Below are 144,179 nucleotides of genomic sequence, written 5' to 3'. Positions count from 1 at the left end.
CAGTCCTATAACCTTTGAGTTATCAAGGAAATCTTTTACAACACATGTATGCTGTGAATGCCTTGATATTAAAATTTGGTGTTATTGAGCTGAACTGTTATTTACCTGACCCCATGGGGAGCAGTGGGATGGTGGCAGGAGTTGAGGGGGTGGAGTGGACATCATGAGGAACCCCAGAAATTGGAATTCTCACAAAGTGGGGAGTTTTACGGAAATGATGGGGGTCCTGCCAATTGGGTAGTGAGTCAGCGCAAGACCGCGTTGCCTCCTTTGGGGAAGGGCCATCAAATTATGGGCCAATTAGGCACTTAACAGGCCACCAGCAGGCCTTCCACAGGATCAATCCCACACACCAAGAGTTGCAAGCTGAGTAGCACCAACTGGAAGTAAGTGACTGTTGTTGGAACAACACCCACTGGAGGCCCAGGATTGCAGAGCGACCCAGGCTGGAGGTAAGTGATGGAGGGAAGGGTTTCATGAGGTGGGGGTTGTAGGGTGGCTGTCAGATGGGTCACAAGTGTGGCTCTCAGTCCGGGTCACTTGATCAGGCACTGAATGCCTTTGAAGACACAGGTTTGCTTGTCGTGCCCCTCATGTGGTGACAGGCCTGCTCACCACTGGGTTAATCCCCCAGTTTAATGGGTATTACTTGCCTATTTAAGGGCATTAATTAATCACTAAATCACATGGACTTAATCGGGTTGGAATTAGGGAGGTGGTGGAGTCTCCACATGCCATCGTCCAATCAGATTAAATGACCTCCCCCCCCCACCACATCTCTGAAATTGCCTCGGGGAGGGCATAAAATACCATCCAACCTGTTGAGTTTTAATTCATATCATGTCACCAATTGGTTCCTTTTTTGTCTTGGGTAAATGAATTTGTTGGCCAACTGAGCTCTAACTTATAAGCTCTAAGCCTTCTTATATTCTCATCAATTGCTGCTTGCAATCAATAATGGTGAGAGATTGATGTAAGAATAAACAGTGATGGTTTATTGAGACATAGGGCAGAGCCCCAGGTCAAACATGTTCGCTCAGAAACCTCCAGACTTAGACTTACAGTTCCCAGTTGCCCATGTTGTACAGTGATTCGTCAGTGCTGTCACATGATCAGTACACTTGCATTCTCTTAAAGGGACAGGGTACCTCACTTTAGCACATCCTTCCCCCTTTACTTAAAAGTATAGCTAACAAGCTTAAAACACATGAGCTATTTACACAATAACTGTTTATAGGTCAAGTCTCTCAGGAGGCCTTCTTTGATGGGTTGAGCATCGTAGCCCAACAATCTCGGCTGGTGTTTCTGAGACCTCCTTTTCAGGGGCATTTGCCCACTATGTCCATCAGTGGATGATTTCGTCAAATTCCGGGTGCAGTCCACTCCTGTTGCCCTCTCCTCCAAGCTGAAACAGATAAAGGCAACAAGCACAAAGCAATACAATGATGAGATAAATGAGAAGGAGGAAAAGGAAAAACAACTCTTTTTGTTTTTCTTTCTGAGGACTGTCAATAATTTCTCTTTTACTTCCTCTTCTTGGTAGCACTGACCCGTATCTCTGTCTGAACTTTAATTTCGCTGTTGGCTGGACTAGACTCAGGCATCAGCTGAACGTGAATGAAGCCAGTAGTTTGGTTTTCCGACAGCTCTTCTGAGAATTCAGGGCCTTCTAGCTTTAACACTTCAGGGCTTTTACACAGCTGCTGCTTCAGCTCTTCCAATTCTTTCCTATTCTCATTAATAGTTTCCTGGAGAATCGCATATCGTTGCCCCTTCTCAGTTCCTTAACTCGGCCAGAGATAGGCTTAGCTCTTCCTTTTCTAGTTCATATCTTTCTCGTGGCACAAATTGGGAGCTGATTGAATTTTGTGGCTCACAAAAGCCCTATAATAGATTTTCCATTTCCTTTTGAAGGATGCTGACTTCAGCTTGATATCTGTCCCAGTGAAACATTTCTATGGGCTCCTGTTGGGTCTTGACATACTCATTTTTTTGCAGCAACACTTCTGGTCTTGAATAGGGAACTAAGCGGGCCCTCAAGATTTATCTCTCCCAGCAGTTCCTTCTGACGAGACACGGCCCCCTGCCTGACATGACAAATAAGGGTAATTTTGCAGACAGTTCCTCATACTGCATCTTGACTTGACATGCCCCTTTCACATTTATTTTTTCGCTGTGTATGTCCTCAGCTTTGTGTCTGAAACTTTGAACTTCAAAGGATGGGTTCCTTTACTCAGAAATTTAAATGTACACTCCCCAATGCTAGACATTGACGCTCCTGTATCAACAATGGGCTGTCCGTTGATCATTATGGCTTCTTGGATTGGCTCGGTTCTACCCGCTTTGAGGTTATATAACAAACGGATGTCTGATTCTAATTCTTCTGGCTCTTCCATGAGACATATTGCACAATTTTTCCTTCCGGTGTCGTTTTAGCCTTTCTCTGCAGTGCTGCTTTATGTGGCTATAGCGGTGGCAGAAAAATCACACGACTTGTTTGTGTTATCGTTCGCTCACTGGAGGCCTGGATGTATTTCTCTCATTCATTTTGTGGGATTTCATTGCAGTACCATTGTTTTCCAATGGTCTGGAGCTGGAGAGTGTTTCCTGTCTTTCCGTGGAGTTCGAAGTTTTCGTGTCTTTTGTTGCTGGACTGTCCAACTTGACCAGATTGACGGCGCCATTTTGTGTCTCTTTTATAACTTCGGAATTTCTAACAGCACTCTCCATCGCAGTAGCTAATCCTAATGCCTTACTGAAGTCTAGACTAGGTTCAGCTAGCCTTTGGATAGCATCATCTCCAATCCCGCATATCAGCCGGTCTCTCAATTCCGAATTCGCAATGCTCAGTTAATGCCTTTAAAACGGCCACATAGTCAGCTATTGTCTCCTCTGGAAGCCTATTCCTTGTATTGAATTTGATGCACTGCATAGTAACTGAGGACTTTGGTCTCAGGTGGCTCTGTACAATTTTTATGAACCTGTCGAAAGTCTTTGAGCCTGGGGCGCTAGGTGACATAAGGTTGCCAGTCAGCCCATACATTTTGCTCCCGCGTGAGGACAAAAGAATCACTCTCCTTGTCTTCTCCCCCGCGATGTCGTTAGCGTTAAAAAGTTCTGCTGGGCATTCGACATACTGAGACCAGTCATCTGCAATTGGTTTGAATGGATCGACACACCCAAACTGCAGCATTGTGAACGACTGCGAGGGGACTGCACTTCTGATAGGCTTTCCAGGTAATGATGAATTTAGGCATTTGGCTTACTGCGGAGATGTCCTTTCTGAGTGAGCACATATGATCTGGGGCTCTGCCCAATGTCTCAATAAACCATCACTGTTTATTCATACATCAGTCTCTCCCTGTTATTGATTGCAAGCAGCAATTGATGCAAATGTAGGAAGGTGTGCAGTTAGAGTTCAGTTGGCCAATGAACTCATTTACCCAAGACATAAAAGTGGCGATGAGGATGGGAGAGGGAGTTGATCATGGGACAGAGGGGAGGGGGAAAGATTCAATCAAAGCTCATCTCAGGTTCCCATGGGTGGGGTAGGTTGGAGGCCTAGGGGAATTGGAGGCCTGGGCAGAGGGATTAAATCGGGGGAGGTGGTGAGATTGGAGGCCGGAGGAGGGGATTTGGAGACATGGGGCCCAGAGTGTGTGCTGAGAAGGCAAGGATTGAAGGTCTGGGGAGAGGATCAAATGTCTTGGGAAGTTCAGAGGCCTAAGGGAGAGGACTGGAGGTCTGGTGGTGGGATCCAAGGCCTTGGGCGGATGGTAGGCAGGGTATGCCCAATTACTGAGGCTCCTCAGGCAGGCAACTGATCAGTGTAAAGGCACTCACCTCCTGGATCCATAAGTCGTTGTCTGGATGCAGCTGCTGGGATAAAATTGAAAAGCTGAATAACCATGAGGTGCACAGGACTATTATCAAATTAAAAGTGCCAAGATGCTTCCTTTAGTGGGTGGTTGCCCATTCATCACCTTTCATCAATTAAAGCCAGAAATGGGCAGGTTGGAATGAGTTTGGGTTCGGAATCTGACTTTTAACACTTCATCCACCTCCCCATCTGACGTAAACCCAATCTTTTTATTAGGTTCTTAGGTTAAAATTCACCCATTAACTCTGCAACCTATTGCATAATCTCTTAGTTAAACCTCCCAGAGGCAGCCTGGAACCAAGTCTGCTACTATCTCATCCTCTATCTGCTTCTGAATGAAACGCGCAGTCTCTCTGTAAGTTTTCTCCCTCCCTCCCTTACGGAAGGCAGTGGTGTAGTGGTATTGTCACTGGACTAGAGACCAAACATAATGCTCTAGGGATCCAGGTTTGAATCCCACCATAGCAGGTGGTGGAACTTGAATTTAGTAAAAGAAAACTAGAGCTGTATCTTCTGGTGTGGGCACAGGGCCTGCTTGCTGACATGTAAAATGATGCATGGTGATATCAGGTGGGTGCCCTGATATCACCCCACATCATTCACATTCTCAGGTTGGTGGGTGTGCAGCTGAGTTGGCTGTGTGCCCACTTGCCTGTCAACAGCCTATTAAGGCCATTAACAAAGTAGTTGAAATCATTAATGGACCTGCCTATCCAATCTTAAGGCTGGCAGGCTTCTGAAGAAGCATTAAACCTCATCCACAGGCGGGATGAGGATTAAAAATCTCACAATATTTTTTTTTAAAAGTTATGGACTTGTCCCAACTCACGTGACAGTGTCTTTCTCACATGCCCGAAAGAGCTCTCACCTGCTGAGGGAATCCCCCTCCCCCACCCGCACAGGGAGTACATAGCGCTTCCTGGTGGATGTCACGCTGGGCAGGCCTTAATTGGCCCGCCCACGTAAAATGGCAGCATGCCCCCGATTGGGGGCGCTGATCGGAAGCCCGCCTGCCTGCGCCCACTCCCGCACATCCCCCTCGACGGAGTTGCCCTTTGAACTAAAAGTCTGATGATTACCATTTGAAAAAAGACATTGTTGATTATGAGAAAACCCCATCTGGCATCACCAGTAGGTGATGCAAATCTCCTTCTTCCCATTAAGGGTTCCTATTCCCAACAGATTTACTGGCCTCATTGGTCAATCATCGAAATTAACCTGAGAACAAGACAAATACTTGTCAGTCTTCTATTTGCATCATCAGTTCTGTAATTTGCAGAGAAAAAGTTGAATGAGTTGAGACATTAAAGCAATTTATAGTGGCTATTTTATTATCATGAAATAAAAGATTATTACATGCAGGTATGTCAGTGTACTTAAGAGAACAGAGCAAGAATTGATATTACCCACTCCTATTCTGATAGAATCCCATGTCTCATTCACCAGTCACTCAAGTTGCACTTTTTGCCCTTATCTTGACTTTACACTTCCTAACACAGCTCCTGGTGTTGGTACAGTAAGTCCTCACTTAAAAGTTTTGTTTGCATTCCTGAAAATCGTGTCTTTAAGTGAAACAACTTTAATTGAATCATGGGTTCCCACAGGAATCAATATTAATGTCGGAGTTAGGTTCCTTTGGACTTTTCTTGCCCGGAAAAACCAATGGACAAGTTGAAATACTGTATCATACATGTGCATGCAGCAGTTAAACTTACAACTTAAACTTCAAACCTCAGTTTGCTTTTAAACCTAGGAGAACAAGGAAGCTGGACAAACAGTCGGTTTCTTTCTTGGAGAGTTAATCACTCTAGCACATCTAACCCACACTCTCCTGAACCATCAAAACTGCATACTTAACAGATAATGGTCATCCTGTTTGATTGAGTACTAAACAATTTAACCAAATACAAAAGCAAAAAACTGCAGATGTTGGAAATTAGAAATAAAAACAGAAATATTGGAAATGCTCAGCAGGCTTGGCTTGTTGCTTCTTGACATTGGACGCAAGCTTTGTGCCAGTATTCCAATGCTGCAAGCATTTGGTAGTGTACACCCATTACCTTCTGAACAAACGCCTGGAGGACCTCCTTCTGCACCCACTACCCCCACCTCAGTAGTATCTGTGGAGACAGAAATAGAGTTAACTTTTCCAAGCAAGTTGACTATTTTACTTCTATGCCCATATTCTTACAGTGAGTGATAAAGTCTCAAATGAATTGTAAGTGGAGTATAAATCACCTTACAAAATTTATAATGAATACTGGTAAAGTTACTTAAAGAGATATAATTAATATGTTCATTCGGGCATTAGATTCCTTGGTGTTTTGTTTGCAGAGATGTTGTACATTGTTAGCTTGAACTGGTTATGTCTTGAACGCTTTCCAATGAAGTTATCAAGGTTGAAAGAGTTACAGTAATGGGAATCTGATATCTCATTAAACACTGACTTTTTAATGGAAAAATGTCCTTGTGTGTGATATAGAATTACATCTATTTTTGTTTATTTGAAATTTCTCATGTTGGGAAATGCACAAAGACTTTTAAAGTTCCAAAGGGTCGAACTTCTTCTGTTAGAGTTCAAGTTATGTAAGATTGTTATCATGGAAAACATTACATTATATAACTGTGAATGTTGAGTAATTGTCTGAGCTCTAAAGCAGGCCACACATACTTCCTGTAGCCATTTAATGGGCAAGTAAAAATTCCATTCGCATTGTAACTCAAGAATTAAAACTTCTCTTTACCTACCAACGTACCATTGTGCAGTTGACAGAGTAGCTAAATGCTTTATGGGCTGCTCTGTAACTGGTTGCAGGAGGCAGGGATAACAACTAGACGGTCTATGCTTAGGGAAGTGCATTGCTTCCTCAGTCTGTACACTCAAGGTTGAGAATTAACTAGGTGGTGAATAATGCATGTGAGCCAGTGCTTTATGGCTTTTGTATATATACGCTTTTTAATATAACCACACAGCTGAGACCAGGAATACACTGTCTGGAATAACCACACATCTTACAAATGTGCAATGAATGCACTACCCAACCAGCCCCATCACAGAATTGCAGTTTCATACTCATGTTCACTATAATATAAAACATGTTGAAAAATCAATTAAAGGAACAAATTAATGTATTTGTGCAGTGACCTATTATTGAGCCTTCATGGAACAAAAGAGAAAGCATTGATGCCAGTACTGCCATTTTGGAGTTCCACGTTCCTCCCTACACCATCTCTTAATGTCCCACAGCTAAATGAGATGTTAAATAGCATGAAGGACTCCCCATTAGAGCTATTTAAAGGGATCATAAGTGACAGGTTAGTTGCTGGATTATTTCTTCCAGATGGTTCTGTAATTCTATGTATTTTGGTTACTTTTCCATACTTGTTTATAGTTTCAGTAGTCTACAGGGAATGGCCTGGCTGGTTCTGCAGGAGTTCTTCGGTGAGATAAAGCCTGGTGCACAAAATAGTTGCTTTCAGACATGGGTGGCCTAGTACGGGTTTCCTCTTGGCATTGAGCATTAGTGGATGAATGACAGAGGTTACACAGCACAGGACAAGCTGCTAGAAGAGGAAGGAGGAGGAAGGGCAGAAGGTGGGCATATCTGCCAGACTTTAGGGGGAAGGTACATTGGAAAACAGATTGCTGCAGTGCTGTATTGCTCTGAAAACCCCTTTGCATGCTGGTATCCAGAGCCGTGATGCCAGCAGCCAGAGCATGCATGGTAACAAGTTAAGCTTCCGCTGCAGCATCAGATGTTGGTTGGATGTTGTTTCTGCTGCAATGGAGGATATGACATTGACCATCAGACACTGCAGAATGGTGGGTTTCACAGGTGTGCTGATAGAGTTAGCTATTTGGTTTCATATGGGAAAGGATAGGCTTCAAGGCCTGTATAAAGCCTTGTGTCAAGTTGGTGCTTCTTGACATTGAACACAAGCTTTGTGGCAGTGTTTCAGTGCTCCAAGTATTTGGGTGTATATACCCATTAGTCTTCTGAACAAACGCCTGGAGGAGCTCATGCTGCACCCACTACCCCCATCCAGTGAAGATACAAGATCTCCCCTGCAGCCTGGAAACTTTGGTGCCCTGTCTCGCCCATTCTTGTACAGTAATATTCCCAATGATCCCAGCACCTCCGGCAGCCATAATGTTCCTCTCCTTTAAGAGATGTTAGCTAGCTTTAAGTCACGTAAGGCACTCACAATATTGGGCATCCTGCTGATGTGTGCAGCCATTGAACAGTATGGGGAGTGTGAGTGCACACCCACCCAACCGACACTCATCTCTAGTTGGGGATCCATCAGTGATCTTCAAGGTAGAAACAAAAACAGAATTACCTGGAAAAACTCAGCAGGTCTGGCAGCATCGGCGGAGAAGAAAAGAGTTGACGTTTCGAGTCCTCATGACGCTTCAACAAAACTGAGTGAATCCAAGGAAGGGGTGAAATATAAGTTGGTTTAAGGTGTGTGTGGGGGTAGGGGGGGTGTTGGGTGGGGGGAGAGAAGTGGAGGGGGGGTGTGGTTGTAGGGACAAGCAAGCAGTGATAGAAGCAGATCATCAAAAGATGTCACAGATAACAGAACAAAAGAACACATCGGTGTTAAACTTGGTGATATTATTTAAACGAATGTGCTAATTAAGAATGGATGGTAGGGCACTCAAGGTATAGCTCTAGTGAGGGTGGGGGGAGCATAAAAGATTTTAAAATATTTAAAAATAATGCAAATAGGTGGGAAAAGAAAAATCTATATAATTTATAGGAAAAAACAAAAGGAAGGGGGAAGAAACAGAAAGGGGGTGGGGATGGAGGAGGGAGCTCAAGACCTAAAGTTGTTGAATTCAATATTCAGTCCAGAAGGCTGTAAAGTGCCTAGTCGGAAGATGAGGTGTTGTTCCTCCAGTTTGCATTGGGCTTCAATGGAACAATGCAGCAAGCCAAGGACAGACATGTGGGCAAGAGAGCAGGTTGGAGTGTTAAAATGGGAAGTGACAGGGAGGTTTGGGTCATTCTTGTGGACAGACCGCAGGTGTTCTGCAAAGCGGTCACCCAGTTTACGTTTGGTCTCTCCAATGTAGAGGAGACCACATTGGGAGCAATGAATGCAGTAGACTAAGTTGGGGGAAATGCAAGTGAAATGCTGCATCACTTGAAAGGAGTGTTTGGGTCCTTGGACGGTGAGGAGAGAGGAAGTGAAGGGGCAGGTGTTACATCTTTTGCGTGGGCATGGGGTGGTGCCATAGGAGGGGGTTGAGAAGTAGGAGGTGATGGAGGAGTGGACCAGGGTGTCCCGGAGAGAATGATCCTTACGGAATGCCGATAGGGGGGGTGAAGGGAAGATGTGTTTGGTGGTGGCATCATGCTGGAGTTGGCGGAAATGGCGGAGGATGATCCTTTGAATGCGGAGGCTGGTGGGGTGATAATTGAGGACAAGCGGGACCCTATCATGTTTCTGGGAGGGAGGAGAAGGCGTGAGGGCGGATGCGCGGGAGATGGGCCAGACATGGTTGAGGGCCCTGTCAATGACTGTGGGTGGAAAACCTTGGTTAAGGAAGAAGGAGGACATGTCAGAGGAACTGTTTTTGAAGGTAGCATCATCGGAACAGATGCGACGGAGGCGAAGGAACTGAGAGAATGGGATGGAGTCCTTACAGGCAGCGGGGTGTGAGGAGCTGTAGTCGAGGTAGCTGTGGGAGTCGGTGGGTTTGTAATGGATATTGGTGGACAGTCTATCACCAGAGATTGAGACAGAGAGGTCAAGGAAGGGAAGGGAAGTGTCAGAGATGGACCACGTGAAAATGATGGAGGGGTGGAGATTGGAAGCAAAATTAATAAATTTTTCCAAGTCCTGACGAGAGCATGAAGCGGCACCGAAGTAATCATCGATGTACCGGAGAAAGAGTTGTGGAAGGGGGCCGGAGTAGGACTGGAACAAGGAATGTTCCACATACCCCATAAAGAGACAGGTATAGCTGGGGCCTATGCGGGTACCCATAGCCACACCTTTTATTTGGAGGAAGTGAGAGGAGCAGAAGGAGAAATTGTTCAGTGTGAGAACAAGTTCAGCCAGACGGAGGCGAGTAGTGGTGGATGGGGATTGTTCGGGCCTCTGTTCAAGGAAGAAGCTAAGGGCCCTCAGACCATCCTGGTGGGGGATGGAGGTGTAGAGGGATTTGACGTCCATGGTGAGGAGGAAGCAGTTGGGGCCAGGGAACTGGAAATTGTTGATGTGACGTAAGGTGTCAGAGGAATCACGGATGTAGGTGGGAAGGGACTGGACAAGGGGAGAGAGAAGGGAGTCAAGATAACGAGAAATGAGTTCTGTGGGGTAGGAGCAAGCTGACACGTTTGATCTACCGGGACAGTTCTGTTTGTGGATTTTGGGTAGGAGGTAGAAGCGGGCCATCCGAGGTTGGGCGACTATCAGGTTGGAAGCTGTGGGAGGAAGATCCCCAGAGGAGATGAGGTCAGTGACAGTCCTGGAACCAGCATCTGCAGTTTTTTTGTTTTTATCTTCAAGGTAGGTCCCACTGTAGTTCCGCAGTGGCCACCACTCCCAGTGGTGCTGTTGGTATTGGAGACCTGCCAGCCTGTAATTGTCTGGCAGCTCTTGGGGGTGGGATTTCCATCCAGCTCAGGCTTAATTCCAAGGGAGACCCTAGGTAAGTGCTTGATTATTTCAGAATAACATCAGGCCTCCTGGAGAAAAATGACACTAGTCTCCCAATGGTTCTCCAACCAATGACTGAGACCCCCCACCTCCCATCCCCCCCACCTCCCCCACCTCCCTGTTGCCCACATTAAGTTCTGCCCAATGTAACCAGACCTATCTCCAAACTAGAAACAATGGTCATGCTTATCAATGCGTTTTATTAAAGTAATACAGAAAAGATAAAGGGTAAGGCGCTGGATTGGGTGAGGTATTGGAGTGGTTGGGGGAGTGTGGGGTGGAGGGGGATAGATTGGCGAAGATGTGTGGTTTGGAGGAACAAGTCAACTAGAGCTCAGACTGAAGAGAAAAGGAACAAACAATGGAAACATATGAGCTGTCAGTCAAAGGGTAAGTTTTTGAATGGAGGGTGGAAAAGGTTTTAATGTGTGATATTTAACCTCAAACTGAATGGGCACCCTCATTATAGTAGTTACCTCCTGTAATCCCTCCAGAAATTCATCCAAAATTGGAACTATCAGAAATAGTTGTTTGATAGTATAGAACTTGAATATTGTTGAAAAAAGAGACATCCTTTCAAAGTTTTTTGTCTTGCACTCACCAGGGCAGCAAGATAAACCAACAGTAAAGGGAACAACAATTTATACTGCATGAGAAGAGAGTGCTGATTGGTTGGCAAGTGGACTCTGATTGGTAGAGGCATTGCCATGGGGAATGCAGCAGGAAACAATTAACTGCCAAGCTATATGTTCAAATTCAAACCAAGCAGGTCAACTTTGATTGGTCAAGGCATTGCCATGGAGAAACAACCAGGGAATTGTTATCCCCAAGTTCTACTGTCCTGATGAGTGAAAGACAAAAAGCTTTGAGAGCTTGTTTCTTTTTTCAACTATCAGGAACTTCCAGTTTTGAAATATTTCCCTCTGGCAACAAGGAAAAGATATTGGAACAGCCTAACTTTGCTTGTGAGTCCTAATTTCAACCTTGGGGCTCCCAAGTTCGTCAGAAAAGAAAGGATTTTTTTTAACTTATTCACTCACGGAATTTGAGCATCACTGACAAAGACAGCATTTATTGCCGATCCCTAATTGCCCTTGAGAGGTAGTGCTGCGCTTTCTTGTTGAACCACTGCAGTCCGTGTGGTGTAGGTACACCACAGTGCTGTTAGGGAGGGAGTTCCATGATGTTGACCCAACAGAAGGAACAGTGATATATTTCCAAGTCAGAATGGTGTGCAACTTGCATGGGAGTGTGCAACTATGGTGTTCCCATTTACCTGCTACTGCTGTTCTCCGAGGTGGTAGAGGTTGCAGGTTTGGAAGATGCTGCCAAAGAAGCCTTTGCAAATTGCTGCAGTTCATTTTGTAAATGGTATACACTGTTGCCATGGTGCCCCAGTGCTGGAAGGTGAATGTTTTCGATGATGGATGAGGTGTCGGTCAAATGGACTGCTTTGTCCTTGATGGTATTGAGCTTCTTCAGTGTTGTTGAAACTGCATTAATCCAGGCAAGTGGATAGTATTCCATCACACTCCTGACTTGTACCTTGTGGATGGTGAAAAGACTCTTGGGAGTCAGGAGATGAGTTATTTACTGCAGAATTCCCAGCCTCTGATCTATTCTTGAAGCCACAGTATTTATGGGGCAGGTCCAAATAAATTTCTGGCTAATGCTGACTACACCTCAACCAGGATAAAGCTGCTCTGGAATTTGATGACAGTAATGCTATTGAATATCTGGGGGAAATAGTTAAATTCTCTCTTGTTGGAGATAGTCATTGCCTGCCACTTGTGTGGCACAAATGTTACTCACCACTTGTTAACCTAAGCCTGAATGCTGTCTGGGTCTTGCTGCATGCAGGCATAGATTGTTTCATTGTTTGAGGAGTTGCAAATGGTAATGAATGTTGTGCAATCATCAATGAACATTTCCACTTCTGGAGGGCTGGAGAGAAGGTCATTGTGAAACAGCTGAAGGTGGTTGGGCCTAGGACACTGCCCTAAAGAATGCTTGCACTGATGTCTTGGGCCTAAGATGATTAACCTGTATGGTCACAATACCTTTGTGCTTGGTATGACTCCAACTAGTGGAGAGATTCCCCCTGATTCCCATTTACTTCAATTTTCCCAGGGCTCCTTGATGCCAAACTCAGTCAAATGCTGCCTTGATGTCAAGGGCAGTCACTCTCATCTCACCTTTGGAACTCAGCTCATTTGTCTATGTTTGGAACAAGGCTGTACTGTCAGCAATGTTGATGACACCTTTGATCACTTTGCTGATGATTATGAAAGACTGATGGGGCTGTAATTAGCTGGATTGGGTTTGTCCTGTTTTTTATGGGCATTAGGGGTCTTATTAGAAGACAATGGCCTGAATTTTCCCTTTGTCAGGCGGGCCAGGGACCGGCCAGGAAATGGACCCCCAGCCATGATCGGCCCCCAACTGCGATTTCAAAGTTGGACAATTAACAGCCAGCCAGTGTTAAATGGTCGCTGAAAACCTCAGTGCTGCTAGGGTGCGGGCGGGAAGACTCATAGGGGGGATAGCTAGCCACACACGATCATGCAGCAGCGAGTCAATTAGGTATTCACACACAAGGAGCATGGTCAATCATCAGGTGGCGGACAGGAAGTTAGTGTCCCCAACAATACCTCATTAGGTCAAAGGTCCAGGCACAGTATTTAACGGGTACCCTGACAGGTATTTATTTCCTACATGAACATTATTCTCGTTGTCTGAGAAGAGGTTTGAAAACTGCAACTACTGCCCCTCCCTCTCCACCCGTCAATCCGTGGAGCTGCTGCCATCCCATACAAATGTGGCAAATGTCTGAGCGCAGACAAAGAGTGGCCCCATGGCTCAGTGATGCTTCCCAGCAGGTCCTCCTCGGGGCCATCAGGATGTCCTGTTTCCCAGGGATGGCAGCAGAAGCCCCTCCTTCCTGTCCTGACAGAGCACTTTTGACCATTGGGGAGCCCTACACTTAGCATCGGTGACACCCTGTTCTCCACTCACCTGACAGGGTCAACACCACCTTTGAGGTTCACTGAAGAGAACTTTTCTTGTTGACACAGCTTTGTCCATGGAAACTCAGACAGTGACGCTGGATCTGGAAGCCATCACCCTGCACCCTCCCTCAGTCACCTTTGACCTTCCCAGCATCACCCTTGACCCTCACTCCATTATCCTTGTCCTGCTGTTGGTGACCTTTGACCCACCTGCATCACGCTTGACCAGTTGTCATTGACCCTCGACCTTCCCCGGCACAGTGGAATTGCCCCCTCATTATTCCTGACCTGCCATCCATCATCCTCAGGTCTCCCTCTATCATCCCTTGACCTTCCCTCTGTTACCCTTGACTATCAGGGCCTTCCCTGTATTACCCTTGATTTCCCCACAAACATGCTTGACCTATCATCTTTCGACATTGATCTTCCCTGTATCATCCAGCTTCCTCCCCCTGTCTCCCACAAGACTTTGTAGGGCTACCCCCCTCTCTCTCCCTCCCTTAGCCATGTCCCATTTCACTTTGACTACAGCCATCCTGTCTCAATCATCAATTCCTCCTCTACAGCAGTTGACCAAAGCTTCACATAGAAGAAAAAGCAGTTCCTAGTCACTCCAACTACATCAGAAAGGCAATTGCACCTGCTGCACGCTACATTTAAGCAGTCATGAAGGTGAAGGCACGTGTTTCTTGTTGAATGATAATGTAATTGCAAAGATACCATTTAATTCTGGTGAGGTTTCCTTTCAATGAACATGCATGACATGAAAATGTACCAAAATGAGCTTGCTATCGGGAAGCTTGATCCGCCATTAATCGACCACTGGCTTGATTCCCTAGTTTCATTCCACCATTGGGAAGGTAACCTTTGGTCGCCCGCACAATTAAGTGCTCCGCCCGCCTCATTTCCTGCTCTTGGAGCTTCTCAAGTATACACCCACTGTATTTCCCTTCTTCCAAAGAGTGTAATTTACTTTGAAATGGAAGTAACCCATTCAGTGAATAACCCTAAATTAAGTGAGCTGAACCTAAAGGTTTATAGAAATACTACATAGTGCTTTTGTAATCTCATCTGTTACATCTGAAAATGGGGCCATGAAACCACAGGGCGAAAGTTGGTCAGCTGTGCATCATGCAATGAAGTGGACAAACTGGTAATGCAGGGACACCCTTTTCAATGTGTGACTGAGCAGCTTTTCAATTCAGCTGTATGTGAGCTCACAAAGATAGTGATAGCAGAATGTATAGAGCACCATAGCTGTTCAAATCTGCAAAAATTGTAGAATTATAAAGAAAAAGCAAAGCAGATTTAGTGAAGGATTACATCTATGAGTTTTCAAATAAATCACTAAGTATATATTCAGCGTGACCTTGCTGGATCTGGGTCAGGCAACTACAGATCTCCCATTAGTATCCTGGTATGGTGCCAGGCTGTAGATTTCCCTCTGGCACTCAATGTACTCAAATTTCTCTACGCTGCTCTAGAGTACCATACATGTGGTTGTGCTCCTGAAATCCAGGTATATTCTGCACTATGCCATTGGACTGAAGCCTTTAGTGAGACCATTGAAGTAATCAGTAGTCTCACAGGCTGGATTGTTGGTGGAGGGGTGTGGGGGTTGTTGGTGGGGTGGGGTCCGTATCCGTACTGCATACCTACTGACCACCCCACCCCCACCACCGCGCCCGACTAAAAAGTTGGTTGGAAACTGACTGACAAAAATAAAGTCCACCCCACAGCAATAACACAGTGCAGGTGGAAACAAGGAAAGTGTGGGACTTCTACCACTCACTGGGAGGAAGCTCCATCAGTGGGAGCTTCTGGCCAATCAGATTGGCCGGCAGCTTTTGCAGTCCTGGCAGCCCCACAGCTCAGTAATGGGTGCTGCAGGGATGGCAAGCAGGCTCAGGATAAAGCCCCCAACTGTTCCCAGCCTCAGGTAAATCAGGAATACTGGGCGCAGGATCAGGTACCTTAGCAGGTGCGGGGGAGGGAGGGGGGGGAGAGAAGGGGCGGCGAGGGGGGTTTTGTAGCGCAGGCGGGGAGAAAGGAAGGGGGTTTCATATTTGGTGCACAAAGAGCAACCCCAAAGATTGCACGCCACCTCCTTCCCGTCCTTTTAAAAATTTTTTCGAAAGGATGGGCTGTCTGCTCCTGCCTGCCTGCCTACAACAATCAGGTTATGGCATAGGCAGTGTAATACTGGGGTCAGTTGGCTTGTAATTGACCCTTTATTTACATATGTTTGGTGGGCTGCCGATTTCAGCAACTGGCCACCCCACCTGCCCCCCCACAACCACTCCCCCACCCCACCTCCCCACCCGTATTATGGGGGACTGCTCAGGGGTGGGTGAGAAGGTGGTGGACTAGCCATCCCTCGTCCATAGAATCCAGGCGCAGTTTCTAACCACTGTCCTCAACTTAAAGCTGAGATTAGCCACCACAATGTTGTTTTAGAGATGAATATAATTTTCTACATTCCTACTTGTAAAGACAAATAATTTCTTCTGAACTTCCTTAACAAACTGATATCAAAAGGATTATTTCTGGCTAATTTTTTTAATACCAATAATCTGCATTGCTTCCCAGTGAAGGGAAGAGGAGAGTTCTTTCAATATAAAGTACTCCTCTCGTTGCTTCATGCTTCTCCAGTCAACCGTTGTAGCTGATAGTCCTGTTTAATTCTTTAGTTTCTTCTCCTGTTCCGAATGAAGAGGCCACATTATTACATTTTAGATCTCCACATAACAGCAAACAGCTTGGCCACTGAACTCAGTGATGAAGATCATCAGCGAACTGGGTCAATGATTCACAATTCACTGAAGAAAGGCAGAGTATATGGCTGAATGAAGAACACTCATGAATGCCACATGACAAGATCGCAAATGAATTACTGACTTTTCCTTCATAAGGCGTAAGGACAAACATGGAGATTATTTTGTTTATCAATAGTCTTCTATTGTTCTCTCTAAGTTATACCTTGGTTCCTTCCTCAGATATACCCTCATTTTGAAGATACTGTTAGTAGAATGGAATATTAGATTCACAGAGCAGTTAAACTCTGATATATTGGTTATTTTCACTGATCTATTGTAAATATTTATCTCAATAACCACATAAAGAAACACAAAAATTAAAAAAAAACTTATGTCACAGGTTATCAAAATCCACAATGGCTCTGGTACTGAACGTAGAAGTTTTGCCACTTCAACTCCATACAGCGTGGTAATTTATGATACCTCGGTGTTGTGCTTTCAAAACTGCATACACGCCAAAATACAAAACTCAGAAAAGCAGATGAGCAGCCTCAAATAGCTGACAACTCAAAACAAAATGTACAATTGAAAAAAAAACAACCTTGATTCATGACCAAGGCCACTGTTTATACGTGAATGAATAAGTTAAATGCCTTTTTCTTACTTTGGATCTCAGGACTTTTATTCGTGTTTTAAGATTATGTATTATTCAGTTTGTTAAATTGACAACTAAAATCCAAAATATCTAACATACTGAAATAGTTAGCTACAATGAGAATGCAGCAGGACATGAGCTTGTCATGACCTATAGTGCAGCTATATCCAATATTTTATTAATTGTATTATAGGGGGATAAACCCAAAAGTACAAAACAATGACAAATCTAATCAAAGGGCAGGTGCGCTTAGATGGTGCGATGCTCAACAATATGTGGCCTTCTTTTGTAAACATGTAGATGCCAAGGTTTTGGCAGATGAAAATGTTTTGCCAGTTTCTTCTATATTGGAATAGAAATCACATACAGTAAATTTTTACAGTGCAGTCATACTTTACATATTCATGTCCGGGTCTGCTGATGCTCAAATATGGTTGTGCCTGTGGCCATGTGTTGAGTTTTCTTGATTGTATAATAACTGTTTGAAAAGTATTGAAATGTAGGCTGAGATTTTACAGGACCCTGACTGGCAGGCTAGGAGGCTGGGGGGAGCTGGTTAAATGCTGGGGAGCAGTGTCGGGACAGCTCTTCAATCCAGTCCCACTGCCAGGCCACTTTACTAGTGGTGGGAATGGCAGCAGCTTGGCTGCCTACTGATTGGAGGGTGGCCAAGTCAGCCAATTAAAGGCCCAATTGAAGGCCCAGGCTGCTAGCAGCTTGGCAGGGATGGAGCAGCCCACCCGCCTTGTGGGTAGGCCGCCAGCAGACTGGAAGTGGCCTCCATGTGGCTCCCCAGGAGGTGGCATCGCATCCACAGGCTCTATGGCCCAAGGAGGATCCTCCAGTAGCAAAGGCCTTCTTTACAGCCCTGACACCACTCCTCGGTGGGTTACCACCTCCCGCACCATCCCCCCAACTCTGATTACCACGAGCTGCATGCCTGGCCCTGATGGAAAATACTTTTTTTTCTCTCTCAGTGCAGCTGCTAAGGCTGCAGAGCTACCAGTGCTGTGATTAGACTGGCAGTGTGTAGATACAGCCTGCCTTCCCTAATTAGATGATGGGCTCACTGTGGGCTTGGGATCCATATATAGTCATGAAGTCAGGACATAAGAACACAAGAACATAAGAAATAGGAGCAGGGGTAGGCCACTTGGCTCCATAGAACCTGCTCTACCATTCAGTAAGATTATGGTTGATCTGATTTGGCCTTAATTCCTCTTTCCTTCATGTTCCCATAACCTTTGACTCCCTAACTGTCGATGAAAAATCTGTCTAACTCAGCCTTGATTGTATTCAATGATCCAGGCTCCACTGCCCTCTGCAGAAGAGAGTTCCAAATGCTAATGACCCTCTGAGAGAAGAAATTCATCCTCATCTCCATCTTAAGTGGGAGACCCTTTATTTTGAAACTGTTCCCCCTAGTTCCAGACTCCTACAAGAGGAAACAACCTCTCAGCATTTGCCCTGTCAAACCCCCTCAGAATCTTATGTTTCAATAAAGTCACCCCTCATTTTTCTAAACTCCAGTGGGATGGGCCCAATCTGTTCAACCTTTCCTCAAAAGGCAAATCCCTCATCGCCAGAAATCAGCCTAGTTACCCCTAATAAAAATATTGTGGCCCTGTTCATGGAGATACTAGTGAAGTTCCATTCACTCTGTGCTTTGCCTTCTAAAATAATCCATTTACCTAGCTGTAAAGTATTTGTGTATTATGTTGATACGATATGACATCAGTGCATGAGTATGATACAAAGATACAATGATACAATAGCACCACATGAACTGGACATGTTTGGTGTCTGTCCTCTTTGTTAGTGCCACCCGACATATGCACAGACATGCCAGAACAGAAATGCAAAATGCCTTAATTGCCAAAAGAAAGGCCATATTGCAACTGCTTGCCAAACAAAGGCAAAAGCAGGAAAGAGAATTCATTTGTGTGGTAATGGAAAACAGCCTTGTCGCAAGGGTGGAGTTCAAAATCCTGAAGTGAATCCAGAGTGCTTAAGTGAAGAAGAGCTAGGGCTGTATTTATGCCACCAGCAATCACTCAAATGATAGAGACTTTTTTTAACAAAGGTTTTAATAAATCAACAGTACATCATCATGCACATCAATATGGCTGCAGATTGCTTCATTATGAACAGAGATACTTGCATGAGCAAATTCAGTGATGTGCCTCTAACGAGAGCACAGTGCAGTTGAAAATCTACTCTGGTGGGATGTTAAAAAACTGTGGATAAATGGAGTGCAATGTCCAATAGAAGGGCAAGTCCCTTAGGTTTTCCATTATTGTAGTGAGATATGTCAACAAACCAATATTCAAGGGCAAAGACTTCATTCGTAAGTTGAAGTTAGATTGGGACATGTTTTCCAAGTTGAGATGACCAAGAAGCGTGATCAGCTATTGAATACTCAGCAACATCTTCAAAAACAGCTATGAAGGCATAACTGGTGTCAAACCACACATCTGAAACAGGATGCAAAACCACTATACTGCAAGGCCAGGCTGGCGCTTTATGCTCTCAAAGCCCAGCTTGAAGAAGGGTTAAAGAAACGAGAGAGAAATGGTACCAGTGAGAACTGATCACTATGAATCTGCAAGCCCAATTGTAATAGTGTCCAAGTCAGACAAAACTGCAATGAGCGGAACTGCAAAGTCACAACAAACCAGACAATAGATGATGAAGAGTATCCAACACCGATCTCCCAAGATTCATATGCAGAGTTAGTGGGAGCCAAGATATTCATGTGGTTGGATTTGTACCACACTTACGCCCAGCTCAGCATGGATCAAGAGAGTCAACAGTATCGCACAGTCAACACATATGTTGTTGTATGGCGTGAAGCCTTCTATAATGGATGTGTTGCTCATGACTGCAACAGAGGAAGAGGATCTTTAAGTGTTGGACGAAGTGTTAAAAAGTTCAATGATCAACATGTAAAGTTGAAGAGGAACAAGTGTGGTTTGTCATCTGAGGTAGCGTACTTTGGGTTGAAAATCAATGAAAAGAGGCTACAGCCACTGAAACAGAACATAGAGGCTATAGTCAATGTTCCAAAGCCAAAAGATGTATCTGACTTTAAATCTTTTCTGGGCATGGTCCGCTTGTGTTTTCTGCCTGAGCTTGAAACAGTGTTGTGAAATGGGAATGTTCCCATTTAATGTGTTAGTAATGATATAGTAATACCATATATCTCATTTTCCATCATTACCACCTCAAAATATTGAATGTAAATCAGGCCAGTATGAAACAGATGCAGTGTTGCTAGGGTCTCAGGTAAAGATGCCAGTTTTAAATTAAAGGCCCTAACTGTTTGTATGAAAGAATCCATTAATCACTCATATCTCAGCCCAGTTTTTTATTTTTTTGCATTTTTGTTGCTGGCTGTGTACCTTTGAGCCTTCTGCTATTTCCCTCCTTCCCCACTTCTAAGGGGGCTCAAATTAAGTTCCTTTGGGAATTCAGCTCTTAAACAGGAGCAGCAATTAGGGATGGGCAAAAAATGCTGCCCCACCCAGTGATGCTCACATACCATAAAATGAATTTTAAAAATGTAGAAATGACAGACTAATCAGCCGAGCAAAGAATGCACATCACCTACCTGCCACTACCCCATGCTCAAATGTATAGATCAAATCACTCTCCAATGGAATCCTGTGAATTTTGATATTTTGAATCTCATCTGCATTCCCAGAACTTGCATGTGCTGTACATTTAACCTCTTATTTGCTGAAGTTTACAATAACATAATCTTAATCTAAAACAATGCAATATTCTTCCTCGTTAAATTAATCAAAAATCCCAAACCTTGCCAACCGCTATGAACCAGGCTAACACGAGGGAACCTCAACGATATTAGCTCATTAGCTGGGTGCAGATGCATTCACAGGTGCATTAAGCCAGCCACAGTTTAACTCTTCCTAGAGAAGGCCAATAGATCCACTCTTCAAGTCCATAAGGCCTTGGTTTGCATGTAACGTCCTAGAGGCCTTGAGGGAAAAGGAGATGGGGAATCCTGTTGGATGATTCCCCGAGCAGACTGTCAAAGTCATTTGGCAGAATACCTCATCGCCAGAACTTTCCAACAAGCATCAAGGTGTAGCTTGGCTGGTGGTGAGAAAGGCCCTACCCATCAGATCCTTCCTACACACCAGGAGTCTCACCCCTGCTGCACATTGCCCTCGAGGTGGTTGTGATGGAGAAGAGACCGTTGCAAAGAATGCCTGGAGAGAGATGCAGTGGTTTTTGTCGAGGTTCATCCTGAGCAGTTCTGTGACACAGGACTCTGTGCTGTACGGGCTGTTCCCAGGGACACACACACAGGCAAACATCAACTGCAGCTGGAGGATCATCAACTCGGTGAAAGACGCTCTTTGGTCTGCCCGAAACTTGTTGGTCTTCCAGTGCAAAGAGTTGTCCCCGAACAAGTGTTGCAGACTGGCACATTCCAAGGTCCAGGACGACGTGCTGAGGGACGCAATAAAGCTTGGGGCAGCCGCCGCAAAGGTGCAATGGGGAAAGGTCACTGTCTAAGCTCTTTCTGCCACAGTTCACCAAGGGGCTGGGAACTGTATAGACCCCTCGAGCTGTATGACTCATAAGGAATGTATGCAGTGAATGCTAAATGTATCATAATTGCATTGAAGCACCTCAGAGTGCAACATGATGTATGTCAATAAATCAAATACCTTTGCTGTCTGTAATGACCATGTTGAAATGTCTTTAATATTCTTTGATTGTATTGAAGCACCTCAAGATCAATATGGAAAAGTTGAATATGATTGCACTTTATGTGATGGCTATTTTGAAATATTATGTAATGTTCTTTCAGATATTTTATGAATAAAGTATATTTTTCAAAAAAAAATAGATCCACTATTCCATGAATAACCTGTAGGAACTTGATGAGGCCCTGCAACTTTAAAGATTGAAGTAGCTTCCTCAAGTTCCAAGGAGTCATAACGAACTTATTGAATAGGACACTGGCACTGTGAAAAACAGCAGTAAACGTTTCTCCCTCGCCATGTTTTGATCAAATCCCTTTAATAATTAAGAATGAAGTTCTTCTGGCATCTATGAAGGATTGTTTGTGCAATAAACTTGGATTACTGGGTAGGTTTCTTGTAAGAAACAGTGAACTTTATTTACAGAGCTCCTGATGAAGCTACATGCTTGTTCAAAAACCAAGGCTAGAAAGCTCCACCCTTAAGATTATCCACGCTTAGGGCTGATTTGTCTGCACAGTCGTGTGATCCCCATGACAATATGAAAGGTTTAATTTACCATTACAATGTTGACACAAAGTTTTCCAGGGTAAAATGCTCTTTGGACCTCAGCCAAGCCCATATTTCCCCCTTTGAGTAATGGAATGCCTTTGCTTGCACAGAACAGGCGTTTGATTAACTGTCTGGAAGTAATTTTCCACAGTCTTGCAGGCAACAATTAATTTTTAAACACCACTGGATTATTTTGCTTAGATCTTTAGATGCTGACTAATTTGCATTTCTCAACTTATGCTGTGTCATTGTGTCATTTATCGTCACATCATTTATCTTGAGGTTTATATCTTCCCAGAAGATGAATAACTCCTACAACGTAACAGAATTATTGCGGTTCTTTAGAATTTTAGAAAATTTTTTTGTACTGACCTATCTACTTTGGGTGAACTCTAGACCGTTTTCGGACAATGAAAGCAAAATATGTAAAGCGTGCTTCGTATTCTTCAGCTTCTCTGCCATTTTGGTCCACTTACTAATTCTTTGAAGCACATACCATAATTACCATTTTACTATTACTCCTAATTTTGAATATTCCTGCCAAATTATTCTAGTAATTTTGGCAATTTTTTTTCAACAGAAGAGCAAGTTTGACTTTTTTTTCCTCCAAATGCAACTGTTTTAAAATGTTTCTCAGGATGTTGGTATTTATTGCCACTCCCGATTTCTGGTGGTGGGTCTTTTTCATGAACAGCTGGGAGCAACGCGGTACATCTGAATGGTTTGCCAGATTACTTCAGATGGCAATTAAGAGTCATTTAAAGGCAGGTTTCCTTTCCTAATTGAATTCTTTTGACAATCCTGACATTTCGTGGTCACTTTTACTGACAACCCCTCTAAGTTTCCTTATTTTTTAAAACAGAATCTAGATTCCCAAACTGTCATGGTGGTTCTATTCTCTGGATTATTAATCCAATAGCATAACCCCCCCCCACACATCCTGATTACTGAATGGGTTTCTCTTCTTACTTATCACCTTTGCCAAGTCCATTTTTCCCCTTCTTGGTAACTTTAGGGGAAATTTTGTAGGCATTTCATAAACATTATACTTAAGAATGGTTCTTGCTTTAGCTCAGTGCCTGTTTGAGTGGGGTTAGCATAGATCCGGTAGGAGAAATGATGACTGCCTTTTGTTTCCATTGAGAGTGTCTGGAATGCAACCTTGAAGGTTTACCAGGCATTACTGTTTACATTTGACCATAGGACAGTGATTTTGACCAATTGTTTTGGAGCAGGGATTGAAGCATCCTGACTTATGCATCATTTTTCTTAAATTGATATTATCTTGGCATGGTCCCGCTGGTGTGTGAAGGGCACAGAAGGAAAAAGACGCTGTAGGGTCTCAGCCATTCTTTGATTTATAGCATCCTTCACATACTATAATCTCTGCCAAATTAGGGAGTTTATAAGGAAGGTTATTATAGGTCAAAATGAAGTGAAATGTTGTGCAGATTCTGAGATTCAGCTTGGGAACTACAGGTCTTATGTGAAGCAACCCCTGTGATGCTCATGTGCAACAATTAATGATGCCCTTAACCATGTGATTTCCTTGGAGCCAATCAGGTTGAGCAGATTCCTGTAGTGTGATGGTAGCTTTTTGTCTCGTGAGACAGTGGTTTGCATCATTATGGTCAACTCTGTGTTAAACATCATCTCATGTGGCTCAGAGCCCCATTCTGGCATGGCAACCTTTGCTGCAAAGGAAGACAGTGGAGTGAGAAGGTGCATGATTTGCTGCCCTCTGTTTTCTCTGGGCACTCTTCTTAACCAGGTGAGCTTTTCTTTTCTCTTCCCCTCTTCCAATACCTTTCCAATCACTTACCTTCCAGTAGCGGAGACAGTCAGACCTGTGAGGGACACCTCTACTTGGGTAGCAGGTTGAGTTTGAAATAAAAAAAAAATCCAGGAGTGATGTCACAGGAAAACTGTAAATTCATTGGCTGATGAGAAGCTGCTGTTAGGAAGTGTGTTTAAATAGCTTAAAACTAGAAATACATATAATTTATAAAGAAGTAGCTACTCAGATTTCAGTAAGGAACACTAGCAATAGGGAAAGTTAAATTGTCAAAGTGAAATAAAGTAATAAAGTAAACCAAAGTAAGATAAAGTTAGTGTAAGTGTAGCAAAATTAAGTTACTAGTAAATTATTCTACTCATGCTACTTACTCTAAGTGTAATAAATAGTTCTTAGAGTTACAGGATGGCAAGTCAGCTTGGCCAAGTGGAGTGTACGCCCTGCGGTCTGTGTGAAGTCATGGACGCACCATGTGTCCCTGACAAACACACCTGTAGGAAGTGTCACTGGCTGCACAAGCTTGAGCTCCGGGTTTCAGAATTTTAGTGGTGAATGAAGCACTGTTGTGCATCCGCAAGGCAGAGGACTACATGGATAGCACATTTAGGGAAGTGGTCACACCACAGGTCAGAAGGGTACAGTCAGAGAGGGAATAGGTGACCATCAGGCTATCCTAGAGAACCAGGCAGGTAGTGCAGGAGTCCCCTGCGTCTATCCGGCTTGCTAATCGGTTTTCCAATTTGGATGCTGATGAGGGCGATGGTTCCTCAGGGGAGTGCAGCCAGAGCCAAGCCTGTGGCACCATGGGTGGCTCAGCTGTATAGGAGGGAAAGAAGAAGAATGGAAGGCCAATAGTGATAGGGGATTCCATAGTCATGGATCAGACAGGCGTTTCTGCGGCAGTAAGCATGATCCTGGATGGTATGTTGCCTCCCTGGTGCCAGGGCCAAGGATGTCACAGAATGGCTGCAGGACATCATTCAGGGGAGAGGGATCAGCCAGAAGTCATGGTCCACATTGGTACCAACGACATAGGTAGGAAGAGGGGTGATGTCCTGAAAGCAGATTTCAGGGAATTAGGAAGGAAATTATAAAGCAGGACTTCAAGATTAGTAATTTCAGGATTATTCCCAATGCCACGTGCTAGTGAGCACAGGAATAGGAGGATTAATTGATTAAATACGTGACTGGAGAAATGGTGTAGGAGGGAGGGCATCAGATTTCTGAAGAATTGTTGTGGGCAGGTGGGACCTGTACAAGCTGGACGGGCTACATCTTAACAGGACTGGGACTGTTCTGTTCGCAGGGAGATTTGCTAGTGCTGTTGGGGTGGGTTTAAACTAGTTTGTCAGAGGGGTGGGAACCTGAAGGCTGGCCCAAATTGGAAGAAAGTAAAATTGGTAACAGGAAGTAGTAGTAAGACTAGAAGGCAGGAGAAACAAAGCAGAGCATTGAGTATGTTTTGAATGCGGAATAATGTCAGAATGACATAGTTACCTGAATGCACACAGCATTCGCAATAAGGAAGATGATCTAAAGGCACAATTAGAGGTAAATGGTTATGATATAATTGCCATTATGTAAACATGGCTGCATGGTGACAGACTGGGAACTGAATATTCAAGATATTCGACGTTCACGAAGAACAGACAAGAAAGGAAAGGAGGTGGAGTTGCACTGATAATAAGCGATGGGATCAGTGCATTAGTAAGGGAGGATTCCCCAAATGCGAGAGTGCGCTCTTTCGCACATGCGCACAGAAGAGCGCATATCTCCCTGAGGCAAAATGCTGCCTCAGGGAGATCGCTTCCACTTTGAAAAAGATTAAAAATAGAAAAAAAAATTCCCTAACATGCCCCCCTCATGTGACAATGCCACATGAGATGGGACATGTTCATAATTTACACTATAACTTAATTAAGCTTTTTAAAACCCTGCATGAAACCTCATCACCGGTGGATGAGGTTTCATGTTTTATCTATTTGTCGCCAGGGCTCCTGGCCTTGCCGCCAACCTTAAGGTTGGACGGTCAGGTCCTTTAATTGTTTAAATGATCATGTCAATGGCCTCAATTGGCCATTGACAGGTCGGCGAGCCCACAGCTGATTTTGCTGCGCCCCTGCCTTCCTGAAAATTTAAATGGGGCGGGATGACGTCGGGAGTTCCGCCTGATGTCGTCCCGCGTCATTTTATGCGTTGGCGAGCGGACCCCGCCCCCTGCTCACCGACAGCAAAATTCTGCCCTTTTGTTTTCACTGAGGAAGATACAGGAAATCTTCCAGATTTAGAAATCCAAGGTTACTAGGGAGAATGAGGAGTTGAAGGAAATTAATATAAGTAAGAAGGTTGTATTGGAGAAATTAATGGGACTGAAAGTTGATAGGTCCCTGGGACCTGATATTCTGCACCCCAGAGTGTTGAAAGAAGTTGCTATAGAGATGGTGATGCATTGGTGATTATTTTCCAAAATTCTATAGATCGTGGGATGGTTCCTGAAGATTGGAAGGTAGCAAATGTCATTCCACTATTTAAGAAGAGAGGGAGAGAGTAAACAGGGAACTACAGACCTATTAGCCGTACATCAGTATTCAGAAAAATGCTAGAATCTATTGTAAAGGATGTGATAAATGGATACTTGGATAATCATGATCTGATTGGGCATAGTCAGCATGGATTTGTGAATGGGAAATCATGTTTGACGAACTTGTGGGAGTTTTTTGTGGTTGTTACTAATAAAATTGATAAAGGAGAGTCAATGGATGTAGTATACTTGGATTTTCAGAAGGCTTTTGATAAAGTCCCCACAGGAGGTTGATTAGCAAAATAAAAGCACATGGGATACGAGGCAATATACTGGCATGGATTAAGGATTGGCTAACAGGCAGAAAACAGAGAGTAGGAATAAATGGGTCATTCTCACATTGGCAGGCTGTGACTAGTGGGATACCGCAAGGATCAGTACTTGGGCCCCAGCTGTTCACAATATATATCAATGATTTGGATGTGGGGACCAAATGTAATATTTCCAATTTCGGGGATGATACAAAGCTAGGCGGGAATGTGTGTTGTAAGAATGATATAAAGTGGCTTCAGGAGGATTTGGACAGACTTAGAGTGGGCAAGAACAAGGCAGATGGAATATAATGTGGAAAAATGGGAGGTTATTCACTTTGGTAGGAAGAACAGATGTGCAGAGTATTTCCTAAATGGTAAGAAAATAGAAAGTACAAGAGATTAGATATACAGAGACTTGGTTGTCCTCGTCCATGAGTCACTGAAGGCTAACATGCAGCTGCAGCAGACAATTAGGAAGGCTAATGGAATGTTAGCCTTTATCGCAAGAGGATTTGAGTACAGAAGTAGTGAAGTCTTGCTTCAATTGTATAGAGGCTTGGTTAGGCCGCACTTAGAGTACTGAGTGCAGTTTTGGTCCCCTTACCTCAGGAAGGATATTATTGCCATAGAGGGAGTACAATGAAGGTTCACCAGACTTGTTCTGGGGATGACGGGACTGTTTTATGATGAGAGATTGGGGAAACTGGGCCTGTATTCGCTAGAGTTTCGAAGAGTGAGAGGTGATCTCATTGAAACCTACAAAAAACTTAAAGGAATAGACAGGGTAGATGCAGGTAAGATATTTCCCCTGGTTGGGGGTCTAGAACCAGGGGACACAATTTCAAAATAAGGAGGAAGCCACTTAGGACTGAGATGAGGAGAAATTTCTTTACTCAGAGGGTTGTCATTCTTTGGAATTCTCTACCCCAGAGGGCCGTGGAAGCTCAGTTATTGATTATGTTTAAGGTAGAGATTGATAGATTGCTGATTAACAATAACGTAAAGGGTTATGAGGATTGTGTGGATAAAAGGCATTGAAGTGTTTGATCAGCCATGATTGTATTGAATGGTGGAGCAAGCTTGACAGGCTGAATAACCTTCTCCTGTTCCTATGTTCCTTTGTCAGCCTCCAGAATTCACGGCCGTTAGCGACTGTCTCCCAGTTGTCAGTGTTAATATCCGCCATGTTCATATCTCACTTGCAGATGGCCTTGTAACAGAGGTATGGATGCGCAGAAGGTCATGACCCAGTGGCCAGTTCACTGTATAGATGTTTTTTGGTTATATGTCTGTCATCCATCTGATGAATGAGGTCAAGCCAGTGCAGATGTTGTTGGCTTAGCAATGAATGTATGCTGATGACCTTGTCCTACCAAGAGCTGCCAAGGATATGCCTGAGACAGCAAAGACAGAAACTGTTCAGCCTTTTCTCCTGCCTAATATATGTTGTCCAGGTCTCACCGCTGTACAAGAATACGCTGAGGACGCTTAGTAGACTTGCAGTTTGCTGTTCCCAGTCAGGTTGCTGTTGTTCCACATTCAACTTGGACATAACAGTTGCAGCTTTTGCAACGTGTTGATTTCAGCATCAAGTGACAGATTCCTGGCGATTGTAGAGCCTAGATATGTGAAGCTATCAACAACCTCTGGCATCACCTTGTCAATGCTGATTTCTCTTTCTCTTTCTCTCTCTCTCCCCTCAGGTACCATGCCCTAAGAAGGCATTGGCGACCATGGACTTCCACATATTAGTCCATGGTTATGCTTGTCAAGGTACTGCAATGGTTTGCAGTGCAGGTTCTGGCTGACCAGGAGACTCTCCCCTTTTACTGCCTGCTGACAGATGGCGGTATTGCAACATCCTTGACCAAGACATTTGTCTTCCTGATGTTCCACTCCAAAATGGTCCAGCACCATGTGAACTCATCATGGCAAGGAGACCAAGAATTCAACCCTCTACTGTCCCACACACACTCATGCCACATATACAAGCTGATGACTTGGACAAAGTGAGAGAGAAAAGTGGTCAAATACTTGCATGGTGTAAATATTACCTGCTACTTATCAGCTTAAGCCAAAATGTTGTCCAGGTCTTGCTGCATATGGATAAGTACTGCTTCAGTATCTCAGGGTTTGTGAATGGTGCTGGATATTGTGCAATCCCAGCTTCTGACCTTACGATGAAGGGAAGTTCATCGATGAGTCCTCTGAAGAAGGTTGGGCCTCGGACATTACCCTGAGGAACTCCTGCAGTGATGTCCCGGGATTGAGATGATTGACCTCCAACAACCACAACCGTCTTCCTTTGTGTTAGGTATGACTATAAACAGTGGAGAGTTTTCTCCTTGATTCTCATTGACTCCAGTTTTGCTAGGGCCCCTTGATGCCACACTCGGTCAAATGCTGCCTTGACATCAAGGGCAGTCATTCTCAACTCACCCCTGGAGTTCAGCTCTTTTGTCTATGCTTGGACCAAGGCTGTAATGAGGTCAGGAAATCAGTGGCCCTTGCAGAACCCAAACTTATGTCAGTGAGTTGGTTTGATTTTTGCAATATAGAAATGGAAGCCAGAGACCCGGGGGAGATGTAGTATAAAGGGGTTATTTTAACTGTGTAGTACGTTAATCAGATACTGTGTACACTATCAGAGGAAGTGATGGAACATCAAATGATCTTGCTCTCTCTTGTAGAATCTCATGTAAGATGTAGTCTGTAGTAAGAGATGTTTCAATCAAGTTCCTGTTTTCCTCACTCAGCAGACTCAGTGAACAGTATAATACCAAGAACTTTATATATTCCACCCATCTCTCCAACTGCAGTCAGTACAAAGAAGCAAAGAATTCCCTTCCCTACCTCTGTTTTCAATGGAGCTGTTTTCTTTGCTGATGGACCTGTAACGTTTTTCATCCCTTCATAGATGCCCCAAGCATTCCCTGTGTCGAAGGACAGCTGGATATTTTGGCAAAGTTGTAACCAATAGTCATCGCCACACTGCCTAGCAATCTATTGGGCTTTATGTTGGGCAGCTCTTAGTGCATTCAGAGGCTTCTCACTTGATTTTCTCTTGTAATTAATGAGAGTGGACCACTTGCCTTCAATGACTGGTTCCACCACAGTAATGTAAGCTTCAAAACAGTCAGATTTTCCTGCCTCACTTCCCGTATGTTGAGAGTGCAGTATTGTAGATGATGTCTTAGAGTATGTTCTATTTCACTTCTGCATACTGTGTGGAATTGCTGGAGATCATCTGTTTGATGGAATTGAGGAACCGATGGTTTTTGTCTGGATAGGCAGTATGGCTGACGTTGATACAAGGACAGTATTTCCACTTTCAATGAAAAAACTTCACGAGCTGAATTCTAACCTGTTGCACACTAGGGACTGATACCATGTGTTGTGATAGCTGCATGTGTTGAGAATACTGTTCAGGCAAGTCTGTTGATGATCAGATCCAGCTGGTGCCAGTGCCCTGGTCTTGGCTGCCTCCAGGACACCTTGGGTCTTGGTTTGTTCTGAAAGAAGGTATTACTTACACAAGCTTCTGGAAGTAGCAAAGCTCAAGTAGCCTTTGTCTCTTATTTATCTTTCCCAAGCCATGATGTCTGAGGCTGGAGGGCCATGCTCCATGGTCCGTGCTCACTCACATTGAAATCCCCTAGTCGGCAAAGAAGTTCTGACTTAGGGATTCTGCTGATAGCAATGTCAAACTCCTCATAGAACTGATCTTTCAGCTCTGTAGTGTAGCACAGCATTGGAGCATAGATACTGATGAGGTTAACTGGCCCTGTTTCAGTTGAGAGGTGGATGGAGAAAACACATTTTGAACCATTTGTGAGGGCTTCCATCACCGAGAGTAATGAGTTCTTTACAGTGAAACCTACACTTTTCTCATGTGGAACTCTTCCCCTGCCAGATGAATGTGTAATTTTTCTCTTTCAATGATTCGCTCTTGGCGAGCCTAGTCTCTTGTAGGGAGGCAATGCCAATGTTCAGCCTATCAAATTCCACGTTGATCACAGCTGTCTTGATCGTATTATCGACCAGCTGCAAATTATCTGCCAAACCTTTGCCAATGGACCTGACATTCCAGCCTGCCAATCAAAGTTACATTTGTTTTGTTTGTTTATATGATGTGATGGATTCCATCCACTTGTTGAGCAGAGACTCTAAGTTCCAAGTGCTCATTAAAGCAGATGGACCATGGCGGGTCAGCACATTACTCGTCGGGGGCTGCCAGGCTTGAGATGGGTGGTGGCTGGCCAGTGGGATACAATGGTCCCTCCCACCATCGGAGACAGCCCATAGCACCTGATCTCTACACCAGTCGAGTTAGGTTAATCACTCATAACGCTTTGAAACAAAGCTGGTGGTGTCCTCTTCAGGGCACAAGCCTCGGCAAAATTTATGGAGACCACGGGCCGCCCAAACATCAGGGATCCCCTATTGACCTCCTGTGCTGAGGTTAAGAAACACAAAGCACTATGTTTGGCATTGGCTTGGCTGCATGAGTTGATGGAAAGTTGACATACTTGCGCATTGGTCCATCTTTGGACTCCACTCCAGGTTTTTTGGTAAGGTTTACTCCCTTAGCCTTCAACTCTGCCGAGGTATCTACAAGACAGCGGAGATATTTTCCTTATAGCTGGGCGTTTAGTTCACGGTTTAGTCAAGGTGATGCATCTAGTATGTGGGTGAAGAGTATATGCTTTCTACTTCTGTATGCTAATTTGCTTCTCATTTTCAGCCCAGATCGCTGGCTAGAGCAATGCCAAAAAGAGAGTCAAATGTGTAAATCTCCTCCTGTCAGTACACAACCTTTTCATCAGCAAGGGGAGGGGAGATGGTGGCGTAGTAGTATTGTCACTGGACTAGTATTCCAGAGACCCAGGGTAACGCTGGGGATCTGGGTTCACATCCCATCATGGCAGATGGTGAAATTTGAATTCAACTGCAAAAATAAAATCTGGAATTAAAAGTCTGACGACCATGAAACCATTGCCGATTGTTGCAAAAATCTATATCGTTCACTAGTGTCCTTTAGGGAAGGAAATCTTACTTGGTCTGGCCTACATGTTACTCCAGACCCACAATGGCCCTTAAAATGCAATAAATGTTGGTTATGGCCATTGATGCCCACATTCAGTGAATAAAAAAGTCCTCAGCTGTGCCTCCTTGTGGTGATATATGGAACCTGGGTCCCCCTTAGCCTCAGACTAAAGCTTAACAGGAACTCAGTGGAGGTTTGACCCCCCACCCTGGTTTGCAGGCCCACTGGCATGTGGACATTGGCACGCATGAATCAGATTATCATTCAATGACTGATACTTAGGTAACCTTAATGTTTGAACTTACAATGTGTCAATATCAGAATAGCACTATCTTTATTGCATTGTCATCTTGTTCTCAGTATGGAAACATTTCACCATAATAGGATGTATTGAACTTTGCAGCTCTGAAGATGCTGTGCTATGGAACAAATAAAGTGAAATTACAGTGTATTTACTGGCAAAATCAAACAGCAGTAATCTAATAAATGATCTTAAATGCACACTCACCGTATGTTCACTGCTCTTCCACATGCGCTTGTCCCTTTAACATGGTGGCCACACTGTCCAAGAAATTCCCACCTCCAGTCTCTGATCAATGGCCAACTTCAACTTACCTGGAAATACTTCCTTTGGCTTTGAAGTACTTCCGTGGAAGCTCTTCATACGTTGAATTTCCATTTCATTTTCACAGCTTTATTATCCTGCAGAGTAGCTTTGATGCGCCCTATTTCTACATCGAGATTGCATGTTGAGCAAATAGTTTGAGCCCTACTTATGAGATGCTGATAAGGCCAATCTTATAGTGCATGGAACTGGAGGAATCCCAACATGCATATTGACCACTGAAGGTAGGCTTGCAGTGCACAGTAGTAGAGAACTCATTGGTAGATTTCTCAACTAGCATGTTGAGGGAAGGGAGCTCGTTTGCTCCATTTCAAAGCTATCCTGCAAGATAATGGCTAGCCCGATCAGATCATTGTTCACTGTATATTATGCAAACTCATGAATGACCCAAATGCCACCACTTTTGGTCCATAAAAATGCCTGGTCTACCTCAGATTACCCTGGAAGGGTAAGCTGTCTCAAAAATTTGAGCAACAGGTGAAGCTAGCCATTTCACACTGGTACTATACAGTAGCAATGAGTGGTATTCTCCACTAACAGGATGCTACTGTCAAGCCAAAAAGACTTTATGGCTACCCAACAAGTGTGATGTTTGAAGTTCGGTGCTGATGTGATACCAAGTATGTATATCCCAGTGACTGGTGATTCATATCAAACAACACCTTTCTCTGGCTGTTCACAACAAAGCACTGACTGCACTCAACTAGTCCGTATTTGCAAAATTCAAAAGTGTCCAACGTTAGATGCAATTCTGCAATTGGACAATGCTTACTAAACAATGCTCTTTGTCCTAAGAATTACACTAACAACCAATTTAAGTATGATTGCTTGGCAAGTAGACTTTGATTGGTAGAGGCATTGCCATGGAAAATGCACTAGGGAGCAGTTAACTGCCAAACTTTTGTGTAATTCAAAGTGTTTAAATTCAATTTTTTTAAAGTCAAATCTAAATTCAAAGCTCACAGCATGGTTCACTTATAAATGCTTGAGTTTACATAGAATCTAGAATTGGGGGCACAGTTTCAAAATAAAAGGTTTCCCATTTAAAACAGAGTAGGAGGAATTTCTTCAGGATCATTAATCTTTGGAATTCTCTACTCTGGATTAACAGTGGAGACTGGGTCATTGAATATATTCAAGGCTGAATTAGACAGAATTTTGATCCACAAGTGAGGCAAAGCTTATGGGGGAAAAGGCAGGAAAGTGGAGTTAAAACTACAGTCACATCAGCCATGATCTTAATGAATGACGAAACAGGTTTGAGGGGCTAAGTGGTCTACTCTCGCTCCTATTTTTGTTCTTACTTATGTTCTCTCTGTTCCCAACATCCCATCTGCCGCCATTTTAATGGTCAGATTTTTGGCAGCAGCCACCAGCAGATGGGAGACTCATTAATATTGTCAGAATCTTATGTCATAATTGGGATTCTGATATGACGTTTAGGGTCATGTGTGGCTGTTGCACACAGTACTGGAGCCACAAGAGCTCAAACAGGAGCTGGGTGGGAAGGAATACACAAAGCTGAGTATTTCAAAATTTTACTCATTTTCTTGTGGGCCAGGAGGAGAAAATGTGCTATTTCACACTGCTATCCCTGCAGGAACCTTGAGTCTCCACTGTCCCAGGCTTCTCCCTCTTCTCCATCACTACAGCAGCCTCTGGATCTGACCAACCCCTAACTCCCTACCTCCACCACTGCTCATTGTTTGATGGGAATCATTCCCTCAGGTCCCTGGCAGTGGTTTCTTCCCACCCAAAATATAAGTGATGCTCATCACAGATTTCTCACAACCAACATTGAAATAAGGCCTAGGAGGTAAACTTTCCTGGGTACTGGGGGCGAGTGATGTGGATAGTTTGCCTTGTGTTGCAGCTGCCAACAACCCCCCCTCCCCACCCTCACAACTCCCTTGGTCCTCGACCTGCCTTGGTCTGATGTTTATGCCACTTCATGCTCTTCTTGTTTCCTATCTCCGTAACCTCCTGTAGACCTAGAATTCTCACACCTGATTCCCATTCCCTGTTTCTGGCTTTGTGTATTCTCAGCCCATCACTGACCCATCATTAAAGACAATAATATGTCTTTAGCTGTCAAGGCCCCACACTCTAGATATCTCACCACTAAACCCCTCCATGTTTTTTCCATGTGCCATCTCATTCACAGCCTGTTATAGAGCAGTGCAGCACTGTTTAATCAGAATTTTATAGTTATTAATTTACATTGCAAAAAAAAAGTATTATACACGGTGGATGTAATTCATCTTGTGAAGGATTAATCTACCAACAGTTAACCGTCATGATAATTACAATTCTTCCTCTTGGTGACTTGCGAGGTTTCACTCCATCCTTCCACGGCCTTTTTATTCACATTTCTTCTTTAAATTCCAGCAGCTCGAAAGAATGAATTGCATTCCATTCTTGCCACATGTTGTCCATTGTGCTCCCTTCAGATTTGGGTTTCTTGCTGTCTTAGAAGCTGATTGTTCATCATTACTCTGGCTGTTGAAGTGAGGTTGCAGTTTTCTTTCTCCTCCTTCTAATCTTTCTCTTCTTTTTCTTCTCAATTGCTTTATTTTTACACCTCACCCCCACCCCCCACCCCCCCACCACCACCACCATCCCCCAACCCACACTTTCCTTCTCCCCTGGTTTAGGTATTCATGTGGAAGGGGATTGAGCCTGTCAAAGCTGAGAGGCTGAAAAATCCAACAGTTCAGGCTTGTAAAGGTTGTAATTAAAGTCTAAAGCATGAACTGTATTATTCTATTCCCGGAGAAATACTAACCCTGATTTTTACCTCCACCCTGACATGACAAAAAAAGTAGTGGGAAGATGAGGGAAAATTTATTTACACAGCACAGCAATCTGGGATGCATATGCTCAAAGCAAATTCAATAATAACTTTGTAAAGGGAATTGGATACATACTAGAAAAGGAAAAAAAATGCAGGATTATGGAGAAGGAGTAGGGGAGAGAGACTAATTGGACAGCTCTTTCAAAGCATGATGGGCCGAAAGGCCTCCTTCAGTGCTGTATGATTCTATCTACAGAATTACAAGTTATGAATCTATTGAATAAACATAAAAATTGAGAATCCCAAATTGATGGCAACTTTAATAATAAACTGTGAACAATAAGAGGAGGAAAAGAAAGAAAATGAAGTGGAAGGAACTGTGGTCATCACATACCTGCAGAAGAAGAGCAGATTTTTAGTGTGCAAGAAAAGCAAAATTTTACAAAATATGTGTAGTGCACAGTTATTATCTCAAAGTATCTACATAGGATTACATAAGATCATGGCACAGAAACAGGCTATTTGGCCCACCTAGCTCATGCTGGTGTTTATGCTCCACTTGAGCCTCCTCCCATCTCACCTAAATCTACTATCGTAACCATCTACTCTCTTCTCCCTCATAGGCTTGTCTAGTTTTCCCTCAAATACATCTAAACTAGTTGCTCCAACCACTCACTGTGGTAGTGAGTTTGACACCATTCTTTGGGTGAAGAAGTTTCTTCTGAATTCCCTATTGGATTTCTCGGTGACTATCTCATCTTGATCGCTTCTATTTTTGCTCTTTCCCTCTCTGTGTCCACTCTATTAAGGCCATTCATAATTTTACTGGCCTCTATAAGGTCACCCCTCAGCCTTTTTTCAAGAGACATTTTTTAGTGCTGCATGCTAAACTGTTTGAACTGAAACTATGATGAACTAGATATCTTGCCATAAGATAAAAGCAAAAAACTGCGGATGCTGGAAATCAAAAACAAAAACAAAAATACCTGTAAAAACTCAGCAGGTCTGGCAGCATCTGTGGAAGGGAGCACAGTTAACCAGCTGCCAGACCTGATGAGTTTTTACAGGTATTTTTGTTTTTGTTTTAAATATCTTGCCAACAAGAAAAGTAATATTATCCACACAAAACCACCAGATCTTATATAAGCTGCCCTCCAAAATATATGATATTGGCAGGGTCAATATGTTATAGTTAGTGGCACATTGCAACATAACCTATGTAAGAAGAAATTGTATTCATTTTAAATCAGCCATTAAGCTGTGTTGCATAGACCTAGTATGTTAATGAGGGAAACTTAAATTTTCAAATTAATACACAAAATATATTGCAACATAATTAAGATTGTTCTTTGGTTAAAAACATAAACAATTGTGATAGTATTAACTTTTCATCTAGGCACACTGAGCGACAGATGACCATTAATCTACTTCACTCTACTAGCTTGATTAACTATGGCCTCTTATCTCACATGGGTTACCCTTCCCCATTAAAAGAGATTCCCCCCACCCTTTGCTAAATGCAAACCAGTAAAATTTAAATCTGCAAGTATTTACTTTGATCTCGTTTGGAATGCCATTAATATGGCCTACAGTGTTAAAGTATTTGCATCATTTTACTAATCATTTAAAAAAATGTCTTTTATGTTCAATGAGACAAATTATCTTCCTGTTCGGGATGTTCTAATTCTCTGTTCTATCCATTCAATATTCCAAGCATGTGAGGTATACCATGCTTGCTGCAGATTAAAGTTCCTCTATCCTGCTGCAAACCACAATTGAGGCAGTGGCATAGTGGTATTGTCACTGGACTACTAATCCAGAGACAAAGGGGCTAATGCTCGAATCCCCTAATCAATTAAAGTCTGGAATTAAAAGTCTAATGATTTCTAATAAACCCACTAATTTAGGAGAGGAAATCTGCTGTCCTTACTTGGTCTGGCCTACATGTGATTCCAGATTCACAGCAATGTGGTTGACTCTTAAGTGGCCCAACAAACCAATCAGTTTCTCAAGGACAATTAAGGATGAACAATAAATGCTGGCCCTAGCCAGTGATGCCCATGTCTTGTGAAGGAATTAAAAATAGACCTCAAAAAGACACCCCCCCCCCGCAACTGTTCCCTCTAAGTGATTAAGGATCGTTTTGTTCAGTGACAGGATGTCAATCCCATCAGCTAGGGGTGCCTGTAGTTTAAGTACATTTGAATGAGTTCTGGAAAAAATAATTCAAACCCCTGATAAAACTTCATTTGTTAATTGAGAACAGAAGGTAGCACATGGCTGGATTTTCACTACTGAGGTGGATAACTCGAGTCAGTAAATTTCCTGACTCCCAGACCCATCTCGACATAAAATTGTCACACGCAATTTTTGCTCTGAGAGACAGGGGTGGGATGGAGTAGGGCCTACTGACCTCAGACCAGATCAGAGGTGGCCACTGGGATAGATGAGTGCCAATGTGGGCTGGTTAGAAGGTCCGCCTCATTCTCTGGGACTTTGTTCCAGTTGTTTTAAAAGCTTTTAGGTCCTCTAGCCCTCACCCCTCCTACCCATTCCCCATTCATACACCTCATGCCCTCCATGCTACCTCATACCCGATGCCACAAGTCAGTGGGGCTATTTGTCCATAGCTGTGAGCTTGGTTAGTGAGTCTCAGGGGCATGTCCATCAGCCAGTAAACCTGCACCCTGCATGGCTGAGGGCTAAACCTCCTACAACAGGTGTATCTACCTCATGTCTATTTATCATCTCTACTAATGGGGCTAATTTGCTCAGAGTTAGCTGTGGCCCATGGCTTAAACGTGGAGTAAAGTGTGTGTTTGCATTAAAACACTGGGAATGAACATCCCTCTCAAGAGTACAATCTTCTAATTATTAGTTACATAACCAGTAGCAATGCACGTAGCTTAGAGCCAGTGACCAACAGCAGCATAAGGACAGCATCATTTTCTGGATTTGTTAGAGAATGAGGAGTATGAACAGAAGAAGACATGGTCTCAGGGTAGCCGAAAAGCCTACGAGGCCAACCGTTAGGACTTGGTACTACCCAAGGCACTTTGAGAACCATTTGCCCATTCGCTACTTGTGAGGAACATGCACCTAAGCAAGTGAACCATCTCTGACCTGCAAACAGATCGACAGCCAAGGAGCAACAAACCAATGTTGTTCTCTGTCAAGATGAAAACTTAGCCTTGCACTTACGAATAACAAATTACCAGTTGGAGGTCAGAGGTAACAAAGGCCCAATTTCAGTAAACTTTCTCACACATAGGGTTCAGCACCCACCTACACTAGTAGTTAGAAAGGCAGACAATGATACTGTGGGTGAGTGGCACTGACCTCCGTACAAAGCAGCAATGCTTGTCCAATATTTATTCATGCACTCTGCCATAATAATATGCTTTTTGTAACCTAAAAAGGCTACTCCTGATTAAGTGTACAGATAGTTGACAACCAAAGTTATAAGATAATGCAATTTTTTGTTTCCCTAGTGGTGTCCATAAAATTGTGTGAAAGAATCAAGTGTTCCAATATTACTACAGTAAACACAGATTGCAAAGGTAGGTCCAGCATCAGTAGTATTTTGCTTTTATATTATTGCAAAGGTGGGTTCCTGGGAGAGATGGTCTATCTGCTCAAACCTTGTTCACTGATATCTTTGGAGAACCCCAGGAGCTCTTAGGAAAAAATGTTTACCAAGGCATGCAGTACAGCTCGAGTATCCTTTAACTATAAATTTGAAAAAATCCAAAAACACACTTTTTTTAGAACCTCATCGGCCTTTAGCGTGGAAAGTCTAGTTGTTTGTCTGCACACTTTACCATTTGATTTTGTGGTGAACGTCAAAAAAAAAACTTATGACAGGTACCCTGTATTTAATATTCAGTGATACATCTTACTTTTCTAGCCATTTTATTTATTTTAGACTGTAGCTAGCCTAGGCTTCAGCTATTGTAATACAAGTTTATATGTGGTATCCGAAAACTGAAATGATCCAAAATCCAAAATGCAATCAGCCCCGAGGGCTTCGGATAAAGGATACTCGACCTGTACTGTGAGAAATAGAGTAGCTTATTAAAGCAGCATTTCAGAGTTTGAGAGTTCATTGGCCATGCTCTGCAGTATGAACCTGAATGAGCAAGCAGAATAATGGTGATAAGTAGCAAGCTACAAAATAATGCCACTCTAAGCATGCTTGGAGAAGACGAGTAGCTGTTCGACAGATTCCCGATAGAAGGTGATAAGGATATTGAACCTCCTACAGAGGACCAGGATTGAACAGAGACTTTTCAGTTGAGAGGGTTGAGGAGAAATTTTCTTCTTCAAATGTAGATGTTATGTTTATTATAATTTGTTCTCAGGATGTGATGACCCTGCTTTTATTGATGATCGATAAAGGAGTACTGATTCACTTTGGTGGACCATTGGGTCATGATAATTTTTATAGCTTAGTAGGTCAGTGCAGTAAGAGTCAACCACATTGTTTGGACTAGAGTGACACACAGTGCAGACCAGGCTGGGATTCTCTGAGGGGCATAAGTGACACAGTTGGGTCTTTATGAAAATGTGACACATTTCATGGTCATTTTGTCCCAGTGATAGCCCAGAGATTTATTGAACTCAGTTTCATAGTTTTACCATGAGGAGAATCTGAGTTCATAACCTCTGAATTTCTAATCATTAGGACAGGAGTAAGCCATTCAGCCCTGCTCCACCATTTAATTAGATTATGGCTAATCTATACCTTAACACCATTTACCCACCTTTGCTCCATATCTCCTGATATCTTTACTCTACAAAAATCTATCAATCTCAGTTTTGAAAGCTCCTATTGTCCCAACAAGTGCAGACTTTTGAGGGAGAGAATTCCACATTTTTACAACCCTTTGCGCTTTCTAATATGAGTGAGAGTGGAGAGCACAAAAGTAAGGGGAAACAGGGTGAGTGGCCAACAGATAAAAGCAGGAGAACTAATGTCAGAGAATCAGTGAGCCTGACAGGAAACTGTTTTAGAGACTAAAGTCAGAATCAGAGAGGGTTATCCGGGATAAAGGACTTTAGTTATGAGGAGAAGTTGGAAAAGTTAGGAGTATTCTGTTTGGAACAGAAAAAGTTAAGAAATAACCTGGTGGAGGTTTTCAAGATGATGAGAGGGTTTTGACAGAGGAAAAACTATTTCCTCTGGAGAATGGGCCAATAACCAGAGGTCACAGGTTTAAAATCAATGATTTAGAGGGGAAATGAGAAGAATTTATCTCACTCAGAGTGTCAGGATCTGGAATGCTCTACCTGAATAGGAGTTGGAAGCTGATTCCATAAATAATTAAAAGGGAGTTGGAAAGGCATGAGGATTAGGAACTTACTTAAGAAGAAAAAAAACAGAACGTAGCACTAAGCATGACTGCACTTTCAGGAAGCCATAGCAGGCTGATTGGCCTCCTGATTCCAACTTCACTCCTGAATGATCTCAGTCTAATTTTAAGATGCTGTCCCCTTGCTCGATTGCCTGATCAGAGAAAGTAGTTTCTTCGTAAATACCCTATCAAATAAAGCACTTACATATATAGAGCAGATTTCATGACATTAGAGCACTCCAAAATACTTGACAGCCCAATTTGCACAAAGATCCCAGAAAAAGCAATGATAATGATCAGATAGTCTATTTTAGCAATGTGGATTGAGGGATAAATATTTGCCAGGACGCTGTGGATAACTCCCCCACTCTTCTTCAAAGTTGTGCCATGGGACTTTTACGTTTTGAGAACAGATGGGGCCTCATTTAACATCTCATCAAAAAGCCAGCACCTTCGACACTGCAGCAATCCCTCAGTACAGCACTGGAGTGTCAGCCTAGATATTTGGATTTTTGGAGTAGTATTTGAACCCACAATCTTCTGACTCAGAGATAAGAATGCGACCAATAGCTCCATTAGAATCATCCTGCAATCTTCTATAATCTTGGGAATAAAAGCCAAATTTAGGCAACTTGTCAACATTACTTAACTCTTAAGCTCTGATATTATTCTGGTGAATCTGTGGCTTCATTCTCTTCAAGGCCAATGAATCTTTCCTGAGGTGTGGTGCCCAGGCTGAACACATTACTCCAGATGGGGTCTGACCAAGGCTGTATATCATGCAGTAGAACTTCCTCCCCTCTCTAATCCAACCCCTTAAATTAAAGGCCCACATTCCATTAGCCCTTTTGATTGCTTTTGGTGCATGTCTACTGGCTTTTAATGATTAGCGCACTTAGATCACTGTTCCAGCTTCTCACTACTTAGAAAATATTCTGATTTATCTTTGTTGGGTGCAACTGGATGACCTCATACTTATCCACATGAAACTCTACCATAACCTCGCCTACTCACTTAATCTGTCTATGTCCCTTTGCAACTTTCTACTGCCAGCCTGCATTACTGATCCTCCCTCCTACCTACAGTCACCTATAAACTTGGATGTACAACTCCTTATTATTCTTGCATCCAACATTAATAAGTATAGTGAAAAGTTGAGGTCTCAGAATTAAAATATCCTTTGAAAGTGCTGACCCCTCATCCCCACCCTCTGTCAACTCTGTGACCTCCAATTCTGTGCACACTCATATTTACAAATAAACTCTTACGTGGAACCACTTCCTGAAAGTCTTGTTTGCTCTCTTTGGTCAAGTCATATCTGTTCAAGAGTTCAGTCACTCTACCCTGAATAACAGATTCTAGCAGCAGTGCTAGAACTGACATTAAACTGGCAGGTCCACAATTACCTAGTTTCTTTCTCCGCCCTGCTTACAAAATGGAGCATTATTAGCAATTTTCCAAACTAATGGCACAATTTTCAAATCAAGAAAACACTGACAGATCATGACTAACACTTCTGCAATTCCTCACCCCACTTATTTTAATAGCCTGGGGTGGAAACCATGTTGTTCCGGAGATTTATCTGTTTTAAATCCCATTATTTTCTCCACTGCGACCTTGTTACTTGAATTGAATCCAATAAATTCTTCCCCTTGATTATTTTTTAATTTCCCTTTTGTCAATGATGTTTTATCCTGTTCCTCTACTGTGAAAATGGATATAAACAATTGTCTAATAAATCTGCCATTGCCTTGTTATCTATTACAGCATAGCCTGTATTTGTGTGTAATAGGCCCCCATTTCCCTTAGTTACTCATACTCTAAATATATTCAAAAAAACCTTTAATATTAGCCTTTTCTTTACTGTTTCATTCCCTTTTGCAGGTCCAGATATTTTCTCTGCGTTCATTTGTTGCTATCACCTGCTGCACAGAATTACCACTTACGCTCCATCTTACCTCATATGACCCTATCTGCTTAACTTACAAGATTTGCTCTTTCGAGGTATGTATTGGTCTTGTATTGTACTAAATACTTCTTTGAATGCTTCCCAATGTCATTTTTGTAACTTTCCCTGTTAACCGTTCAATCCAGTTTAATTTGTTCAGCCTGTGTCTCAGTCCTCATCGTCAGCCTCATTTAAAATCGGAGTTTGTCTGTGATCTTGCCCCTTCTCAAACTTAATGCCAAACTCTATCACGTTATTGGCACTATTTGCAAGATGTCCCTTTACTGTCAGATTATTCCTTAATTCTGGCTTGTTACTCATCACTAAGTCTAGCATTACCTGTTCCCTGGCCAGTTCTAAAACGTATTGCACCTGATTTTGACCTCTATGTGAATGGAATTTGAGTGAAATAAAATTGGGCCCTTTGTTTCATGAAAACTGCCCTGGATGCACTTTAAAAATTCATTACTTCTATGATTTCAGCTGGTTTGCATCTCCTAATCAATGCAAAACTTAAATTCTCCCATTATAATCAGTTTACCATTGCTATGTGTTCTCTGACCTCTGCATTTATACGTTCTGCTACAATGTCACTGCTGTCAGAACATCTGCATATAACTCTCACTAGAATCTGGCAACCTTTGCAGTTTCTTAATCCTAACCAAAGTGTCTATCTTTTTTTTTTAAACTGCTGTAATATTGCTTTTCCTACTCTTTTCTTTATTTTCCTGACATTTCTAAAGACCTTACAGTCTGCAATATTTAGCTCTTATTCATGCCCAGCTTGTAGCCAGGTGTCTGTAATGGCTACTGCGTTGCATCCTTTGAGCTGAATCTGTGCTTTTAATTTGCTTGTTTTATTCCTTACACTGTGTGCATGTGTGTAGGGAAGTCTGATCTGGTTAACGTTCCCCACTCTGACCATTTGTGCTGATTGTGTTTTTCTTCCTTTTTAAAAAAAAATTATCACGTTCTCTAATTTTTCAATGTTCCTGCTTTATTCACGAGGTACATTATTAATTTTTATACTATTATCTGAATTTGGATTATTTATACGCTGATTTGCACTGAGCTTTTCTCTCACCCCTTCTTTTTTCTCACCTTTAAGTTATCCGTTTTGCCATTATTTCTAGCTGAACCCTTACCATTAACTCCATTAACTCCCCACCTCTGTGTTGGTTTAAAGTCCTTGCTACATCCTATTTAAACTTTTAGGAAAAATGTTGGTTCAGATGAAGCCTGTTCAAGAAGACATAATAATGTCTATAATGTTATTGGAGATTATTTTAAAATAGATTTTAGTGGTATCTGTGTCTGTTGCGTGTGTATATGTGCGTATGTGATTAAAAGCAGCTGGCCGAGAGGCTTTGATGTATGGAAGAGAAATAGGTTTAAAGTGGTAATTAGATAAACATAGGGAAAGAGGTGGTGAAGTGTAAAGGGGGCAATTTACATTTTTAAATAGACCATTCAAAAGAGCGGGTGAAATATTACACCTAACCAGGTGAAGCTCAGAAACAATAGGCAAAATTTTGCAAGCCCGCTGGCAGCTGGCATGATAGGTGGCATGTGCAGAGAAAATGACAGAGTGAAGGCAGATCGCAATCATCTACTCAGCCCATCGCCAGCGGGCCATGTTTCCCAACATCGGTCGGCGGGGTGCTAATTGTAACACATCAGCACATAATTAAAAGGCCATCCCGCCAGGCTCTTGGAACCCCACTGTATCGTCCGTCCACGTCGGTGGGAAAGCATACCGACATGTTTCACAACAGCACGCAGGCAACGTGCACTTGGCGGTTTTTACTTTGGGGGAACTGAGGTGAGTGAGCAGCAGCGTTCTCCACAGCTCATCTGTTGTTTCCAGGCCTCGGGGATGCCAGGGGCAACTGATGCCTGGCCCCGGAGGCAACTGCTGAGGCGGGGGGGTTGTCCAGGGGCAACTGCTGGCCAGCATCGAATATGACCATTGTCAGTGACCCCTGGTCCTGCATCCCGCGCACAGGCAATAGAGGAGGCGGGGGGGGGGGGGCAGGATAAGCGAGGGAAGTGGCCACGCATTAGGGACACCTACATAAACTGCCTCTGCAACTGAGGCAGCTCAGGCACAGCCACAGTCAGGCTTCTAACCTGCCCACCCGTACAAGCCCTGACCTGGCACCAAGGGGACATGGAGGGCTTCTACTGCCAGTGGCTGTGAAAGTGACCGCGGTGCTCAATTTCTATGCTCCTTTTAGGGCTCCACAGGTGACCTCTGTGGGATTTCACAATCCGCCACCCACAAATGCATCCATGAGGTCACAGATGCCATCTTCTCCATGGCACACAACTTTGTGCATTTCGCTCAGGACTGGGACAGCCAGGATGCACCCTGATCTCGGGACTCCCACAGGTACAGGGTGTGATTGAGTGCACCCATGTGAAGCTCAGGCCTCCATCGTTACACCAAGTGGACTTCATCGACCACAAGGGCTTCCATTCACTGAATGTGCAGCTGCTATGTGACCACCAGAAACACATCCTGTAGGTATGCACAAGGTTTCCAGGGAGTGTGCACAATCCTACATCCTGAGTCGCTCGTAGATTCCTGAAGTCTTCCAAGGTCCACAGAGGCTGCAGGGTTGGCTCCTTGGGGACGAGGGCTACTCGCAGAGGCTGTGGCTGATGACACCCATGCTGTGGCCTCACACTGCAGCACAGTGACAGTATAATGAGGCTCACGCTGCAACTTGCAACTTTGTGGAGCAGACTTTCGGGATGTTGAAGATGAGGTTCCGGTGCCTGGACCGGTCTGGTGGAGCCCTCCAATACAGTCCACAGAGGATGTCACGCATCATTGTTGTCTGCTATGCCCTTTACAACCTGGCACTGCAACGGGGAGACGAGCTGGCTGAGAAGGAGATGGAGGAGCTGCACGTCTCCTCCTGTGAGGACGGCGCCGACGGGGATGAGGGTCAGGGGCCTTCGGTGGTGAAGATGACAGCAATGAGGCTCTTACACTGGCTAGACAAGGTAGACGCACTTGCGAGGTCCTCATAGCTGCCAGATTTGTGGTCTGGCTCATGGCAGTGCCAAAACCCTCTGTGAGAATGCTCCTGTCCTGGAGATGCGGTGGAGGCCCTAATAGTTGCTCGATCACAGGATGATGACAACAACATGCAGTGAGGACATTCCATAGATCTTCACATAGCCTCTGAGAATGTCTAACTCCTGTCTGGCTGAGGGCAGCTTTCTTGCGCTCCATGATCAGGGCCATCTCAGAGATGCAGCCATGATACTTTAGATGCATCTGATGCTGTGTCCGCCTTCAGCACCTCAGCCCTTCAGGAGCTGGAGCACAGCATCACTGGTCACAAATGCTGGTTTGATGGGGGCCAATCCTACCTTAAAGGAGCTGAAAGTACATAGAGAGAATGAGAGAACTCTGTGGCACCTGCCCACTACAATCTGGCAGCAATGACCAGCACCACCGAGGTGCAGGCATCAGTAATGTTTCCAGGGTGTGTGAGGCTGGACCATCACTGTGGTCTGAAGGCTGCACAGGGCACAGGGAAGAGGCCCCAGACACCTGCCTTTTATCTTGTCCAGAAAGGTTTCACATCTGAGTGACAAGAACACTGCTCATCAGAATAAGGAGCCACAGGCAGAGAGACACTCTTTGGAGTTTAGTGACAATAGTGAACAGTGTATACAAGTGATTAACACCCATGCCCAGGCTGTGCAACTCAGAGAGAGCACACGGTGTCTGCAGGCACGTCGAGACGTTCTATGCCCAGTAGGCACCGGGGGGACTGGGGTGTTTTACTGACCCTCTTAATCACATTTTGGTTTAATGTTTGTAAGTTTCCTTTAAATTCTGTCTTTGTTTTTGTAGTCTCCCCAATTTAAGGGGCTGCTTTTACTTTGTCCCTGATTTTGTTAATTAGTTTAATTGGTTGGACTCAAAAGAATTAATTCTCCTAACTTTCCTAACCCTGCCACTATGTCTTGGTGCTCCCCGGACATCCACAGCAGAGATGGAGGCAGCCTGCTGACTGTGACGCCCTGTCTGTGATGACCTTGGCAGGCATCATCTGGAGGGCCGAGACTTGGAGGGCCCTGGCCTGCTTTCGGGGTCCTGCTGTGTGGCAGCGGCACCCTATTCGGCCTGTGAAGCTGGAGCTACTGAGGTCACAGGAAGAGGGGATTTTGATGGGCTGGACAATCCCAGAGTCACCTGGGTGGGTGGCCCCGGAGTGTGCACCTGCTGATCCTCCTCCCTATGGGTGCCCAAGGGCCCCTGGCTGACTCCGTGAGTGGAAGGGGAGGCTGGAGTGAGATCAAGCTGCCCAGCACCCCTCTCGCGTGCACACTGTTGGAGGCCAACTATGGCATCAGCAATGGCGTTAAGCCCACGCAACAGTGTAGGAGTGACATCCCGGATCAAGGTCTCCAGGGCAGCTACCATCCTGCCGGTGTTAACATCACTGCATTGCAATGCCGGCGCTATCACCTCAGCCTGAAGACGGACCGACTCCTCCATCATGCCCTGCAATCTGAGGAGTGCAGCAAACATCCATTCTTGATGTTCCAGAGCTTGCTTTTGCAGCTCCAGCAACTGTGACATGACCAAGTCCAGAGGCTCGTCATCTGACTCAGACTTAGCAACGTTCTGGCCCCCAGCAGTCCTCCAAGTGCCGGGGATCCAGGAAGTCCCTGTCTCCGCCTGCGTGGATCAGAAAGTGCGATGTGCTCAGCATATTGTGATCCCGAGGCTATTCTCAAGCTAGGTCCTACCGAGGTGTGTGTATCTTGCACTGGTGGAAGGCGTGGTTGAGCGCTGTGACGGGACTTCAGGGAATGTGCCTTCAGACTCCTCTTCAGGGGTTTCTCTGTTGCTTGATTGGAGGCCCTGGGTCATGGACTCTGTGGGCTATTTGGCAGATGTGCCTGCGAAAGCAAGGGGAGATAATTAGTGCATGGCAGTGGCCTGTGAAAGAGGACACATCACTTTCATCATGGTTGTCTGATGGATGGTGCACTGCAGGATCCTCACTTGGTAGATCAGCACCGACCTCACCATCAGCACAGGACCAGTCCCGGTCAATGCTGGCTAGCTGGATGGCTCTGTTTTTGAATTCTGTTAGAACTTTGATCTCCGGCATCCCTCCACCTGTCTGTGACCTTTCCCTCCTTTTGTGTGCCAGTGTGTCCTGCATGGCTGGAATGGGGACAGTGTATCAGGACGCCTGCCAGGCCAGATGATAAGTATGCTTGGCCTGTATGGGTGGTGAGTGGTCCCATGGACGGGATGAGGACAATCACAGTCAGTGAAAGTGAGCGAATGGTGATGTCCCTTGCACTGGCAGTGAGTGAGGGCCCTGTGGGTGTGAGATGGGTTTGTGAGTGTGTGGGTTGGGAGTGATGAAAAGAGAAACTTATCCTGGCAGAACGAGGAGATCATTCATCCTTTTGCGGCACTGGGTGGCTGACCTCCTCAGCAGGGCGTTTGCGCTGTCCACTGCTGCCACCGCCTCCCAAGCTGGGTTTGTGACTCTGCTGCCCATCCTGTGGCCAGAGCAGGGGGTAGAGCACATCTCAGCGGGCCTTCACTGCTTCCTGCAGTCGCTCAAGGGACTCATTGTTGAAGGCCGCAGTCTTTTTTCCTTTGCTGGTGGCCATAGCTCCCAGGCAGCGTTGGTGAGCTGGTGGCAATAAGCACTTTGCTGGCGGCTGCCTTTTAAAGATGGCAGCCAGCGTGATGCAACAGCGGGATGATGGGGGGGGGGGGGGGGGGCAATGGGCGAATGAGAACCCGCTCCCTATGGAACACTCCTACGGGGTGTTTTGTGGGAGTGAATAAATAATGAGGCGGGCTCGGGACGATACAGCATGAAAACCCACCATTTACGTCGACAGGTAGGACTCCATTTTACCCGCCCGCGACCGCACTTAGTTCAATTCTGGTAAAATTCTGCCCAATATTTATATTTTAAAAGCTTACTAGTCAAGTGGGTATTATGAAAGGGTTTAATTTTTAGAAGATTTACATTTTAAAAAACCTAATGGCAATGAGAAAACAAAAACAAAATTACCTGGAAAAACTCAGCAGGTCTGGCAGCATCTGTGGAAGGGAGCACAGTTAACGTTTCGTGTCCGCATGACAATGAGAATTTGCATTTAAAAAGGAAAATATGTATAAAAGAAGAGAAGGCTGTTGGAAAAAGGAGGGATTCGAAGATCTAAAGCCTCCAGCCTGTAGGCCTCAAGTCTGTCTGCAAGGACCCAGAGCTGAAAGAAACTCATTTTGAATGTGACTGTCCAGGGTATGCTTTGCCAGGGGTCTGTTTAAATCTATGTGATATACTGTTGCCTTAATGGAGGTGTAACTGAATCAGATTAATTAGGGGACTTTTGTAGTTATTATAGTAATAATTTTATAGACATATATGCACTTACAATCTTTCTTATATTAACAAATGTTTAATTTAGTTTTATAAAAAAAACCTCTTGAGACTTGGTGGTCTTATTATTACTGAATTCAAAACCTGCATCTTGAAACACACAAATTGCAAAAATGGGCTGTGACAGTTGTTTCAAGTTTCCCTGTGGGATCTGAGCAACTCAGCCTTCACCATCAGCTGTGTCATAATACCTATCCAAGTGGTACAGGCTTCTTCCTGGTGCCAGTGTCCCATGAATTGGAACCCCTCCCCCTTTTTCCACACCAGTGTTTGAGCCATGCATTCAGCAATATCCACAATACCGTATCACTAATTTCACTATCTCTCAAACTTTAGAGATTATTCATGTTATTAGGTGAATCAGCTTCTTGCAATTCTGACCCAAAGTCTTGTGCGTTTGAGCTTCTCAACTCAGAAAACCAGAATTTGCTTCAAGTAAGGATCTAAATGCCAGAGGAAATTGCACAAATGTTGGAGCTGAGATTGGATTGAGTCCCTTATCCATTTTCTTAGAGTCAATGAGAGTATCATGGAATACTATGTCAGCCATTATAGTCATGCCATAATATAAGGCAAGGATAGGGTCCCTATGTGTGATATCATTAAATGGATCCTGGTAATATGCCACTTCAATAGTTGTCATCCTTACTGTACTCTATAGCTATGGATCACTCTGTACCATGCAGTTGCTGCTAACTCTAGCATGTTACTTTTATGCTTCATCTTCTTCTCCATTAATACTGGGTTTAGTTATTCCTCTCTGATTTGCTCTCTGATCCTGTAAATGTATATTATGAGAGGCTGAAACATTTTGGGTGCTGTGATAGCTACATTTATACAGTGTGCATGCCTGTAGTGAGATTATGTAAGAGACAATATAGGAAAGAATTCTACCTCTCTTTTTCATGAGCTACTCTAACTTACATTAATGTGAAGGAACTGCAAATCTTCTCATTAAAATGTTAGCAATGTTTGGGGCCGATCCTTGTGAAAAATGGGCAAATGGGGCAGGATTTTCCCCTTGTCAGGTGGCCCAGGAGGGGCCACGAAACAGTCCACTGCCAACGATTTCTGGCTGCCTCGCCAATTAATAGGCAGCTAGCGTGCTGAGAGCCTCAGCGCTGCTAGGGTGGGGGCAGGAGGAGTGTGAGTGCTGACATTTGCGCATGTGGCGGGGTGCGCTCATTGAAAGCTCCCTGAAGGCACAGAGCTGCTTCAGGGAGCTGAAGAATTTCAAAGTGAAAGATAAAGATTTCACAAATAATATAAACACGTCCCCACATGTGACTCAGTCACATGAGGAGGGACACGTGAAATTTGAGTTCAAAAAATTTTTATTGTTTTTTTTATTCACTGTTGGAAACCTCATCCCACCCGTGGATGAAGTTTTGCAAAAAACGAAAAGGACGCCTAGCCTGTTCGCCTGCCTGCCAACTGTAAAGTTGGATGGGTAGCGAAAAATTCTACTTCATAAGCTGTTTAAAGACTTTAAAAGGCCTCTTAGTTGTCTACAGGCACGCGCAAGAGTCGGCAGCGCGCCCGCCAATCGAAATTGGCATCGAGATATTCACCCGATGTCATCGTGCGCTATTTCACGCTTGGGAGTGTTGGGTGTGCACCTGCACGCCGAGCTGAAATCCTGGCCACGAAGTTTGTCACACTGGTCTAGGAGAAATGTTGTCCAGTCTTACCAGTAAAGCGCAAACTAACCATCTGCAGTCCTTGGGAGCCAACTAATGCATTAAGTTATTATACGAAAACATCAACAAACAGAAAAATTTGCATTGTAAACTTAAAAATGCTTAGGAAGTACACGGCCATATTATTTTGTGAAACCTGGCTAATCAGAACATTAATCCTTAATAAACAAACTCACCAGAACCAGCTAAAAGAAAAGCAAAATTCTGCAGATACCGGAACTCATTCATCAAAGACCTTTCATGGATGACCTTTCATCAGATGTTCATTTCTAATATCTTCCAGATCTGATGAAAGGACATCGACCAGAAACTCTTTTTCCTATCAACAGATGCTGCCTGATGGGCTGCATTTTTCTGGCAATTTCTGCTTTTATTTCACCAGAACCAGCTGTCAGATTGATTTGTTGTCAAAGTTACTTAGTGGCCCAATTAAACTTACTGATTTCGGAGGATCAACAGCAGCTTCAGTCCTTAAAACTTGCAATAATTGAAGTGTTTTCTTCTGGACTCATGAAATGTGAAATGCACAGGATGCTGCTTACAGAGAATGTCAGCTGACTACAACTGAAGTGCTTTGTGACATTCAAAAACTAAAGTATAGACTCCTGGCTCAAAATAAGTAATTTATCCCAAGTCTTGTCAAAGAACATTCAGCAACATCTACACAATATGGTAAAGGAAATATACTTGAAGAAATCTTTCAATTAATGGGGAAAAAAATTCAAATTCCAGTAACTTGCAGCTTAACCTGTGCCCATCAGATAAAAGACATGCAGTTAGCTCATAATTCATCGTGGTCTACAGCAAGTAAATCCTCCCTCGTGGCAAACTCACATACATTTCTGAATTTCAATGCTTCGATGAGATGCTGATAGCAGTTCTTTACTTCCCCATAGTCAGCAACAAGGTTTCCACTGTGAGGAAATGGAAGTGGCTTTTCGTTCAGAAACAACTGGAGCTTGTACTTTTCCCCTAGGTTCTGTGCTTCATTGCACTGGTACAGCACAAGGATGAGGTTCGCAGCGAAAGGTGAAATCCGTCCACTCCTGAATTTACGATTTTTTTGTTCTTCAAAATTATTTGCTAGTAAGGGGTAATCATCCTTAAAATAACCCATGAGAGTCAGGACCGGCAGGAGGGTCTCTGCATGTCCAAACCGTAAGACTGCAGTATGAGATACGGACTGGTTCCTGTGTGCAGAAGAAAAAGAAAACATTAATTAAAAAGCTTTTCTGAGGATTTGGCGTAATCGCTATTTTTAGAGTGAGTTTCCATGCTGCCGCACAACACAATTAAAGGGGCGAATTTACATTCAACTGGGATTCCAGGCTTCAGGAATTCTACAATGAATGCGCTCTCTAGCACTTTGAACTTACTTCTTACATTCTCAGGATGTGGGAATCACTGATGAGGCTGGCGTTTATTGTCTATGCCTTGTTACTCTTTAACGGACACTTTTGTCTAAGGGGGTTGCCAGAGATCTATGTCAACCCCCAGTGTTTGTAGCACCTGCTCGGTGGACGCTGAAAGAGCCAATATTGAGGCTGGCTGGATCTCCTTACCATCTACCACAATTCAACTCTACTGTGCATGCGCAGTTACCTCCAACCCCCGAAATCATTTCTTTCCGCCCAACCCAGTACCCAGAGGAGGTGTCTATACAACCAGGTGTAGTGATCGTCCAATACCTTTGTCCATGATGGATCAACTGTTTTGCAAAGTGCTATGACTATCATGGGAAAAATCACTAATAACAACCTCATTAAAGAAGAGGAGTGCGTCTTTAACAATTAAGCTATTTTCAGTTCTAATGATTCAAAAAATTCTCCTAGGTCACATCTCTGGCAGATGAGCTGGTCCTTATTTTGAGCAGCCAGCTTCATGCACTGTCACTTGGGGGTTCAGGAAATGAAGGGGGAACTCTCATAATATACACTGTACCCCACCTCTGAGAAGCATTCCTTACAGCACCAGTGCAATCTTTTCCACTTCCAACATCAGCTTCTCACCTCTTCCTGAAAAGCAGCTCAAAATTACCATCAGTTTTGCCCTGTGGGATCTGTACTCATTTCCCAAAAATCTGTCAGAGAAGAAAGATCCCATCAGCCTGGGCTGGAACTACACCCAGGAATCAAAATCCCATTCCAGCTTAACATGGGAGATTTAATTGACACTGAGTATTGATGAGGAGGGTGAGGTTTGGTTCAGGTGGGCTTGAATGAATGTTTCACAGAAAAACAAACATAACAAAAAGGCCCAGAGTCCAAAGTAATAAAAAACAAACTTAACTCATTCAAGTGCTTTGGTCACAGGACTTTATTCAGCTGTGTTATTGCTTTGAGTAGTTAGCCTTTATGGGACTATAATGACATATTGAAGCTGATCATCAGTTTTTTTTAAGAATGGTAAGTATGCATGTGTTGAAGGGTTGTAGCCAGTGTTTGTTGGAACACCATTGCTTGGACTAGCTCTTCCTGCCAGCATAATGCACAAATTTAAACCTGACCATCAATTTATTTTCTTTATTCTTTCATGGGATGCAGGTGTCGCAGGCAAGACCAGCATGTGTTTCCCATCCATTGCTAGGTCACCTCAGAAGGCATGTTAAGAGTTAACCTCATTTCTGTGGGTCTGGAGCCACATGTAAGCCAGACCCGGTAAGGATGGCAGATTTCCTTCCCTAAAGGACATCAGTGAACCAGATGGGTTTTTATGACAATTGATGATAGTTTCATGGTCACCATTACTAAAGACAAGCTTTCAATTCCAGATTAATTAACTGCATTCAAATTCCACCAACTGCAATGGGGGGATTTGAACCCATGTCCCCAAAGCATTAGCCTGGATCTCTGGAATACTAGTCCAGCGGCATTACCACTACCCTCCCTCTCCCTCTGGGTGGGTAGAAAGCAATTTAATGATTATCAACCAAAGCTTTCAAAGTCCCGATCAAACCAGCTAGCATGGCCATCAGTAGATGACTGTTTCTTATGGCCATTCAAATTCTGTCCTGGGAATGCTTCTAACATTGTATTAGTGCCAGAACATACACAACAGTACATTTTTCTTTTATAACAACTGGCTCACTAAGCATACAAGATTTTGAATTACCAGTTAATCTGCTGTTACCACACAAGGAGTCAAAGTCAAATACAGTGCTCAGGACAGGCAGCATTAGTGGATGGAGGTGGGGTAACTGGATCCAAGGCGAGATGAGGATAGAAGACATTTGGAAGAGTACGCGGGATGGTGGGAAGAGAGGAGGGAAGGAGAAAGCAAGTTGGAGAAGATGAAGAAGAGGGAGAGGAGTGGATGAAGAATGTCTTTGTGCAGAGGAAATTGGAAAAGTTGGAGGAAAGATGGACAGCGACGGATGGAGGAAGGAAGGAGGAGGAGACGAAAGGAGGGAGGAACGGAATGGGGGGAATGGACATGGATGGGGAGGAGGAGAAGGAGAGGATGATGAAAGAGATGAGGAGAGGGGAGGATGGCAAGAGAGGGTGGACAATAAAGATAACAATAGAGGAGCATGTAGATGGAAAGAAGAAGAGGAAGATTTGGAAGGATATGTTACAAATGGACAGGGAGAGGATGGGGTTAGAGAGTAGGGAGGGTAAGAATGATTAGGAAAGAAGCGGGATGGGAGTGGCTGTTAAGAATTGAAAGGGGAGAGAGAAAGATAGAACAATAGGAGCATAGTACGTGGATGGGGGTGGATATTTTGGATAATTATTGATGGTGAGAGGAAGAATTTCCCAGGACTCATTTTTCTTTGATGAGGCAGAAAGTGATGGGTCATTTGTTGCGTCGGTGGGCAGGGAAGTGGGGGTTGGGTTGGGAAGCAAGGTCCAGGACAGCCAGTCAGTACAGGGAGTGCAAGGAGAGGCTGAGTATTTACTCAATGAGGAGGAAAAGCAAGGGGCTAAAATGTTTGTCAAGTAGTGGAAAGGGAGTGGTAATGCTGATCTGTAGTGGGGACAATGGAGTTTCAATATGTGGACAGCGCTGGATGGTGTTTTCTGGGGTTGGATATTGCTTAATTGGGCAATCAGTGTGTTTCCTCTGAATGACAACACCCTACCTCAGAGTAGCTGTTAACCATTTTCAAATGAGGATTTGTGCTTCATTGTGTTTGGACTGGGCCTGATTTAGAGAAGAAGGAATTTGGCAATGTTTCAGCTTTACTAAATTAGATTTTGAAGTTGGATAGTATGAACGTACAAGCTGAGTCCAGTGAGGTTGCCACAGCAACAGTAGCCACGTCCAACTGTTCTTACTGAGTTTCTTTTGGGTTCTCAACTGGGGGTCAGACAGAAGGTTTCAAGGAACCTGCCAAAAATAACCAAACAATGTGTAGAACGCATGTCTTGTGCAATCTACCTCCACCCCTTTCTTGAATGAATTTTTAAACACAATCTTGAGTAGCACAACCATTCAATTCAGCCAATGGCTAGTAACTGAGTTTCACTGATCATCCAGGCACAAGGTGGCTCACAGCTACAACACTTCACTACATCCCTCACCTGAGCTACTATCAAATACCCAGCAGCAACAAGTTTCACATTAAGTAAATAAAACAAAAATAATAAATAAATATGTTTCATTGGAAATATGTTTTACATTTAACATTGGAATTTTTATAACATGGGAGGGGGCCCTTAGAAGCACGAAGGTTGAGAACCTCTGAGTTTGTTAAGATGACCCTTTACAGCACCTATGGGAATAATAGCTAAATGGCCGACTCACTGTTTCTCATAAATCTGAAATGGAACCAAAAATACAATAACAAACATTAGCTGACACTCAGTCCAGCATTCAAACATCAACACATAAATAAGGTACAAAAATTGCAATGAAGCCTTAGAGTACCCCTCTTTTTGATTAACCCTTGAAGTAAAAAACACACACTGTAAAAACAGAACAAGAGGAAAAGAAGAAAAAGTTAATTTCTTTATTCCACTCAGGCATTTGTCATCATAGCTCCCTCATGTTCTCCTAGCCCGAGACAGAAATCAGCTCCCTTAGTCTTAGAATTTGGTCGGACGTTTCCACCTTGCTTACAATGATGGATGCCAGTGTCTCAGGATTATTTACCAGTTGCTGCGCATGAATTCAAATTTCAAATGTCCTTTCTCCCTTCTGCAGCTCTGACTGTTTCCAGCTTTCCAAGTCCTTGTGCATCCGCCAGTACTCGACCATCACCTTGCCTCCTCCATTAGGTTGACTTTACTTTCTTGAATCTATTTCCTGAACTCTTCTGCCTCTCTACCTCCCTTCATGCCTTTAAAAGCTTTCTCAAAACTCATCTCTTTGACCATGCTATTGGTTTTTAGGGGGAGCGATGGTGGCATAGTGGTACATTGGTGGCTCAATGTAATGCTCTGGGGACACAGGTTCAAATCCCGCCAAGGCAGCTGGTGGAATTTTTAAAAAAGATTTAAAAGAAGGTTGTCAGGGCTTGAAAACTGCAGCTATTTCGGAGAGTTTGGATAGGCTAGGTTGTTTCCCTTGGAACAGAGGAGGTTAAGGGGTGACCTAATTGAGGTGTACAAAATTATGTGGGAACTAGATAGGGTAGATAAGAAAGGCTTGTTCACCCTAGCTGAGGGATCAATTACCAGGGGGCATAGATTTAAGGTGATTGGTAGAAGGATTAGAGGGGCCTTGAGGAAAAACTTTTTCACCCAGAGGATAGTGGGTGTCTGGAATTCACTGCCTAAGTTGGTGGTTGAGGCTGAAACGCTCAAATCATTTAAAAGGTACCTGGATCTGCAGCTGAAATGCTGTAACCTGCAAGGCTACGGACCAGGTGCTGGAAAGTGGGACTAAAATGAGCAGCCACTTTCTTATTTCTCTTTTTGGTCGCTGCAGACACGATGGGCTAAATGGCCTCTTCCTGCACCATAACTTTTCTATGGTTTTATGGTTTTGTTCTAACCCTCCCACAAAGTCTACCTGCTTCTTTTCTCCTTGAGAAACTTGAAACCTTTTCTACATCAAAGGTCTTGCATAACTGCAAGCTGCTATTGCTATAATACCCAAATCTGGTGATTTACCCCTTTACATATCCCCTTTTGCCCCTCCTACCTTAGCTAGCTGCTATGGGTGCTCAGGTAAGGATATGGATAAGAATTTTTGGAACAGTGGGCCTTTCAAAAAATTAACTGTATCCCTGAGCTGCCTATGGGATTGCGATTGATGCAGAAGTTCGCAGAATTCACAGAAATCCAGGTTCACTTTCATTGAGTCTGTCTGCAGCTCTCCCCTGACCTATTTCTGCCTAATCCAAAATGACATGAGTTTTGCTTGCCTTTTAATAGTTAAGATTATGTTTAACCTTAACTTTATTAACTTGCTATATGTTTCGTCTGAATGAGAAACTTTGCACTGCACTTTCAACTGAAGGATCTCAGCATGGATAGCCACTCAACACTCTCTCATGCTGTCTCACAGCTCATGGTAGATGCCTGTATCAATGCATAGAGAGCCTTCCATAATGAAGCCTCAGAATTCACTAAGGATCTACTCTGCAGCAGGTAGTCATTAATTACAAGCTCTAGCCTTTGCATAAAGGCAGCAGTGTGATCTGTAGATATACTTCTTTACTGATTTCTAGCAACTAAAGCACTTAAAATAATGTTGATTCAAAAAACAAAATAAGACAAAGGAGACATACAACTTCACTGGGGTTAGCACAATTTTGGCTGTGTTATTTTACCTTTTCATTATTTTGAGATGGGCTTCAGCCAGGTGAAAACCAATAATGAAAGAATATAGGTGGTCTGAAACGAGTTTCGTATAGGATATAATACACAGATGGCTGAGTGTATGAGTGCTCACTGACAGAAACAGACTTCAAAATAATCTTCAAGATCACTGCTTATCCTAGCAACCCAAAGTTGGGTGTGGTTTGTATGCAATCCGTTGACAAAATAAAAGGCTAATTATTACTTGTTGGCTGTGGAATACACAAGACGGCCGTGGAATACACAAGACATTAACATGACATTCTTCTAGACTATTAGTTTCACACAATTATCAACCAGTAAACTTTACATGGGTTAATGGCCCTGCTAAAAAGCTGCTAGTGAGTGTTATGATAATGAATTAAGCATTCATCCACAAAGATTACCAATGCTAATGTCTAGACATTAATGCCTTCATTGTAGACATTGTGTAACACTTGAAGGTGGAGCACAGCCGCCTGCAAAACATGTTCAGCAGCAAAGTCATAACTTGAGAAGTGGCTGGCTTATGAGGTACCTAGTGGCCTTTGCCAAGGTACTGAAGTTCTTGGCCTGAGAATCTGGCAATGCACCACTTTTGTGAAGGCTATGAGGGGAGTTGCCAGCACTGACCAAGTTCTACTGGTAAACTGATTGGGATGGATGTGAAATACATGCTGTCCAAGAAGACCAGAATGCTCAAGTTGTTCACATGTTTAACACAGAATAATGTTGAATGGTTAACAATTTGCATCTGTTTTGGAAGACAGTTAAATGGCGCTGAGCCAGATATGTACAAACCACTGAGAATTGTAATAGATGAAGCAGTCAGCAGGCTTAGTACTTAGTACCAAGAGGCCTGTTTACTAGGGACCTCAGAGAGAGATGATAGTAGGAACCCTGCTTCTCAAGTTGTTTGATTGAAGAGAATACTCAGCACTGCAGTTAACGTGAATGGAAATTTTAATCAAAAGCTGGATGGTAGTCAATGTCTATTCTGCTTGTGGCTCTTGTTATAGGAATGAAAACAGCAAATAGAGCAGCACTTGTGCTTTTTGGATCTGATCAGTTTGGTGTCAGTGATCCCAGCTTTCATAATCATCTCAAGATGCTAAAGTCTCTTTTTTCAACTCGACACCAACTTGGGTCAGAGATAGCAATAAAATTTGAATGCAGCAAATTCATGATCTGGAGGAAGGCAGAGGATACATTCAACAACAACCTAACAGGAATTCCCATTGTGTTCTTTTCTCTTCTTCTCCTGTCCCCCTTTTCTCTGATTATAAACTTATCTTGCTTATAAACTGTTAAACCTCTAAGCTATTCCAGTTCTGATGAAAGCTCACTGACTGAAAGATTAACTGGTTTCTCTCTTTGTAGATGCCGCCTGGCCTGCTAGCCCTTTCCATCAGTCTGTTATTTTTCTTCCCTTATACATAATGTCAATCACGAAGCTGAAATGTGATTATGTTACTGGAATAATGTTTTATTTATTCAGGGCCAGAAGTTGAACGTCACCAAAAAAATGTGGCATCATTGGCAGTGTAGACCCCTGAAAGAGTCCCACAGACACACAGTCTAATTTCCAGAAGGCAATGCAAGTTAACACAAAAAAACCACGTGGTTTATTCAGACAGCACAGGAGAAATAACCTGCTGGTCAGTCAATGGAAATGTATTGACTCAGGGCATCCCAGTTTTAAATGCTAGGTTGTTACTTAACAGGAGTAAATCTTGACTGAATTCATGCTGGCATAGGGAGGAGAAAAATGATTAAAAAAAATAAAGTTGTAGGGCAGGGCTGTTAGAGGGTTCCAAGGAGAATTGTGTAACAAATACAGATGTTCCTGTGATTAACGTGCCTATGTTTCACAGATGATGATATTTTAAAAACTGAAAACATACAACACAAAAACAATCCCCATAGAATTGAGATTAAACAAAACTTTAAAAAAATATTCCTGTTGCAGTTCAGAGTAGTCAATCAAAGAAATCACTGCAAAGTTAACAATGCTAATCCATTTACACAGCTTAATGAATTGAATTTAATGGAATCCTTTTCTTATTGTGTTCCTTAAAGACCAGGCCAGCCCAACTAATCATGATGCAACTATTCCATACATTAGGTACAAGGAGGATACATGGACGCCAGGTATTTAAATGGGGGAGGGATAGTTGGTCAGGTGCCCTCAACAATACCATCATGATTTTTGGTGGAGAGCCAGAGGTAAACTCTCTCTGGGTAACAGACAAATTGCAGTTCTTAGGTAGGACATTAGCGTTCCATGGGTGGCGGAGATATCAGGCTCATACTAAAGCCTATCACTTTCTTGTTCTCTCAAGGAATCGAGGGATATGGGGAGTGGGTAGGAAAGTGATCGTATTGAATGATGGAGCAGGTACGGTGGGCCATTTGGTCTACTCCTGTTCCTATTTCTTGTGTTCTTGGGTTCTTAATGTTTATTTTACATTCCTCCCTCCCCCCATGGCCTAATTCTTTTAGTGTTCCTGGCAGTGGCAGCCAAACAGGTGACATTATTGCCAAGATCCTTATGAATTGGTGTTTTCCTGTTGTCCCAGGGGCAATGCAAATGCCACCTCCAGTGGTGACAGCCATCCTTTACTGTACAGTTGTCTGAGTACTCAGGTTGCTTTAATTTTGCTAACAGTTTAACAGTTCTGTGTGTAGAGTATCCCCAACTATGGTGGCAGGTTAGGCAACCAAGCACACAAAGTCTAAAATCAGAAGATACCAGGATCTTTGTTTCATCTTTGTTTCCAATGGTACAGTGAACAGTTGCAGCACACTCTCCCAAGCTGTCTATATTGATGATGAAACATGTGATGCACGAATTGCCAAAGTAAGTGTAGTCTTCAGCAGACTTTGAACACCAGTCTGGCAATGAATAGGGGTAAGTCTGCAATAGTCCTGCCCACTCTGCTCTACACACGCAGGCTTGAACTGTGCACCAGCGTCATGCCAAGAAGCTCAACCACTTTCACTTGAGCAGCCTTCCGAAGCTTCTGGAGATCAGATGGCAGGACAAAATACCAGGCACTGAGGTGTTTACTTGAGCTGGCATGCCAAGCATCTATTTCGTATTGAGACAGTCACAACTGAGTTGGACTGGTCAGTTAGTTCGAATGCTTGCCTCCTTGGCTAATGCCATATACAACAGATGCATGGGGGAAGCTGGACAAGAAATAAGTCTGTCCAGAGATAGCCATTAGTTTCATGGGGAGATGGCTATTTGGCTTCCTGGAGGAAGAACATTACACATATTAATTGCATCAGAAATTCCCTCACTGTGATAATAAATTCATGTGACACTTGCAGAGGGATACCATAAAGAGGAGTTCCTGAATTAAAACCATTTGATATGCAAATGCAGTGGCAGAGGAAAATAAAAATGAGATGGCCAATGAGCTGCTGTTTATACTGAGCGGCTGCAGCTCCTTATTCTGGTTTGAACAATTTGGCAGCAATCCAAGTGCATAATGTTTGTTGAAGAGGAGCTCAATGTTTTAAAAATAACCCTGGGCACTCCTAATTCCTTGCAAAGGACAACCTTCCCTTCCTCCCACACTGGAAGATCACTTGGCACAGAAGGGGCAGCAAGCTGACCTTCACTGGCTGAGTTTTCATCCCTGGACACTCCAAGTATATCATGAGTGACATAACTAGAGTGCCAGGAAATGGTGTAAATGAATCAACCCTGTGTTATCTGGCAAAATTGTTCACTCAGGTGCAGATTCAATCTGAACCTGGAATTGTATAGCACAGGAGGCAGCCATTTGGTCCAATGTGTGCCAGCTCTTTGAAAGTGGTATCCAACTGATCCTATTCTCCTCCTCTTTCTCGATAGTCCTGTAATTTTTTTTCCCCTTCAAGTATTTATCCAATTCCCTTTTGAAAGTTACCTTTGAAACTGCTTCCACCACCCTTTCTGGTAGTGTGTTCCAGATCATCATCGCTTGTTACTTTAAAAAAGTCTCCTCACCTCCTTCAAGGTTCTTTTGCTAAATAGCTTAAATCCATTTTCTCTGGTTACCAACCCCACAGTCAGTGGAAACAGTTTTTCCCCCCTCTAACTCCATCAGAAACCCTTATTATTTTGAACATTTATGCTAAAATTTCCCCTTAACCTTCTCTGTTCTAAGTGGAACAATTCCTGTTTCTCTAGTCTGGGAATATCAGAAGTAAACCTGTACCTGGATAGCATCAGCAGTGTTGGCCACATGTCATATTACCCATTGCTATGAGTATAATATGCTCAGAACAGTTTAAAGTATTGTGTTCACCAATTATTGTACTGGAAGTTATTTGCTGTAGTCTTTTGCTTCTGCATAATGATATTATTCTTTAAAATAACTACAATTCTTACTTTACCCTGAACACTGCAATCTGCCTCTTGGAGTGAACAGGAGAATATGGTAGGCAACCTGCACAATCTGTGCTGCAAAAGACCATGATAAAAAGATAACTGTTAATTCTGTTCTTCCCTTCTAAAGTTCCAAGTAGAAGACCACAGGAGATACAGTTCTGCTTCCAGAGATTGCCTTTTGCTATGATAATGGATGAAGAGTATCAGGAAAGAGTTCAAATTGCAAGACCTGGTATCTGTAATTTTTGAAAAGTAAAAGATGATATGTGGCAGTGGGTGTGAAATGAAATAAGATAATTGGAAGGGACCAAAGGAAGGATTGTTTCTTCTCAAACTTTTAGCTGCAAGAAACAATATCATGACTCAGGTTTTGTATCAAGAATAATGGTGAAACCATCAGCGTCACCATTATGTAGAATAAATCTGACAACAACTTCTGGCATCTGCGCATGTGTAGTTAAACCCGGGAATCCAGATGTTGCTGTCCAATTTGCCCTGCTCTTCTGCAAGCTGTGTATACTGGTATGTTACTCATAGACTTAGCACTAAAATCCATATAATGGCATGAACGCTTCTGTCCTTACCCACCAATTAACCACTATTAATGGGAGAAAAAAGTTAGGGCTGGCACATTCAGGTGTAACTCAATTTTTAACAGTGTGATAAGTCTTAATTACTGCCAAACAACCACTCTGGCCCAGAAAAATCAATTTTTACAAGTGTGTAGTCTCATTCCTTAAGAATGGAACAACATTGCGAGGCCTTAAGGCCAATCTGGATATACATATTAGTAAACTTGACAAAGGGACGGGAATAATCACCCTTAACAAGCGTGACTAGATCAATGAAATGCATGCCATTCTTAATGACAGGTCCAAATTCATATACTTGACCAGACAGCCATGCTCAAAAATAAGCTTGCTGGACTTGTGTAAGAGTGCTGACCTACCTTGTGATATATATGACAAGGACCGTCCTCATGGTTCGCTATGTCCGTGTATGTATGAGCTGCCCAAGGCACACAAAAGCCATGTCCCTTGACACCCTACCTTATTTATGACCGGTTCTGCACAACGTGAATTGGTCAGATGATTGGGTGAATTGTTACAACCAGTTTTGACCAAGTTTTTCACATACACAGCGAAGGACTCCTTCACATTAGAACTTAAGAAATAGGAACAGGAGTAGACCATTCAGCCCTTTGAGCCTGCTCAGCCATTCAATAAGACCATGGGTGATCTTCTTGTGTTTCAAATTCCACATTTCCATCTATCCCCAATAACCTTTGATTCCCTTGCCTAACAAGAATCTATCTATCGCTGCCTTAAAAATATTCAATGACCCGCTTCCACCACCTTCTGAGGCAGAGAGTTCCAAAGTTGCACAACCCATCTGAGACAAAAAAATTCTCATCTCTGTCCTAAAAGGGCGACCCCTAATTTTAAAACATTGCCCCCTAGTTCTGGACTCACACACAAGCGGAAACATCGTTTTGACTTCCACCTTGTCAAGGCCATTCAGGATCTTGTATCCTTCACTAAAATCACCACTCGCTCTTCTAAACTCCAGTGGAAACAAGTCCAGTCTGTTCAACTTTTCCTCAGAATACAACACACTCATTCCAGGTATTAATCTAGTAAACCTCCTCTGAACCACCTCCAATGCATTTACATCCTTCCTTAAATAAGGAGACCACAACTGCACACAGTATTCAAGGTGCGGCCTTACCAATGCCCTGTATGACCGAAGCATAACATCCTTACTTTAATGTTCAATCCCTCTCATGATAAAGGATAGCATTCAATTAACCTTCTTAATTACTTGCTGTACCTGCATATTAACTTTTTGTGACTCATATATTAGAACACCTAGATCCTTCTGCAGCTCAGAATTGTGCAGCCGTTCTCCATTTAGGTAATATTCTACTTTTTTGTTCTTCCTGCCAAAGAGAACAACTTTGTATTTTCCCACATTAAACTCCATTTGCCAGATCTTTGCCCACTCAGTCAAACTATCTGTATCCATCTGCAACCTCAACACAGTTGCGGCCCAGCACAGACCCCCGTGGGACTCCACTCATCACATCCTGCCAATCTGAAAAAGACCCATTTATGCATACTCTCTGCCAGCCAGCCAATCTTCTATTTATGCTAATGTTACTCCTACACTATGCGCTTTTATTTTCCGTAATAATCTTTGATGTTGCACCTTATCAAATGCCTTCTGAAAATCTAAGTACAGTACGTCTACAGAGTCCCCTTTATCCACTGCACGTTACTCCTTCAAAAAACTCCAATAAATTGGTCGAACATGATTTTCCTGTCACAAAACTATGCTGACCCTTCCCAATTGCCTTGAGCTATTCTAAGTGCCCAGCTATAACCTCCTTAATGATCGATTCTAACAACTTCCCCGCGACAGACAACAAGCTAACTGGCCTATAGTTTCCTGTTTTCTGCCTCCCTCCCTTCTTGAATGAGGGATTATATTTGCTACTTTCCAGTCTGATGAAACTTTCCCAGAATTTTTGAAAATTAACACCAGCGCATCAACTAACTCATTCACCACGTCTTTTAAGACCCTAGGATGTAACCCATTGGGACCCAGAGACTTTCCAGCCCGCAGCTCCATCAATTTGCTCAGTGATTTCAATTTCACCAAGTTCCTCTCTCCCTTTCACCTCCTGATTTGCAGCTATTACTGGAATGTTTTTAGTATCCTCTATAGTGAACACAGAAGCAAAATATTTGTTTATTTCTTCCACCATTTCCTTATTATCTACTATTACCTCCCCAATGTCACTCTCTAGAGGACCAACACTCAACTTTACCTACTCTTTTCCTTTTATAAATGCCTATAGAATCTCTTGCCATCTCTTCTTACATTTCTAGCTAGCTTCCTCTCATACTCTAATTTCTTTCTCCTGATTAACCTTTTGCTCATTCTCTGTCGTTCTTTATATTCTGTCCAATCATCTGTCCTGCTACTCACATTTGCAAAGGCTATACAGGACTTTCACATCGATAGCATTGTCCATGTGCTCATCTGACATTGCTAGCATAGTCACCGATGTCCCACTTTAGGAAGCCATAGATATTTGTGCTGCAGCACAATCTAGATCCGCCACCATTACGTGAATCTGTATTCAATGAACTTATGAACTCAGCAATTTGCGCAGTTGAGTCTAGTTTTAATGGCACCACATTCGCCCAAATAGATCATGTTGCCATAAGATCCCCTCGCAAACATCTTTGTTGGGTTTCATGAGAAACATGTCTTCAATGGAATGACACCTAACCTCCTACCCCTCACATATTTCTGATATGTGGACGATACATTTGCTATATTTAAATCTGCAGCTGCATGTAACAATCTCCTTACACGTCATAATGGGCTCCATCTTGCACTCAAATTCACCTTCGAAATGGAGCAGTCAAATAAACTCCCCTTCCTTGACACACTAGCTAAGAATCTGCCAGGGGTTTCTCTACCATGGTCTACCACAAGCCTACCTTCACTGATCAATAAACACATTAGGATTCTTACGGTTCCACATGCTATAAGATTGGTCTTATCGACAACCTTGTAAATAGGGCCTGAGCCATTTGCTCCCCATGCAAGCTTGATGCTGAAATAGGGCGCATCAAGGGCATCCTGCAGGATAATGGCTACTCTAATCAGATCATTTCGCCTGCAGATCATGCAAATTCTTGAACGGGCCCAGTCTACCTCCGATTACCCTGGAAGAGTAAAGTATCTCAAAAAATTTGAGCAACAGGTGAATCTAGCTGTTTCATGCTGTTACTATGCAGTAGCAACATGAGTGGTATTCGCCACAAACAGGATTCTGCTGTCAAGCCAAAAAGACGTTCTACCTATCACACAAATGAGCAATTTGCTATATGACGTTCAGTGCCAGCGTGATGCTAGGAATGTAGGCTGTACATCCCAAAGACTGGCGGGTCATTTCAAACAGCATGTCCCAGCTGCTGTTCACAACGGGCAGGGTACAGACTGTGCTTGCAAAACTCAAAAGTGTCCAACATTAGATGTGATTCTGCAACTGGACAACATTTGCTAAATGATCCTCAATGTGCTAAGAATTAGCTTGACAACCAATTTAAGATCATCAGTCAGGCTCACAATGTGGCATATTTGCATGTACCAGAAGCTACATATATTAATAAACAGGGCCCTGTTCTTCACAGTCAGAAAGAACATGTACACACATTGCGCCTGTTTCAGCTAAACAAATTAAGTGATGCCATTCGCTGACTCATTTCTCAGGGCCATGCCTTGACCAATGAGAGTCAAGCTGCCTGGTTTAAATTTCAAACAATGCTTGGTAGTTAGCTGTTAGTCACCAGCACTGGTGCATTCTCCATGGCACCGCCTCTACCAATCAGAGTCCACTTGCCAGCTAATCAGCAGTCTCTTCACATACAGTATAAATTGTTGTTTTCTGTAGAAGTTCTTATACATGTCAAATAACAGGATGACCACAAGCAGTGATTAAGCTGGCACCTTTAATCCCAATACCCGCATTTGAAGAACCTTTTACCAGGGTCATGGTTGATTGTGTAGGACACCTCTCAATGACTAAAAGTGGAAATCAGTATTTATTGACAACAATGGATGTGTCTACCAGGTTACCAGGTTTCCTGAAGTGATACCTTTAAGAAATGTTACAACTAAGAAGATTGTGGAGGAGTTAATTACATTTTTTACAAGATATGGCTTATCTAAAGAAATACTATCAGATCAGGGGTCAAATTTCATGTCACAGCTGTTTAAGGAAGTAATGAACAGTTTGGGGATAAAACAGTTTAAGTCAACAGCTTATCATCGGGAGTCACAAGGAGCTTTGGAAAGATGGCATCAAACTTTAAAAACTATGATAAGAGCGTACTGTCAGGATTATGCACAGGATTGGGATACAGGAATTCCATTTTTGTTATTTGCTATTAGAGATGTTCCTAATGCATCAGCTGGTTTTAGCCCTTTTGAACTTGTTTATGGTCATGAGGTAAGGGGATCACTGAAATTGATTCATGAGAAATTGGTGGGTCAAAATTCAGAAACTACTCTCCTGGATTACGTATCAAATTTCAGGGAAAGATTGATCAGAGCATGTGAGGTGGCTAGGGAACATTCAAATATATCACAGCAAGTGATGAAAGTGAAAGCAGATAAGAAGGCTAAGATTCACAGTTTTGTTTCTGGAGCGAAAGTACTAGTTTTATTACCAGTACTCAATGACTCATTAAATGCAAGATTTAGTGGGCCTTACAGGATTGAAAACAAATTGAGTGAAGTAAATGAGTTAATAAATACTCCAGATAGAAGAAAGAAGCAGAGGGTGTGTCATGTAAATATGCTTAAAAAGTACTTTGACAGGGAAAAGGAACAAAGAAAGCTTTTGCTGATGGTGGATGATGAGAAAGAGGTAGAAGTACAGAGGCAGGATTTTTTAAATGGCAGGCGGGCTCCACGGGAGCAATTTTATGCAGGTGTGCCAATTAAGGCCCGCCCAGCGTAATACAGGGCTAACAGCACTCAGCGCTACCTGTGCAAGTGGGGGGAGGAGGGAGAGTCGGGGCCAGCGCTCTTTCACCCATGCGTGTGGAAGAGTGCTTCAATCTCCCTGAGGCACAAAGCTGCTTCAGGGATCTTGAATCAATAAAAAAAACTATTAAATAAAAATTAAGTAAACTATTAAGTAAAAATTTATTTAAACATGTCCCCTCATGTGACTGTGTCACATGAGTGGGGACATGTTTTAAAGTTATGAAATTTTTTTTATTTAATAACCTCTTTAGGAAACCTCATCCCGCTCATGGATGAGGTTTCCTAAAAAAATGTGAAGGCCTCTTGGCCTTTTCACCTGCCCGCCAACATTAAGGTTGGACAGGCAGCATTTGGAATAACTTTGCTTAGATCCTTAGTGGCCTTAATAGGCATCATCTTGCGTCAGTTTATGCATCAGTGTGTCGGGCCCACCCTCACACACTGACCGATAAATTCTGCTCTAGGACTCTGAAATTCATTTTCCTCTAATCAAATTGGATAGTGAGGGGGTGCTTGAAAATTTAAAGCAGATATTGAGTTACCTTCCAAGCAAGTGTCAAAGTGATTTGGAAAAGCTATTGCAGTCACATAAACCTATTTGTGGAAATAAGTTGGGAAAGACACATCTAGCTTTACATGATGTATGTGTAGGAATGTCATCCTCAATAAGACAACAACCTTATAGATTAAATCTGGCAAAGTTATCACAAGTACAAAAAGAAATTGATTTCATGCTTCAAAATGATATCATTGAGTCTAGTTGCAGTAACTGGTACTGAAACCAGATGGAACACAAAGACTGTGTGTGGACCATCAAAAGGTTAATGCGGTGATAACAGTGGATTCATATCCCGTACCACGGTTGGAGGATTGCATTGTGAAAGTGGGACAATCGGAATTTATCACAAAGATTGACTTTCTAAAAAGTATATTGGCAGGTACCATTGTTGGAGAGAGCAAAGGAGATATCAGCTATTGTAACGCCAAGTGGACTGTATCAGTTTAAAGTCATGCCATTGGTATGAAGAATGCACCTGCGACATTTCAAAGACTGACTAACAAAGTAACTGAAGGTCTAAGCAATTGTGTGGTTTACATTAGATAAAAACAAAAAAACTGCGGATGCTGGAAATCCAAAACAAAAACAGAATTACCTGGAAAAACTCAGCAGGTCTGGCAGCATCGGCGGAGAAGAAAAGAGTTGACGTTTCGAGTCCTCATGACCCTTCGACAGAACTGGAAGTGCTGAGTTTTTCCAGGTAATTCTGTTTTTGTGTGGTTTACATTAATGATCTAATTGTTTTCAGTCAGATGTGGGAGGAGCATTTACAGCATCTGGAAGAATTATTTACTCAACTACATGAAGCTAATTTGATGATGGACTTGGCTAAAAGTGAATTTGCAAAAGCGCAAGTTATGTATCTAGCCATTGGACATGGTAAGGTGGCTCCAAGAGATGCGAAAGTCAAGGCTATTGTGGATTTCCCAGAGCCTACAACAAAACAAGAAGTTTTGAGATTTCTAGGCATGAGTGGTTTTACTGGAAATTTGTACCAAATTTTAGCCAAGTGGTTGCTCCACTGACTGAGCTATTTAAAAAGAACAAGAAGCTTCAATGGACACTGGAGTGTCAGAAGTCATTCGATAGTTTGAAAACTGTATTAACTACAACATCAGTGTTGGCACTACCCAATTATGCCAAGCAATTCAAGTTGGCCATTGACGCAAGTGATACAGGCATTGGGGCTGTACTATTACAAGAAGATGACACTGGAATTGAAAAACCAATAAGGTATTTTTCATGGAAGCTGAATGTACAGCAGAGAAGATATTCAACAATCGAAAAACAGACTTTAAGTTTGGTGTTATCATTGCAGCATTTTAAAATTTATGTTGCAAACAATTCATCAGAAATAATTGTTTATGCAGACCATAATCCTTTGAAGTTTTTGGACAAATTTCGAGACAAAAGTGTAAAGCTTTTCAGATGGAGTTGATTATTACAACCATTTACTCTCCGTATTATACATATTGCTGGAAGAGAAAATCTTTTCGCAGATGCATTATCAAAAGTTTGAAGCTTAAAGGAAAATGGGACATTTAAAAAAAAACCTGGACTCTGAACTGGAGTGATTTCTGTTGATACCAAGGACTTGTATATATATATGAATCTGGTAATGTAATAGCGTAATAAGTATAGGAGATTGTGTGGGATGGCTTATTAAAATGAAGCTGTCTTTTAGAATTATGACAGTTTATTTTACGAAAAGGAGGGGGATGTCATGAAGCTACTTATATATATTATTGGAAAATATTTTTCTTTTAAAATAGAGATTTAGTTTGTGGGTGTGTCTTAATTGGATTAAAGACAGCTAGTCTGGGTGCTTTGACAGGTACTAGTTTTGATATGTAAGAGAGATAGTGTGCAGTTGCATTTTTTGAATAGGACATTCAAGGAGTGGGGTGAAAACTGACGCCTATCTAGCAGATACCAAGCAATCTGTTTATATTACTAATAAAATTGGTACTATGAAAGGGGATTTATTGTTAGAGAGGTTTTGTTCAGAGGTTGGTGATACAATGAGAATTTACATTCAATGGGGATAGTAGGTATAACATTAGTAGTTTTCAGGTGTGCAGAGTAGAAGCAATGTGAGATCAAAAGGCAGCTGTAAGCCTCCAACTGGCTCCACAGGAACCAAAGTAAAAAGAACCACATTTTGAATTCGTAAGGTGAAATACTTTGCCTGGTGTTTGGTTAAGTCTATGGGTTGCTGTTGCCTTAATAGAGATTAGTTTGGGAATTTGTTAAGTTATGATAGTAGTAATCTGTAGCCATGCATGTGCATGTATATATATATATATATATATATATATATATACTTAAACCTGTGTAAATTAATAAAATGTTTCATTTAGTTTAACGTAAAGGCTCAAGAACTTGTGGTCCGATTCCTGAATTTATCGTCACATCTCAAACATAACACTTAAAATTATAGGTTATGACAGTTGTTTGAAGTTTCCCTCTGGGATTTTTAAATAACTCAGCTGTACCAACTGCATCGGTCATAACACCTAACTACCCTGTAACCATTAATGTGTACGAACCATGTGGCATGCCAGTACATTTAGCTCTCTGGCTAAACTAGTCTCAACAAGTAATGACGATGTACATATTAATGAAATGCAACCAATGAAATGTGAAATATTTACAGGTGTAATTTAAATTTGGAAAATACCTGTTCCGCCTTTGTGACCTAAATAAGCCTTAATGGCAACGATGTTGGGCAGGAAGGTTGTGGCCATGATGCAGAGTCTCGCTGTTTGTCCAGGAGGCTCTTTTATAGCCCATCCTTACCTGCCATACCATCAGCTATGGCGGGTTTCACCACTGAAAAACTTCCCCGCTGTGGAATTGCACATGACCCCAGACACGCTGCCGGCGTTTTAGATTTTAATTGTAATCATGTGGGAAATGGGAAAAAGAGAGCGAAAGTGACTCCCGCTTCCAGTTCCACTGTCGGAAATGGCATGCCATTGATAAAATTCTGCCCTTAGACAAGACCCAATTTCATTTACATAGTTTGAAGAATGGCTGTTTGACTAGTAGGAATCAAATGGTTAATCATCATCCTTAAAGGCCTTGTCCATTTGTTTTATGAGAAAGATTGACAATGAAACCCAATCATAGGAGTAAACTCAATAGAAGTGGTTTGATTAACCTTTTCACAAATTGGTTCAAAGATGCCAAGTTATTTGATTTCATTTATTGCTTCCACTTTAATTGCAATTAATTTTTTTGGCTGTTTAATTTGCTGCAAAAACGATTGATGATAATCGGTTGCTGAGGTGATGTTGATGTCTAGTAACAATACTACTTGTAAATCATGATTCCATAAGTCGCTGAGGTAATCAGATTACTTTGTGCTTTCTGATCAGATTACTTTCTGATTCACCACGCTTTCGGTGTCAAATTTTACCTCTATATTTGTCACACAATATTAAAAGGGGTCATGTGCAATTCTGTGGTGGGGGAAGCTTTTCAATGGTGAAGCCCGCCGTCAACTGACAAGGCTGAAGGGACGGACGGGCTATAAAGGATCCTCCTGCTCAAAGTGGGAGACTCTGGATCACGACCACAACTTCCCTGCTAACTCCAATGCTATTAACATAAGAATTATTGAGGGCACAAAGGTGGCACAGGTGTTTTTTCAAACTTAAATCTTACTTCTATATATTTCACATTACATTGGTTTCACTTTATTGTTGAGTGCATCATCTTTTGAAATGTGAGTGGCCCCAGTGATTTCGGAAAATACTTCATAACGGACATTAATGGCATTTTAGTGGGCCATCAATTTCTCTTTTTCGATTACTTTGCTGAAATCTGCAAACTCCATGGCTCAAAATCTGAAGAGAACCTGCATCACATTAACATGCAAAAATCCTCAACATTTTGTCATGGTATATGTCAATATTCCACACGGTCTGAAAGATAAGCTACATGTAATAACATGTACTTGGCAGCCTTAACACAGTAAACTATCCAAAGGTGCATTGCAGAATCATTCACAAAATTTGTCAACCAGCCAAATAAGTAGATATTAGGCCAGGTAACATATAAAGATGTGGGTTTTCAGGAGCGTCTGAGATATGAAGAGTGAATTCTAGTGCTTAGAGTTCAGACAACTGAACACATGGTTACCAGTGGTGGGGCATGAAAATCATAGATGCACAAGGATGCAAGGGGCAGCTATTAGAGGGTCACAGACTTTTGTTATTTAGATCTTCTGGCTGTTTTCTGGCTAGATGTTTTGGTAATGCCACTATATCTGAATGCATCGCGATTCAGAACGTGAAGAAATTGCTGTTACAAATTTTCAGCTTCAAGGAGAAACTTACTTAAAATAAAGTATTTCCAGGAGTTCAGTACAACACTCCCTCCAACTAAGCCAGTATACAATACTTAAGTATGAAGTAGACAGCTCAATGCTGTTTGGGACTTAATGTGAAATTATGTTGAAAATGTCCAATGGCAGAATTTCATGTATTTACCTGTACGAGATGGAGGGAACATTTGCTGGCAACTTTTTTGTACTATTAGAAAGAAACTCTCTGGAAAAGATGGCAAAATAAACCTATTTACAGCTCTACAAATGCCCAATGCTTTCAACTTCATTGTCCCCTTGGTATTAGTATATCTTTTATGTGTTCTATATCTATCTACATTTTAGGTAAAGGTATTAAAGAATATCCAACCAAGATAGGTAAATGGAGTTGAGGTACAGATCAGTCATGATCTAACTGAATGGCGGGACAAGCTCAAAGGTCTATTGCTATTCATGCCTTTTTATCCTAATCTAGTGGCTCTTTTTAGCACTTCCTTAGTTTTAAGAAAGTGAGATGGTTGGCTAGATAGAGACTGTCATCGGAAGTATCTTGCCATTAAAAACCCCTGTAAATCTGTGTCCTTGGACAGGGGATGGCCCTCCAACTGGTACTATCACATCCAGTTCCATGCAGGCTGCCTCATCCTGTTAACTTTCTGCCAGATCTTTCACCGTTTGAGGGCAAGTTGAAAGGTCATTAGCGACTACAACAGCCATGTTCCTGCCGCCCCAGAATGTTAATCAGTACATCTCTTCACTGCCATTCTCATAGCTGTAAGCTTTCAGTCTATCAAAATGTACTTCCCTTCAAAGGCTGCTGCAAACCTTTAAATATCTGCATTAGCATGAGAAATCGTGCTCTGAAATAGCAAGTTCCCAATCATTGCCAGATCACATTGTCACAGAAGTGCTCTGGATATGTAAGGAAACCAGATGCCAGGTAATTTGTGAGGGTTCAATGTACGTGACTCAGGCTGGTGTTACTTCTGCTTTATAGTTTTCCTGTCTTTGCCCTGTTCATAAGGGAAAACTGGCAATCAGGTCTCTTGGTCACGTTTTAAAATCACATAAGTTTCAACTATAGAGCATGACTTATTTTTCTGAAAATCTCACAGTCATTTATTGCAAAAATAGTGATTTCAAGTTGAAATGGGCATTTGCTGTAATTAAATGTGACCATGATGTTTTCTCAGTTTCTGTGGACCTCTTTCTATCGGAAAGCTCATGTGTCATACAAAGATTTTATGGCAAATGCAGATCTCTGCAATGTACCCAATAGTTTGAGATCGCAAAGGCCTCCTCCTGTGAGTGTTTGTTGCTTGTGTTATGTGTTGCCTCACTGGAACTGTCAGGATTTCACCAAAATTTAAATGTCCACAGTTAAGTCTAACATCCAGCCAGCAATTCCAACATATAAACAAGGGTTATGTAAGACGAAATGATCCTCAGATCTTCAGATAGCAAGGTCCAATCACCAACATATGATATACAACAACTCCAGTAATATGTGGAACTGAATATATACAGGCATACTATATATTACACTGCAGTTCCCAACGACATGTTGAGTCTCAGATTTAAAATCATTTTTTATACAGAAATGTATCTATCTGTTATAAATTAAAAATCATTCACCAGGGTGTCCAGATATCACAGATATAAGACAATGTAAAAAAACAGTGGTGCATAATTAAATAACTAACTGGAGGAGGAGGTTCCACAAACATCCCCATCCGCAGTAACGGTGGAGCCTAGCAAGTCATTGCAAAATATCAGGCTGAAACATTTACAACCATCTTCAGCCACAAGTGCCATGTGGATGATCCATCTCAGCCTGCTCCTGAGGATACCACCATCATAGATGCCAGTCGTCAGCCAATTCAATTCACTCCATGTGATATCAAGAAACAGCTGAGAGCACTAGGTACAGCAAAGGCTTCGGGCCTTGCCAAAATCCCAGCTGCAGTACCGAAGACTTGTGCTCCATAACTAACTACATACCTAGCCAAGTTGTTCCAGTACAGCTACACCACCAGCAATCATCCAACAATGTGGAAAATTGCCCAGGTTTGTCCTGCCCACAAAAAGCAGGACAAATCCAATCTGGGCAATTACTACCCAATCCATCTACTGTTGATTATCAGCAAAGTGATGAACGGTGTCATCGACAGTGCTATCAAGCAGCACTTAGTCAGCAATAACCTGCTCAATGACGCTCAGTTTGTGTTTCACCAGGGCCACTCAGCTGCTGGCCTCATTACAATCTTGGTCTAAACATAAGTAAAAGAGCTGACTCCAGACATGAGGTGAGAGTGACTTCCCTTATGATCAAAGCAGCAGCTGACTGAGTGTGGCACCAAGCAGTCCTGGCAAATTGAAGTCAATGGGAATCAGGGAAAACTCTTCACTGGTTGGAGCCATGCCTAGTACAAAGGAAGGTGGCCAATCATCTTAGGCCCATCACTGCAGGAGTTCCTCAGGGTAGTGTCCTAGGCCCAACCACCTTCAGCTGCTTCATCAATGGCTTTCCCTCCATCATAGAGTTAGACATGGAGATGTTCGCTGTTGGTTGCACAGTGTTCAGCACCATTTGCAACTACTCCGATACTGAAGCAACCTGTTCCCACATGCAGCGAGACCTGGACAATATCTAGGCTTAGGCTGATAAGTGACAAGGAACATTGGCATCACACAAGTGCCAGGGAATGACCATCTTCAACAAGAAAGAATCTAACCACCTCCCCATAACATTTAATGACATTGCTATCATTAAATCCCCACTATCAACATCCTGGGGGTTACAATTGACCAGAAACTGAACTGGACCAGCTATATAAATACAGTAGCTACAAGAGCAGGTCAGATGCTAGGGATCCTGCAGCAAGTAACTCACCTCCTGACTCCCCAAAGCCTGTCCACCAACTACAAGGCACAAGTCAGGAGTGTGATGGAATACTCCCCACTTGGCTGGATGAGTGCAGCTCCAACAACACTCAAGAAGCTCGACACCATCCAGGACAAAGCAGCCTGCTTGGCTGACACTCCATTTACCATCTTAAACATTCACTCCCTTCACCACTGACGCACAGTGGCATCCGCATGTACTATCTATAAGATGCGCTGCATCAACTCACCAGGGCTCCTTTGACAGCACCTCACAAATCTATGACCTCTATCAACAGGAAGCACAAGGTCAAAAGACACATGGGAACGCAACCAGCAAGTTCCCCTCCAAGTCACACATCATCCTGACATATCACAGGGTCGTCCACTGTCACCGGGCTAAAATACAGAAAAATCTTTCCGAACAGCACTGTGGGTGTACCTACACCACATAGGCTGCAGCGGTTCAAGAAGCAGCTCACCACCACCTTCTCAAGGGTAATTAGGGATCTGCAACAATTGCAGACACCCATCTCCTATGAATGAATAAACAAAAACAGAAAATTAGTGCATTATCTTTAATTGCGCAAATTGATATCCTGCTGACCATGCCTCCATGTTTACTTAAGAGCAATAAACTTGATAACCTTCAATGAACAGCAGGATTGTGAACATTGGGAGGGTGTTGATTACAGAACGGTGTCTCTTTTAAGCACTCTTCGTAATCTTCAATTGGTTAACTGCAAGACTTTATGAACAAGAAGAATTATTTACTATAAAGGGTACAGGCTAAGAGATATCTCCATGTTTAAGTCTTTACATGTTCAACACCACACTGACCCCTGGATCTGGGTCATGTGTCTTCTTACATCACCATGTGGTCGGTACTGTACTCAGTCCTACATTAAACCTTTTTGTGCCAGACTCTTATACTACAGTGAATAGTGTAACCGAATTAAAACAATGTACAATTCACCATGAGTAATGCTATAACATGTATTTTTTTGTTCTATATGGATGTAGTATGTAAAAAGACCACTAGCTCTGCAAGAAAGAAAATTTCACACACTGGCCTCTTTCTAAGCAATGAAGTTTGGAAAACAGATTTATTGTGAAACGCACAGTGAATCAAGGCTTTCCTCACTGAGGTTTTCAATATCCTCCCTGAAAATAAATACTGTACAAGGAAGAAATTTACTTTAATGACAGTTGCACAGAAAACAAACACTGCGCTCTCCCTAAAATTATATTTACATGGAGATTGAAATGGTTTTGCAGCAATACCTTGGTAAAAGTTTAACGTAATTCAAATATAAACAAATGTACAAATTAGGAGCAAGAGTAGGTCACGCGGCACTTCAAGGCAGCTCCGCCATTCGATAAGACCATGGCTGATCTAATTTTAACCTCAACTCCACATTCCCACCTATCTCCCAGATAATCTTTCACCCCCTTGCTTATCAAGAATCTATCAACCTCTGCCTGAAAAATTCAAGGAGTCTGCTTCCTCCACCTTCTGAGGCAGAGTTCCAAAGGCTCATGACGCTCTGAGAGAAAAATATTCTCCTCGTCTCTGTCCTAAATGGGCGGCCCCTTATTTTTAAACAGTGACCCCTAGTTCTAGATTCCCCCACAAGAGGAAACATTCTCTCCACATCGACCTTGTAAAGATCCCGCAGGATCGTACATATTTCAAAACCTCTCAAAATATCAAAACCTCTCAAAAATATTTAAATATTACAAAAATACTTTCTTTTGTTAACTGCCCCTACTTAGGATAAGTTCACATTTTAAGACAATGGGCAGAATCGTCCGTGCTCCCTGGTGTCGGGCATGCTCAGCGGCATGAGCAGACAATATGGCGAGAAGGCCAAAAATCAGTTTCACAATGTCGTGAAACCAGTTCGTGATCATCCGCTCAGCCCATCGATGGCGGGCCGCAGTCCCCACCATCGGACGTCAAGAGCCTCATTGCAATACATCAGCATATCATTATAAGGCCAGCCCGCTGGAAACATTACCCCGCTCCGCTATATCATCCGTTGGCGGGAACATGCCTTGACAAATGTGACGTGCAGAAGTGGGGACTTACCACCAGGGCCTTGCTTACGTCGCGGACATCCGAGGAGCAGAAGATGTGGAGCCCGATAGCAACGGCACACTGGAGCAACGTCCATGGCATGCTGGGTGGTTTCTCATGGACATGGATCCACCGCGAAACAGCTCACAGAAGTTGGAAAGTCACCGTTGAGGATCTGCTTACAATGGATGATGGTCGAGGGGCTGGGGAGGAAGGTCCAGCTGTGTTTGGGAGAGGAAGATGCACCGAGGGGAGGGGGAGGAAGGTCTAGGGTCAACTGAGGGAGGAAAAGATGTCGGAATGGGAGGGAGGTTGGGGGGGTGAATGAGGGTGTCAGGATGGGCTGAGGTTGGGAGGAGGGGAATGAAGGTGTAGGGTGAGGAGGTTGGGAGGAGGGGAATGAAGGTGTAGGGCGAGGAGGTTGGGAGGAGGGGAGTACAGGGGAAAAGAGGGTAACAGGGGAGAAGATGGCAACTGGGGAGGTAGATGTAAAGGGGGAGGGTGTAAGGAAAGGAGTTCCGAGCGGAAAGGGGAGGAAGTAGTGCGGAGAGGGGTGGGAGTCCATGGAGAGGAAGGAGTGTGGAGCCGGGAGGGAGTCCATGGGGAAGGAAGGAGTATGGAGCTGGGAGGGAGTCCATGGGGAGGAAGGAGTGTGCAGCCGGGAGGGAGTCCACGGGGAAGGAAGGATTGTGGAAAGGGGAGGGAGTAAGGCTGGAGGAAGAAGTAAGGGTGCCTGAGGGAGTCAGGAAAGGGGAAGGACTAAGTGGGGGTGGAGTCCGGGGGCTTGGATAGGGCCAAGGGAGGTGGAGGGGGAGGCGGAAAGGGTTCCAAGGGAGGGAAGGGATACAGTGGTGGGGGGGATATCCAGGTGAATATGCAAGGGAGGGCTCTAATGAGTCCATGACTGCCTCCTGGGGAGCGAACTGAGGATGGGCTTGGAACAAGAGAATGGTGAGAATGACCGAGGACAGAGTGAGACTGGAGGGTGAGGGTTAGATGGTAGTGGTAGAAGGGACGGCGAGGGTAATTGGTGGGGACTCGGAGGCAGACACAGGCCCTGTAGGTGGGAAGGAGGTGGTCAGGGAGGTGAATGTGGATGGTGGTGAAATGTGGAAGGGAACATGCGCCTTCATCTGGGCATCCCCGAAGGAAAAGGATTGTAGCTGGTAGGTCACAGAGGGGAGGTGGAACATGGTGCCGGGGGGCTCAACTGTGATTGGGGAAAGGAAATGGGTGACTGGGGGAAGGGAAAAGATGAAAAAGCGAATCCAGGCCATGCTGTCCAAATCAAATATGAAAAGACAGTCATGGTTGGTGAGATCAGGTGCTGTATGGGAGTGTGATCAGTGGGTGGGAGGAGATGCAGGTCAGCTCAGATGGACAACTGAAAGTGAACCCCAGCAGGCAGCATTCAAAATGCTCAGTGTATTGAGGTGTGTGAGATATGTGAAGGATCCACGTGGGTGGGAGAATGCTTCCACAAGGCTCCGAAAGCCCCTGCCACACACACACACACTCTTCTCCTTCCAGAATTACTCGTTGGCCAGCTGCTCCCTCTGTGGTGACAGAGGATGGGGTTGAGGGGCTCACAGGCAAAGGGGACTTGGAGGAGAGGGCAGCCTCTGAGATTCCTGAGTGTATGATCCAGGGGTGTCCAGCTGCAGTTCCTCCTGCCTTTGGGTGCCCAAGGATCCCAGCCTGACTCCTTGAGGGGAAGGAGCGCCTGGAGGGACATCAAGGTGCCCCACTTCCCTCTCGCGTTGCTACTGCAGGAACTCAAACATGGCTCCCTCGATGGAGTGCAAGTCTGAACAGGTCTGAGCATTCTGCCGATCCAGAGTCTCCATGGCATCTGCCATCCTCCCATGGAGATCCATATGCGTACATGTGGGCACCACTTCACCAGAGAGCAGGCGGACACACTCCTCCCACTCGCATGCCATTCTGTTAAGGGCTCCCAACAACTCTGAGTGATGTTCCCACGCCTTCTGCTGACCTTTGAGGATGAGTTGGAAGGCCAAATCCAGAGGCTCCTCATCTGACTTGGACCTCACAGATGCCTCGTCCCCAGCAGTCTTCCAAGTGCCGGGAGCTTGACTGAACCTGCCTCCTCCAGCTGCGGACATGTGTCTGTGTGGTGACCACCAGATTGTGAACCCGAGCCTGCTCTATTTCTAGATCCCACCAAGATGTGTGTCTCTGTGCTGGTGGAGGATGTGGGTAAGCGCTGTGACGGGACTTCCAGGCTGCTTATTTCCAGCTCTTCAATGGAGGAGGTATCCTCTTGGCTGAAGGTGAGGAACTGGATGGAGCTGAGGGAATGGCTGGCAGAAGGTGTCGGTTACTTGGCAGAGCTCCCTGTGAACCAAAGTAGAGATAATTAGTGCATGGCAGCAGTGACAAAAGCAGGAGAGAGAGCACACACAGTTGCATTGAGAGAGGGATGATGTGATGCAGGATCCTCATGAGGGTGTTCACTGCCGACATCACCATCACCACAGGCACGGTCCATGTCCTCACCAGTCAGTGTGATGGCATGCTCCTCAAAATGAGTGAGGGGCTGAATGTGGGCCACCCCACCCCTCGGTCTGGGACCCCTACCTGCTGATGTGAGCCAGCTTCTCCTGCACGAAAACAGATAGAGAGAGTGTGAGCAGGACACATGGCACTGTGTGGAATGTTTGTGTGGTGAGCGGAGACATGGACAGGATGAGAATGCAAACTCGAGAGGCTATGAGCCTGATGGAGACGGGAGGGTGTGTGTGAGAGTTAGTGATGTTGTCCATTGAGGTGTGAGATCCCTGTGGATGTGTGATGGGCTTGTGAGTGTCTGAGTTGAGAGTGATGAGAAGAATGAGTTACCCTGGCGGAACAGATGAGGCCATTCATCCTTTATCACACTTGGTGGCTGTCCTCTTTTGCAGGGCATTGGTGCCTGCCACTGCCTCCCATGCTGGATTGATCATGCTGCTGCCCATCCAATGGCCAGAGCAGGGGTAGGTGCGGGCATCCACAACATTCAAAAGGCGCTCAAGGGACGCTTCACTGAAGCAGGGGGCTGCAGTCTTTTTGCCTTTTGGGGCCATCCTGTCTTCCATGCAGCAGTCCTGGGCTGGAAGCGTGAGAGGTGTGTGCACGGCTGCACTTTAAACGGGTTCCCGGCATGATGAAGCGGTGAGGTGATGGTGTGGAGGGCAAATGAGAGCCCAGCTGCCATGGAAACGGCGTGTTTCCCAGGAATATGTAATTAGTGTGGCGGGTTTGGGACGATACAGCGTGAAAAGACACCATTGCGGCCGGTGGGTAAAACATCTTACCCGCCCGCTACCGTACTTGGTGCAAACCTGGGATAATTCCACCCAATATGTATTAAGCTCAGAAAATTAACCCTGGATGTATCCCAATTCCTTACAAGAACCCTATTGTAATTCTACAATGGCAAATGGTTCATCAAGTCTGCCTCTTTAAGCATAGAAACAATATTTCCCAGTCTTATAATCACCCATAAGAAAGCGTTCTGCTGAAAAGGTGTTACCTGATTAAACCATCCTTCTAGTCAGCATTGCAAAAGCTTCCAAAAGGTGATAATTCAGTGTACAGCTAATATTCCTGTTCAACAACAAAGACAATGATGGCAACACTATACCGGTACTTCAATTAAGCATGCCTCCCCCAGCCGACCACCTGATGAGCAAACAACAACAAATTGTATTTAATGTAATAAAACATACCGAGGTGCTTCACAGGAGTATTAATTACAAAACAAAATTTAAGATCAAGCCGCCGCATAAGAATATCAGGGCAGAGGGCTTGATTTAGTAGGTAGGTTTAAGGAATGTCTTAAAAGAGGCCAAAACTCAGGCTCTTGGCGGTTGAGGGCACGGCCACCAATGGTGGAGCAACTAAAATCGGAGATGATTAAGAGTCCAGAATTAGAGGGGCGCAGAGATCTTAGAACCATTTGTGGTCAGAGGAGATTGCAGAAATTTACATAAGGATTTACATAACAAGGATAAGAATTTTAAAGGGACGCCTTGCTTAACTTGGAGCCAATGTAGGTCAACAAGCGCAGGAATAGCATTTGGTGTGTTTTAGGACATGGGCAGCAGAGTTTTGGATAACCTCAAGTTTATATAGGGTGGCAGATGGAGGCTGGCCAGGAGAGCATTGGAATAGTCAAGTCTAGAGTCGACAAAGGCTTGGATGAGAGTTTCAGCAGCAGATGAGCTGAGGAAAAGATGAGTTGAGCAATGTTACAGAGGTGGAAGCAGTGGTGATGGCATGGATATGTGGTTAAAAGCTCACCTCAGGGTCAAATATGACACCAAGGTTATGATTCCCCTGCTAGCAAGAATCTATCTACCTCTGCCTTAAAAATATTCAATGACCCCGCCTCCAGCACCTTCTGAGGCAGAGAGTTCCAAAGTTGCACAACTCTCTGATAGAAAAAATTTCTCCTCGCCTCTGCCCTAAAAGGGCAACCCCTAATTTTAAAACAGTGCCCCAGTTCTGGACTCACCCACAAGAGGAAATATCTTTTCTACATCCACCTTGTCAAGACCATTCAGGATCTTATATACTTCAATCAAGTCACCACTCTTCTAAACTCCGGTGGAAATAAGTCCAGTCTGTTCAACCTTTCCTAAGAAGACAACCCACTCATTCCAGGTATTAATCTAGTAAACGTCCTCTGAACCACCTGCAATGCATTTACATCCTTCCTTAAATAAGGAGACCAAAACTGCACACAGTATTCGAGATGTTGTCTCATCAATACCCTGTATAACTGAAGCACAACATCCTTACTTTTATGTTCAATTTCTCTCATATTAAAGGATAGCATTCCATTAGCCTTCTTGATTACGTGCTGTACCTGTATAACCTTTTGTGACTCATGCACTAGAACACCTAGGTCCCTCTGCACCTCAGAATTCTGAAGTCATTCTCCATTTAAATAATGCTCTGCATTTTTATTCTTCCTGCCAATGTGAACAACTGCACATTTCCCACATTATACTCCAACTGCCAGATTTTTTTCCCACTCACACAATCTACCTATAACCGTCTGCAAACTCCTTATGCCTTCTTCACAACATACTTTCCTACCTATCTTTGTGTTGTCTACAAATTTAGCTAACGTGCCTTCACTCCCCTCGTCTAAGTCATTGATGTAAATTTTAAAATGTTGAGGCCCCAGCACAGACCCCTGCTGGACTCCACTCATCACATCTTGCCAATCAGACAAAGATCCATTTATGCATACTCTGTTTTCTGCCAGCCAGCCAGCCAGCTAATCTTCTATCCATGCTAATATGTTAGCCCCTACACCATGAGCTTCTGTTTTCTGCAATAACCTTTAACATGGCACCTTATCAAATGTCTTCTGAAGATCCAAGTACAGCACGTCTACAGGCTCCCCTTTGTCTACAGCATATGTCACCTCTTCAAGGAACTTTAATAAATTGGTTAAACATGATTTCCCTTTCACAAAACCATGCTGACTTCTGATTACCTTAAGTTTTTCTAAGTGCCCAGATGCAACCTCTTTAATGATGAACTGTAAAACTATCCCCACGACAGATGTCAAGCTAACTGGCCTATGGTTTCCTGTTTTCTGCTTCCTTTCCTTCTTGAATAGAAGGGTTATATGCACTACTTTCCATTCTGATGGAACTTTTTCAGAATCTAGGGAATTTTGGAAAATTAATACCAGCACATTGACTGCCTGACTAGCCACCTCTTTTAAGCCCTAGGACGAAGTCCATCCGAAGACTTGTTAGCCCACAGCTCCATCAGTTTGCTCAGTACCACCGTCCTAGTGATTGTAATTTCACCAAGTTCCCCTCTCCCTTCTGTCTCCTAATTTGCAGCTATTACTGGAATGTTTTTTGTATCCTCTATAGTGAAGAGGGAAGTAAAATATTTGTTCATTTCATCTGCCATTTCCTTATTATCTACTATTAACTCCCCACTGTCACTCTCTAGAGGACGAAAACTCACTTTACTTACTCTTTTCCTTTTTTAAATACCTATAGGAATGCTTTCCTTGCCATCTGTTTTTACATTTCTTGCTAGCTTCCTCTCATATTCTAATTTATTTCTCCTGATTAACCTTTAGTCATTCTCTGCTGTTCTTTATATTCTGACCAATCATCTGACCTGCTGCTTATCTTTGCACAGTAGTAAGCTTTTTCCTTAAGTTTGATGCTTTCTCTAACTTCTTTAGTTAACCACGGATGATGGGTCCTCCTCTAGAATCTCTCTTTTTAGTAGGAATATACTTATTCTGAGTATTCTGAAATGATCCCTTAAATGTTTGCCACTGCTTTTCTGTTGATCTATCCCCTTACCTAATATCTCAATTCACTTCAGCTAACTCAGCTTTTGTGCCCACATAGTTGCCCTTATTAAAGTTTAAAATACTCATCTTAGACCCACTCTTCCCCCTTTCAAACTGGATGTAAAAATCAATCATATTGTAGTCGCTGCTACCTAGGGGCATTTACTTTGAGGTCATTAATTAATCCCGTCACGTTACACAATACCAAACCTAATATAACCTGCTCTCTGTTTGATTCCAGAACTTGTTGCTCTAAGAAACTGTCTCGAAAGCATTCTATGAATTCCCTATCCAGGCTACTACTGCCAATTTGATTTTTTCAGTTTATACATAGATTAAAGTCACCCATGATTATTGCCGTCTCTTTATCACAAGCACCCAATATTTCTTCGTGTACTTTGTCTTACATTGTAGTTATTGTTAGGGGACCTGTAGACCACTCCCACTAGTGACTTCTTTCTTCTACTATATCTCATCTCCACCCAAACCGATTCTACATCCTGATCTCCTGAACCAAGATCATCTCTAACTATTGCGCAAATGATATCCTTGATTAACAGTGTTACCCCTCCACTTTTACCAAGCTTCCTATTCTTCTTGAATGTCATATCCCCCTCAATATTCAGGACCCAATCCTTGTCATCCTGCAGCCTTGACTCTGTAATGGCTATCATATCATATTTATTTACTTTGTCATGAATGCTAGGCACATTCAGATACAGAGCCTTTAGTTTTGCCTTTTTGTTATCTTTGTAACATCTAGTCTTGATTGTTGGTGTATTCTTAGGTTTTTTTCTCTCTGTCCCTTCCTACCATTCACTGTGCCTCATTTCCCACATTACTATTTTCCTCCCTTACCTTATCTCTGCTCTTTGATCTGCCACATCTTTCCACATTTGATCCCTTGCCCCCACTATTTAGTTTAAAGCTCTCTCTACTTCCCTAGTTATGCAGCTTGCAAGAAATACTGGCCCCGGCCAGGTTCAGGTGCAGACTGCCCCAAAGGTACAAACCCCATTTTCCCCAGTACTGGTGCAAGTGCCCTAAACTGGAACCCACTTCTCCTACACTATTCTTTAAGCCATATTTTCATCTCTCAAATTTTATGCACCCGATGCCAAACTGCATGCAGCTCAGGTAATAATCCAGCCTTTGAGGTTCTGCTTTTTAATTTAGTACCTAGCTCCTCATAGGCAGAACCCCTTTCCTAGTTCTACTCATGTCATTGGTCCCTACATGGAACATGACAACTGGATCCTCCCCATCCTACTGCAAGTTCCTCTCCAGCCCTGGGCAGAATTCCCGAAAGCTGGCATCGGGCAGGCAACTCAGCTGTTTGGACTCTTGCTCTTTGCTGCAGAGAACAGTATCAATCCCCCTCACTATACTGTCTCTTACTACCACTACATTCCTTTTTGCTCCCCCGACTTGAGCAGCTTCCTGTACGGCGGTGCCATGGGCAGTTGGATGTCCAACCTGGAGCCCCTGCTTTCATCCAAACAAGCTGGGAAAACTTCAAACCTATTGGGTAATTGCAGTCAAAAGGCCCTATCGTAAGTGGTGTGACTGCCTCCTGGTATAAAGCATCCAGGTAACTTCCCCCTCCCTGAAGTGTCACAGAGTCTGCAGCTCAGCCTCCAGCTCAATGACTCTGAGCCGAAGCTCCTCGAGCCACAAACACTTACCAAAAACAATGTTATCCAGGAGCACCCACATGCTGCAGTCTTGACACATCACCTGTCTTGCCATCCTTAATGTGTCTTAATTAATTACTTAATTATACTATTCACTGATTTATGTTGCTGTTTTATATATTTTATTAACTTTACCACCAATTTATATACCATTCATCGAAATCCCCCACTCATCAAACTCTCAGTTTCCTCAGCTGTTCTCATTTGCTTTGGCTACACTAAAGAACCCTGTATTTATAGCCAACTGAACTGAGGCTAGATAAACCAGGTTCAACCAGATTTAACCAGATAGTTTTCAGGGAGAGAGATGGAATCAGTGGGTAGGGAACGGAGTTTGTAGCAGGGGCTGAAAACAATGGTTTTGGCTCTTACAATATTTAACAGGAGAAAATTTCTGCTCATCCAGTAAGATGTCAGGCAAACCGCCTGACGATTTAGAGACAGTGGAGGGGTCAAGAGAGGTGGTGATAAAGTACAGCTGGATGTCATCAGTGGACATGTGGAAACTGACAGTGCAATTTTAGTTCATGTCGTCAAGAGACAGCATGTAGGTGACAAGGAGAAGGATAAATCCTGGAATTACCTCAGAAATAATGGTGAAAAGAACAGCAAGGGGAGGAGAAGACATTGTAGGTGATTTGTTGGCTACAAATAAATAGATAAAAATGAAACTAGTTGAGAATGTCCCACCCAGCCGGACGATAGCGGAGAGGCATTTGAGGAGGATGGTGTGGTCAACCGTGTGAAAGGCTGCACACACATTGAGAAGGACGAGGAGGGAAAGTTTAACTTTGCCACATCCACATAGGATGTGATCTGTATCTATCATAGGAGCCATTTCGTTACTGTGGCTGGGGCAGAAACCGGAATGAAGGGGTTCAAGCATGGAACTTTAGAAAAACTGGGCATGGATTTATGAGGCAACAACACATTCAAGGACTTTGCAGAGGAAAGGGAGTTTGGAGATGGGATGGTAGTTCGCAACAATGGAGGAGTCAAGGGCTGGGACTTTTGGTGAGAAATCTGGTGGCAGATTTAAAGGAGAGAGGGATGGCACCTGAAGAGTGAGAGCCATTAACAATGTCGGCCAACATGGAGATAGGAAGAGAAGGTGGGTGGTCAGCAGTTCAGTGGGAATAAGTTCGATAGAGCAGGAAATAGGTTTCTTAGACAAGATGAGCTCAGAGAGAGTGTGAGGGGAGATAGGCGAGGAATTAGGTCAAAATGCAGGTCAGGGTAGGGCAGGGGGGAGCCTTACAGGAAGTTTAGCCCACTGGTTAGGGGGAGGAAGAGACAAAGGCAGGTGGTTGGATGGTCTCAATCTCACTTGTTGGAGGAGAGCATGGAGGAGGCAGGATGAGGAGGTTTAAGAAGATAGTTTATGATAGAGGAGAGAAGGCAGGGCTTATCTTTGCATTCCAGATAATGGGCCCAAGTGGTCGAACCAGTTCTGACAGTGAATGGCAAAACAAATTGGCTGCTATATCCATGTAAGATTGAGTTCCTTGAACTTAATGCAGTGGAGGTGTTTGCAGGATACAGTCAGGGGAGAAGGCAATTAATGGTTTCCATGGGGACTGCATATCACAGGTGGAAGTAAAGGTGTGCTTGAGCTAATCAATAGCTGAAGAAATGTGGTGAATGGAGGGCAAAAGGCTAAATAGTTGGGATTTTGAAAGTGCAGTTATAGATGAATATTTTTTTTTTCCCAGGGACGGATATAGAAGTTAGGGTTAAAAGAGGAAAGTGTGATGTGTGTGGTGAGCTAAAAAAGAACGCGGCCATACCTGTGATTAATACAATGGGAGAAGTGAGGTCATGTGAGATGGCGAGATCAAGGGGATGGCTATGAAAATGGTTTGTTGAGTTTATATTGAGGGTGAGATTAAGAAAGGGTAGGAGAGTGAATGCAGAGGAGTGAGAGCATGATGAACTGAGATGGAGGTTGAAATCACCGAGGGTGAGAAGTCGTTTGGTACAGAGGCTGAGGAAGGAAAGCAGTGACGATAGCTCAATGAGAAAATTTTCATCATACTTGGGAGATCAGTCGAGGACTTGGATTTTAAATGAGAGGTGAGGGAGGACACACAAGGTGAGATGCTCAAATGAGGAGAAAGTGCTGGAGGAGTACAGGTTTAGGCCAAAGTTTGAATTGGTGTTAAGAGCCACACTACTACTTTGGCAGTCTTGGTGAGGCAGGGTTGGGACATGATGGGATAATGGTAATGTTACTGAACTGGTATTCCAGAAGCCTGGAATAAATGCATCAAAGACATGAGTTCAAATCCCACCACTGCAGCCAGGGTGAATTTAAATTCAATGCATTAATAAAATAGGAATAAAATACTAGTTTTATTAATAATAGTCAAGAAACTATCGGATTGTTGTAGAAAACCTGTCTCATTCACTAAGGTCCTTCAGGAAATCTGTCCTACATGTGATTCCAGACCCACAACTCTTAAGTGCTCTTTGAAGTGGGTGGCTCACCGCCAACTGCTCAAGGGCAATTAGGCATGAGCAATAAATCGTGGTGATAGTTGCCAGTGATACTCACATCCCAAGAACAAATCTTTTAAAAAGTTATGATATAGCCTGGTTGGGGGGGGGGGGGGGGGCTCCGTTTAGGGGCAGCTCCGTTTAGGGGCAGGCTGTCATCACCCCTCAGCCAGGTCGCCATCACTGCTGTGGTGTCAACACAATCACTTTCAATAAGCTCATGAAGGCAAAGGCCTTGTTCACAAGTGAACATTCATTCTCCAGTGGGTTGCGGAGTATTGTAGTGATAGCTGATCAGCTGACAGAGTCCAAAGGGCAAGGACTAAGAGGCGTGAGTTGGGCATGGAGGAAATTGGCAAACTTTCCCCCATTGCGCATGCTGAATAGGAAGGTCAGTGAGAGAGTAAGATCAGGCATTTGTGGTTTCTGCTCATAAGGAAAGTGTGACGTCTGTCTCAATGGGCTCTATGGAGAATGGCAAAAGGTACTGAGGAAAGCTGTTGGTTTATACAAGAGGGCGTGAAGCCTGTGAGTGCAGCAGGACTGGAGGTCATGCTGGCATCCCCAAGTCTCAGAGATGGTTTCGAATTTTCAGTGCGGTGGCAGTGGGGAGGAAACAGGGAAGGCTCTCATCTCCAATTAATGGTCCCTTAAGCTCCTGAAGGAGCTTGTTAAGAGGTCTTTCTGGAACAGAATGAAACTCCAAAGATCTTCTGTCTTGGCCAAAAATCTTGTGCACATCAGTGCACGGCTGTTGGAGTGCCCAAATAAATTACTGTGGAGATGACTTTGAGAGGAATGTGTGAGGTCAACTAAGCATGGGTGCTGCTTGTTATTGTGCAAGGCCATCGTCTTCCTCGCTTAACCTCCTGGCCTCCCGAGCACCTACCCACTCAAATCAGCAAAGCAGTGGCAGACTCCAACATGGCTTTCACCTACTTTTATCACTGGCATCAGGCAGGCAGTTCCCGCCTCCTGGAGAATTAGGCCATTTTAATTTGAAGATTGCATTGCCAGCATGATACAGCTTGTGCATGGGGTTCGGACCCGGAATTCATCTGGGTGTCCCTATCCCTACTATCTGTCTCCTGCAACTCAGTCAATTTCCTAACCAGGTCCCCAATTTGCCTTCAATTCCAGGAGCTTCAACTTTAGTTAACAGTCTCTGATGAGGGATTTTATCAAATCTTCAGCAAGTTTATACAAATAACATTATTGATATTCCCCTGTCAACTACACTCTTCACTAGGCATGGTCTATCCTTTACAAATGGATAGTGACTCTCTTCATACAAGCCTGTAACAAATTTCCACAATGGTCTAACCTTAAGTGTTCCAGATGAGGTTCAACAGCTAGTTTACAGCACACAAAACGTGGTGCAAATTAATGATTTAAAATGAAGATCTAAGTGGTCTTTTAATGAGTCTGCATTCCCACCACTTCACTCACCAGGTGAGCAGATCAGGAATACTGTCCTTTATGATCAACTCCTCAATATGTCTTAGTGTTGTGTGAAATTCTGAACTGACAGTGCAGTCTTGTGAAATGGCCTCTATAAGGTATTAACAAAACTGACTCTATCCCATTGGAGTAAGACACTGTTAACTCCTTCTGCATTTACCAACATACAGCAAATCCATTCCATTGAGCCTGTGCTCTTCATCTTCAGCATAACTCCAATGCCATCCTGACCCCTCTCCCATTGACTTTCTGGGTTTATTGCTATTGTAGTTTATGTTCCTGCTTTTGGAAACTGCAATGTGGACTGCTGCCTCCTGCTACAAGGAGAGATCTAATTTCTCTGGTTAAGTTTTGAATAATCTTCTCTTCTCTGCTTTCAACTGAAAGGGGCAAATAGAAATATATTCTCTGGAAATAGGAAAGATGTCAGACAACAAAAATCAACTTCTTTCCTCTACTACAGCACTCAATTTCTGGTGCTTCTAAAGTCCAATGGATGCGTAAGAATGTTAGTTATCGGAGCCCACAAGAATTCTAGGACTTAAAGTGACAGAAGACAAAGAACTGTGGACCATTTCACTTCAGTGAAATCCAAAATGTATCAATCTCTGTTTTAAATATATTCAATGTCTGAACATTCAGTCTTTCGAGAGAAGAATTTTGACTCGAGATCAAACGGCCGAGCTCTTTATTCTGATTCTGTGAGCCTAGCTCTAGATTTACCAGACAGGGGAAACATTCTCCAAGTGTCCACCCTGTCAAGCCGCTTAAGAATCTCATATGTTTCAATTAGATCACCTCTCATTCATCTAAACTCTAGGGAATAAAGGCCTAGTCTACTCAGTCCCTCCTCATAGTACAATCCCCTTATCTCAGAAATCAGTCTAGTGATCCTTCACTGCACTCCCAGGCAAGTATATCCTTTCTTAGGTAAGGAGACCAAAACTGTATACAGTACGCCAGGTGAAATCTTTACAATACAATTGCAGTTAAGACTCCTTCACTCTTATACTTCAATCCAATAAAGATTAACATAGCCATTACTTTCCGAACTGCATGAGTATTAACTTTCTGTGATTCACATACAGGGACATCCAAGACTCTCTGTTTATCAACATCCTTCAGTCTCTTACCTTTTAAACAACATTGTTTTTTTTTTCTATTTTGCCTAACAAAATTAGATAACTTCACTTTTCCCCACATTATATTTCATCTGTCACTTTCTTGGCCACTCACTTAACCTGTCTATATCCTCTTGTGGCCTTTTTGTGCCCTCCTCATGGTTTATTTTCCCACCTAACTTTGTTTTGCTAGCAAATTTGGACACATTACGCTCAAACCCCTCATCTAGGTTATTGATATAGATTATGAAGAAGCAAAACCCTTTCACTGAAGCAAAGTAGCAGCTGTCTCAAGTCTGTGTTTCAAGACTTTCCAATCTCCCAATTTCTCAGCCCTGCCAATCCCTACAGCCCTCTCACTTTGTTTAACTTGGCAAATTCCAGACAGCCCTGGAAACTTTGCACTGACAGTTAAAGCCAGAGTCCAAGGTTAAAGATGCAGTCAATTGCTTTTTAGCATCAATCTTAGACCCATGCGTCCTACCCAGGTCTGCCACACATTAATAATTATGCACTAGTTAAATGCAGGAGTCAGTGGGTTCCTGGTAGCTTCCCAACACAATGACAATTTTTGCTTCTTTAACTTGCCACATGCACCAAAACCCACCCATCCTGGCAGGTTAAATTTCAGCTCTTCATCCCTCTGATTCTGGCCACTTATATGTGACCCTTCTCAACCTGTGCCACCATTGTGTAAGACAGTTTTGGGAAGGCTCCTTTTTTTAAAAAAGACTTTTGAGGCAGGTAAGTGGGCCTAGACTGTTGGTGACTCCATCATTTCATCCTCCATTCTACTTCAGTTGAAAAGATACACCATGTACAACAAGCATTACAGAATCCTCTTTTTGCACTCTCAAATTCCTATTGTCTTTCTGGAGGTAGTGATGATATACAATTCAATCTTCTGAAAGTAAGTTATTTGCGACCCTGGCTTCAAGCATCACATAAGGATGCCATTTTGTTTCCTATGAAAGATTTAACAATTGTTGGTGAGATGAAGGCACTTTTAGCTTTGTGATGTTTTGACATTTCAGGAATCATTAATCTTATCTTTAAAACAAGTACTGTTGCAATCCAGTTATAGATCTAACTACAAAGAGCAGAATTTTTATTGTACCTGCTTGAATCATCGAACAGAAATCATAGAGGTTACAATAGAGGAGCAAGCTGTTTGGATTATTGGACTTGGGCAGGTGCTTATTCATCCACAATAGCTAACTACTGTAATCGCATTTCGTTGCATCCTACTTATTATTTTTCAACTATTTTCCTGTTCCTTGACATTGTACAGTCTCTGCCTCAATAGTCACTTGCAGTAAAGCATGCCCTGTTCTGTTAACCCTCAGTGTGAAAAAGTTTGCCCCAGCTCCCCCTTTACTTTTCTAGTGACAATTCCCAGTCTGTGCCTCCTTGTTACTGTTTCACCAACCTACAGACAAAGTTTGTCTTCTCCAAACTGTTCACTAATCTGTAAATCTCTATTCAATTCTCACTTGGATTTCCCTGATCAGTGAAAAAAGTTATAATCTCATTTCTGATGTAATTCTAGCGAATCTTTGCTGTCCCTTTCTAAAAAAGTCAGGGTGTAGATGCATAGTTCAGTGCACTGATCAGGGTTGACAAGAGCATGTCAGTCATCTCAGAGCCTCAATGGATATTTGATCTGTAAACTCCAAATCCTGCTTATCATTCGCAGGTATGGTTTCAATTGCTAGGAAGTGCAAAGGATCCTACACATTAATTAATTACCGCTTAGACGCCTGAACCATCAAGACACCAAAAAAGAGTGAAAGTCACGCATTGTTTAAAAGCATTGACAGATGTTCAGGAAATAGAACAAGATGCTATTTCAATGGCCAGCAGGTGTCAACAGCAAATGAACTTTGAGGGGGCCTATCCTTTCATTCAAGGAGGGGCATCAATATGATGAATGTCTGTCGCTTGGCTTTTATTTCTCTACTTTGAATTACCTCGATCCTGTGAAGTACTTAACACTGACTCTGTATGAAGTTAGTTCCATGTGACATTACATCTGTCATATTCCAGTATATTACGAACATCCAGTCAATACTTTACATTTTTCAATACCACAAATGGGCTACAAAAAAATGGCTGCCTGAGGATCACCTGACTTCTTTTGTGGATTGAAACATGGCCCTGTCTCAAGAGGGAACAAAAGGAATTTTCCAAACTGATGTTGACTCAATGCCTTTTCACTGAAACTAATTCAAAAGGGTAATTTCAAATTGAATGGGTCATTCAGCCATAAAGGCACTAGCTGTCTCAAACTCCCAAAGTGTGAAAGTCATCACACAGGATGTATAATTAATCTGGTCACCCACCTTATTTGGGAAAAGTCTTTGGACTTGCAACAGGTCACATGGTGAGACAGCCAGCTTGTGGCCTGCTTTTAAAAACAGCAAGAAGCTGTTCTTGACAATGTGACCATCAGAAAGCCATTGAACCCGCTGGAATCAACTATGCAGTCAAGGTAATAAACAGCAAAACTTTGAAAGTGGAAGAAGGACCCTCCCCAACCTGTTTCAACTTCAAGTTCCCCTGGCTACCAACCTCTTGGAAGTTCAACTACAAGAAGCCTCGCAGGTTACTGAGAAGCGTCTGCTTATAAGACCTTCACTTCATCTAAAAGCATCAACTCATCTAAGAAACTGAAAGAGAGACTGGGAAAATTATTTGTATTGTTTAACTAGCCTTTGTGTGAGTCGAGTGTGTGAGATGTCATTTTTTTTAAACCTCCAGGGCAAGTGTGGGATAATAAATAATCTCTCTTATTTTCAAACTCACAGAAAGGTTTGCTGCTAGAATTATTTAAATTGGGACAAGCACTCTGATGGTAAGGAAAAACACACACCTCATGCATGGATCACACTGATCATAGACAATAAGGAGACACATAAAACTCTGTCCGTGACAGATCAAAGACCCAGTAGCTACAAAGAAAAACCACCAAGGCTTTTGATCATCTCTTTTCTTGTGTTGAAAAAGCATATACTGGAAAAATCTGATATTGTCCTTTCAGTTTCCATGCAACATCTTAGTATCTTCAAGAATATTGAGGAAAATGTGATGAGAATTCTACATTGTTTCTGGTGTTATAAAGAAACTAAACAGTAATTGCTGGTCCCAGAGCAAGAAATCGCCAGGTCCTTCCATGGTAACAAACTGGCTGCATTAGACTTATTTATTGTGTACTACATCTGCCAGATAGATCACCAATTGCCACTGAAGTACAGACTTCAAACAAACCTCAGAAATTCTTAGCTTGCTAGATAGCTTGACCACATGCTAAAATTACAGGATATTAAGAAATACTTAAGTAATTTTGTTAATTCACTGTGCATTTCTTCATGTGGTGCATAGTGTAACAGCCATTAACGGTACAGAGTTGTATTAAAAGGCCCATTCAAACACAGGCGCAAAAATTGCCCTGCCAAAGAGTCCAAATGTTATTTTTACAAAAAGGGTCACTTACAAGCTGTATGCCGCAGAAAGAAACCTGTACAGAATAAGCAAAAAGAGAAGCCTTCAAAAGGTGGAAAGATCAATAAAATAGAAGATATCAGTAATAGTGAGGTGCCTCCCCTTGGAAAGATCCAGGAACCAAGTGGAAGCTATTGGAGTGTTGAGTAGTAGAAGGAAACAAGACACAGTTTAAGTTAGAAACAGGTGCCACAGTTTTGGTTCTTTCTGATGCTGAACCGTGGAAGCTCTCCTCAGCAGTGAGGCAAATAACTATACAGGCCGGGAGAGATAGAACCCAAGGTCAGAGGAGAACTGAATGCAACCCTCTGAGAAAGAAATCACGGAAACATTTTATGTGATCCTGAATCAGAGATGCTCACACTTAAGCAGGAAAGCCTGTACTGACTTACATCTGATTGGCAGAGTAGAGCAACTGAAAAGCCAAGAAGTTCAGCCCAGAAACTGCACAGCTGAATTCCCACAGCTGTTCACAGGACTGAAGCATTTGCTACAATCTTCAGCCAGAAGTGCCGAGTGGATGATCCATCTTGGCCCCCTCCGGAGGTCCCCAGCATCACAGATGCCAGTCTTCAGCTAATTCGATTCACTCCACATATCAAAAAACGGCTGAAGACATTGAATAGTACAAAGGTTATGGGCCCTGACAATATTCCAACAATAGTACTGAATAGTTGTGCTACAGATCTTGCTGTGCCCCTAGCCAAGCTGTTCCAGTGCAGCTACATCACTGGCATCTACCCAGCTATGTGGAAAATTGCCCAGGTACATGCTGTACATAAAAAGGACAAATCCAATGCAGCCAATTACAGCCTCATCAGTCTACTCTCTATCATCAGTAAAGTAATGTAAGGGGTCATCAACAGTGCTATCAAGCTGCACTTGCTTAGCAATAGCTTTTTCATTGACACTCAGTCTGGGTTCCGCCAGGATCTCTCAGCTTCAGTTTGGGTTCCGCCAGGGCCACATGGCTCTTGACCTCATTACAGCCTTGGTTCAAACATGGACAAAAGAACTGAACTCCAGAGGTGAATTGAGAGTGACTGCCCTTGACCGACTGTGGCATCAGAAAGCCCTGGCAAAACTGGAGTCAACGGGAATCAGGAAGAATACTCCATTGGTTGGGGTCATACCTATCACAAAGGAAGATGGTTGTGGTTGTTGGAGGTCAGTCATCTCAGCTCCAGGACATCACTGCAGGAGTTCCTCAGGCTGGTATCTGCAGCCCAACCATCTTCAGCTGCTTCATCAATGGCCTTCTTTCCATCATAAGGTCAGAAGTGGGGATGTTCGCTGATGATTTTGCATAATGTTTGCACCATTCATGACTCCTCCGGCACTGAAGCAGTCCATGTCCGAATGCAGCAAGACCTGGACAACATCCAGGCTTGGGCTGACAAATGGCAAGTAACATTCATGCCTCACAAGTGCCAGGAAGTGACCATCTTCAACAAGAGGGAATCTAACCATCACCACTTGATGTTCAATGACATTATCATCACTGAATCCCCCGCTATCAACATCCCGGGGGTTACCATTGACCAGAAACTGAACTGGAATAGCCATATAAATACTGCGGCTACAAGAGCAGGTCAGAGGCTAGGAATCCTGTGATGAGTAACTCACTTCCTGACTCCCCAAAGCCTGTCCACTATCTACAAGGCACAAGTCAGGACTATGATGGAATACTCCCCACTTGCCTGGATGAGTGTAGTTCCCACAACACTCAATAAGCTTGACACCATCCAGGACAACACAGCCCACTTGATTGGCATCACATCCGCAAACATACACTCCCTCCAAAGCACAGTTGCAGCAGTTTACCATCTACAAGATGCACTGCAGGAATTCACGAAGGCTCCTTAGGCAGCACCTTTCAAACCCACAACCACTACCATCTAGAAGGACAAGGGCAGCAGATAGATGGGAACACCACCACCTGTAAGTCACTTACCATCCTGCCTTGAAAATATATTGCCGTTCTTTCAATGTCACTGGGTCAAAATCCTGGAACTCCCTTCCTAACAGCACTGTGGGTGTACCTACACCACATGGACTTCAGCGGTTCAAGAAGGCAGCTCTCCACCACATTCTCCGTGGCAACTAGGAATGGCCAATAAATGCTGGCCCAGCCAGTGAAGCCCACATCCTGTGAATAGATATTTAAAAAAAAAACTAGGAAAGCTGAAGACAGCGTACCATGTAATTCTATGTCCAGAAGCGAAGCCAGTGTGCCTGTTTACACCCAGAAAAGTTCCTCAGCCACTCTTGCCAGAAGTAAAGAAGGAAATTGACTCCATGTTGGAGCAGGGGATTATTTCACCTGTGGGAGAACCAACAAGCTGGTGCTCAGGGACAGTCTCAGTGCCAAAACCCAACGGATCTATCAGAATTTCTTACACAGCTGAACAAGGCAGTTTAATGCGAAGTTCATTCTGTGTCGTCTATGTCGAAACTCATTCTATATCGTGGATGAGAGCTTAACAAAATTAAGAAAGAGTTCAATCTTCACGAAGCTAGATACATGTGATGGTTTTGGGCAACTAACCCTCGATAAAGAGTCCAGGTTTCTCACAACCATCATTACACCATTTAGGAGATTTTGTTTCAACTGTCTATGTTCTGGCATCACATCTGTGCCTGAAATCTTCTGGAGGACAATGTCAAGTATCCTGGAGGGACTGGGTGGAGTGTTATGTCACGTGGATGATGTCCTGATCCATGGACCTACTCAGGTAGAACATGACATTAGAGTGCGAGCTGTGCTGTGACACCTAGGGGAAGCAAGGCTCACACTTAGCAACAAATGTGAATTCTCACAGCCAACTGTCAAGGTCCTTGGGCATAGAGTGGATGCATCCGGTGTCAGAGTTGATCCACAGAAGACAAGAGCAATCTAAGGGTTTCCAGCTCCTTGGAACGTGGCTGAGCTCCAGAGATTCATGAATATGGTAAACCAACTTGCAAAGTTCCTACCCAACCTAGCTGTCGTCAATGAGCTACAATATCAGCTGTTACAACAAGATAATACATGGTGATGGGAGGAAGCACAACAAGAGCTCTTTGAGAAAATCAAAGGGACCTGATGTTTTAGCTCATTATAATCTGGAGCTACCCACTATCATGGCTGCAGATACATCTTTTACAGGATTGGGAGAGGTACTCTTTCAGATACAGATGGATGGAAAACACAGAGCAGTTTACTATGCATCCTATTCACTAACAGAGGCTGAACAGAGATACACAGTGGTAGAGAAAGAAGCATTAGCAGTCACGTGGGTTTACGAGTAGTTCACAGATTACGTTCTTGGTCTCCACTTCCGGATAGAGACAGACCACAAGGGACACCCCTTAGGGACACTTAAATTCTAATGAGTTAGCAAAAATACAATTCAGACTGAGGATAATGAGGTTTGATGCAAAAACAGAGTATGTTCAGGGAAAACAGATTACAGTACATGCTTTGTCTCGTATCCCGTTAGCAAGGCCCAAACAACACCTGTAGCCCTTGTTGAAGAGGTAAAAACCTTTGCATCGACAATAACTACAATTCTATCAGCAACACATTGGTGACTGAATCAAATCAGAAATGTACAGAAATCTGATGAAGAATATGCTCAGGTCAGAGAGTACTGTGTCAAAGGATGGCCAACATACATACCACATAACCCCATTCTCAGATAGTACTATGAACAGAGAGGACAGCTCAATGTATTTGATGATTTACTCATCTATGATGAGAGAGTGATCATTCTGAGAGTTCTGAGACTCAATATATAACAACGATTGCACCAAGGACATTTGGGGCATCACAAAATGTCAAGCCAGAGCCCGATATTCCATTTAGTGTCCAGGTCTCTCAAAGTCACTGGAGGAAACGATATCAAACTGCATTACTTGTGCTATTCATCATCAGGAGATGAGAGAACTGTTGAGGTCGTCTTCATTCCCATCACCACCATGGGAACATCTTGGGATGGAGCTGTTTGAACACAGAGTTAAGACATTCTTGATCATGGTAGACGACTACTCCAGATGAATAGAAGTCATGCAACTTCTGAAGCAGTGATTATACCACTGAAGGAGATATTTGCAACACATAGAATCCCACATCTTTTAATCTCAGATAATGGATGACGGTTTGCCAATAAAGAATCAAAAGAGTTCATGGCATTGTACAGATTTGTCCATACTAGCAGCTCACCAAGGTACCCTCAAACCAAGGGTGAAGCTGAAAGAGGAGTGTGTACAGTGAAAGCATTGCTGAATAAGAATGATGACATCCAACTTGCACTTCAGAGCTATTTTTCAACTCCATTCCACATTGATTTATCAACATGTGAACTCCCAATGGGAAGAAGACTGAGAACTCAACTCCCCACTCTCAAACACACATTCATACCGGTATACAAGCTGATGTCTTGGACAAGGTGATGGAGAGAGAGGATAAGTGTCATTCCAGCCAGATGTGGAACTCTGAAAAATGTTAGCGACCTGCTAGACCTCCAGCCAGGGCAGCCTGTTTGGATCCAAGACCAAGCTCACTATGGATAAGGGGTTGAACAGACACCACATTCATGGTTCTACCTCGTCCAAATGGATAATAGTATAGTGAGACGGAACAGACATGCACTCATTGCCAACATCACCAACTTACACAGCCGAAGCAGTCACCTACACAATTGGACAGATGAAAGATGCTGCATTCATCTACCAATCCAGACGATGACCAGACTGGTGAACTGGAATCATCAATCAATTCTCCCTCTGCCCAAAGGAGTCTGAAAAATCCCCACAGGACTCAAAACCCCAATCTCTTCCAAAGGATCAGAGAGCCCATTCGGATAGCCTAGTGAAGGCACCACAGCAGTTATCCTGATAGAAAAGAAATGGAGTCAGAGACTTGGGGAGAGATGTAGTAGAGTGGGGAGAATCAGACACTTGTGGGAGGAGCGATAGTATAAAGGGATAATTCTAACTGTGTGATGTGATAATGAGACCGTTATACATTGTCACAGGAAGTTTTTTTATATTCATTCAAAGGATGTGGGCTTCGCTGGCTAGGCCAGCATTTATTGCCCATCTTAATTGCCAATGAGAAGGTGGTAGTGAGCTGCCTTCTTGAACCACTGCAGTCCATGTAGTGTAGGTAAACCCACAGTGCTGTTAGGGAGGGAGTTCCAGGATTTTGGCCCAGCGACAATGAAGGAACGGCGATATATTTCCAAGTCAGGATGGTGAGTGGCTTGGAGGGAAACTTCAAGGTGGTGGTGTTCCCATCTATCTGCTACCCTTATCCTTCTAGATCGTACTGGTCATGGGTTTAGAAGGTGCTGTCTAAGGAGCCTTGGTGAATTCCTGCAGTGCATCTTGTAGATGGCACACACTGCTGCTACTGTGTGTTGGTGGTGGAGGGAGTGAATGCTTGTAGATGTGATGCCAATCAAGTGGGCTGCTTGCCTGGGTGGTGTCAAGCTTCTTAAGTGTTGTGGGAGCTGCGCTCATCCAGGCAAGTGGGGAGTATTCCATCACACTCTTGACTTGTGCCTTGTAGATGGTGGCCAGGCTTTTGGGGAGTCAGGAGCTGAGTTACTCATCACAAGATTCCACTTATCAACCCACCAGCCTCCACATTCAAAGGATCATCCTCCGCCATTTCCGCCAACTCCAGCACGATGCCACTACCAAACACATCTTCCCTTCACCCCCACTGTCGGCATTCTGTAGGGATCGCTCCCTCCGGGACACCCTGGTCCACTCCTCCATCACCCCCTACTCCTCAACCCCCTCCTATGGCAGCACCCCATGCCCACGCAAATGATGCAACACCTGCCCCTTCACCTCCTCTCTCCTCACCGTCCAAGGGCCCAAACACTCCTTTCAAGTGAATCAGCATTTCACTTGCATTTCCCTCAACTTAGTCTACTGCATTCGTTGCTCCCAATGTGGTCTCCTCTACATTGGAGAGACCAAACATAAACTGGGCGACCGCTTTGCAGAACACTTGCGGTCTGTCCACAAGAATGACCCAAACCTCCCTGTTGCTTCCCATTTTAACACTCCACCCTGCTCTCTTGCCCACATGTCTGTCCTTGGCTTGCTGCATTGTTCCAGTGAAGCCCAACGCAAACTGGAGGAACAGCACCTCATCTTCCAACTAGGCACTTTACAGCCTTCCGGACTGAATATTGAATTCAACAACTTTAGGTCTTGAGCTCCCTCCCCCATCCCCACCCCCTTTCTGTTTCCCCCTTCCTTTTGTTTTTTTCCAATAAATTATATAGATTTTTCTTTTCCCACCTATTTCCATTATTTTTAAATATTTTTAAATCTTTTATGCTCCCCCCACCCCCACTAGAGCTATACCTTGAGTGCCCTACCATCCATTCTTAATTAGCACATTCGTTTAGATAATATCACCAACTTTAACACCTCTGTGTTCTTTTGTTCTATTGTTGGTGACACCTTTTGATGATCTGCTTCTATCACTGCTTGTTTGTCCCTACAACCACACCAAGCCCCTCCACTTCTCTCTCTCTCTCTCTCTCTCTCCCCCCCCCCACACACACCTTAAACCAGCTTATATTTCAACTCTTTCTTGGACTCGAACTCAAATTCTGTCGAAGGGTCATGAGGACTCGAAACGTCAACTCTTTTCTTCTCCGCCGATGCTGCTAGACCTGCTGAGTTTTTCCAGGTAATTCTGTTTTTGTTTTGTACAAGATTCCTAGCCTCTGACCTGCTCTTGTAGTCACAGTATTTACATCATTGGTCCCATTCAGTTTCTGGTCAATGGTAACCCCTAGGATGTTGATAGTGGGAGATTCAGTTACAGTAATAACATTGAATATTAAAGGGCAATGGTTAGATTCCCTCTTGTTGGGGATGGTCATTGCCTGGCACTTGTGAGGCACGAATGTTACTTGCCATTTGTCAGCCCAAGCCTGGATGTTGTCCAGGTCTTGCTGCATTTGGACATGGACTGTTTCAGTATCTGAGGAGTTGCGAATGGTGCTGAACATTGTGCAATCATCAGTGAACATCCCCACTTCTGACCTTATGATGGAAGGAAGGTCATTGATGAAGCAGCTGAAGATGGTTGGGCCAAGGACACTACCCTGCAGTGATGTCTTGGAGCTGAGATGACTGACCTCCAACAACCACAGCCATCTTGCTTTGTGCTAGGTATGACTCCAACCAATGAGAGTTTTCCCCCAATTCCTATTGACTCCAGCTTTGCTAGGGCTCCTTGACCCCACACTCAGTCAAATGCGACCTTGATGTCCAGGGCAATCACTCTCACCTCAACATCTCATGATCTTGCTCTCTCCTGTAGACCTCATGGCAAGATGAAACCACTGTAAGATGTTTCTCAATAAAGATAATGTTTGCCTTAACTCAGCAGCTGCGCATTTATTATTTGTCATGTAATAAATACACAAAAACTACAACATTTGGAAAATAATAAAACTTACTTAATCCATCTTATTTTATGCTTGAAATTCTCTAACAAAGACCTGAATCTTGTGGAGATCGCCAGGGATCTCAGTCACTGACTGGAGAGCCAGTGAGAGCTTCATGTCACCTCTTTTAGGGAAAGTCCACAGCATCTTGCTCCACTCAGGCACTTATCTGAGCATGCTGGGTTTCTCCCAGGATCAAGGATCCAGGGCTGGAAGACCCATCCGCTGAGAGTTTCTGGCCAATCCAAGCTGGCAGCTTGGAGTCACCAGTGGGGTGGTGGCTGTTGCTGATATGGCACCTACCAAAGCCTAGGATCACCATGGACCCAGGCATAGGTGAGTGATCGGTGTAAGGGAGGTTGCGGGAGAGGGGTGTTTGCAGCAAGAGTAGCCAGAGAAGCAGGGTGGATCTCAGTGGCCTCTCCCCACTCCCAATGCTGGGTTCCCTCGATCAGGCACAGAGTGCCTTTGTATAAGGCCCACTCCCCAACTCTCTTCCCAGGAGCCTGCAAGCAACCCCACACGGATTTATTTGTTGTGCTTCCGACATGGCGAATCCTCCACCCACCACTAGGCGATGGTGGGATGACGTCCTTCAGTCGGCATCAATTGGTGGCAGGGTGGGAAAGCATTCCCACCACAGACTTAATCGGGATGGAGGAGGGTGTGGGATCACCATCCACCGCTCTCCCGCCTGATTAAATGCCCTCCCTCCACCACCACCACCAAACCCGCCACAGCGGGGAGGGCACAAGATTCCGGTCAATGTTTTTGGTTTCAGGCCTGTACCTCAGTGAGAAGTCTGCTCTTCATGCAAGCTGCCAGACTCATCCTTACTGGCTGAAGAGGCTCAAGCTGACATGCTACACTTCCCAGCATGCATTTTTTTCTTAATTTCTATAAGGCTTTCGATTCACGGCAATGAATGACCATTCACAAAATGTGCCCTTGGACCCTCCTCATTTTTCTGAGGTGCTTTGCCAGAACAAAACAATGTAGATTCTGATATTCAAGAGTCTGTTCATTCCAGGTTAAATGTGAGACAAATTAAATTTTATAGTGTGATAATTTTCAAAGTGCAACTTTATATTTTGTGCTACACTGTAAATATAAAATTTCCTTTATTTATGCTTATTTTCAGAAATTGAGACAAAATAGACAGCAAATTCTTGGAGGAGTGGAGCATAATTAAGGTTTGGAGGACAGTTCTGAATGAAGAGCTGAATTTATAAGGGGTGAGTTTAGCTGGAAGAGAATACAGTGGGTGATGGGCCAATTGTGTCTACTGCCTGATCATGAAGCTCAGGTCTCACTGACACGCAGCTGGTATGCTGACACCTAACAGAAGCCTGGTAACAGCCTTGAGGGTAGGAAATCAGCCGGCTGATCATGTTGACTCTAGCATTGGACCAAAGGTTTGCACGGGGCCAGGAAAAATCAATCTTAAGAAGCAGCTTTGGGCATTTTCAGGATGGCTCCAGTGGTTGGTTTAAGGACTGCTAGTTAAGTCGGTCAATGCAAAATTGCAATCAGGGTACAACCCGGAAGCTTGACTTGCATAGTATAAGTGACCTCCTGCCTGAAACATGGGGACGTTCTGGCTGTCAATCTCAAGACCCTATCCAAGATGGCAATGGCTAGATTGGCTGAAGAGTCTCAAGCTGGCATGCTATGTGGAAACAGGGCAGCTGGTGACCAGGCAGTATTTTCTGTTCCGTACTATTCTGTTTACACTCCTCCCTTAAAATCATGGTGATATTTTTCCAAAAAGTTCTATTTAAATACACAATGTAAAAACAAGGTTAAAATAAAGGGGTCAATTATATGCATAGATCTATCTGTGTTAAAACAGTATGAGGGAACACATACATCCACCTGCACTCAATAAGGAAAGAGAAACTCTTTATTGTCCAGGAACCGAGAAACAATTAAATCACTGACTCGAGGGAGATCTCTCAGAAACTCTTTCCTAATGTTTTAGTTCACTCCTGTCATACATCTGTATGTCGGAGATCTTGCCCTCAAAACAAGATCACCTCTAATGCACCATGAGTAATGCAACAAGGGATGTGCTGATGCTAAGTGATAACTGAGTAGGTAGCCTGCCTCTTTAAAGCAAGAAAAGACTTTAATAACTGAAACATTGGAATGACACATAGGCATCAACAAGTGATTTGTTTCTTGCTGCTTCCAGGTGTCATTTTAAAACCTCCTTGTGGTTTTGCAGTATCTTTGAAGAATACTCAAGTTTGTCACTTTAGCAACCTTTTGGTTTGAATGAAGACTACAGACAGGCAACAAAATAAAAATTAAACCACCAGAAGAAAATTTGTGAGCTGGGGATAAAACAAATTAAAATAGAGAGGGCAAGCTATCAAGAGGGACAAATAAAACTATTTCCAATTATATTCCCTCTGGTCCTTGCTAGGCTCCAGTGAATGAAGCAGGTTTTTCCAATCATTGAGGTTACCAGAACCAATCGGGTTCTGTTCCAGGCTGTTATCCGTAGCTTCCCAGCAGGGCCATAGGAAAGTGCTCAGGTACTTGGCCCTGACTGATATTTTTTCCTAACCTCAGCCCAGGGGGTGCTGAGGTCAACTATACAGCTCTAACTGCTGAGTAAGGCTTATTCGGCAGAGACTGGGAATATGAGATGGGACTTTCCATGATGTAGGGCCTTGTGCTACATCTGATTAAACCAGAGAGCTGAAGCAAAAGTCTTTGCAAAACCCTGAGTACTAAAAATGTCAGCTTCTTACCTTTTACCACTTCATACATGAATAACATTTCACTTAGCATGATAAAAAGTGTTCAGGAGTGGGTTTTCTCTTCCTTTTTAATTTGTTTCATTTTTCAAAGTTAGGTCCTAGTTTACACTGCTGCATATTCTGAGCAAGAGTCAGGCCAGAGGCTGGGAATTCTGCAGTGAGTAACTCACCTCCTGACTCCCCAAAGCCTGTCCACAAGTCAGGAGTGTGATGGAATACTCTCCACTTGCCTGGATGAGTGCACTCAAGAAGTCTGACACCATCCAGGACAAAGCAGTCCTAATGATTGGCACCCCATTCACCACTTTAAACAATCAATCCCTCTACCACCAACACGCAGTAGTAGCAGTGTGTACCATCTACAAGATACACCGCAGCAACTCACCAAGGCTCCTTTGACAGCACACGGGAACACCATCACCTGCAAGTTCCCATCCAAGCCACACACCACCCTGACTTGGAACTACATTGCCGTTCTTTCACTTTTGCTAGGTCAAAATCCTGGAACTCCCTCCTTGTAACAGCATGATGGGTGTACCACATGGACTGCAGTGGTTCAAGAAGGCGGCTCACCACCACCTTCTCATGGGCAATTAGGGATGGGCAGTAAGAATGCTGGCCTAGCCAGCGACGCCCTTACCCCAGGAATTAATTTTTTTAAATCTTAACATTCCTGCAAACCTCGGACAATTCTGGAGAGATGATCCTATAATAAATAACATTGTGTTTGCTGAAACAGCAAGATCCCCAAGCAAATGATCTTCAATAAGACATGCAAATATTTTTATTTGGAGTGCATTTGTACAAATTGAAAAGTCTGTATTACTAAACTCTGTTCCACAGTACTGACTTAAAAAAAAAACTAGGTAAAAAGTTACAAGATAACATGTTCCCTTTGCTTATCTTCTAGTACTGATTAAACAAGGGTTCAAGAATACAAGCCTGTTGAGCAACCCTTGCTTAATATATATTATCCATTATCAGCATTATTTTTCAAATAAGGACATGCACTGCCAGAGCTATTTAAATGTCTTAGCGCATCTGCAGATAGGTCAGCATAGTTCCAGGACAATGGCATACACACCAAACTAGAAACCTAGCAAATGCCGACAGCTGAAAAAAACATCTATGCGCTTAGGCTGAAAGGCACAAGAAGACAAGCAACTTAAGCAAATTAAGACTGAAAGTGCAGTATAACACTCTCTATCTAACTCCTCGAGACCTACAACCCTCGGAGGTCTCTGTGCTCCTCCAATTCTGTCCTCTTGCACAACCCTAATTTTGATCACTGCACCATTGGCAACCAGGTCTTCAGATGCCTAGGCCCTAAGCCCTGGAATTCCTTCCCTAAACCTTTCTGCGTCCCTACCTCCCTCTTCTCCTTCAAGGCTCTCCTTAAAACCTCTCTCTTTGACCAAGCTGGTCACTGGCCCTAATATGCGAAAATATTGTGGCTTGGTGTCAAATTTTGTTTAGTAATGCTTCTATGAAGCACCTTATGACATTTAACAACATTAATGGTGCTTTATAAAGGCAAGCTGTTGTTGGTCTTCTTTATGGGACAGACAGAGAGTGCAAGCGGTGGATTACATCCAAGATTTGCATTACTAGGGTAAAGCTGCAGTGGAGATTTCTGTAACAAGATACCATTTCTGCTCAAACCTCCCTAGGTCAGTATAGGGCCCAAGTACTCAAATCTGGCTAAACATTGGCTTTGGCATGGAATTTACTGACCAGACCCTGAAAGCAGTCTAAAGGATATTTATCTTACAGAATAGGGCTTCAACATCACAGGAAATCCTGAGCTGAAAAGAGATACGAAGGTCGCTTATAGAAAACTAAATTCATTTCCTAGAGACAAAAAAAATGAGCTTCATAAAAGGGCACTTTTTGAAAAAAAATTCAGTTTTTAATGCATTGATACCAGAGGTGCTTCCTGTCCACAGTGTCAAATGGAATGGCTGTACGGGCGATGCCATATCACCATCTACTGATGGAAATATTGTACAACATCAACAACAATAAGTCTTGAATTTGACCACATAAAATTAAAAAGAATAATGTCCTTTGAATTGGAGTGGAAGTTCTATTCTTTCTAAAATCCTCTTCTGAAGACCTTGATATCTTTCACCAGGGATCTCTCATTTCCTATTCTTTTGAATTGCCCTTTGAGAAATCTCAGCTCTTCTGCCTCACAGAATCGTTACGACGCAGAAGGAGGCCATTCGGCCCATCATATCTGTACCGGATCTCCAAATGAGCATCATGACTTAGTGCCATTCTCCTGCCTTTTCCCCATAACCTTGCACACTGTTTTTATTTAAATAATTATTAACCATTGCCCTTTTGAATGCCTCGATTGAACCTGCCTCAGCTGCACTTCCAGGCAGTGCATTCCAGACCTGAACCACTTGCTGTATGAAAAAAATTTTCTCACATTACATTTTCTTCTTTTGCAAATCATTATATCCGTGCCCTCTTGTTCTCATCCTTTTACAAGCGGGAACATTTTCTCCATATCTACCCTATCCGGCTCCTCATGATTTTGAGCATCTCTATCAAATCTCCTCTTAGCCTTCTCCTCTCCAAGGAGAACAGTCCCAAACTCTCCAATCTATCTTCATAACTCGAGTTTCTCATCCCTGGAACCATTCCTGAAAACCTCTTCTGCACTCTCTCCAATGCATTCACATCCTTCCTATAATGTAGCGCCCAGAACTGTACACAATACTCCGGCTGAGGTCTAACTAGTATCTTATATATGCTCATCATAAACTCCCTGCTCTTGTACTCTATGGCCTATTATTAAAGCCCAGGATACTATATGCTTTACTAACTGCCCTCTCCACCTGTCCTGCCACCTTCAATGATCTATGCACATATACACCCAGGTCCCTCTGCTCCTGCACCCTCTTAAGAATTGTACCCCTTATTTTATATTGTCTCTCCATTTTCTTCCGACCAAAATGCATCACTTCACACTTCTCTGCACTGAACTTCATCTGCCATCTATATGCCCACTCCACCAACTTGTCTATGTCCTTTTGAAGTTCTATACTGTCCTCCTCACAGTTTACAATGCTTCCAAGTTTCGTATCATCCGCAAACTTTGAAGTTGGCTAAGTCCCCTGCTTGGCTATTTTTGTCACCTATACCCAGAGCAACCTGGTTATTTCTGCCCTGCACTCAAAAAGTGAACAGACATCCTCCTGCTGAGGTGTGTGAGAACCTGGGGTTTTGCTGAAAAGCGACACATGCTGTCAAAGATTTTTGTCTTGCACTCATCAGGACAATTCACAAGAATACCAAAAGTAAAGGGAACTACAACTTACACTTCATGAGAAGACAGTGCTGACTTATTGGCAAGTGGACTCCGATTTGTAGAGGTGTTGCCATGGAGAATGCACCAGTTAACTAATGACTGACAGTTAACTGCCAAGCTTTATTTAAATTAAAACCAGGCAGGTTGATTCTTATTGGTCAAGACAAATAATTGAGTGAGAACACTTCAATTCTGCCTGGCCTCTATCTTTTCTCTGCCTTCTGAAGGATGTGTGTTTATATTCCAGTGACTGCAGTGCTTGACTCGAACCTAGCAGGAAACCTTCATCTGTCCATTGGATTCTTTTAGTGCTCTATCAACTAATTTACAGTCCACGTGATGTTGAACCAAAGCAGGACGAGGCTATCCCCTTCAGGGATTCTCACCTAGATTTACTCTGGAATAGGCCAATGCTCACTGGAGAGGGTAGTCACATAGCTCAGGCCTAAGCTTACACTGGAAGTGTGCACTTCTTTGAAATAAAAATTGCTTTGCAACAACAAATAAGAGGCAAATTTAGCATGAAAATCAGAAAAGTTCTTTTTCACACAAAGTGACCAACACAAACATACCTTTGGGTTAAGATAATGGAGACAAAAGCATTATCATTCAGACATTTCCACATAGATTAACCTTTGCATCTTAAACTCAGGTTAACCGGAGTGAGCTCCAGGGCTCCAGTCAATGCTGGGATTAAGTGGGCTGTATTCCAGTAGTCAAAATCCTGGAACTCCCTTCCTAACAGCATTGTACCTACACCACATGGACTGCATTAGTTTGAGGAGGCACTCCCTGTCACCTTCTCAAGGGCAATTAGGGATGGACAATAAATGCTGGCCTAGCTAGTGCAGCCCTCATTCCACAAAATAACTTTTAAAAAACTATATTGAAATAAATTGCAAAATGAATGAATCTGAATATAAAATGCTTAGAGCCATGTTCACTCACTGTGATAAATGTGCACAAGAACCAAGGGATTCTGGTTAGGCTGATGCACTGACAGTTAATCTATTATTGAGGCACACTTCAGAGATTCTGATCTTTACCTCTCATTCTCCTCAATGGTTTGATCCATATACTGGAAAAGATCTTGAAACAGCTTGTAGCTGGAGAGGCCATTAATTTTGTATCCATAGCTTCTCTTCCAGTATTGCTTGAGATCACCCAAGTATTCCAACACCTGAGAGACAAACGAATAATTGGAATAGTTAATTTAAAGAGTTACTTTTTATTCTGCATTTCACAGTGAAAACACTGTTAGGTGCTAATTAATCCTTATTGAATAAAGAATTAAATTTAAAGGAATGGACCTTGCAATCAGAGCCTGCAAATATCATGCTAGAACCAAACAAACATTTCCTACAATGTCATAGAAGGAAAAAATCACTTGTCAATCTCAAACTGTAAAACATAAGAATATAAGAACAAGGAGCAGGAGTAGGCAATTCAGCCCCTCAAGCCTGCCCCGCCATTCATTAGTATCATGGCTGATCTCATTTCGGCCTCAACTCCAATTTCCCACCCTCTCCCCATAACCTTTTAACCCATTACCAATTAAAAATCTATCTCCTCCTTAAATTTATTCAGCGTTCTGGCATCTACTGCACTCTGAGGTATTGGATTCCACAGATTCATGACCCTTTGAGAAAATAATTCCTCCTCATCTCTGATTTAAATCTACCACCCCTTAGCCTAAAACTATGGCCTCTAGTTCTAGAATGCCCCACAAGGGGAAACATCCGCTCCTTGTCTACTTTGTCTATCACCTTTAGCATCTTATATACTTCAATTAGATCTCCTCTCATCCTTCTAAACTCTAGCGAGTATAGGCCTAAATTGCTCAACATGGTGTATAAGTCTCACTTAGTTTTGCAATTGCTGTGCTGTTTGATATACTGTATTAGTGCTAAAATCAAATCCCTGTATTTAGATGATTCATTGGACTCAGATAAGCTAGATTCAATATTATATTAAATCTGTTTTGTTTCATGCTGGAGGTATGCTCATTCTAATGATCCCTGCTGGAGGTGCTGCTGCTGGATGCGGTACGAGTTAAAGTGTAGCTGTGGCTGTCTTTCTGCCTGCTGACCCTCATTGTTGCTGACCCTCCTTGTTGCTGACCCTCCTTGTTGCTGACCCTCCTTGTTGCTGACCCTCCTTGTTGCTGACCCTCATTGTCCAAGTCACAAAAATGAACAATGGCTGTCAGGATAAGTTACTGGACACTGCCTTCAGGAGAGGAGGGGAAGAAAGATTAGCAAAAGAAAAGTTGGGAAAAGACGCCAGAAGCTCATTCATATTTTATACACATTAGTGATGCATGACCTTCACTACCTGATTCAAGAAGACCCGCTACCTTCCCAAGCGTAACTAGAGATGGGAAAAAAATATGGTCTTGCCAGCATTGCTTGCACCCAAGAATGAAATGTTTAAAAAAGTATCCACAAGCAATGAGTAGGTGGAGTGACCATTTCAGAATGTGGCTATGAAAAAAATGAGACCAAGGAAAATCTATGTTCAACAGACAAACATGCAATTCCTGATGAGCCTGGAGGTTTGGTCTGCAGTACTGTTCTGGAATAACTGTAAATCAAACTGCAGATGTGCTGCTCTTGCTGCAGTACTGGTAATGTTCTAAAGGCTAAGGTAGTGCAGCAGGAAGAGTGTTCAATATTGAGGAAGTAAAAGGTCACATGGCACTATTTCGAAGGGCAGGAGAGTGATCCCCAGTGTCCTGGTCAATATTTATCCCTCAAACATTATGAAACAAAACACTTATCTGGTCATTATCACAGGCCTGTTTGTGGGAGTTTGCTTTGTACAAATTGGCTGTCATGTATCTTACACAACAACAGTGACTACACTTCGAAAGTACTTTATTTGCTGGGAAACACTTACGGACATTCTGAGGTTGTGAAAGGTGCTCTTTCCTTCTTCCCTTCCAGATACAAAAATTAAGGAAAACTACTTGTCATTTACAGTTTTAACCTTTCCCCCCAAAAGACTCAATATTTCAGGTTTTCAATAGGTACCCAGTCTTCCAGCTTCAGCATCGAGTCTAGCTCCTATATAATACTGAACAGATCAGAATATAACTGCTCATTTTCACCTTGTTGGTTAAGTAGACCTGAGTCAGCAAGGTGCCTTCATTCACTGATAGACGAGGAGCCTGCTGCTTAAAGGTTTTTCCCTCAAACATTAATTTTGGAGGTTATATATGGAAAGTGTCACTCAGAGATATTGCTGACTTTTACTTCCTGTTTTTACCTCCACATCTTCTTTTTCCAAAAGGTCACACCAGGGGGAAACTATGCCTTTAAGGATGAACTCATAGGTGCAGAGGTAAAATGTTGCTTCCACCATATCTGTAATACAAAAATAAAGACAAGCATAGTTAAATCACGATTGTCCGCACTTAAATTAAGTAATTTTCTAATGGTGCTGAAACAACAGGTTATAATTCAATCATACTTTATTAAGCTTGAGTCAGAGGAGTTGATTTCCTTTTACTGTATAATAATCATGGCTACGCAAAACCTTATGCTCGTTAAAGGGAATGAACAAAGAATATTTCTTTTCTAATCAATCTGATTGGAAATGCAGATTAGCTTCTCATGCCATTATAAATTCCCAGCATTAGTTTGGTGAAATGCTTATGGCAGCACATAAGTGACATTTCCATCCCACTCTCTCTCTTTAAGCAGTCTGAAATATTGCATGGGCAAAGAAACCAGAATGAGAACATCAGTTTACCACCACCTAGTGGCCCATGCTGCACATGATAGCAGATGTGCAGAATAGACGTAAGAGGACGCAATTTCACCTCCAGTTCAGTTCTACTTGGGGATAAAAACAAAAAACTGCGGATGCTGGAAATCCAAAACAAAAACAGAATTACCTGGAAAAACTCAGCAGCTCTGGCAGCATCGGCGGAGAAGAAAAACTCTTTTCTTCTCCTTTCTTCTCCGCCGATGCTGCCAGACTTGCTGAGTTTTTCCAGGTAATTCTGTTTTTGTTTTCAATTCTACTTGGTTCTGCTTTAAGGCCAGACAGAAAAACAAGGGCAAACATTTCATCTGGAATTTTATTTGTGTAATGACTTATAATTCCAGGTGGAAACTCAGCTGATCCTAGGGACAACACCCTATCAAAAACTGAGTGCAAGTCAAATTTAAAATGATGAGGACAATTAAAAGGAGATTGTCCCAAGGAGGGCATTTATAGGCACCTCAACTCATCAGCCAGATCTGCCAATGCTAAAAGGTTATGGGATTAAAAATGGCTGTAATGAGTTCATAAGCAGAGTGAACCTGGCAGAACCCAACTGAACATCAGTGAGCAGGTTATTGCTAAGCGAGTGCTGCTTGATAGCATTATTGATGACCCCTTCCATCACCTTACTGATAATAGAGAGTAGACTGGTGGGGTAGTGATTGGCCGGGTTGGACTTGTCCTGCTTTTTGCGTACAGGACATACCTGGGCAATTTTCCTCATTGCCAGGTACATGCCAGCTTGGCTAGGGGCGCAGCAAGTACTCGAGCACAAGTCTTCGGTACTATTACCAGAATATTGTCAGGGCCCATAGCCTTTGCAGTATCCAGTGCCTTCAGCTGTTTCTTGATATCAGTGAAGTAGGTGGTCTGAGCATTGTACACATATATGGTCGGAAGCTCATCTCAGAGTCAAATTCAATGCTGTGAACAATTAGGTTCAGCCTCAGACAGTTGCCAGGGAGAGGGATGGAGGCAGTAGCTAGGGAACGGAGTTTGTACGTGTGAATCACTCCAAATGTATTCTGGTGTAAAATCTGATGCAAAAGGCCACTCTCTGTGCATGGATCTTCCAGGAGGTTCAATCTGCTATCCTCATGCTCTTCCAGGAGGTCTATCTTCTGACTTCAGTATCTTCCAGGAGGTGGAAGATCTTCTATCTTCAACATTGGGTAAGTTGCTGTCTAGGTGCCTTTTAAATATGATGCCCGGATAGGACGGCGGGGCACACACCATCCAACCCGCCCTGCCACCCGATACTTCAGAAAACCTCCAATTGCATAATTAACGAGGGCAGGGTTGCACATTATGGCGCGAATTTCCTGCGGCCTCCGCAATGAGAAACTCTCCCCATTCCCACCCTCACCATGGGACTTAGTCCCAGAAAGGAAAATTCTGCCCATGGAGTCTACTGTACAGAAATAGGCCTTTCAGCCCAAATGCTATATGTCACTGTTTATACTCCACACGAGCCTCTTTCACACCATTCTTTATGTAATCCTATCAGCATTAGCTTTTATTCCTTTCCCCCTCGTGTGCTTATCTAGCTTCCCCTTAAATGTATACATGCCATTTGCCTTAACTACACCTTGTGGCAGCTTGTTCTGCATTCTGATAGTTCATGCACTCAGGGTAAAGAAGTTTCTATTTCATTTCATGATGAAGTTCTTATACCTATAACCCTTAGTTTTGGAATTCCCTGCAAGTGGAAATATTTTCTCTCCATCTACATTGGCAAAGTCTTCCAGAATCTGAAGGAGGTTTATCAGGTGCCCCCTCAGCTTTCTCTTTTCTGGAGGAAAGAATCACAGCCTGTTCAGTCTTTCATGATACGTATATCCTCTCAGTTCTGGCACCAACCATGTGAATCTTTTTTGTGCCTTCATTCATGCCTCTACATCCTTTTTATAACATGGAGACCAGAACGGTTCGCAATGCTCCAAATGTGGTCTAAACAAGATTCCATACAAGTTTAATATAACATCCCTGCTTTTTAGTTCTATCCCTCGAGAAAGAAACCCCAGCACTTGATTTGGTTTTCTACAGCCCTATCAACCTGCGATGTTGTTTTTATTGATTTGTGAATCTTTACCCCTAGATCCCTCTCTTCCTCTACCCCATTTAGACTCCTTTTATCCAAACAGAATGTGACCTCTTTATTCTACTAAAACGCAGCACCTCACACATCCATATCGAATTTAATTTGCTAAGTCACCATTCTGCGAGCTTGTTGTTTTCTTGTATTTTATTGCATTCTTTGTGTTAATTACACCCTCTGCAATTTGGTATAACGCACAAATTTTGATTTTTCTTCAGATTCCTGAGTTAATGTAAATTATAAACAACAGTGGTCTCAACACCAATCCTTTTGGAACACAACTTCCCAGCTTTTGCCAGTCCTTTAATTCTTACTCTCTGTTTCCTGTTTGTAGCCAGCATGCTACTCATTCCACTACTTATCCCCTGACTTCACATGGTCTGACCTTAGTCACAAGTTGCTTAGTGGTACCTTATCAAAGGCCTTTTGAAAATCTTACATCACCGATGTAAATATTACATCCACTGGATTCACCTTGTCTACCCTTGTGTAACTTCTTAAAGGATTGAATAAGTTTGGTTAAGCAAGACTGTATCTTTTGAAATCTGTGCTGACAAATAGGTCATACTGATGTTCTTCAATTACATCTTTGATTAAATATTCCATTACCTTTCCTACCACTGATATTAAGCTAAATGAGTCTATAGTTCTTCGATCTCATTCTATCTTCCCTTTTGAAGACAGGAATCCCATTTGTTGTCTGCCAGTCCTCCGGCACTATTTTATTTATTTATTTAATGAATTTTTCATTAGAATGTATATATACATGTAAAAGGCACCTCTATTTCATCCCCACCTTGATCGGAAGGGGGTGGGGATGTGGTATCCTTTCCTGTTTGATTAGTTTATTAATTTAATCACCCCTTTCTGTCTTAAAGTTTTTTAGATCTTTATGCTCCTTTCTTCTGTCACATCCGTTTTCATCTCTTATGTAAATCCTGAGGCGAAATAACTACTTCTATCATTTCACTGTCATTAACTGGTTATTAACTGTGAATTTATCTTTTGCTGGCCCACTTTTGATCTTTCTTTCATTATCTATCTGTAGAATACTTCACTTTTTATTTTTAAAGTCCTTGATAATTTAATGATATAGTTCCTCTTTGCTTTCCTAATTGCTTCGTCTTTTCTAACCTCTTTGAGTTACTTTTTGTCTTTCTCATCATTTTTGGCTAGTTTGTTTTTGACTTTTAGAGAAACATATTTCCCCTGAACTCAACTGATCACCATTTTAAATATCTTCCTCTGCTGTTTTATCTCTTAGTCTGTCAACATTTTTTTCCAGTAGACTTTCCCCAGTTCCATGATCACATCCTCTCAAAATTGGCTTTTCTTCTAATCTACTACTTTGGCCTTTGTCATAATGATTAAATGATTAACAGGGACATGTTATGATTGCTATTGCCTAGATGTTCCTCTACACTTACTTCTCTTATCTGCTCTGGTTCATTTTACATTACATATCCAGCAGTGATTCCTCTCTAGCTGGGCTGTTTATGTATTGTGTAAGAAGAGACCTGACTGCACAGTGAAAATTCAATTCCCTTTTACCCTTTACCTATCTCTTCCATAACAAAAGCAACTTGTCATTATACAGTGCCTTTAATGTAAAATGTCCCAACGTGCCTCACAACACTGTATAACCAAATTTGAAACTGAGGCATAAAAGGGCATCTTCAGGCAGATGAACAAAAGCTTTATAAAAGAGATAGGCTTTAAGGAGCATTTTGAAAGAGGAAGAGAAAGATGAGCAGCAGAGGGGTTTAGGGAGAGAATTCTGGAGCTTAGGACCTCGGAAGCTGAAGGCACAGCCACCAGTGCTGGAGCAACTAAAATCAGGGATGCTAAAGAGGATTAAATGAGTGCAGTGGGGCTGGAGGAGATTACAGAGATAGGGAGGAGTGAGGCCATGGGGGAATTTGAAAACCAGGATGATAATTATAAAATCAAGGTATTGCTTAACTGGGGGCCAGTGTAGGTCAGTGAGCACAGGGGTCATGGGTGAAAGGGACTTGGTGTGGATTAGGACACAGAACACAGACTTCAAGTTTACCGAGGGTGGAATGTCGGAGGCCAGCAAGGAGTGTTTTGGAATAGTCAAGTTGAGACGTAACTATGATATGGAAGGGGGTTTCAGTCAGGCAAAGTTACAGAAATGGGAATAAGCAGTCTCAGGGGTCAATGTGGGTATGTGGCCAGAAGCTCACCTTGGGGTCAAATAGAACACCAAGGCTGTGGATGGTCTGGAAAAGCCTCAGACAGTTGACAGTGAGAGGGATGGAACCAGTAGCTAGGGAACAGGGTATGTGGTGGAAATTGAAGGCAATGGCTTCAAGTCTTCACAATATTTAATCGAAGGAAATTTCTGCTTATCTAATACTGAATAACGCAGTCTGACAATTCAGAACAGTGGAGGAGTTGTGAGAGATGATGGTGAAATAGAATTGGTGTCGTTAGTGTACATCTGGAAACTGTCACTGTTTTTGGATGATATTGCCACAGGGCAGCATGTAGATGAGAAATAGGGGGGAGCCAAAGATAGATCCTTGGGGGACACCAAAGATAATGGTGCAAGAGTGCAAAGAGAAGCCATTGTAGGAGATTCTTTGGATAGGATTAGATAGATAAAAATGGAATCAGGCACATGCAGACACACCCAATTGGATGATGGAAGAGAGGTGTTGGAGGAAGATGATGCGGTCAACCATGTCAAAGGCTGTAGACAAGTCAGGAAAGATGAGGAGAGAAAGTTTACCCTTATCTCAGTCAGATAATATGTCAATTGTGACTTTGGTAAGAGCTGCTTGGGTACTGTGGCTGAGGCAGAAGCCCAATTACAGGGGCTCAGAGGTGCCCCACCTCATTATGTATGCTAGCCTGAGTGCCCAGGCATCCATTAGAGTACTAAAACATCTGAGTCCCAGAGAAAATATTGCTCCATTGACTGATCTGGCTCTTTGATCTCTCTTCGCAATGTTTGCTTATGCAAGATTAAGAGGTTTCAACTATTGAAACTTTCAAGGATGATTGACACTTTGCCCTGTAGTAAAAAGGAGTTTTTTCAAGAAAGTGGAAAATTATCAATGAATGAATTTTTTTAAAAGCTTTTTTTGTTACGCATCCTACTGCCACTACAGGGTTCATTGCTTCTTTACAGTCTATTGTGGGTGAATGGGCATGGAAGTGCCAACAGCGTGGCATGGACAAGCTATAGGGGGTGTTTGGGCAAGCCTTATTTTGGCATGGGGGAGCATGAGGAGCCACAGGAGATGTTTAGGGAGCCTCACCTTAGCATGGAAGTCATGAAGAGTCACAAGGTGGGTGGGAGGCATGGATGGGGCATGGGAAGTGTGTGCATGGGAAGTGTGTGAGGGGTTGACTGGGTGAAAGGGCTGAGGGCTGGAGGAACTTTTCTGTTTCTCTTTTAACGGGGTCCAAGTCCCACAGCACCATAGTGGGCCTTTTAAACAGCCCACCTTGGCACCCGGCAGCCCCTGTGGCTGCCTCCGACCTCATTCCTGGGTTGGCTGGCCCGACTCCAGCCCGCATCCAAACCCCAACCCAACAATGAAGATCCCACCTTTGCGGGCACTTTCTCTCGAGGTGTGCAGGCTAAGCCAAGAATTTTCCTGATTCCTGCTATCAGCCTCGGTGATGAAAATCCAGGCCACAGCCTCTGAGTCAGTCAGCTAGAGAGATTTGGGGAAGAAGACCACAACAAATGCTGCTTTGCCAAGCATGAAAAAAGGATGGTTTTTGTGTAAACTACCAAGCAGAATACTGTTGAGGATGGGTCCCCTGTTCAGAAAAACAAAGTTTGTGGAGAGTTAGAGACCAAGGAGTTGCCAGAGAGTGCCTTGTTACTGAAGTCCATTCGATTATGCTCAAAGGATTGAGTGAAGCAGACATTGTTTAAAAGGAAACTTGAAGATTCACCTCGGTGTGGCAGGGAGAAGTGATTTTGTTAAAGCTGAGAAGAGCTTGGGACTTTAAAGATAAGTCTACATTTCAGCTGAGAACGCAGTGTAATATATAAAATGACATGGGCTTTTTGGTTGTGTTAAGTTTAGTGTATTAATATGTACTATAGTTTAGTGTATTAATTACCTACTAAGTAATGTTTAGTCAATGTTGATTTTACTTTGTTACAGTGAAAGTCTTAAAACATGAAATCCTGTTGTGCAACCTTTTGCTTTGGTCACTGGGTAATAAATTTCTCTTTTTAGAAGTTATTGGTCTCTATGGGACAATAACATAGGAGAAATGTGCATGGATTTGGAAGGCAACAGCATGTTGAAGGACTTTGGAAAGGAAAGGGAGGTTGGCAAATGATCTCCCTTCTCTTTTATTTGTTTTATAGAGTTGTCCCCATATTTCTTCCTCCACTTTACTTCCATTATTTGGTGGTCTATAGAATGCCCTATAATGTGCTTGGTCACTTATTATCCTTAATCTCATCCTGTATTGATTCTGTTTCTAACTTAATGTTAGTTTTTTTTTACACTGCTATTATGTTGCCATTACTTAGCGCTGCTATCCCACAACCCCCTTTTTCTTCTTTGATCCTTTTATAAAGATGTCACCTCCTGTAAAATTTAGCTACCAGTCCTGTTCGTTATGTGGCCAGGTTTCAGTTATCTCTATTACAGCTGGCTCTTTATTACAAATTACTGCCTCCAGCTCCACTGCTTTGTTTCATATACTCTGCACATTGCTGTACAGGCAATTAATCTTTTATTAATCGTTCCCCTCACTCTATTTTTAGCAGTCACTTCAAACTAATGTTCTATAACTGCATTTGTTCCCTGGCTGTTTAGGTGACCTTTATTCCCTAACTTTGTCTGATCTTTGCTCTTAGCCACAGAAGTCTTGAATTTGCATAAAGCCTTCCACGGCCTCAAGATGGTCCAAAGCGTTTTACAGCCATGAAGTACTATTGTATGTGGTGTTTTTGAATTTATTTATTCTTCTCTTCTCCCATCTTGTTCTCAGATTATAAAAGTTTTTTTTTTGTTCCCTTCATTTTCTGACGATCACTAGTGTCTGCTTTGATTGTTGGAGTGGTGCAATACCAGGGCACCATCCCTTGCCCTGCTCCAGCAATTATGGCCCAATCTGATTGATTGATTCTGATGTGAACAGACTGAGTGCCCATTCCAAATGTTGATGGCCTGCATGTCAAAATGTCAAAAGCTTCAAACCATTGTGCTTTATTTAAACACCCAAAACAAGCTACCTCGCATTACTTGTGAGGTGCTATCATCTTGGGATTAACGTATTTATTTGATTATTCCCTTCCATGCAGTCTCTGAAAGCTGCACTACCTTTCGGTTCCAGCCGTGACCCAGTGATAGCACTCTCATTTCTGAATCGGGCAGTTGTGAGTTCAAAACTATTCCAAGACTTGAGGATAAAAATCAAGACTGATACTCCAGTACAGTAATGAGGGAGTGATGCACTATATTATAACATAGCTGATGGTAAATGCTGAGTTGTTCAAATCCCAGGGGGAAACTTGAAACAACTGTCATAACCAATTTTTGCAATTAGTATGTTTCGAGATGCAGGCTTCTTTGAATTCAGTTATAATAAGACCACCAAGTCTCGAGAGGTTTTTATAAAACTAAAATAAACATTTATCAATTAAAAGATTATAAGCATGTACACATAACTACAAATTACTACAATAATAACTGCTAATATTCCCCATATTAATCAGACTTTCAGTTACACCTCCGCTAAGGCAACAGTAAAACACATAGATTTAAACAGACCCCTGGCAAAGCACACTCTGGACAGTCATATTCAAAATAAGTTTTTTTCAGCTCTGGGTCCTTGCAGACAGTGTTTGAGGCTTACAGGCTGGAGGTTTTAGATCTTAGAATCTCCTTCCTTTTTACCAACAGCCTTCTCTTCCTTTATGCATATTTTCCTCTTTGAATGTGAATTTTCATTGTATCACTATGTCTTTTGAACTTTACCCCTTCTAATAATAAGACCTTCCATAATACCCACTATATTAATAATCCTTGGGAAAAATAAACAAATACACTGTTTCTGAGCTTCACCTGGTTAGGTGTAATATTTCACTCCCTCTCTTTGAATCCAAGCTACACTAGTTACATTGGTTTCAAAATTGGCTTCGTTGTAGGAGACGGAGGGTGATGACAGAAGGATGCTTTAGTGACTGGAAGCCAGTGTCCAGTGGTGTACCACAGGGATCTGTGCTGGGTCCCCTAGTATTCATCATTTATATAAACGATATAGGTGACTATGTGGGGGGTAGGATTAGTAAGTTGGCGGATGACACAAAGATTGGCCTGGTGGTTAACAGTTAGGTTGAGTGTCCTGGGCTACAGGAAGATCTAGACAGGATGGTCAAATGGGCAGAGAACTGGCAGATGGAATTTAACACTGAAAAGTGTGAGGTGGTATACCTTGGAGGGAGTAATTTGACAAGGAAGTATTCAATGAACGGCATGCCACTAGGAAGTTGAGGAACAAAGGGACCTTGGCGTGTGTGTCCATAGATCTCTGAAGGCAGAGGGGCATGTTAGTGGGCTGGTAAAAAAGGCATATGGGACACTCGCCTTTATCAATCGAGGCATTGATTACAAAAGTAGGGAGATCATGTTGGAGTTGTATCGAACCTTGGTGAGGCCACAGCTGGAGCGCTGTGTGCAGTTCTGGTCGCCACATTATAGGAAGGATGTGGTTGCACTGGAGGGGGTGCAGAGGAGATTCACCAGGATGTTGCCTGGGATGAAACATTTAAGTTATGAAGAGAGGTTGGATAGACTTGGGTTATTTTCGTTGGAGCAGAGAAGACTGAGGGGCGACCTGATCGAGGTGTACAAGATCATGAGGGGCATGGACTGGGTGGATAGGGAGCAACTGTTCCCCTTAGTTGAAGGGTCAGTCACGAGGGGACATAAGTTTAAGGTGAGGGGCAGGAGGTTTAAGGGGGATGTGAAAAATCTTTTTACCCAGAGGGTGGTGACGGTCTGGAATGCGTTGCCTGGGAGGGTGGTGGAGGCAGGTTGCTTCACATCCTTTAAAAAGTACCTGGATGAGCACTTGGCATGTCATAACATTCAAGGCTATGGGCCAAGTGCTGGTAAATGGGATTAGGTAAGTAGGTCAGGTGTTTCTCACGTGTTGGTGCAGACTCGATGGGCCGAAGGGCCTCTTCTGCACTGTGTGATTCTGTTTAAAGAAAAAATGTAAATTGCCCCCACGTTTACATAATTACATTTCAAACCTAGTTCTCTTCTATAGATCAAAGCCTCTAGACCAGCTGGCTTTAATCCAATTAAGACACACACACATAGACACAGACACCACTAAACTCTATTTTAAAATAATTTCCAATAACATAGACATTATTATGTCTTTGTGACAACTAGCAGAGGTGCTGTCTTTCAATGAGACATTACATCAAGGCCCCTCTCGGGTAGGTGTAAAAGATCCCATGACATTATTTCAAAGAAAACAGGGGAGCTGTTCCCGGTGTCCTGGCCTATATGTATCCCTCACCCGACACCTAATAACAGATTATCTGGCTATGTATCTCAATGTGGTTCCTGGGAGCTTGCTGTGTGTTATTTTGCTATCAAGTGTCCTACATTGCAACAATGATTACACATCCTGAGCTTATGAAAAGCACTATATGCAAATACAAGTCTTTCTTTCTTTCTGTGGGACAGGACTCCAAACTCACCTGGGCTTGTTCTAAGTTCAAAACAAAAAGTTAAAATTCAGGAAGGTTACGACAAGTAGGGTGAGTCTAGGGGAAGCTTGCAGCTTGTTCCTGTCTTATATTCACTAAAGGAAATGGAACATGATGGAGCTGTGTTACAGGATGAAGAAATGCATTGAACTTCCTCCAGCCCTGTGCATGAAACAAATTCTTTAGCTCAATACAGTTGAAGAATACAACCCATTTTAACAACAATATCCAGGAGAACATGAATTCATATTCTATAGTTGTTTGAGAACTTGAATGCAGTTTAATGAAGGTACCAGCAAAAGTGCTTTTGAAACTGTCACATTGTGGTGAAAACCCAGCTGGTTCACTGTTGTGCTTTAGGGAGGGAGACAAGTCCCACATGAACATTGTTAACTCTTAACTATCCTCTGAAAAGACATTGCAAACTATTCAGTCATGGCAAACTGCTACAAAGAATAACAATATCACATTGTGGGTGAACCTTCACCTCATGGGCTGTGGCAGTTCAATAAAAAAGCTCACCACTCCTTTCTCAGTGAAACTAGGGAGGGGCAATAAATGCCAATCTTGAAAGCAACATCCATTTCCTGGGAATTAGAATACAATTTTTTTTTTATTATTTCACGGAATGTGGCCTTCACTGGCTGGGCCAACATTTTTTACTGCCTACCTTTAATTGCCCTTGAGAAGGTGGTGGTGAGCTGCCTTCTTGAATTGCTGCAGTCCATGTGGAGTAGGTACACCCACACTGCTATTAGGGAAGGAGTTCCAGGATTTTGACCCAGCGGCAGTGAAGGATCAATGATATACTTTCAAGTCAGGACAGTGAGTGGCTTGGAGGGGAACTTGCAGGTGGTGGTGTTCTCATGTGTCTGCTGCCCTAGTCCATGATCTTATTGAACGGCAGAGCAATCTTGATGGGTTGAGTGGCCTACTCCTGCTCCTAAGTTGTTTATTCGTATGAACACAAACCATGCACCTTACCTTCCCATGTTGCAAAACGTTAATCACTTCGATCTCTAACTGATCTAGCATACACTCAAAGTTTCATTTTCAATGTGAGCAAGCATGCCTTAAGAAATACAATAAAAGAAATCTGCCAAGCTCCCCATCATCAGTTCCATCACCTCCATTGGTTATCCAATTATTTGACATGATGAGGACTGAATTCAGGCAGGCTTTGTAGGGTGTGTTATGCAGCACAAATTCCTTTTCAAAACAGGTGTAAATTAGGTTGAGATCATCTATAGCATGTGACACAATGCTCTGTTCCCTGCTGGAACTGCGGCCATGAGTGGGATTTGAGAGAGTGATATCAGGCAGTAGCAGGTTAGGAACATTCTGAATTTTTGCTTTGTTTCCACTGGGGATTGATCGACATTTATGCTGAATCTTAGCTCTTGAGATTAAAAGAGTGGGGCAGATTTAACCAAAAGATAAACTCTGCATGTCCTGTGGATGAAAGGGGCCCTCACGTCACTTTCCTGCTGCAGGAAGCAGCCAAGCTGACAGTTTGCATCTCCCCATTGTGCAGGGCTCAGAGTGAGATCTGAGCACAGTGGGGTTTCAAACTGTGTTCATCCTTGACTTCACACTATGCATAGTGATGGTTCATATCACCCATCTCCTGCGCAAAAGGTCAGCAGGAGTAACTTACACAAGTCCTCTTCACTTGTTGAATAAACATGGTACAATAGTTCCTATGCAGTATTTACTTGAATGTGCTGGTTACTTTTTAATCCACATTGGTAGCTTCTCTGTAGTGTCACACGGAGTATTGTGTAGCAGCACTACACAGTACTCAGATACTGAAGCAGTCCATGTACAAATGCAGCAAGACAGACAATAGGCAGGCTTGGCCTGACAAGTAACATTCATGCCAGAGAAGTGCCAGGCAATGACCAGCTCCAACAATGGAAAATCTAACCATTGACCCTTGACATTCAATGGCATTGCCATCACTGAATCCCCCATGATCAACAGTCTGGGGGTTTCCATTGACCAGAAACTAAACTGGACTAACCATATATTTAAGTAACTCACCTCCTGACTCCCCAAAGCATGTCCATCATCTACAAGGCAGAAGTCAGGAGTGTGATGGAATACTCTCCACTTGCCAGGATAAGAGTTCCTAACTCACTCAAGATGCTTGACACTATCCAGGGCGAAGTGGCCCACTTGATTGGCACCCCATCCACAAGCATTCACTCTCTGAATCACCGATGCACAGTGGCAACAGTGTGTACCACCTACAAGATGCACTGCAGGAATGCACCAAGCCTTGTTAGACAGCACCTTCCAAACCCACAGCCGCTACGATCTAGAAGGACAAGGACACAGGCACATGGGAAACCACCACCTGGAAGTTCCCCTCCAAGCCACTCACTGCCCTGACTTGGAAATATATCGCCGTTCCTTCAATGTCGTTGGGTCAAAATCCTGGAACTCCCTCCCTAATAGCACTGTGGGTGTACCTACACCACATGGACTGCATCGGTTCAAGAAGGCAGCTCACCACCACCTTCTCAAGGGCAATTAGGGGTGGGCAATAAATGCTGGCCTAGCCGGCGATGCCCACATTCCATTAATGAATAAAAGAGAGCTCTGAAGTCCTTGTGAAACTGATAACCAGGATTTAGCTTTGATTGGAGGGCCGTTTTATTCCATTTTATTTGAATGCTTTTTGTTCATGCTTTTGATTAGTCAGGTTTACAGCACATGAATGTTTTTGTACTGTTGATGAATCCATACAGACAGCCATGCTGAGGAAGTTGCCATGGTTGCAGCTTGCTGAAAGTGAAAACTATTTTTCAATTCCAGGTTTTTCATGGAAAAGTAGGCCGAGCTACTTGTTATACATGCATTTAAGGCAAAGCTAGATAAACATGAGAGGAAGAAGGGAATAGAACAAAATGCTGACAGGATTAGATCATAAAGGGTGGGAGGAGACTCATGTGGAGCGTTAACACCGACATAGACCAGTTAGGCCAAAAGGCTTGCTTCTGTGCTGTACACTCTATGTAATACATTTCACTAACATAAACTAAACTCCTTAGACTGTGTAGGATAATAAGCATGTCTATAATCATATGCATATTACATATATCAGTGTTTATATCACTGTCAATAGTAGGAGTTAACTATTTAGTTGCAGGATATGCAGCCAGGAGAAACAACGTAATTAGTCATTTTAGATTATTTCTGCTTCTCACAACACTTCATTGCAATGTTCTTGATAGCAGCAATGGTCTAAGCTCAAAACACACCATCCAATGCTCACTTTGCCCGATGTTCTTCCAAAGAGCTGAAATTAAGACTGAATGGCATTTTGCCCTTCTCCAACTTATTCTTTCCCAAGATGCCAAAGAAAAAAACTGTTAAACTCTGTACTCCTCACATCTTTCATGCCTCTGACAAATTAAAAAAGCTTTTAAAACCTAAATTTAATATCACCGAATCACTATTCCTGACTCAGCTCTTTTATTCTTTTCGACCTTGATGATGTTCTGCGCCTTGATGTTTTGCTTTTAAAAAGTGATTCCCCCGAGGGGAAAATTAAACTTTGCGGATATTTCCACTATAGAACTAGCAGTCCCAGCTCATATTGGATGGCTGGAAAATGATTGCCAGGTTCTACAAGCCTTATTTCATAGAAACATAGAAAATAGGAGCAGGAGTAGGCCCTTCGAGCCTGCTCCGCCATTCATCATGATCATGGTTGATCATCCAACTCAATAGCCTGCTCCCGCTTTCTTCCCATATCCTTTGATCCCTTTCGCCCCAAGAGCCATATCTAATTCCATCTTGAAAACATACAATGTTTTGGCCTCAACTACTTTCTGTGGTAGTGAATTCCACAGACTCACCACTCTCTGGGTGAAGAAATTTCTCCTCATCTCAGTCCTAAATGGTCTACCTTGTATCCTCAGACTGTGACACCTGGTTCTGGACTCCCCCACCATCGGGAACATCCTTCCTGCATCTACCCTGTCTAGCCCTGTTAGAATTTTATAGGTTTCTATGAGATCCCCCCTCATTCTTCTGAACTCCATCGAATATAATCCTAACCAACTCAATCTCTCATCATATGTTAGCCCCACCATCCCAGGAATCAGTCTGGTAAACCTTCGCTGCACTCCCTCTATAGCAAGAACATCCTTCCTCAGATAAGGAGACCAAAACTTCACAGAATATTCTTGGTGTGGTCTCAACAAGGCCCTACATAACTGCAGCAAGACGTCCTTGCTCCTGTACTCGAATCCTCTCGTTATGAAGGCCAACATACCAATTGCCTTCTTTACCACCTGCTGCACCTGCATGCTCACCTTCAGCTCTTGTTGCACACTCCCCTCTCTCAATTTATAGCTATTCAGATAATAATCTGCCTTCCTCTGCTATCAAAGTGGATAACCTCATATTTAACCACATTATACTGCATCTGCCATGCATTTGTCCACTCACTCAGCTTGTCCAAATCACACTGAAGCATCTCTGCTTACCTCCTCACAGCTTACCCTCCCACTCAGCTTTGTGTCATCTGCAAATTTGGAGATATTACATTTAGTTCCCTCATCTAAATCATTAATATTGTGAATTGCTGGGGTCATAATAGGATTTGTGCCAAAAGCCCCACTAAATAAAGACACTTCTGCAGCTTGAGAATTGTAATCTACACAGATCAGAAGCTACAACATTCTTACAACTTCATCAATGGACATGCAAGCAAAACAATTCGCATTTAAAAGAAAACTCCTGTAGATTTTGACAAGATCATAATCAGACAGCAAATGAACGTCAATGTGCTGTGAACCCTGAATTTTGTATTTGACTTAACTATATCCGAATGCATTCAACTGCACAAATGGACACGTCAAAATTAACTGCAGCAATATCGCACTACATGTCAGAGAATACGCAAAAACCACATGAGCTCCAAAGTCGGGAGAGATGTTAGTCAGGCTGTCAAGTTGTTATCACAACAGAACTTGTGCCTATTTATGAACCTGTTAACAAAAATTAAGAAAGTAAACACAATGAAAGCATGCAGTGATATGTGTAATCATGCAAGGCATGGCATTTCCAATTGTTGCTCAATTGTTTTTCTCCAAGTTGTTTTCTTTTTGAGTTAAAAGGATATTGAGGAGGCAACTAAACATAGGCCTAAGGCCTGGTACTGGATTTTTAACATTCCCTATATTGTGTGGCTGACGGTTGGTGTTGAAATCAAGTAGGTTGCCATAGTTGTTTGTTGAAATATGGAAATGGTGCAGTAATATAAATTGGCTATACATTTTGTTTAAAAAGCCATTTAATGCAGATTGTGCCTTGTTAATTTGATTTACATTCTTATTTCTATCACTTTATGTGAACATTTTGATTATTTTTAACCTCGAAATTGTAGTAAAGACAAATAGCAGCTCAGTAACACCTGCCCATCAGACAAAAGTTGAAGGTGGTCACAGGGAAACATGGTAACAGATTGGAAGTCACACATCAACATGATATCACATTAGTGGTATCAATCTGCTCTTGTAACCACTAAAGGTCTTAAAGTGTTCATTTAAAATCGATTAGTTAGTCGTACTTACTGGTGGTTATAGCCTTAGGTGAGATGCCGAGCTTCTTTGCCATGTTACTCATTATTCTTTCCATCTCTGGACCTTTCTTGAATATTTCTACTTGTTGCAGAGCCGTGTTATTGTTTTCCACAAGGTTTTTGAACTTTTCGCAGTGGTCAAAAAAGCGCAGTAGCCCATCATTGACCTCCCATTGCCCGCTTGCCTGGTCTCGCAGGTTCAGGTAGCTCTCCAGCCCTTGGATAAAAGACTTAGTGCTGTTGACACATCGGTGTTTGGAGCTGGTCAGAAACTTGAGCCTCTTCTCTTTGTAACTCCGCGTATTGAAGAGAGCGGGGAACCTGGCAGCCAACCGTTTGGCCAACTTGACCATGTCGGAGATGCCCAAAGGGTGGAGATTGCCATCCATGCCTTCGTTGTACCACATGTGCCAGCCTGCAATAGCCTGCACCAGGCTGCTGCCTGGGTCACCCTGCTCCCTGATCAGCTGGTGGATCTCCACCATGCGGGGTACATTCTTCCTGGTTGGGTACCTGGTGCCATGCCGGATGAGGGCGTTCACCTGTAAGACAGTGCAGTTGGCAGGTGCCAGCCAGTCAGCGCCAGACACTGAGTCCCCGCTCAGCCCCTCATACCTGGACTTGGTGCCGTAATGTTCAGCCCAGGGGGATCGGTCAAGAGAGGCGGCGCACAGTCTGATGCCAATCCAGAGGATCAGCAGCGAGCCCCGGCTTCCAGCTCTGCCAGTCCCCGGCCCCGGTCCCAGTCCCGGAGCCGCTCCGCTCAGCCGGAGCCACAGAACCCGCAGCATTTCAACTCGAAGCCGCTGTGAGCGGACACAGGGCCGGCTCCAACAGCACCGCAAACACAGCGAGCCCGGCCCGGGGTACAGAACAGCCCGACCGGGACCGGCTCAACCCAACCCAGCCCGGGATAGACAACAGCAAAGCCGGGCCCGGACACTGCAGCCCAGCCCACCTCAGCAGCACCGCAAACTACTGAGCAAATCCGGAAGCAGCTCTGAACCAGCAAACACTGGGGGATCCAGAGACACTGGGGGGATACAAAGACAGTGGGTGACACTGGGAGATACAGAGACAGTGGGAGATACAGAGACAGTGGGCGACACTGGAAACTACAGAGATACTGTAAACTACAGAGATACTGGGTAACACTGGGAGATACCAAGACACTGGGAGATACAGAGACACTGGGTGACGGCGGGAGATACAGAGTTACTGGTTAGAGCCACAGAAAAATTACAGCACATAAGGGGGCCATTCAGCTCATCATGTATGCGCTGGCTGAAAAAGAAAAAAATATTAAAAAACTAGCTGCACATTTTAATCCCACCTTCCAGCACCTGGTCCATAGCTTTGCAGATTACAGCACTTCAAGTGCAGGTCCAGGAGCCTTTTAAATGAGTTGAGGGTTTCTGCTCCACCACCAAACCATGCAGCGAATTCCAAATTCCCACCAGCCTCTGGGTGAAGAACTTTTTCCTCATATCCCCGCTAATCCTTTTACTAATCACCTTAAATCTGTGTCCCCTGATAATTGACCTCTCTGCTAGGGGAAGCAGGGCATCCCTGTTTATTCTATCTAGGCATCTCACAATCTTGTACACCTTAATCAGGTCACCCCTCAATCTCCTCAATTCCAGCCTATCCAATCTTTCCTCATAGCTGCAGTTTTCAACATTTCAACTGGCAACATTTTTGTAAATCTCCTTTGTACTCTCTGTAGAGCAATTATGGCCCTCCTGTAATGTGGTGACCAGAACTGTGACCTAACCAGCATTTTATACAGTTCCATCATTGCATCCCTGCTTTTGAATTCTGTACCTCATCCAGTAGAGGAAAGCATTTCACATGCTTTCTTTACCACCTTATCCACCAGTCCTGCCACCTTCAGGGAGCTGTGGACATGCACACCAAGGTATCTCACTTCCTCTATCCCTTCCATTATCTTCTCATTTATTGTGTATTCTCTATCTTTGTCTGTCCTCCCCAAATGCATTGCCTCACACTTCTTTAGTTTGAATTCCATCTGTCACTTTTCCACCCACTCAGCCAAACTATTGATATCATTTTGGAGACAACAGCTATCCTTTTCACTATCAACTACATGGCCAATTTTTGTGTCATCTGGAAATTTCCCAGTCTTGCCACCCACATTTAAGTGATGATACAGTGAGATACAGAGACAATGGGTGACACTGGGAGATATAGAGACACCAGGTGAGACGGGCAGACACAGGGGCAGTGGGTGACACTGGGAGATATAGAGGCATTGGTTGGCACTGGGAAATACAGAGGCATTGGTTGGCACTGAGAGTTACAGAGGCACAAGGTGACACTGGGAGATACAGAGACATTGGGAGATACAATGTCACTGGTTGGCACTGGGAGCTAGAGAGACACAGAGTGACACTGAGAGACACATAGGCACTGGGAAATACAGAAAATCCGGGTGACACTTGGGCATTCAGAACCAGTGGGTGTCACTGGGAGATACAGAGGCACTGGGTGACACTGAGGGTGCAGTGACTCCGGGACACTGCAAGATACAGAGACACTAGGAAATACAGAAGCACCGAGTGACACTGGGTGATACAGAGGCACCGGGTGACACTGGAATACAGAGGTACCTGGTGACACTGAGAATACAGAGACAGGGTGACACTGAGAGACACAGAGACACTGGGAGATACAGAGACACTAGGAGATACAGAGACATTGGGAGATACCGAGGCAGTGGGTGACACTGGAAGATGCAGGGACACCGGGAGATGCCAAGTGTTATGCCTGATGTAGTTGGCAAAGTGGAGTTATTTAAAAATCCAAGAAGAAAACTTTAAATAACTGTCATAACCTGTCATTTTAAGTGCTATGTTTGAGATGCAACTCTAAATTTAGGAATCAGACCACCAGTTCTCGAGCTTTTACATTAAACTAAATGAAACATTTATTTAATTTACACAGGTTAAAATATATGTACACATGGCTACAAATTACTACCATCATAACTTTTAACAAATTCCCAAACTAATCTCCATTGAGGCAACAGCAACCCATAGACTTAACCAGACACCAGGCAAAGCATTTTCACTTTACGAATTCAAAATGAGGTTCTTTTCACTGTGGAGCCAGTTGCACCAGTTGGAGGCTTACCACTCCCTTTTGATCTTACATTGCCTCTGCTCTACATTCTCGAAAACTACTGAAGTTATACCTACTACCACTGATTGAATTCAGATTCTCATTGTCTCATCAGCCTCTTTGAACTTCACTTTTTAACAATGAAACCACTTCCATAATACCAATTTTATTAGTATTATGAAAATATTGCTTGGTAGCTGTTAGAAAGGTGTCAGTTTCACCCCACGTTTTGAATGGTCTTTTCAAAAAAATGCAAATGCACACTATCTCTCTTACATATCAAAACTGGTACCCATCAAAGCACCCTGACTAGCTGGCTTTAATCAAATTAAGACACACCTGCAAACTAAACCTCTATTTTAAAAGAAAAAAACTTTCCAAAATATTAAATAGATTAATAGCTTCATGACATCCCCCTCCTTATCAAAAAATGAACTGTCATAATTTTTAAAATCAGCTTCATTTTAATAATCCATCTCACACTATCTCCTATATTTATTACACTATTACATTACCAGATACATGCATTAACATAACAATACATATTTACAAGTCCTTGGTATCAACAGAAATCACTCTAATTCAGTGTCCAGGTTTTTTTTTTAATGTCCCAATTTCCTTTAAACTCTTGATAATGCATCTGCAAACAGATTTTCTCTTCCAGCAATATGTATGATATGTTGATTAAATGGTTGTAATAATCGACTCCACCTGAGAAGCCTTGCACTTTTGTCTCGAAATTTGTCCAAAAACTTCAAAGGATTATGGTCTGTATAAATAGTTGTTTCTGATTAATTGTTTACAACATGAATTTTGAAATTCTGCAATGCTAACACCAAACTCAAAGCCTCTTTTCCAATCATTGAATATCTTCTCTGTTGTACATTCAGTTTCCGTGAAAAATACACTATCAGTTTTTCAATTCGTGTCATCTTCTAATAGTACAGCCCCAAGCCTATATTGCCTACGTTAATGAATTGCTTGGCTTAATTGGGTAGTGCCAACATTGGTGTCATAGTTAATATAGTTTTCAAACTATTGAATTACTTCTGACACTCCAGTGTCCATTGAAACTTCTTGTTCTTTTTTAACAGTTCAGTCAGTCATTTTTAGCCAAGTTCATCACCAAATTAGCTTCTTGTGACTCTGGATGATAATCTGCTCACTTAAAATGTTTTATCCCCAAACTGTTCATTACTTCCTAAACAGCTGAGACATGAAATTTGACCCCAATCTGATTGCATTTCCTTAGGTAAACCATACCTTGTGAAAAATGTAATTAACTCCTCCACAATCTTCTTAGTTATAATATTTCTTAAAGGTATCACTTCAGGAAACCTGGTAGACACATCCATTGTTGTCAATAAATACTGATTTCCACTTTTAGTCTTAGAGAGGGGTCCTACACAATCAATCACGACCCTGGTAAAAGGTTCTTCAAATGCTGGTATTGGGATTAAAGGTGCTGGCTGAATCTCTCCTTGTGATTTTCCTGTCACTTGACATATATGACAGGTTCTACAGGATTTGATTATATCCCTAAGCAATTCTGGCCAAAAAAAAAACCTCTGCATCTATTCCTGTATTTTCCTAATTCCTAAATGTCCTCCCATTGGAATTTCATGAGCAATCCTCAGAATCTCATCTCTATAACCTAATGGGATAACAATCTGATGCACCTCTCTCCAGCTTTCATTTGCTGAGACATGGTCCGACCACCACTTTCTCATTAATATATTCCCTCAAAGAAAATAACATACTGGAAGACATTTTGTTTTAGGTTCTGGATAAGCTTTCTGATATAACTGTTTTAATTGCAAATCATTTTTCTGTAACTCCATTAACTTCTTTGAGTTAGACACTTCAACTTAACTGTCCTGCATTCCTTCCTTCTGAACAACATTATCAAATACAGAGCCAGCTAACTGGATTTCAACACCTTCCTCTTGCCTTTGAACTGCCTGCTTATCTTGTTTATTTTGTTCTTCCCGATGGGCCTTTGATCTCATTATAACACAATCAGGAAACAATCCAGGATATTCCTTCTGTAACACCTCTGTTGAAAACACATCTACAGGCTGCTCAACTACTACAGGCATCACCCACATTTGTGACCCAGTAATACCAATACCCATAACAAACTGAACCCCTGCAATGGGCAATTTTTCCAACGCTCCAACTATAACTTTACCCGTCTTCCGTCTGCTCCATAAATTTACCTTCCACAACGGCATAGGTTTAGCATTTCCATGAACACCATTTATTATTACCTTCTTCTGCAACACTCCATTTGAACAGCATTAAGGATTGACTAAGCCCTGTGTCTCTGAAAATTTTAACATCTTTGCCTACTCCACCCCGTACACATGGTAAGACCTTCCCTTCCCTTACAAAGTCTTTAAACATTTCTGCAACCTGCTCTCAGAATTCTCTTCAGTAAATTGTGAACACATCCTCACTTCTTTACCTTTACCTTTCACTGATTCTCCCTGTTTCACCTGTACACAATCCATTGGTTTCTCCTGTGCCTGAATCTCCAAACCCGCAGTACTTTTACTTCCAAAGCTTTTCTGTACCCCAACAATTCCTACAGATTTTCCCTGCAATCTCCAACACACTGACTTCCTATGCCCCCTTTATTACAATCAATTTTCAAAAGTCACTTCTATCTTCAGCACCTTCCTTTTTATTCTGAGAAAAAATGTCCTGGGAACTTCCAGCTACTCCTTCTCTGCTCTGACTACCTGCTTTCCTTTCACCATCCCACTTTTTATCCTTTTCTAATTTGAAAGGGTGATGAGAAAAAGCTTTAGCTCTATGAACTAGCTCATAATCATCAGCTATCTCTGCTGCTTGTCTTATAGAATCAACCGTCTGTTCCTCCACATGAGTTCTCACTACCAAAAGGATTGAATCTTTAAATTTTTCCAAAAGAATGTCTTCCCTAAGAGCTGCATAAATTGTCTCCATTTTTAATGCCCGTATCCACCGTCAAAATTACTTTGTTTTACTCTTTCAAATTCAATATGAATTTGTACAGGCTGTTTTCTCATAATCCTAAACTTCTGCCCGTATGCTTCAGGAACCAACTCATATGCACTCAAAATAACTTTTTTTCACCACATCATAATTCACCGATATTTCTTCTGAATGTGAAGCATATACCTCAAGCTTCCTACCTAACAACTTAGACTGTAATAACAACGCCCAGGTTTCCTGTGGCCATTTCTTCTGTTTGGCTAGCTTGTCAAATGAAATAATGAATGCTTCAATATCTCTTTCCTCAAACTTTGGAAGAGCTTGTACAAATTTTAACTGATCCCCACTGGGTTCTACTCTGGAGACAAATCCTTCCTCACCTACTGACATCTCTTTTCTAACTGCCAATATTTGCAGTTCGAATTCTCTCTCTCTTTTTCTCTTTCCTCTTTCTCTATCTTCACAATTTCTAATTCCCCTTTCAAAGCCATTTCTCTGTCCTTTGCTTCAAATTCAAGCTTCTTTAGCTCCTTTGCTTGTTCAATTCAAGCATCTTCATTTGTAACTGAAGTCTCACTACCTCCAGCTGTGACTCACTAGTGTCAGGTTTCACTTCCAACTGTAGATGCTGTGCTATAATTTTAATTATATCTGATGTCCTAGCCCTCGCAGGTAACCCCAATTGTAACTCATCCGCCAACACTGTTAATTTACTTTTGGTTATTTTCTCCAACCCAATCAGAGTTATCTCTTCTACTCTCAGACAAGTCTTAGCAATTGCCAAAGCCATCAAGCTGTCTCACCACTTCTAAAATATCTCACCAACTCCTGAATTCAAAATGCCTCTTGTACTCGTAAGCTTAAGATTCACCAATTTCTAACCAATCAAGGAATTAGAAATGTAATTTATCTCGGCAGAGCCCCCAACTGTTGTGACCGATGCAGTTGGTAATGTGGAGTTATTTAAAAATCCCAGGGGGAAACTTTAAACAACTGTCATAACCTGTAATTTTAAGTGATATGTTTGAGATGCAACTCTAAATTCAGGAATCTGACCACCAGTTCTCGAACTTTTACATTAAACTAAATGAAAAATTTATTTAATTTACACAGGTTAAAATATATGTACACATGGCTACAAATTACTACCATCATAACTTTTAACAAATTCCCAAACTAATCTCCATTGAGGCAACAGCAACCCATAGACTTAACCAGACACCAGGCAGATCATATTCACCTTACAAATTCAAAATGAGGTTCTTTTTACTGTGGTGCCAGTTGGGTACTCCACCACTGATTGAATTCAGATTCTCATTGTCTCACCAGCCTCTTTGAACTTCATCTTTTAACAATGAAACCCCTTTCATAGTACCAATTTTATTCATAATATATACATATTGCTTGGTAGCTGCCAGGTGGGCATCAGTTTTCACCCCACTTCTTGAATGCTATATTAAAAATAATGCAAATGCATGCTATCTTCCTTACTTATCAAAACTAGTGCCCATCAAAGCACCCAGGCTAGCTGGCTTTAATCCAGTTGAGACACACCCGCAGGCTAAACCTCTATTTTAAAAGAAAAATATTTTCCAAAATATTATATGCATTGATAGCTTCATGACACCGAGACAATGGGTGACACCGGGAGATGCAAAGATGCTGGAATATTCAGAGACATGGGTGACACTGTGAGATACAGAGACACTGGGTAACACTGGGAGACATGGGTGACACTGGGAGATATCGAGACAGTGGGTGACACTGGGAGTTGCAGAGACACATTGAGATACAGAGACTGTGGGAGATATAGAGATATTGGATGATACAGAGACAATGGGTGACACTGGGAGATACAGAGACAGGGGTGACACTGAGGGATACAGGGACAGTGGATGACACTGGGAAATACAGATCCAGTGGGAGATATAGAGATCGTGGGTGACAGTGGGAGATACAGAGCCTATGCATGACACTAGGAAAGACAGAGGCCATGGACACCACTGGGAGATGCAGAGACAGTGGGTGACACTGGGAGCTACAGAGACACTGGGAGATACAAAGACATCGGATGGCACTGTGGGATACAGAGACAGCGGGTAACACTGTGGTTACAGAGCCACTGGGTGACAGTGGGAGATACAGAGGCACTAGGTGACACTGGCAGATCCAGAGACAGTGGGTGACATTGGGAGACACAGAGACAGTGAGTGGCATAGGGTGATACAGAGGCCGTGGGTGACACTGAGAGATTCAGGGACACTGGGTGACACGGGGAAATACCGAGACAGTGGGAGATACAGAGACATTGGGTGATACAGATACATTGGGTGACACTGGGAAGTATGGGGACAGTGGGTGACACTGTGAGGTACAGAGCCAGTGGGAGATACAGGGACTGTGGGTGACACTAGGGGATGCAAAGACAGTAGTGACATTGGGAGCTACAGAAACGCTGGGAAATACAGAGACACTGGGTGATACTGGCAGATCCAGAGACAGTGTGTGACACTGGGAGATACAGAGACCATGGGTGACACTGGGAGATGCAGAGACAGTGGGTGACACTGGGAGCTATAGAGACATTGGGTGACACTTCGATATACAGAGAAACTGGGAGATACAGAGACATTGGGTCACACTGGGATATACAGGATCAGTAGGTGACACTGGGGGATACAGAGTCATTGGGTGACAGTGGGTGACACAGAGTCAGTGGCTGACAGTGGGAGATACAGAGTCACTGGGAGATACTGGGAAATACAGGGACAGTGGGTGACACTGGGAGATACAGAGGCAGTGGGTAACAGTGGGAGATACAGAGACAATGAGTAACATGGGATAACACAGAGACAGTGTGTGACAATGGGAGATACAGAGACCCAAGGGGATAAAGAGACACCAGGTGATATCAGTTGACACAAAGACAGTGGGTGACAATGGTAGAAATAGAGACACTGGCAGTTACAGAGACACCAGGTGACAATGGGAGATATTGAGACACAGGGTGACATTGGGAGAAACAGAGACAGTCGGTGACATTAGGAGAAACCAAGACAGTGGGAGATACAGAGACACTGGGTGACACTGAGAGATATAGAGAAACCGGGGGACAGTGGGAGATACAGAGACATCAGGTGGCACTGAGAGATACAGAGATACTGGGTAACGTGGGAAATACAGAAACACTGGGTGACAGTGGGAGATACACAGCAGGTGACAGTGGGAAATACAGAGTTACTGGTTAGAACCATAGAAAAATTACAGCACAGAAGAAGGCCATTCAGCTCATTGTGTATGCACTGGCTGAAAAAGAAAAAATATAAAAAAACTAGCTGCACATTTTAATCCCACCTTCCAGCACCGGGTCCATAGTTTTGCAGGTTACAGCACTTCAGGTGCAGATCCAGGTGCCTTTTAAATGAGTTGAGGGTTTCTGCTCCACCACCAAAACAGGCAGCAAATTCCAAACACCCACCACCCTCTGGGTGAAGAACTTTTTCCTCATATCCCCGCTAATCCTTTTACTAATCACCTTAAATCTGTGCCCCCTGATAATTGACCTCTCTGCTAGGGCATCCCTGTTTATTCTATCTAGGCCTATCATAGTCTTGTACACCTCAATCAGGTCCCCCCTCAATCTCCTCAATTCCAAGGGAAACAATTCCAGCCTATCCAATCTTTCCTCATAGCTGCAATTTTTAAGCCCTGGCAACATTTTTGTAAATCTCCTCTGTACTCTCTCCAGAGCAATTATGTCCTTCCTGTAATGTGGTGACCAGAACTGTGGCCTAACCAGTGTTTTATACAGTCCCATCATTACATCCCTGCTTTTGTATTCTATACCTCGTCCAATAGAGGAAAGCATTTCACATGCTTTCTTTACCACCTTAACCATCAGTTCTGCCACCTTCAGGGACCTGTGGATATGCACATCAAGGTCTCTCACTTCCTCTAACCCTCCCAATATCCTCTCATTCATTGTGTATTCTTTAGCTTTGTTTGTCCTCCCCAAATGCATTACCTCACATTTCTCTGGTTTGAATTCCATCTGTCACTTTTCCAAACTATTTCCCACTCAGCCAAACTATTAATATCACTTTGGAGACAACAGCTATCCTTTTCACTGTCAACCACACGGCCAATTTTTGTGTCATCGGCAAATTTCCCAATCTTGCCAGCCACATTTAAGTGAAGATACAGTGAGGCACAGAGACAATGGGTGACACTGGGAGATATAGAGAAACCAGGTGATATGGGGAGACACAGAGGCACTAGTTGACACTGAGAATTACAGAAGCACAAGGTGACACTGGGAGGTACAGAGACACTGAGAGATACAATGTCACTGGTTGACACTGGGAAATAGAGAGCCACTGCGTGACAGTGAAAGATACAGAGACGCTGGGAAATCCAGAAAATCCAGGTGACACTTGGGCATACAGAGGCAGTGAGTGACACTGGGTGATAAAGAGGCACCAGGTGACACTGGAATGTACAGTGGTACCGGGAGAGACTGAGAATACAGAGATGGTGGAGGGAACACTAGGCGATACAGAGGCACTGGGAGTTACCGAGACAGTGTGTGGCACTGGGAGATACAGAGGCACTAGATACAAAGACCCTGGGTGACACAGAGAGATATAGAGGTGGTGGGTGACATTGGGAGATTCAGAGACACCAGGTGACACTGAGTGATACAGAGGCAGTGGGTGACACTAGGGGATACAGGGACACCAGCTACCACTGGGAGATACAGAGACACTGGGGGACATAGAGACACTGGTTGACACTGGAAGATATAGAGACATCATGTACTACTAGGAGAAACAGAGAAACCGGTGGACACTGGGAGATACAGTGCAATGGGTAACACTGGGAGATACAGAGACGCTAGGTGACACTGAGAGATACAGAGACAGTGGAAGATACAGAGGCACTGATTAACTGGGAGACTAGAGACATCGGGAAACACTTGGAGAAAGAGAGACACTGGGTGATACTGAGAGATACAGATTCACTGGGGAATACATAGAATCTGGGTGACATTTAGGGATACAGAGGCAATGGGAGTCATTGGGAGTTAGAGAAGCACGGGATGACACTGAGAGGTACAGACATTTGGAGACATAGAGGGACCGGGTGACAATGGGAGATACAGAGACACTAGGACATATAGGGACACCGGGTGACACTTGGAGCTGCAGTGACACCAGGGCACTGCAAGATACAGAGGTACAGGGAGATACAGAGAAACCAGGTGACACTGGGATTTACAGAGCCACCAGGTGATACTGGAATACACAGAGACACTGGGTGACAGTGGTAGATACAGAGGTACCAGATGGCAGTGAGAGATACAGAGACATGGGCTGACACTGAGAGGTAAAGAGACACTGAAGGATACAGAGACACCAGGTGACACTGCCTGATACAGAGACACCGGGTGACACTGGGAGACACAAAGACGCAGGGAGATACAGATCCCCCGGGTTACTCTGGCAGATACAGAGGTACCAGATGACACTGAGAGATATAGAGATGGGGGTTGACACTGAGAGGTAAAGAGACACAGGGGGATACAGAGACACCAGGGGACACAGGGAGATACAGAGACATTGGGTGACTCAGGCAGAGACAGAGGCAATAAGTGACACTGGGAGGTAGAGACACTGGGAGATTCAGAGATACCGGGTGACACTGGGATGTACAGAGACAGTGGGTGATACAGAGACAATGGGAGACAAAGGGGCAGTGGGTGACACTGAGTGATACAGAGATACTGGGATATAGAGAGACCTGGGTGAATATTGTATGATGCAGAGACAGTTGGAGATACAGAGAGTCTGGGAGATACAGAGACATGGGGTGACACTGGGAGATACAGAGACACCAGGTGACACTGCAAGATACAGAGACACTGGGAAATACAGTGACATTGGGAGATACAAAGACACTGGCTGATGCTGGGAGATACAGAGACATTGGGTGGCACAATGAGATGCAGGGAAACTGGGAAATACAGAGACATTGGGTGGTACTGGGAGATACAAAGGCAATGGATGACATTGGGGATACAGAGGCATTGGGTGACATTGGCAGATACGGAAGCAGCAGGTGATACTGGAACATACAGAGACCCTGGGAGATATAGAGGCACTGGTTGACACTGGGAGATTTAGAGATGCCAGGTGATATAGCGAGACACAGACACATTGGGTGACACTGGCATATACAGAGAATCAGGTGACACTGGGAGATACAGAGACAGTGCGTGACACTGAGAGATACAGAGACACCAGGAGATACAAAGAAACTGAGTGACACTGGGAGATAAATAAATGCCAAGTGACACTGAGGTATACAGAGACACTGGAAACTACAGGGACACCTAATGACGTTGGGAGATACAGAGACATAGGGAGATGCCGAGGCAGTGGGTGACACTGGGAGATACAGAGGATCTGGGAGATACAGAGACAGTGGATGGCATTGGGTGACAACAGAGGCACCAGGGGGGTACAGTGACATCAGGTGACACTGGGATACACAGAGACAGTGGGTGACACTTTGGGATACAGGGGAAGTAGGGACACCAGATGACATAGAGATACAGAGCAACTGCTTGTTACTGGGAGATACTGAGGCATGAGAGAAACATAGACACTGGGTGACACTGAGAGATCCAGAGACACTGGGTGATACAGAGACAATGGGAGACAAAGAGGCACTGGGTGACACTGAGTGATACAGAGACACCAGGTGACATTGCCAGATACAGAGACATCAAGTGACACTGCAAGATACAGAGGTGCTGGGAGATACAGAGGCACTAGGTGACATTGGTAGATACAAAGACATTGGCTGACACTGGGAGATGCAGAGACACTAGGTGACACAGGGAGATACAGAGGCACAGGTTGTTACAGAGACAATGGGAGACGCAGAGGCACTGATGACACTGAGTGATACAGAGACACTGGGATGTAGAGAAACCTGGGTGAATATCGTATGATACAGAGACAGTGGGAGATATAGGGTCTATGGGAGATAGAGACACCAGGTGACACTGCCAGATACAGAGGTGCTGGGAGATACAGAGGCATCGGTTGACACTAGTAGATACAAAGACACTGGCTGACACTGGGGGATGCAGAGACACTGGGTGACACAGGGAGGTGCAGATACATTGGGAAATACAGAGGCAGTGGGTGGTACTGGGAGATACAGAGACACCAGCTGACACTGGGAGATACAAAGGCAATGGGTGACCCTGGCAGATATGGGGGCAGCAGGTGAAACTGGGGTATATAGAGAATCAGGTGACACTGGGAGATACAGAGACAGTGGATGATATAAGGATACTGGGTGACACTGGAAGATACAGAGACACTGGGTGGCACTGGGGACACGGAGGCACTGTGTGACATGGGGAGATACAGAGACAGTGAATTACACTTTTGGATACAGAGGCAGTAGAGGCATCAGTTGACACAGGGATACAGTGCAGCTGAGTGTACTGGGAGATACTGAAGCCTGAGAGAAACATAAATATTGGGTGACACTGGGAGATATAGAGACATTGGGTGATACAGGGACAATGGGAGACAATGAGAGATACAGAGACACTGGGATATATAGAGAACTGGGTGAATAACATGCGATACAGAGATAGTGGGAGATACAGAGACTCTGGGAGATAAGAGACACTGGGTGATGCTGGGAGATACAGAGAGACCAGGTGACACTGTGAGATACAGAGATGCTGGGAGATACAGAGTAACTGGGTGACACTGGGAGATACAGAGGCACAGGGTAACACTGGCAGATACAGGGACAGCGGGTGACACTGGGAGATACAATGACACCCAGTGATATTGACAGATACAAAGGCTGCTGGTGACACACTGGGAGATAAAGAGGCAGTGGGTGACACTGGGAGATACAGAGACTCTGGGGGATAAGTAGGCACTGGGTGACACTGGGAGATACAGAGACACAGGTCATAGTGGGAAATATAGAGGCACTGGGTGATACATGGGGATAAAGTGGTAGTGGGTGACTCTGTGAGGTACAGAGGCACCATGTGACAGTGGAGAGCACCCATCTGGGGGGTATACAAACAGTGCTGCAAGGGAGGGAGTTCCAGGATTGTGATGCAGCGATGATCACCAAAAATCAATAGATTTCCAAGTCAGGATAATACTTGACTTGAAGTAGCCTTGGCAAGTTGATGCATGCACACCTTGTTTGGTACTGCTGCCACTGTGCAGCAACAGTGGGAGTAGTGGCAGTTTAAGTTTGTGTGTTGGGGTTGGGGCGCAATCAAGTTTGCTGCTTTTTCTGCTTGGTGTCAAGCTTTTTGAGTGTTATTGGAGCTGAATTCATCCTGGCAAATAGAAAGCATTCCTTCACATGTCTAACTTTTCCATGTAGATGATAGACATACTTTGGTGAGACAGGAGATGAGTTGCTCACTGCAGAATACCCAGCCTCTGACTTGCTCTTGTAGCTACAGATTTTTCCATTCAGTTTGTGGCCAATCGTGACTCACTGGGTATTGCTCGTGCAGGGTTCAGTGATGGGAATGCCATTGAATACCAATGGGAGGTGGATATTACATAATTCCTGGCCCAAATGTTACTTGCATTTTATCAACCCAAGCTTGAATGTTGTGCAGGTCTTACTGCATTTAGGCACAGACTGTTGATTATATGAAGAGTTGCAAATGGAACTGAACACTGTGCAATCATCAGAGAACATTCCCACTTCTAGCCTATGATGGATTGCAGAGGGGTTATGTAAAGAGTGCAGTGGAAATAGAGTATACAAGTCCAGAATTTGCTGAGAGTAGGAAAGTGGGAATTCTCGGGTTGGCTATAGGTGACTATGGCCGGGATTTTTCATACCCATTGTGGCAGGAGATCCGGCAGCCCAGCCAAAAGCCCGTTGACTTTCAATGGGACTGGACGATGTCAGTGGCGGCAAGAAATTCCGCTGTATGACTCAAACTGAAATTTTGTTTTTAAACATTTTGAATTAAATTTAGAGAACTTTAAGAACTGCAAGCTCGTTAATAGGAATTGTCCATAAAGAGTAAATCATTGCTTGATTAGATGCTGATTACAATGTGCAGGAAACAGAGTCAGGGGCTGAAGGCATGGTTCAAAAAGTTGTCTAAAGTTAATGCACAAAGAAGTCATGAAAAGTGTGCTGTATAAATAGAGTGGAAAAGTTGAGAATTTGGTAAGAGTGGGAATTCGCAGAAGAGGGGGGAGGAGTAATGTTGCAACAAATTGGATTAACAATCTGCAGGCAAGAGGCAGCACAAAGCTGTTTTTAAACCACAGCACCAAGGCAGAGGCTAAAAGTAAGTACTTTGATATCTTATTTTATTTCAAATAATATTTACTTTTATATATATTTGTGTAAGTTTGAGGCAATAAGTATCTGCAATTTTTGTCCATTGTTTAGTGCTTACTGCAAATCAATGTGTCGATAAAGAAAGAGAAACTTACAACTTGTCTGTGTGATTTAGTCCTCTCACTGAGCTTAAACAACATGATTTTAAACTCTCATCCAGCATCTATAAGTTATTTTGCTCTCTCCTTTGTTGGGTTTGATTGTTTTCCAATTTTCTGTTTCAAAAATCTGACAGTCTGCATGTTTCCTTAATCTGCTGCCAAGTTCAACCCCCTTCTCTATCCACATTCATTTCTCCCATCTTCTATCACTTCCAATTTGTTTTCCTCCAGCTACCATCATGTCTTCCCTTGTTCAGCCATAAAATTCTAGTCAACAACTTGCCCATGCTTTCGACAGCACCTAAATGTAATTGAAAATGTCAGTTTGGTCCAGTTATTCGCACTCTGACCTCCGAAGCGCAGAAGCCCTACTTCAGGATTCTGAGCGTGCAATCCAAATATTTCAGCACAATGAGGCGATTGTCAGAGGTGCAATTTTTTTAGATCTCTCTCCTCACCACTTTATCCACTTCAGTGTCAGAGCCAAAAGCAGATTATAGGATGCAGAGAGAGTAAATGAATATGAAATTAATTCAATATAACAAATTATGAAGTTGTCCATTGTGGTAAGAGGAACTTTTACTTATGGGCAAGTCCAGAAAAAGGGAGAAGAAATTCATGTTCTCATTGAATATATCATATAAAGAAATTAGGATTAATTTCTTTACAATATCGACACATTGTAATGGCTGGTTTCTGTGTTTTGAATTCTATGTAATAGAAACCTAGAAACATGAAAATTTATAGCACAGTTGGAGGCTGGCCAGGAAAGAGCTATCCAGCTTAATCCCACTTTCCAGCTCTTGGTCCATAACCTTCTGGATGACACTCCAAGTGCATATCCAGGTATTTTCTAAATACAATGAAGATTTCAGCTTCCATCACCCTTTTAGGCAGTGAATTCCAGACCCCAACCACCCTCTGGGTGAAAAAATTTCTCCTCAATACCCCTCTAATCCCTCTGCCAATCATGTTAAATTTATGCTGCCTGATTGTTTACCACTCTGCTAGGGAAAATCGGTCTTTCCTATACACTCTAACTATAGCCCTCTCAATAATTTTATACACCACAATTAAATCTCATCATATCCTCCTCTGTTCCAAAGAAAACAATTACAGCTTGCCTAACCTTTCCTCCTAGCTAAAAGTTTCCAGTCCTGGCAATGTCTCCTCGGTACCTCTCGAATGTGATCACATCTTTCATGTAATGGTGACCAGAACTGTATGCAGTACTCTGGCTGTGGGTTAAGTTGTGTTTTACATAGTCCTCTGTGCTTACATATTCTATGCCTTGGCTAATAAAGGAAATTATCCCGTATGCCTTCTTAACCACCTGATCCACATATTCCTGTTACCCTTAGGGATCTGTAGACATCCATTTCAAGGTCCCTCTGTTTCTTTACACTTGGCAGTATCCTACCATTAATTATGTTTTTCCTTGCCTATTTGCTCTCCCAAATGTATTCCTCTGACTTCTCTGGATTGAATTCCATTTTCCACTTTCCTGCTCACCTGACCATTCTATTGATACCTTCCTGCATTCTGCAGCTTTCCTCCTCACTATTAGCCATACAACTCATTTTTGTTTCATCTGCAAACTTCTTGATCATGCCCCAATGTTTAAGTTTACATCATTGATATATATCACAAAAATCAAGGGACCTAGTACTGAGGCATGTGGAACCCCACTGGAATTAGCCTTCCAGTCACAGAAGCCCATCATGCCACTGAGCCAATTTTGGATCCAACTTGTCATTTCCCCTTGGATCCTATATGCTTTTGCTTTTTTGACCAGAGGCAATGTGGAACTTGTCAAAAGCCTTGCTAAAATCCATGAAGAGTACATCAG

The 144,179-nt window shown here is 43.2% G+C and overlaps 1 protein-coding gene across 1 annotated transcript; it reads right to left on the bottom strand.

Moving 5' to 3' along the window:
* Positions 1 to 35,174: 35,174 nt before the first annotated feature.
* On the bottom strand, positions 35,175 to 127,778 carry minpp1b (multiple inositol-polyphosphate phosphatase 1b). The gene is made up of 5 exons (XM_041210363.1): positions 126,679 to 127,778; positions 110,760 to 110,857; positions 108,539 to 108,672; positions 51,636 to 51,987; positions 35,175 to 35,746 (listed from the first exon to the last, which is right to left on the bottom strand). The coding sequence occupies exons 1-5, from the start codon at positions 127,475 to 127,477 to the stop codon at positions 35,672 to 35,674; spliced, it is 1,458 nt and encodes a 485-aa protein (XP_041066297.1). The 5' UTR covers positions 127,478 to 127,778; the 3' UTR covers positions 35,175 to 35,671.
* Positions 127,779 to 144,179: the final 16,401 nt, after the last annotated feature.

Source organism: Carcharodon carcharias, chromosome 17, assembly GCF_017639515.1.
Source record: "Carcharodon carcharias isolate sCarCar2 chromosome 17, sCarCar2.pri, whole genome shotgun sequence".
NCBI lineage: Eukaryota > Metazoa > Chordata > Chondrichthyes > Lamniformes > Lamnidae > Carcharodon > Carcharodon carcharias.
Note: the sequence above shows the minus strand (reverse complement) of the source record. Positions and strands in the feature narration are given on the sequence as shown.

Bases quoted from the DNA above. Each gene is read 5' to 3' on its own strand.
- minpp1b (XM_041210363.1), bottom strand. From the start codon at position 127,477: ATGCTGCGGGTTCTGTGGCTCCGGCTGAGCGGAGCGGCTCCGGGACTG. The intron at 51,988-108,538 runs GTAAAGATCAGA...TTCTGCACACAG, and splicing joins ACCATTGAGGAGAATGAGAG to GAACCAGTCCGTATCTCATA. The intron at 35,747-51,635 runs GTATGTGAGTTT...CTTCTTCTGCAG, and splicing joins AAGCATTGAAATTCAGAAAT to GTATGTGATGACCACAGTTC.